Source organism: Dermacentor silvarum, chromosome 7, assembly GCF_013339745.2.
Source record: "Dermacentor silvarum isolate Dsil-2018 chromosome 7, BIME_Dsil_1.4, whole genome shotgun sequence".
Taxonomy (NCBI): Eukaryota; Metazoa; Arthropoda; class Arachnida; order Ixodida; family Ixodidae; genus Dermacentor; species Dermacentor silvarum.
In genome coordinates this window covers 23,757,213-23,901,391 of record NC_051160.1, presented here as the reverse complement: position 1 = coordinate 23,901,391, position 144,179 = coordinate 23,757,213, and the positions used below count along the sequence as shown (strand labels likewise).

General features: G+C 47.8%; 5 protein-coding genes and 1 long non-coding RNA gene across 7 annotated transcripts in view; 3 read left to right on the top strand and 3 right to left on the bottom strand.

Annotated features, from left to right (window-relative positions):
• The window catches only part of LOC119457741 (39S ribosomal protein L4, mitochondrial), a 17,257-nt gene extending 15,232 nt beyond the window's left edge, over positions 1-2,025 (bottom strand). The window contains exons 1-3 of the mRNA XM_037719391.2: positions 1,917-2,025; positions 1,601-1,697; positions 527-698 (exon numbers count right to left, since the gene is read on the bottom strand). Coding sequence (XP_037575319.1) covers positions 527-698; positions 1,601-1,697; positions 1,917-1,967 — 320 coding nt within the window. The 5' untranslated portion in view covers positions 1,968-2,025. The remainder of the gene's footprint in view (positions 1-526; positions 699-1,600; positions 1,698-1,916) is intronic.
• Positions 2,026-2,392: 367 nt separating this feature from the next.
• On the top strand, positions 2,393-5,587 carry LOC125946646 (uncharacterized). The gene is made up of 3 exons (XM_049670345.1): positions 2,393-2,994; positions 4,093-4,197; positions 5,446-5,587. Exons 1-3 carry the CDS (start codon positions 2,629-2,631, stop codon positions 5,530-5,532), a joined length of 558 nt encoding a protein of 185 aa, XP_049526302.1. The 5' UTR covers positions 2,393-2,628; the 3' UTR covers positions 5,533-5,587.
• A 2,436-nt stretch (positions 5,588-8,023) lies between these two features.
• On the bottom strand, positions 8,024-21,038 carry LOC119458763 (leukocyte elastase inhibitor-like). The gene is made up of 7 exons (XM_049670962.1): positions 20,608-21,038; positions 18,463-18,685; positions 16,553-16,704; positions 15,386-15,694; positions 13,028-13,193; positions 11,174-11,281; positions 8,024-8,209 (listed from the first exon to the last, which is right to left on the bottom strand). The coding sequence occupies exons 1-7, from the start codon at positions 20,811-20,813 to the stop codon at positions 8,024-8,026; spliced, it is 1,350 nt and encodes a 449-aa protein (XP_049526919.1). The 5' UTR covers positions 20,814-21,038.
• Positions 21,039-27,636: 6,598 nt separating this feature from the next.
• On the bottom strand, positions 27,637-35,808 carry LOC119459439 (uncharacterized). The gene is made up of 5 exons (XR_007468150.1): positions 34,909-35,808; positions 33,438-33,548; positions 31,945-32,024; positions 30,616-30,664; positions 27,637-27,750 (listed from the first exon to the last, which is right to left on the bottom strand). It is a non-coding gene; the product is annotated as an uncharacterized LOC119459439 (long non-coding RNA).
• A 14,446-nt stretch (positions 35,809-50,254) lies between these two features.
• LOC119458762 (uncharacterized) lies at positions 50,255-128,484 on the top strand. Of its 2 annotated transcripts, none has more exons than XM_037720624.2 (12): positions 50,255-50,619; positions 56,020-57,014; positions 60,403-60,622; positions 65,860-65,999; positions 68,054-68,253; positions 69,372-69,471; positions 72,832-72,992; positions 73,482-73,800; positions 81,537-81,752; positions 83,458-83,580; positions 116,000-116,200; positions 128,169-128,484. In XM_037720624.2, exons 1-12 carry the CDS (start codon positions 50,373-50,375, stop codon positions 128,364-128,366), a joined length of 3,120 nt encoding a protein of 1,039 aa, XP_037576552.2. In that variant the 5' UTR covers positions 50,255-50,372; the 3' UTR covers positions 128,367-128,484. The 2 variants fall into 2 exon arrangements, with proteins under 2 accessions (XP_037576552.2, XP_049526300.1); XM_049670343.1 differs by lacking the exon at positions 128,169-128,484 and adding an exon at positions 118,047-118,914.
• LOC125946644 (nascent polypeptide-associated complex subunit alpha, muscle-specific form-like) lies at positions 128,324-142,134 on the top strand. Its single transcript, XM_049670344.1, has 3 exons — positions 128,324-128,539; positions 133,491-134,737; positions 141,966-142,134. The coding sequence occupies exons 2-3, from the start codon at positions 133,706-133,708 to the stop codon at positions 142,128-142,130; spliced, it is 1,197 nt and encodes a 398-aa protein (XP_049526301.1). The 5' UTR covers positions 128,324-128,539; positions 133,491-133,705; the 3' UTR covers positions 142,131-142,134.
• Positions 142,135-144,179: the final 2,045 nt, after the last annotated feature.

The following is a 144,179-nucleotide window of genomic DNA, read 5'->3' as shown; positions in this document are numbered from 1 at the left end:
GCTTGTACTTTGAGCGTTGCTTGTCTTCTGGGCACAACTTCACCTAATGAAGTGTTCAAATGCTAAGCCAGGCTTCTGGTGGTGCGATACTTCAACACCACTACAATGTGACAACGAAGGTATTTTCGAGCTGGATGCGACTTCGTTATAGCGACGTATCATGACTGTAGACAAGCTCAAGAACAGGCTTCCGTTGCTCCATAACAAAGAGAAGAGTAAAGAAAGAAAACAGCACTAAGACAATAAGTATTCAAAAACAACAAAACAAGCACATGACTGATTGCATGGGATTAATGCCCCAAAGCAACAGCTGAGTTATGAAGGGGATTGTAGCAGAGGGCTATGGATACATTTTGACCATTTGGGTTTTTTTTACATGCTGCACTTAAATTTAAGTAAACGAGTGTTTTTTGCTCCCATCAACACACAGCCACAGCAGTCGGAAATTGAAACAGCGATGACGTGTTCATTGGCACAATGCCATGGCCACTGATCCATGACAGTGAATAACAAAACAAGCACCTACCTGGGAAACACTCCAAAGACTTTTGGGTGAAGAGGAATCAGGCCCAGCTTCTCTGATTCTATGGTGTCCAAGTTTTCAACCCATGCTTCCCTGTTCGGTGTGAACTTGGACGGGTGGGCAAGCTCTCGCTTAATCACAAGCGGCAACGGCGGCCTCGATGGGGTAGTGTGTGCTAGCAATACAGACACAAACAGAGTATCATTAAAAAGCCAGCCAGCGACAATGTTGTGTATGTTTACACAAAGTGTGTCTGCATGTATTTGCAGTAATGGCACAGGTCAAGCCGTGTATTTCTCCCAGCAATAGTCGTGTTTTTTTTAAAAAGCAACTGTCTAAGTGTCACTGCTTGATTTACAAGCTCCCGTCCTTTAGAAAGTGCCCCACGTGAAAATAACGCACCAGTTATTGGATTATTTTCCAGCCATTGACACTCGATATTCACTGGTTTCAATTACACCCCTAGGTTCCCGATAAATACTTTCACCAATGGCAATATCAACATGACATTTTCCGCTTGCCTAATCTAGCACATTGAGACAACATATATTATAAGTTGGTAAGGCTCTTCTACAAGATATAGGCAAGACTGTGGGAATCTCGTAGGGCGCATTCACTATCTCGGTCAGAAGCGCTCTGCACTAGAGTGGTGGTGTTTCTAGTTAGTCGACGGCAAGGAAATGGCCACCGAAGCGAACACGACCACGAACCTAAATTCAATCTCGTCATAAGCCATTCTCATCAGTGAGCCAAGCCCAATAATAGCATAGCGTTAATGCTCTCCCAGTTGTGCTAACTGCCATGTAACTTCACATTAAGGAAAATGTGGTAGTCAAAGCAAGCGACCCAAGAGGTCAAGGCCAAGAGCAAGAATAACGAAGATACAACAAATCCTATCATCGGCGATTGTGCTACATCTGAATCCTCACGCTCTCTCGATAAAAGTTTCGAAGCTCAGCAAAGAGAGGCTTAAGTAGGTAGAAAAGGCAGGATGAGTTCCATGATATGTAACCAATGCTGCAGCCTACGCGCAACTAGCCTCTTCTGAGCTTTTTAAAAGCCCCTTGAACCACTTACCTACGCCGTCAGCTGCTGGAAGGGCTACTTCTCCTGCCGCGGACAATGAAGTCTGGCTGCATAATCTCTGACACAAGACACTTGGAGTACCAGAATTCTGAAATACAACATGAAAATATATTCTCGCAAAGCACGAACAACCTATTCGTGCTTCAGAGGGTTTGTACTACACCAACAGTTGGCTTCTTCGGCAGTTAGAACACACCCTTCGAATTATATGACAGGGACGAATAATCTGACATAAACACCGCTATTACATTACATTGTGCATGTCATCAAGAGATAATATAAAGCGAATGACAGAAAATAAACTTACTTTAACCAGTCGAAAACTCACGAGGACGCATCGCATGGCGGCCGCCATCATGCGCCAATTGGCTACGGATTGCTTTGCATTGGACTGTGCAACGGCTACGTTTGTTTGCGGTTTCGGTTTTTCATTTATATTGAGCTGCAGTTCTGTGAACACCGAAAGAGGGTACCTCGGCAACCAATATCTGCTGGAAGTACACCCGAACGTCCAAGGTACAAGTGTCATACTAGGCACTTCATGCAAAAAGCACCCAAAGCGTCAATGCAAGCTTTATCTTATGGGTATTGAGCGGATTTCCGAGGAAAAGAAATAACACTCTTGGAGGAGGACGTGTACGTGCTTGGGCTAGTTTGGGCTAGTTGGCGCTTGTAATGCTTGTAACGACCGTAACGTGCGACCCAGCCGAACACAATGGATAGACACGCATCACAGCGCCTGTGACGTTTGTCTATGTGTATTAATCCATTGTGGTTGTGTAGCTGTGCTGCCTTGTGTCCTAAAGAATGAGAGCCTTCCTTCGGAACATCCGGATGCTTCACGAGGAATGGATCCACGCCGTTCTGGTTGGTAGGGATCGAAAAGCCAAAACACGATGACAAATGCGAACAGACGCTAATCTGAGATGTGCGCGGCTTCTTGAAGGTTTGCGCGCATCTGGGATGAATTTTAGCGCCTGGACGTACTACGTTCTTGAACGATCACACAGACATCCTTTATGGCTTGTCGCTTACGAAAGTTTATTACTGCGCACTTGCGTGCGCCTGCGGAGCCGTTTGTTAGCGCTTCAAAGCGGCGAGCTCGCCAGCTGCGCCTCCGTAGCAGTAATGCATCTTTAATGGCCGCTACACAGAGTGTCTTCACCGCCGCGCCACTGGCCGCTCTGGCATTGGCGACGTGCTTGTCGTGGCAACACGCCGCGCCCGCTGACGGTGCCGCTACAAACGCGTCGCGTGTCGTGACTAAGCTGAAAGAAGAATACTTCAACAAGTACGCAGGTTTGGTGAGCCTCGGCATCGTCCACGGGTCCGCCCAGAACGCTTACTTCGACGTGCTGCGGAGAATCGAGTCGATCACGACTTACGTAAGCACAATTTTATGCCGAGCGATAATGACGTTGCCATGTTGTCACATTGCCAGTTGTAGTTAGAGCCGATTATATGACCATCATCATCATATCATCCCCTGTGTTGCGACAACTGCACTCAGACCCTATGCCCTCCACCTAATTTCGTCACGCCGTCTCATCCGCTGACACTATCAGATGATTTTGCGAAGACTTTAAGCACATTTTAAAAAATTGCCTGTGGCAGATATCGCAATCTTAGTCTTTGAGCTCGAAGAGACGGATGTTACTTGCACGAGAAATCAAAATGCATACTCGACTATTTAACAAAATGCACTAATCAGGCTTATAGCTAACGACATTACGGACCTAATTGCAATTTACAAATTGTAGCGTTTGGGCTAGAATTGAGAGTGACCGAGCCAGCGGTTTGTGTCAGGAGAGCCATGTGCACTTAGCGCTCCTAGTTACGCAACTTTCAGCATGCCTCTGGAGTGATTTCTTGAGTACATGTCATGTAGTATATGCTTTTCCTTGTATAGACCTCAGCGCTGGTGACGTCAGCTTGACGCCGTGTTTTCGCGTATTTGGGCCGTGATGACCCAGAACAAATTCTCAAAACTTGCTTGCTTGAAACTTTGCTTTGTTTAAAATGTAGTGTAGTCCTTCTAGACCAGTAAACAATTGAGATTAAAAAGAAGATGAAGATCAGACGGCTCTAAAAATTTGTGACGTCACTGCGGGAACTTAGCGTCACAACCCTTCTTAGTTTTTGCGTCTTTTTTTTTTTTTTTGCTTACCAGGCTTACTTCTATGTAATCAGAGAGGCTGCTTTGCTGTTATAGAAGCGCACTTTATTAGCAGCTTAACCGATATATTTTGTTGCTTATAAAACAGTAATCCTGGGCTTTTCCTTGTCTATCGCTGCGCATTCTTCTATAGTTGCCTCTCACAAGGAACTCAAGTATGACGAAATTCGAGATTCACGGCGCACAAAAATTCGTTGTACACCACTTGGTAATACGTTCAAATGTAGTACATTGCACGAATAATGTTCGTGTTGTCTTGCACGTCCACGTTAAATGCTTAAAAATTTTTTTTTTCAACGCTGTGCAGTTCGGTAATGACGCGGTAGTGTGGGCCACGTCCGTCGTTTCTGAGTCAAACTGCAGCACAACGACACCTTTCGCCTTGGAGACGTGCGTTGCGAACAATAGCAAGGTGAGTGATGAAATCAGTCGACGAGCAAAGAAATGAGAAAACGAGTATGTCGTTAATTACGGGCTACGAATTACGGCCAATGAGTGCACGGGTTTGTAACCCATGGCTTAGCGGCTACGGTGTTGCGCTGCTAATCACGAGGTCCCGGGTTTGAATCCCGGCCACCGCGGCCGCATTTCGATTTGGCCTAAATGCAAAAAGCGCCCCTGTCCGGTGCATTGGGGGCACATTAAACGGTCACTGGGTGGCCTTAAACTAATGCGGAGTCCCCCATTATGGACTGCCTCATAATCGAGCGGTAGTTTTGGTGCGTAATACCCCCCCCCCCCCCCCTTCCCCATTGGTTTTTACGGGTGTGGAATGTTAATGTATACGGGTAACGTACAGTCCCGATCAAAAGTTTGGGTACGCATACACGTACTCGTGCGCTCTTGATTTCATGCCCCGGCTGCGAAACAAAAAGGACACATCGCGGCACCTTTGGTCCCCAAACTTTTGATCGCGACTGTACAGGTGAGGGGCGGAGTAATGTACGGGTGAGGAACGAGCTTGCAGCCAAGTTGAAGACAACGACGTCACGGTCATGCCAGACAGTGGTCGGAGTGTCGTTGCTAAATGAAGATTAAAGAGATACTGAAAAAGAATATTCAACGATAACAAGGAAGCTTGAAAGGAAACGAAAGACTGTGCAGAGGGCGATGGAACGGAAAATGATAGGCGTGAGGTTCAAATATATAGGGTGTCCCAACTATCATGCACCAAGATTTGAAAACACGCAAATTTCATGTAGCTGGACAGGACCAAGGTAATTCTGTTTGCCGTGCGTTGCTTGGAGATACTCGGATTATTTTTTGCATTCCGCTTAATTACATAATTAGTCTCAATAATGAGTCAACTTCTCAAATATTATAATTAGATGAAATGTGTCAATGAGAAAATTGTAGAGCAACATGAAAAACTTCCGATACAGCTTTCTGTTGCTCAATACGGGCTAGATAAAAGTGTTTTTTCCGACCGTGAAAGAAGCCCGAGAATACACGCAAGGTACCTCGAGCGTCCAGTTGCGCGGACCCAGGATGCTTGTATGCTACAAACTCAGTTTTGCTGTAGTTATACTGCTACTGCAAGCAGTACTGTAAGTAGCGCTTCTATGATGAGATGGCATTGGAATTGTTATGACATATGCAATGGATTTCGCTAACTGCTTTCTAAAGCATTGCTGGGTCATTTCTCTTTTTTTACTTTCAGCCTTCACGGGCATGCGTTATGGCGATCTACATCGGGCCTTTGGGAGTTCACCTATCCACTCAGTACTACCAATGCACAGATAGCTAATACGGATGACGTTTTGTTCGATGAAAAAAATGTTTGAGCTCCTTCTGTAGATGTAGTGCTAAGTTATATATATATATATATATATATATATATATATATATATATATACAGGGTGTCCCAGCTATCACGCAGCACAATTTAAAGAAAGAGGAACGGCGTTACGCGAAGCCAACCTAGTGCGCATTGTTTCCAGTACAGTGGAGTAGCCGCCGGTAATTTTTTCGTTACTGCGATTTAGTTAAGTAATTGTAATTAATTATCTAACTCGAGAAGTACTGCCCTAATTATCAATGTGTCAATGAGAAAGTTGTAGAGCAACATGAAAAACTCCCGATACAGCTTTCTGTTGCTTAATACGTTCTACATAAATGTGTTTTTCCGAGTGTGAAAGAAGCCCGCGAATACACGCAGAATTGCCGCGCGACTGGCCGCTCGAGGCACTTTGCGTGTATTCGCGGGCTTCTTTTACACTCGGAAAAACACATTTATGTAGTACGTATTGAGCAACAGAAAGCTGTATCGGGCGTTTTTCATGTCGCTCTACAACTTTCTCAGTGACACTTTGATAATTAGGCCAGTAATTCTCTAGTTAGGGAATTAATTACAATTAATTAAATCGCAGTAACGAAAAAATTACTGGCGGCTATTCCACTGTACTGGAAACAATACTCACTAGGTTGGCTTCGCGTAACGCCATTGGGACACCCTGTATGTGTATATATATATATATATATATATATATATATATATATATATATATAAACTTTAGCCAAGCATTAAAAATATGCAAAGGCTACTACGCAGCGTGCCGCAGCCCCAGTAGTTTGCCGCCTCCGTAGGGGCTGCAGCCCCCGTAGTTTGCCGCAGCCCCTGGCACGCCCCTGGCCCGCAGCGTGCCAGGGGCTGCGGCAAACTGGAGAAAGCCTAGTGATTTATAAATACATCAGAGAAACGGTTAAGCTGCTCGGCAAGACCCCCAGAATCGGCACGATCATCCGTGATCATCCGTTAAGGTGGTGACCTTAACGCTTCAAGGAGAGCAAGGGTTATAGATGTGAGGGTGGACCGTGTGGGTGCCGGGGCACGGCGGAAGCTTCGGCAACGAAGCTGCGCATGTGTCAGCGAGCGAGTGTTCTTAAGACCGCTCCGTCTCGGCACCCCAGATTTTGCCTTCACCGGAGGACCCCAAATCTCAAGCCCGAACCACTGCGGTAGAGCGAGAACGGCTCCGCGCTCTGAAGGCGCTAGGTTCCCTGCAATGAGCATCCACTACCACAGCCTGCCACGCGTTGCTACCACATAGACTGTCACACGACTGGTGATCTGCTTCGTTGACAGATGTAGTTGGCATAAGGACGAATAAGGTCCCAATGTGTATGTTAAGATGGGACAGCGGGCAAATCACCGAGGGTACCGCTCAAGGTTCAGGGAGCGCGGTAGTTTGAGGGAGTTATGTAATAGTTTTCCGATTGACAATGTGGTGTTGTTCAATAAATTGGTTCAATGACCTGGGGCAAGAAGATGCATCCGCGATCACGCGGAAGCGTCCCTGAGGCGGACTGTGACAAAAAAAAAAAAAACGGCGTAGGAGGTAGGAGGCAATCACGCCCGCTGTAGATGCGGACAAAGCGGTGGGTTTGGCGTATTCCTTGAGATGGTCAACGGGCACTACGATGAAACCGCGGTTATCAGCAGGTGTCAGTGGTAGAAACCCTTTGAGATCAATGCCGACACGCTCAAATAGCCAGGACCATGTCGGGGCACGGTATAAGATGCAGACCAGCGGGCACCGATCGATTGGTGAGACGGAGATCTCAGGTGTTGGCGATCGAGTGAATAAAGTTGCGGACCTAGCTGCGGAGGAACATGCTACGCAAGTATAGTATCGATGTCAGAAACGTTAGTCAATTGTTTTTGGAGCGTACGATGTACGTAGGCGTACCATTAGCATAAACTAACACGCGAACAGGAAATGTCTGATCAAAACGCCTGCTAGATGCAAATGCGTATGTGAAAGTGTGACGTGTAAGCTCTTTGTAGACGATTTATAAGCACGAAGTAGTTCCAAGTGTACATTTTGGGGTCTGCATGAACGAAGTCACTGCTACAAGTGAACCTGGAAATGGAACAATGCATTGGAGTAGTTTCGGAACTGTTGGCGTTTGAGTTTATGCTGATAGTCTACAGTTTAGCAACAGTGTCCTCTGGTAGCGCTATGCGTATGTGCCAGTGCGAACCTGGATGTTAGGAACGCGTTGAAGGCAGTGTAATGGGCCGATACAGAAGCCAGCTATATGAGATGACAAATGTCGGGTAGCTTTGGCGGGTAAAAGCGGCCGTTGACGTATCAGTCATTGTAAACCAGGCTTCTCCACAAAGGGTCCTTGGGTTTACTAGGAGATTCATAACACACTCGTACATTTGTGAAGATTGATCTAGTTTCTCAAGAGCGCGCGCGCGCACGATTGCGCGTCTTCGCTCCCAATGCGCGTCAAATGTAGGGCAGCTGTATCTGCCGCACGGAGCCCATGAGCAAGATGGCGTCCGGGTTCCTGCCGACCACGCAGAACATGAAAGGGTGGTCGACGGCGAACTCGGTCAGCTGTTCGCTTCCTCCCTCTGACGTCATCAGCTTCTGTCCCTTCTCTTTGACGCACACCACGGCGCAGTGCATCGCCTGCAAAAATAGGTGGGTTATGTCTTAATTAAGTGTTGCTGATATCTTTTTTCGTGGTTCATTAAGCCGCATTATTCTATTTGGGTTTATTGCCTGTCTACTGTCTGTATCGTTCTTTGCTGGCATAGGTTAGAACCCTTAATTAGAGAAATAATTCTGTATGTTGACGATGTGTAGTAATTGATTTTGAATGTGCTGCTAGCCTTAGAAACGTCTGACCATGTTCTCTGAGCGAATCGGAAACGATGAAACTCTTGATCATCTGATTAAATGAATGATTTCATATCTCAATGGGGTTTACATCACAAGGCAACATCTAGGTAGTAGAGACTCCTCAGTGAGGCGCTTCCAAATAATTTGCGCCATTTGGGATTCCCTTGACATGCACCTGTGTCTCAATACACTTGTTTTCGCATTCGGCCTGCTGCATTCGGAATGCTGCTGTATACCGGGGTGTTCCATCGCGGATATTCCTAAGAATGTATTCGCAAGAACTTCATATTGCTCGTCCTATACACGAAGAAAATGGGATGAGCACGTTGCAGTAAAATAAACGATATAGCGAACAGCAGTCTCATCTCATTCGTATCTCATCATCTGAGGTGTTGTTTTTGTGAAAGTAAGTTTCAAAAAGAGATCGCAGGCCTGTTTGGTTTAGTGTATTAAAGTCTTGAACAAGGATTCTAAGCTGTGCTAAAATCAAACAATGTGTATTGTCACGTTGTAGGCACGGTGAACAACACGGTATCAAAATCTGTGAGTCACGAAAGTAACTCTTAACTGGGCGAAACCATGCAAAGAAAAAGCTGACACTCAAAGCACAACGATAGTGGCAAGCACAGTGGGAGATCGTTGAAATCTTATCTGCGGGTCACACTTGGCTCATCATAATTTATAATTGGCTCATCGACCGTTCCAGCGTATAATCGCTGGTGCTCGCCCAGGTGATATAATGTATACTTGCGTCGCGCGTGCAATCTGATTACAAAAGGTTCAGCGACAACACAGACAACAGATAGAATCGGCTACAACGTTCTAGAATGTTCTGATACATCCAGGCGCTTCTTCGCCGATCGATGACGTTTAACATTTTTTAGCATGGGGAAAAGCAGTCACCAAAAAAAGATAAGTGCACATGCCAATATCATCACGTGCGCAACTGCCCATGCGAGTCCGGTGCTAACAATATTTATTTGACTGTAGCAGGTTGAGTACGTTTTCGTAGTCAGCCAAGGCGAAATTTGCAGAAGTCTCCAGCCTTGAAGGAAGTATGGCAATACGTCTCTGCGAAGAAGTTTCTGATTTCGGGACATGTGCGTCGCTATACCGTTGGTAACATCGGTAACAGTATATGTCAGTATATGTATAGGCCCGATCACAGTCGCGCGATGGGGTTCGGCCATCAGGCCGATGGGGTCTGCGAGCGAGGCCCGGCGAGGCTCAGTGCGACGTATAGTTTTCCGAACGGTGTGGTTGTCCCGCTGTAACTGTGTTCCAGCAGGCTGTGCACCTGTGCTGTGTTTTAAACACGAAGTTTGAAAAGGGTGGCGTGTCTCGTCCTTGAGTAAGGTATATCTTGTTTCTACTATTCAGCCGACAGTTTATCATGGCTACGTACAAACTGACTCCGATTCAGGTGCTGTGGAGCCCTGAAGACCACGGTAACGTGTGTGCGTGGGTAGCGTGCTTGGCCGGGAAAATTTTGTCTGAAGTCAGATGCAGAATCCTCGTTCAGGAAAAGTCACTCTTCGAGCTGGGTACGTTTCGAACGAACAAAGTCCGCACAAGCATTATTCTTGGCCTCATATAGTGTTCATTTTGAGCTGCCCATAATCACATAATTGAAGTTGAATTATATCCAATAGATGTTGTGTACAGGTACTCCTTGGAAATAACGTTGGAGTGCCCAAAGGTGGCAGCGTACTTGTTGCAGAGAATAAAGCTCACGAATGAAATGGATTAGTGCAAGTTCACGCTAAGATTACGAATTAATCCGAAACTGAATGGTGAGTAGCGGTCTTTCCACGCCAATCGCTTGCTCTCAAGAAGTGTTATGTTTACTTATTACGCCGAACATACTGATTGTTACTGTAGCCTTTCAGTTTCCTTTGTCCTCAAAATGGAGTATTTTAAAGGGCACTGAAAGAGTTTTTGATCTGCCACGGGGCGTGCCTATTTGCTCCTCTTGCACACTGTTCTAGTGACGGCGCCGCAGAATTTTATTGCCCATGTCCTTTTGTTGGTTCGGCGTACTGTTTGCGCGTAGTTAAACGTAGTACGTCTACATCCATTTTATAGAATTATGCGCGAATCAAAATGCGCTTGTCGTGACCAGCTGGAATACCTAGAAATTTAAGAAGAAATGTCAGCACATGCCAGCCATCGTAAGAGGGGTGAATGTTTACAGGGGTACCTGTTAATACACTCGTTCGGCTCTCAGGGTGTCTGTCACGAGTGTCGCTATGTTTTCCTCAGATGTCACTGACAGACGCAGGTATTGGAAAACCATATTTGTCCCCACTGAGGACTCGATTCCGGATCGGAGACATGTGAGCCGTCGTCCCAATATCATCATCGTCATAATAAGTGGGGTCGTCCTGCTGTCACCGTCGTGGCATGGTTGTCGTAATGTCATCGGCGCTGTACCGTCCCGATCGGCGTCATGGTGATGCTGTCATTATCGTCGTGACGTCGTTGTTGACGTGGCACTGCCGTCATGCCTTCATCATCGTCGTTATTCGTCATGCTTCCCATCGATGTCGTCTTTATTGTCATGTCGCCTCCGTCATTCCGGCTTCGTTGTCGCCGTACTTTCATTGTTGTCCTGCCAATCGCCTCGTCATGTCGTCATAGTCGTATCTTCGTAAAGCCGTCTTGGGCGCCAATAAGCCAGCGATAGCCGTTTTGGATGCCACTTGAGGTTACATTGTGCGAACTTTTGAATATTTTCTTACGTTTCCATACCTGTGAAACGTGGTATCCCTTGGTGCCCACGATTCCCGAAAGGTCCGCGAATCCCGTGAAGACGTCTTTGATGCCCATCGAAGAAAGGGCATCTTGCATGTCGATAACCTGCGCCATGGTAAGAGACCAGTCGTTTCTTTTCAGCGGTACTCCTGTTGGGAAGCGGTAAAAGTTGGAGCCTGAATGGACGTCGATATGATTATTCAATGCAAAAGGAAGGAACACAGGGCAAGCTCACGTACAAAAAAGAACGCCGGCTAGTGCCTTTCGTTTGTGTTTTGCGTACTCACGCTGTTTGCTACATTATGAAATATTACCTGGTGACCTTTCTCTTAGATGCGACTCACTGTGTCGAAAAAACTACTGTTTCTTGCAGATATCTGTTTGGCTGCAGTTTTGCCTGTCCGTGAAGTTATAACAGTTGTACCAAGTTTAGGTCCAATCAGTGCGAACAGTTTCGCAGAGAAATGATTTGGTAGAAAGTGCCAATGTGTTACACGAGAAAAATAGATTGTCGTTGTCTATGACAATCGTATACGGGATGCAACAATAAACATACGTAGCACATAAAGTCGTATAAAATGTATGATTATCTAGGCATATGACATCGTAATGATACCCACGGTACACACGGCGTCGTAAATATGGCCAAGACAACAGTTGCGAGGAGAATATGGGGGCGATGGTCACATGCAACGCCGCTGAGTGAACCCATCGACCAACGTCCATGCTGTTTGGCTAGCATAGGCGAACACAAACATTGTCATTCTTTTCCGTGCGCTCGATTATTAAGCTCTCGATAGCTTCATTGCCACTCTAGCGACTTTTCGTGGCCGTTGGCTGGTAATGGAATTTCTAACCGAAACCAAACTTATTGGCCGGGACATGTGGTGAGGGTGGGATGTCTGACGGGAAGTATGTTTCTCACCGAGTAGGTGACGGAACGGTCGTGATGCCGACGAATCAGCTTATATTACCATCTGTACATGCACTACAAGTACGCCGGTGGCTAACTTTGTTCTCTACGGAACTACGCAATGAGACAACCAAGGTGCCTAAATAGCCTCAGCAAAACAAATACTCGGATTCGTGCGCATATTCCGCTTGTTAAAGCGCGGCCTTCTTTGCCTTCTCCTGCTAGGTTGAACGTGTCTAATCGGTCGGTTTCTCGCTGACTAAAGTGGGCCGATCGTGGAGGCTGTGTAAAAGCAAAGGGGGCTATTCCTCTAGACAGCGTTATGCGAGGTCACTTGGGGTCACATGGGTCACATGGAAGGGGGTTTCCCAGTCGCGGGGGCGCGAACGGGTGGTTAAGGCTAGACACAAAAACCCGCATTTCTATCAGTGTTAGTGCTGCGCCAGTCGTGGGAAACTGTTGTAGTTACTGTCGTTGTCAGCCCTGTTGGTCATGATAAACGAGAACCAACTAGCACACCTTAGAGCTCTACTGGAGATGTTTGCTCCGTGGACAGTTAAAGAACAATATTGGCCCTAATAAAACTGAATGTCTTGAATCGTGTGTCTGTACATTATCTCCGAGTTCCACGGCCCGAAGACGAAAGGAGGAGGACTGATTAGAAAAGACCACGAATTTAAGTCTAAGAAAAGGAGATTGGCGAACTGGGCTATACTTGGTACTGGTTCAAACAACAGCGTAACAAACACGGGCAGTGAAGGGACGCAATACGACAACACGGCGCCGACTATCAACTGACGAATTTATTTGTGCCACTGCCCCGTCTTATAACTGACATGCTGTCTCACGGCGTAGGTTTGTTGCCGAACAATGCGAAAATGAGCTAAGAATAGGGGTAGTACGAAAGAACAGAAGGCAGCAGCGTGCCCACGGCATACCTGCTTGGCGCAGAATCGCGGCAAGCTGACAGCCACTTCGCGCTCATCCTTCAGTTCGTCCAGGTAGCGTAGCAGCAGATCTCCGGTCAGCTTCTCCTCCAGCAGCGCCAGCCCGTCCAGTTTGCGGGGCAGGAAGATGATCATCGACTTGTTTCGGCGCCGGTACCTGCAGTTGGGACGGGGAAATGTCCAGTTGAGGTCCGCGTTGACCCGCCGCGGTGTTCGCGGTGGCTATGGCGTTTACGACTGCTCAGCACGAGGTCGAGGGTTTGATTGGCGGCCAAATGAGTCGAATTTCGATGAGGACGGAAGTCAAAAACGCTCGTATACTTTTATATCAGTGCACACTAAAGAACCCTGAGGCGGTCGAAATAATTCGGGGCTCCTTCACTACTGCCGCCATGGTAATCACTCTACAGTTATAACGGGTTCGAGTTTACAATTTTAATTTCGTACTGAATTTGCTCCGTTTTTTCTAAACAGGGCCCTCGATCTTGATCGAACACTTTCCAGAATCTTAATTTTTCGAATTCTGCTAAATGCAGATGCAAGAAGCTGTGTCACCAGGTGAAAAATATATTTTTGTTTTCTTGGAATGTGGGTACCGAGGCCATCCTCTATCCTTTCGGTTATAGTGGGCATTGGAAATTAAAGGGCTGTTGGATTAAAGTGCGGTATTAGTAGAGATGTTGATGGCACTTGAAGCCATTGCGTTTCAAAAATATGGAACACAAGTAAGATCGCAAACATTAAACCTAGGAAAACAGCACCAGGAGACCAAAACAGGCGGAGTGCTTGGTTGACTTTTTCCTGCAGCCTTCTGCGCGTAGTTTGTTCAAAACGTTAATAAGATTGCGTTTATTCTATTCAAATTCAAGACAACGTCCGAGGCCACGTTCAGCATGAACCTGAGCTGGTATGAATGCGGTGACCTGGAAGCTATTTTTACATATTTTGCGTGGCCTATAAGTGCTAACGCAGGAAAAAGCATACATTAAAAGCTAGAAATCCCTTAGCATACAACATATAACGGATGAATAACGCATGACCCCAAAACACTAAATAGCCCTTGAGAAACTTCGAGGAACACCTAGCAGATTTATGCAACCTTTAGTAGGAATATACGCGTATGCTAAAGAGAGCTTTAGCTGTTGAGTGCATATATAAAATGAAGAATGGAAGTCGCCCATTGCTCCAGGCATGTCCACTTTGTTGGAATTTTGAGCATTAGCACTGGTTTTGAGATATTCGGCCCCAGAGACAATGTGTCGTGACTTGAAGTTTGCGGGTGGGCCAACTTGAAGTTTAAGGGTGGACCAACTTGAAGTTTAAGGGTGGCCCAACTTGAAATTTGGGGGTGGGCCAACTTGGGAGCGTAAAATTTCAATTGTCCACCCCCAAATTTCAAGTTGGCCGACGTCGAAATTTCAATTCACACACCTCCAAATTTCAGTTGGCTCGCGCCTGCTATAAGCCTCCCCATGCACTTTCTATGGAGCCCTATGCATCTCTATGGGTATTATATTTTTAGTTTATTTTGTTTAAATCATTCCTTATCACTTATAAAGCTACCAATCATCTAAATTTACACTATTATAACGATTAAATGTCTTAACTTCGCAAATTACGCATTTTTGTGCAGATACAAGACTTACACTTTTCACGTGACGGAGCTGGGGTACTCGTCAAGCTTGGAATGCTTACGCATTAAAAGAAGCTAATCATTAAAACGCTTTCATGCACCCCCAAAAAGTAGTATTGAATATTACTGTAGCTAAATTGCCTCATCACAATTAAATACTTATGTAAGATAAACAGATATTTTTTGTGCAACTTTTCATCGGGGAACAGAAAACGCACTCTTGTGCCGCGCGTATTCTGCGGCCGCCCGCCCTCGTGTGCCCTCGCCAATATGGCCGCCGGTGGCTTTACTCGCTCCCGTAGGCGGATGCAGTGGCTGCCACTCCCCAGAAGTTCTAGTACATAACCTCTTTGGACGCGAGGCAGCCCGAGCTTCAATGTATCTCTGGACAATAGTCTGGAACGACGTGCACCATCTGCCCCACGCAGTCTGCGCATGCGTAGGCGCGCAGACGCGAGCATGCACTGCCAGGCAAGCCTACATGGGGTGTGACCTTTAGACTGAGGCTGCGTTGCTGTCTGTTCTTTGACATTCGATACCGACCATAATACCGTTGCTGTAAGAGAACCATTGTGGAACTCCCCTTACCAATTTCGCCGCAAAGTACCAACAATCTGTAATCAATATCAGAGATAGAGTAGTCTCTGAAACTCCCGGTAACTTTCAGGTGAAGCTTAGCGAATCGATTGAAGCAGGTCGTGCGAAGAGAATCGTACTTGAGCTCCAGCGCCGTAGCGTCGATCTCGGCGAGCTCGGCCATGGGAAACTGGCCCGTCTGATGCATCATCGCCACCGTGCGCGGGACGTGGGGCGAGGAACGGAAGGTTCCCGGCGCGGTGTCCTGAAGGCGGAACTGCCACTTCCAGTCGCCGCGCAGGTACGTGAGGCTGGCCAGCACCATGGACGAGGTGTCGGTCACCGAGCGCTCGGGGAACACGACACCGCACTCGAACGCCGACAGGTAGTGCAGCCACTCGTTGGTGCGGTCGCGCACGCCGGCGGCGTCCTCCACGAAGCTCACGTACCTGTGGCAGCACGATCTCTCTTTTAGACGCCGCAGCGTTTTGTTTTCACAATAACATTTCTGATAAACATTACATCAGCTCTTGAATTAAGGTTACAATATAATAACACTATTTATTTATTTCGGACGGCAGATTACCGTGAAGGTCACAGCATTCACCATTCTCAGTACAATACTCCTGCTAGAGAATTGAGCTTCCTGCAGTGATCCCGAAAAAAAGAAGTTATGAATATGCAATACACATGTTGGAATACATAGGGGGAAGCGAAGAACTCGGTAAGCTATTGATTAAATACTATCGAATAATCGAAATGGCGGCCGCCGTGGCCGGGATTCGATCCCGCGACCTCGTGCTTAGCAGCCTCACACCATAGCCATGCACTAAGCAACCACGGCGGGTAGCAGGGTCTTTTAAGAAAATGACTGTGGTCCTACACTCTCGACAGAACGCAAATGCTGAACCTCCCATTTCCTGGCTCAAGATAATTCCGCCGCTCCTTTCGGGGCTGTTGCTTTCAATAGGTAGAGGAATGGATGCCTATATTCCCGATCGAAATAAGTATAAAATTAAGAGAGAAATTAGCGCTTAAACTTCATGCGGCATCTGGTGTCAAATTTGAGAATCGCAAGCGTATACCAGTGGCCTATGATGTCGAGCAGCATGGCACGCCGAAGCCATGACATTAGCCGCATCCGGGTTTGAGAGCATAAACTGAGTCTACATATATGCAGTAATTATTGTCAATGATACTGCAGTAGCTGCATACGTACGGACTCTAGTCACTTTATAATGCGCCAACTACAATAGACGTAACGCAACGACTCGGCTAATCTCGTTTGCTCCGTGGTCACTGCGTACTTGAGGTCCACATCGAAGGCCTTGGCCAGAGACGGCAACTCGTTGATGGTGTTGTCGTCCGGGGGCCTCGCACGCAGCTGTATGCGATTATTGAGCGTGAAGTACGGCCGGAACATCGAGGGACGGGCGTAGGCGTGCCGGAACACGTGCTTCTGCACGAGGGATGCACACGCGGGTGTCAAACGTGCGCAGTACCTTGCGAGTAATTACAGCAAAGCAAAGCAAAGCAGACTAGGAGACTTTTGTGTCCAAGGAATCACCAGGTCGTGAACTACAATAGTGGTATACATTGAGCTGATGGCTCAAACACTCCAGAAAAACGCAAGGTTTCCTCAAACGACGAATCATGGATATGCTTCTTTTTTTCCCCCATGTTTGGCATGTCACTACTGCTGCGATTACCGTCAGCCCTCTACCGGTGCGATAAAATATTATTGCTGTGCCACCTGCGACTTAGAATGTAGCCTTCACAAGTCCGTAACTCTTTCCGATTGGAATGGCGGAGTTCACAATATGCGACCATTGTAAACTGTCAAGGTAGAACACCTCCTCTTCCACTGCACCCGCTTCGACGTTGCCTTCGACGTCCAACGTGTGTCTTCTTTATGAAACATCGTTCCAGCGCACATTTAACACGGACGATAAGAGAAACACAACACGAACGCCGGTGATCCGGCGTTAGTGTTGTCTTTCTCTTTGTGCGCTGGAACGATGTTTCATAATACTAATCACAACCAACTATTCTGCTAATCACAACCAATGATTTTAAAAAAAAGTTCTGTATGATCTAGCGTACTACCAGCATAAATTTAGAAGCAAACAACTTTGAAACTACTTGAATGCGTCGTTCCGTTTCTAAGTTCATCTGAATTTGTAACGGCGGCAAGATTCACGACATCAGAACGGGCACTAGGGACTACTCCATGCTTAGAAACCGACTATGGAGCGATTGCACTTTGTACTTTCATGCAATTATGCCAAACAACTGTTCTCATCAGTTATTTCCTGTTTGCATTTAAATTTATGCAACGGTATACATTCTCGGATACACTGCACGCGAGCACCAGTGAGTGAACAGACTGGATTAGACAGTGACACACGTGTAAATAGTGAACGGACTTGGTTCGTGAGCTTTCCTTCGACGACCGACGACTGTGTTCGCCCATGTCACTGTGATTTGATTATGCCTGTATTTCCGGGCACAAGTTCGCAAAACAAAGAGTTCACTTGATAACTCACTTTTTCGGCAATGTTTAGTTCTTCACCGCCACTAGATTTGCTGGAACCACCTCTTTGGATTGAATTATCCAGAAACTTAAAATTCCTAGAAACATTTCTTTATCTTAAAAAAAAAAAAATATACGCTGGAGTCTCTGGAAACGCTTTGTCCTTGAACATATCTTTGGACTCTTTGTATTTTGTATTTGTCTTTGTATTTTGGACACTTTTCCACGTGTCTTCAAAGGGGGCTGACGACGTTTATTTAGAGCAGCTGGCTTCTGGAGAAAAAGGCGGCGAAAGCTAACTATCGAGTGGGGGCGGTTAGCATGCACATTTCTTTCTTCTTGTGCCTCTGCTCTTGAACTGTCTGCACTACTACAAGTGACAATATGCTTACGTACATTGTTGTATATTTGCCTGTTGCTGATTTTTTCAGTTTACTTTGTGAACTTCAACTATGTGTAATTCGTATGTTCGCATACTATTCCGCCTAAAATTTGTGTGAAATTCACTTACTGATACAAGGTCTGTCGCGTTTATGCTTATTATTTGGTGGATCCCCGGACTAACCGATAAGGTCAGGGTGCCAGCCACTGGTGTGTATTGCCTTACGGCGTTGCATACAAATGAATGAACGAACGAACGAACGAACGAATGTATAAACGAATGAATGAACGTGAAAATTAAACCTGCAGGTCTTGCGGCGGGCATTGTATGTGCATGGCGCTGGCGATCTGCTCGGCAGAAGCCCCGGCAGCTATCGAGTAGAGCAGCGCCAGCGTGGTCTCAGTGGCGAGCGGCGAGAAGACCACGTTGCTCGACGGCTCGCTTCTCGACTCGAGCAAGGTCTGCAGCAGCTCGACCATGAACTGCGCAATGCTCCGCCGCATCTCGGCCGGGTCGGGCTCGGATCTGTGGCAGATTTGAACGACGACAATTTAGCGAATCCACCGTGTGGGTTTCTAAAATGAACACCCAGATTCAGTGCAATGCTGCAATCTAAATGACGCGAAGCTTGTTTGAGTTAGAGCTATAGGTGACAGCAGTAGTGCACCCACTATCCCTAGTAATAACCTGGCTGCAAACTTTGTTGCAATGGCTATCCATCGAGCGGCCACGCTCGACGTGGAGTTATCTGTTGCGAATGGGTCGCTATCGCTTTAATGCCTTTAAAGCTAGATACTCCTTGTGCCACCTTGGCTCATTATTGATTCAGGGGTATTGGCCACGAATTGGCACATACCCAGCTGCACATACCAGTGGCCCAAGTGGTCTCTTCGGGCAGATGCTCAGATGTTGTCTATTCAGGCATATAGCAGCAAGTTGTCTATTAAGGCATATATCCCGTGGCACACACCCTCTGGCACACACCCAGTTACTCAAGTTGTCTACAGTAGCAGCTAACGCCCGCTGAGTGTGGGGAAGAGGTACATATAGGTTCGCCTTATAATTGCTTTACTGTCTTATGGCCCAGGACGAGATTGTGATGATTATTAACGGGGAGCTTCTATACAGTAGCCCATCGCGAACAACGGCGTACGTCGGCGAAGACGATATGCACCGTCAATGCCGCTGGAAAGTTCATGGAAACGCTGTCGGCAGACGTCAATCAATCAATCAATCAATCAATCAATCAATCAATCAATCAATCAATCAATCAATCAATCAATCAATCAATCAATCAATCAATCAATCAATCAATCAATCAATCACCTTCCTTTCACTTATAAATGAGGATACAGGACAAAAAGCGTAGGAACAGCCTGTCTGAGTGCTGCTCCCTTTTTGTGCGAGTGCGTGGTTAATGACTGCGGTTTCGACACTCCTCGTTCTCCCCTTATGGCACATGTTTACTCGGCTCGTGCCCGCTGACGATGAACACATATGAGAAGCAAAAGAAAGAAAACTACAATTTTGTCTCGAATTTACTGATTTTACGGCTTAACACTTGAAGACAGACGTCGCTGATACGCGCGCTATAGTCGATCTTCAGGCACACGGCGTGAATAGCTAGGCAGCACAGAGACATTGTGGCACAAAAAACGCCTTTCATGCTGTCTCTGCGTTGTCCTCCGTTCATGCTTTATACCAGAAGATACAAAACGAACTTGCGCAAGCTTCCTTGTTATTGTTTGCCTATTCTTTGTTTACTGAGTTTCAACTTTCACATACGTCATCATAGTTAACAGATAAACACCTCAATGTTGAAGTTGAAACCTCATTGCCCGACAAGGCCCACACTCGTGGTGACGTAGCATATTCCTCCGAAGGCTATACTAGAACCCTCCAAAAGACAGGCAAATATGGCACACGCACGTGTACGCAGTTAATAATTAAAAATGAACAAAATAAGACAGAAAAGAGCTGCCAGCACTGGAGGTAGAAAATAACTAGGAGGGAGCGTCACGGGATAAAATCTAAGCCAGAAAATGTCGGCCCACTATGTGATCACATCACGGTGTCGTCGGCGTATTACGCCACCGCACTAGTCCCGCTCAGCGCACGCTCTGTCGAACAGACAACGGCTGTGACAGCCGCACGGGTATATTAGCATGAAGTGCGCACTGAGCATTCGGCAACTCATCCGAACGAATGCGCATCGATTAAAGCCTACCGCGAACCAAGCACACTGGGTAACGCAGGCTCTCGGGTTCGGCCAAACTTGCGAGAAAGAGCAAATGAGATGGCTCTATAGGACGGTTGGCTTGCGAAGGCTGACTGTGTGAAGCAACGCCCTACCCCCAAGTTCATTTCCTTCCTCCATGCTACCAGCACTGTCTTTGTTCTAAGATTGGTCACGCAATGATGCGGCAGGGTTGTGCAGCAGCGCTCACATTCCTGCGCATTCGCCGAGTCGGCGCACGCCGACCAGGCAGAAGCGATAGCTGTCCGACATCGACGACGAGCTGTTGTACTCGTCCTGCTGCTCGGACTGGCGCCGGGTCGGAGTGCCCGACATCTCCTCCTCTTCGTCGACTCCGACGCTGCCGTCTTCGTCGCTGGGGCGCCTCCGGCCGAGTTTGCGCAAGCGTCGATACATCCTTCAGGTAGCGTCCTGTCGTGAATATGTGTCTTTGGTCAAGCAAGTCTCACGAAAATACGTAAGGTGCAACTTCGGCTAAAACTAAATTCACATAGGACAGTTTGGCGCTTTAATGCATCAGTAACACGCACCAACTAGCCCAACAAAAAGTCCTGCTAGACTGTAGTCCATCGGCAGAGAAGGGGGCTGGATTGTCACTGACATACGTAACTTGAAGAGATAAGGCAGGGACAGGCAGATAGGTAGATTACGATGTAGCTGCACGTTAGCAGCTGACATAGGTAAGGGGACTATTTGCCGCCACTATACGGTTCAAAGAGGACGTCATCAGTAATTATAGTCGTCATCATGATCCTGCTCATCATAACCAATTAACATTCATCTTACTATAGAAGAAAGTTACAGAGAGGTGAATTACGGCGTCCTCGAAAAACAAACTTCGAGGTTGAAGAAAAATTTGTTCTGGTACAGCGTTCGAACTTGGTACCAATGCATTTTCGGAGTGGTCGCTCCATTATCTGAGCAAAAAGCGGGCATTTGAGCAGCGCGAATCCGCAATAATTGACAACTCTAAATGCTGAAAAATTTCACTCTACTTTGAAAATTTACGCAGAAATAATCCAATTCATTCGTTCAAGCTTCCAACACTTCTGTAGCTGTCAGTAAGTTTGGACTCGGACTGCCAACTGCTCGCCTATGTTAGAGCGACTACTTCGGCAATGCGTTGGTTTATTCAAGCTATAGTAGGGAGTGCAGCTTCGTAATTAGGTGCTTTCAGAAAATGGCGTCGCGCAAGACATCGAGAGAATCATAATGGCAACGACATGGAAGCCAATGGCGATTTTCGCAAATCAATGACTGAAGAAACGGTTGCTCAAGGATATTCTAGAGCGTATCAAACGGGGGTTAAGGAGCAAGTTAAAAGGCGCGGGCCACACAAAAAGGGCTGAATTAAAGCTTCCATATCGAATCTGACATTCACGCGACATTTTAGAAGACCGGCGCTCAAACGCACTGTTCCTCGTTCCAAGAAAATCAGCTGCCGGAACTTGTTAACTGGACCACCGGAGAATAATATACAGCCACGTTATAGGACGAGATGAACGTATTTTCCATCGTGGCCAAATAACACACGAACAAATTAGGAACTTAGGACTAACTAAAACGCCTTCTTTAGTTTCCTCGTTCAACACTTTGTCTCCATGATATTGACTTCTAAGCTTATTTTTAGACCTACGCCGTTTTAGATCGCAGCTCTTAGGCGCCCGTTTCTTCGGCGAGCGTCGGCGGCGTAACCTAGCGAACGAGCACAGCGAAGGATGAAAGCGAACGCGTAGCGCAGCGGGAGATGAAAGATGGCGATAGCGAAGAGAACGCGAAGGAATGGAGAAAGCGTAAGAAAAGCGTAGTGCCGCGCAAGACGGACTTTGTGGCGATGATGGCTACGAGATGGCGCCAGAGTAGCGCGCTTGTATGGAAGCAAAGCGCTGCATGAACGGAGGTCTGTCTGCGACGGCTGCTGTGGATCGCACCCACGCATCACGCACGCGCTGCCTCTCGCGATCTCCCGATTAGCGATGCAGTCGCGCCATACTTCGCTCCGTTTGCAACGTGCCGCACGAGACAGATTGTCCGCGCCAGCCAATATATCGCGAAATGAAAACACGTATACAGCTGTGCTCAGATTTCTCACTAGGGAGTATCGTAATTATCTGTGATTTTTTTTAGTGACAGGGTACTAACTGCGCGAATTTGCACTCTCGTGTTAGTGCTCGTAAAGAGCATTTTGCCTAATAATTTCCCGTTCGGGATTCATTTGTCTATGGCAGTACATATTGAATGCTATAAAAAGTGATTGTTTGGTGCTCCTAATCAAGCGTCGGTTTCGCAACAATTTCGAGTGCGTGTTCACTTACTTAAGCAACATAGTGTTCGGGCGCTAATTAGAAGATGTGCCGTAAATAACACAGAAATGCCTGATGGCTCTACCCGTGACAAATATGTTCAAGGTCATAAGTGAGCAAATATGTAGTGATGCTTTAAGGGGAAAACAAGAAATGAGTTATCAACTACCAATAAGGGTACCTAACTGAGGTACGATGGTAAAATTTGAAAATGGGAGTTAACGTCACCATCCGAGGAACATACCTGACGAGTAGGCCTTCTTCTTCTTCTTGACCACGTGAGGGTATAGCACGCGCCCAGCCCGCAGGTCTGAACGCATCTGTGGCAACTTTTCTTGTCCTTTCATTATTTACAGTTAAATAACTCGTTAATCTGAATGTTCACAGCGCCCAACGACAAAATCTTGCGATTTGTCGGTGGCCGGCATGTCGAAGTGGGCTGTTAATTCCCCTGGTGATGGACGACTGAGCCCTTCCTAAAAATATATTTTTTAGATTGTCAAAAAATGCGATAAAAGAAAAAGAAATGTAAGGAAGACGAAGAGGCGGCACTTGGGCTCGGGCACTAGCAACGTGGGCGCGAGGACAGAGGAAGACGAGGGAAAAGTCAGCCAGGTGGTCGGCGAAACGGCCACTTGTCGCCATCTGATCATGACAGAAAACACACCTGGAGCACCAAGTGGAGCAAATTCTTGGTCTTTCAAACAATGACGCTTACTCTCTGGACAAGAAATCGATAGTTTTGAAAGATTTGGGTGTTGATTTTTTCTCGGCATGACACAGCTAATGCAGAAAAGAACAGCCATTCCCACCGATTATCTTTTTCGCCATTCTCTCCATAGCATGTGCCATCTGAGTTTTCTCTGCGCATTCATTAATAGCTTTTACGGTACGACGCTGACGATACACTTGCAACGCTAGACAATTTCACCAATAAGGCCTAAGCAGGGGCACACTGACTGACAATGGGTGGGGTCCACATCGCTATCCCTCGGCGAACACCCCCTTAAACTACACGATGATAACCGACACCGAGAAAGTGATTCGGCCGTACAGCAGGTGGTCGAACGCACTGATGATATCATGGCAACTATTATTTAGATGCTAAGTATGGCATGCAGGCTCTATCAACAAACTAAGGAGATTAAACTTGAATGTTTACATGTGCATAAAGGAGGTCTGACGACGAAGACGCGTGCACCTTAGAACGCCTTGCGAAAAGTTTTCCTGAACTCCCTCTTTTGCGCATCACACATTTTAGATGGCAATTTAAAATTTGTGATCGTTTGCCGCAGTTCAGTTTGGCCGCATACAGATGGCAGTTCGTTGAACATTAGGCACTTGCCTCGCTGAGGGTGACGGTCTCATTGGCGATGTCACTTTTCGGCACATGCTTGTTTGAATTATTACTCACGCCCTAATTTTCTTGCGATTTGTATTAATTCATTTTTTATTGTTTCTTTTTGCTTACTTTGTCATTTATCTGTAGTCGTATGTAATTCCTGTAGTATATGGCCAGTCTAGACTCAACGTCACCTGACCAGCGCTGCATCTGTGGCTTTCAGTGTCAAGTAGCTTTCAATGAGAGAGGCAAGTGATTGTGTGAGACCATCTTATTTGTGCGACGCCATCACCCTTTATTACCATTTTAATGCAATTAGCACTCTTCGGGAACTTAACCCAGTTTGCGGCATGTACGTATGTATGCCCGCGTTTAGCAACTTTCGCATCAACCTGCGTCACTGGGTAGTCGCTGGTCTAATGGGTAGTGCATCGTGCTGTTGTGCTGATGAAACCAACTGTCTGACCAATTTGGACCCCTGGGTATGTTCCGCTCTTCATTGAACAGGTTTCTCGCCAAATTCGCTCACAGGGTATGTGCGATTGCACATATACCGCTTTTGAATGAACCTCTTTGACGCCAACTTGGGTCGCAATGTATGCTGTACTGACGAAACCAACTGCCTGATTACATCATGGATCCGCAACTCTTCGTCCAAGTGTCAACCGTGCTGAAGCTAACTGCGTCTTTTCTTTTGTACTCCATTTTACTCTATCTATAGGAGTAAAAAAAAAAAAAAAGTACTCTAGGTTCCCCGATGGAAGCGCCACGACCTGTTATTGAATTATTTTTGTTTAAGAAACGTTTTTGTTTCTCTCTCTATTTCAAATCTCAAACTATCACTGGTAATTGTATCCATCAAGGCAACTAGAAAGGCGTTGTCAGCCTGACCGAAGGCGCCCAAGTAAACAGGCGCGGCCGTACGACTCCGGCCTGCTACACGGTGTTTGTAGGTAAACAAAACAAAAATTAAACTAGGCGAGTTGCCGATCTGTCCTAAAAGCAAGTGTCGTGCTCCGTTTCTGGGAATATCAGTAGCCTGCAGCTTTTAAGCGCGTATACGAGCCCCTCTGACGCCATTAAACCCAACAAAATATAAAAAATCGCGCTGATTATGAGCGTAAAAACGCACTTTTGTTCATTGTACTTATCAGCGCCGCCTTTATTTGCATTTTCTTCTGCTTGACTGTTTTGGCTTTATGTCTATTTATAAACAACGAGTTCTAGCAGTGTTTTTTTTATTTCAATAATATTTTGTGCAACCGATTGTCCCTACGTTGTAGTTTGTTGCAGGTTTGTAACGTTGTAAAACAGCGCGTCTTTCATCGGCCGCTTAATTTCGACAGATATTGTTTTGGTTAAGACAAAGTTGAAGACTTTGTCTTCAACTTTGTCGACATTGCTATCTATAAGTCTGTCATATATATATCATCATGCCTATGCTCTATCATAGCATAGACCATCATGCTCTATGCTGGCTCTCGTCGCTGAAAGATCCCTCGGGACGCCTCGGTCGTTGGGCGCTTCGCCTGCAAGATTACGACATCCGTGTTGTGTACCGATCCGGCCGCAAACACTCGGACGCTGATGCACTGTCCCGCTCGCCGCTAGCGTCTGACACGGCTTCTCCGTCAGCCTCTTCGGCTCCCTTGTCGCCTATTGACTTTACAGACATGTCGTCGGAGCAACGCAAGGATGCGTGGATTTGTCAACTCCTTGACTTTCTCACTGACCCATCCACTTGTCCCGCCTCAAGAACTCTGCGTCGCCAAGCCGCCCATTTCACTATTCGCGACGATCTCCTTTATCGCCGGAATTACGCATCTGATGGCCGGAGGTGGCTTCTAGTGGTACCTCGCCACATGCGCACGGACATATGCGCTGCTTTCCACACTGACCCACAAAGCGCTCACGCCGGCGTTCTCAAGACCTACAATCGCCTGCGGCTGCGATTCTACTGGCGCGGAATGTATGCATTTGTGTGCAAGTACATACGTGCTTGCACTGCCTGTCAGCGGCGCAAGACTCCAGCTCAACGCCCGGCCGGTACACTTCAGCCTCTCCCTTGCCCGGCCCGTCCATTCGACCGCGTCGGTATCGACTTATACGGCCCGCTTCCCTCGACCGCCTCTGGGAATAGGTGGATAATTGTCAGCGTGGACCACCTCACGCGTTACGCCGAGACTGCAGCTTTGCCTACAGCCACGGCAAGAGACGTTGCGTTTTTCATCTTACGCAACTTCGTACTGCGCCACGGTGCTCACCGTGAGCTTTTAAGCGACAGGGGACGTGTTTTCCTGTCTGATGCTATTGAAGCCTTGCTCGTTCAGTGTAACATCGTTCATCGCATGACCAGTGCATATCATCCGCAAACTAATGGCCTCACTGAGCGATTTAATCGCACTCTGGGGGATATGCTGACGATGTACACGGCGTCAGACCAGACAAATTGGGACACCGTCCTTCCATTCATCACATATGCGTACAACACTGCTACGCACGCGACTACAGGATTCTCGCCGTTCTTCCTCTTGTACGGACGTGAGCCATCATGCACGCTGGACACTATGCTTCCCTACACACCTGACTCATCTGAGTACACTGCAATTTCTGATGTCGCCAAGTACGCTGAAGATTGTCGTCAATTGGCCCGTTCATTGAAAACCGAGGACCAAGGTCACCAGAAGCTCAGGCACGACACCGACCGATCTCTCACTACTTTCGCTACCGGTACCCTAGTTTGGCTTTGGATTCCTCCGAGTACGCCTGGCCTTTCGTCTAAATTATTGGCCCGATATCATGGGCCCTACCGCACCCTCGCTCGGACATCTCCAGTCAATTATGACGTTGAGCCTTTGACACCGTCTCAAGACTTACGCCGTCGTGGTCGCGAAATCGTTCACGTGAGTCGCCTCAAGCCCTATTATGACCCCTCTATACTGTCAACGCCTTAAGTCGCCAGGATGGCTACGCTACTTCCCGGGGGCCAATGTAATGAAGAAGACAAGACGACGACGAAGCAGTCAGCAAGCAAGCCACAGTGTTGGTGCTAACCACGCGCCCCGAGCTTGCGCTTGCCCGGATTTTGGACTGCTGGTCGCCTCGCCGCTTCTTGACGTTCGCCTGACGTTTCTCGCATTCATTGACGTCTACACGTGAATAAATCACGTTGCAATATATATATATATATATATATATATATATATATATATATATATATATATATATATATATATATATACCTTCGTATGCTGCAGCACAGGGCCATATATTTTCGATGCGGTTTCTCAAAATTGCATTCTTGTAGCAACGCGTAGAACGTTGTCGTGACGTATGGGCAACGTCACTTTATTTTTTTCCCTTTTTGTCTCGTTGGAGAGCATGTCTAAAAGTCTGTGCACTGATTAATGCACGCAGTCTTTGCACTTAATAATGGGGTGATGACACGAAGAAGTTTGTTGCAAACTACTGTGTGGTGAATGGCGAAGTAAATATTACTGTGAGTGGGGAAACGGGGTTGCGACATGAACTGTTGCAATTGTATTGTAATGTATTTTGCAGGAAATTTAATTCCAGACAATAAAGGGTTGTTTGATCTACACGATGGTCGCTGTATCGGTGCTCGAGAACGGACTGAAGAATGCACAGCTTCCGTTTGCGCACAGGGTCAGCTCCTCGGTATGATTGACTGAAATGAAAAGAAGAACAAAAAAGTTCACTCGCTAAATATCTAGAAACACAGAAAGTGAGATATATGATTGCAGTTGTACAGGAGTTAGTGGACTGAGCGAAATATAGTAAGTGGCTGCAATACGAATAAAACTATTAAAGAGACGTATTTCCATTTTCAATATCAGAAGTTATTGGAAAGATGTGTGGTGACGGATAAACAGCGCAATAAAAAAGGTGGACTAAGAAAAGAAATGGACGGTAGAAGCTTCAAACGTCAAACCTTACTTCCACCGAACCATAATTCAAACCCCGGTTTATTCAGAAACACACGTGTATTATATACACGTCTTATCCCAGCGATCTGACTTTAGCAAAATGAAACATGACAACCGAGAAAAAAGTAATCAAAATTATGAAAAAAATTACCATTTTAAACGTTAGCGTTGTAAAGCGCAGGCGCATATTTCAAGGTAAACTAACAATGAGCAACGCCATCAATAGGCTGATGAGAAAAAAAAGCCAGTCCACCCAAACTTTCATTATATAATGTTTAGGCACGTCATCTCATTGTCTAATAGATGCACAGAAGGTTGGCTTTCGCACGTGGCGCCCTGCCTCTGATTACAAGAAACATCAATTATCTCTCTAGATAACGTGTCCCTATGCGAAAAAGAACTGACGTGTCTTCTAACATAAGCTTGCAGCCGCACTGCCAGCAATACAGTACCAGGTTAGAATAAGGAGCACCTTTTAAAGAACTATCGTGTTAGCTAAGTCGGATGTTAAAACATCGGCCAGTGAGGACTCCGCACACTTTGCCACAAGTGAATGGAATATGGTAAACCACACATTGGAAACATGACACAAACAAAATGCCATGTTCAATTTGGCACTTCGCTTGTGCCGGCCCTTCGTACCTTTTTAGCCACCTTCGAAAAAGCGAGCGAATTCCGCTCAGCTTGTTCTTGGCCGAAAAGATCGCATTTACTGCGTGCCTGGATGCCACTCTCTTGAAGCGATGGGGCACGTCATGACTATAAGGAATCACGGCCATTGGCCTGTTCCTGTTGTCGTTTTGTCTAGTAGATTCGATTTTAACGCCCGCTCTTACAATCTTCTCCATGTATTGACACGCTGCCTACCATCGCTGCTTCGCGATAGCCGGATTCATGTTGTTTGACGACCTGTTCTTAGACACTATGGTCCACCGAATTCGGGCAAGACTTGCTTTTGCAGAGTGAATACGGAATTGTGGCGATGCCAGCCTTGACGAGCTTTGAGTGGTACGACTGGTAGCTAAGCAGAGGTTTAGCCGATCTCGGTTTGAACTGCAGACATATATTTACAGGATGGAACACCAGTTGAACGTCAAGGACTGGATCGCATCATCTTTACGGGGTTTCACAAGTGAAAGAACACCTTTAGTATGCCATAGTTACTTTCAATATAGTGCAAATAAGTACACATACACACGAAGAAGACATGGCAGACGCGGACGAGCGGGTCTTCTTTTAGTATACGTCAATCAGCTTGCCTTTGTACGCACGCCTATCATCTACGTATCTAACAACTTTTTCTGCCAGACCGGAAAGGGGTTCTTTCTTAGAGCTTTGTCGACCTTTGACAAGAAATTGGTACAAAGAACGGGCGCCACGCTTGAGCCAATGAAAACCCCGGATCACTGGACGAAAACCTTCCTTCCACAGCAGGTAAAGGTGGATTCCAGGGAACACCCCCACACTTAAAAAAAAAACCCTGCACGGAAATACTACACTGTGTGGCATATGCTCACCATTAGGGTTGCATATGCACTCTTTTACACTCTACATCAGAGAGGCTTGAGGCACACAGTAGTGTAAGTCTTCGATGCCAGTGCTAAAGGAGCTCACTGGCTGACGTTTCTTCATACATTCAACGACCGGTTCGGAACTATAGGCACGACAAAAGGGTCACAGACACTGAAGGATTGTAAATTTTTCTGGAGACACCGAGATACGACTCGATCGTACTCATATTTTCTTTCAGACACAATTGTGAGGAAAGGTATGCTGCACCTGTGGGTCTTTATGAAAAAAGAAACTGTCTGTAGAGTTACGGTATTGTTCTTTTTTGCGCATCCAGTCAGTTTTTTTCCATATTGAGACTATGAGCTGTTGGGATTTAAGCTAAGGGAGTTTGAGCAGTTGTACGGCTCGCTCTTTAACCGTAGCCGGCTTATCTGGTACCTCTAAATTTTATTTAGTATGGCAGAATTTGTCTTCCCGGAAAGTATACTTTGTGATAGATTCACAAAGAATCAATTATTTTAAAGTCTACCACGGTAGAGCCAGATGAAGCTAAAAAGTGCACAATGGGACCAATATCTTTGTGTTATCACTTTTATTCTGTCGCCGGTTCATTATAAAATGAAAAAGAAAGTTACCTTAAGCTCCGCTTCATAAACTTAGTTTAAATTTAGGTGCTTTAGTTATACTCTTCCTTGGGGCTGCGTCACTAGGTTTTAGCGACGGGGATGTGTTTGACACTGTGTGTGATTACATGTGTGTGAAGCTAGAAAACGTTTGCGATGCTGATACCAGTTTTTCTTAATGTCCCTATACAATACTAAATTACTTCCTGTCTCAATCATTCCGTGAACTTTAAGAATATTCATTTTATGTTCTCTATTGATTTGGTCCGGCTTCACATACAAATAATTGCCATTTGTCCTCAGCTCTTCCTTTTCCAGTTCTTCATTCGTTCCTATAATTATCAATGCGTTCAAACCACCATATTATTTTCTCATCTCCTAGTGTGGTGCGCAGTATTCATCATTAGGATAATCATCATCAACATCGAAATCATCATCATAATCATCAAAAGGCGTCAAACACAAACTCACCTAGACTGCAGAACAGTGTCTTGAGCTAAAGGCCCGTGTCTAGTGGTGCCTGTGAACGACAGAAAATTTATGTACACTTTACGCAAAGAAAGCGAATGGTTCATGCCCAACATTCAGTAAATAAACACTTCAGGCTTGCACGCCTCTTCGGGCTAAACAACTGGTTTGTTCGCGCCGAAATTTTGCACAGACTGTTTCATTCGGAAGTGTATGCTGTTTAGCACACATTTGGACGCCTTAGTTGCTTTTTTCGTCCATAATAAGTTTGAAATACGCATCATCTGCGGCAATGGTGGACAAAATAATCGTAGAAAGATTGTAAGCGCAATCTCGTCGCAACGAAAGAGGGTGCCATGTCTAACATAGCGGTGAAACAATAACAGATGGCGCCACCATCTACCAAACCGCGTTTATCGTGTGATTGTGAGAAGGCCCGCATTCACAAAAGTGTTCCTACGCTAAAACTGTTCGTAAGAGAAGATTTCAGCCAATCGTAATGCTGGAAATATGATTAGGAAGGCAGACTGCCAACGGCGAAAAGCACTTATGAACAAAAAGTATTAGTAGTAGTAGCATAGTAGTAAATGGATCGACTAGAGAAATGAATTCGAAATATTTTCAGTAATATTGTGCCACCGCACTTTGTGCGGGCACCTGATGGTGCTGTATAGCAAAGCATCGTATTTGAGTCAGCTTGTGGACAGTGTTGTTGTTTGTGTGAAACTATCAGCGTAACTGTGCAAAATCACAGTAGTTTCGCCTATTCAGACTGTTCATTTCGCCAGCTAATGTAGTCAGTGCAACTTTTTCAGACGCTTCGTACTGCGAAATCTACGTACTCGCTCCCATCGTATGAGAATTTTGAATAGCTATGCGCTTGTGGCATAGGCAATTTACCTATGAGCGTTTCACGAGAATGGTGACCCGCGACATTGGTTGACGTTTACCCGACTGCTCATTGTGGTAACGTGCCGCGTATGCCATTATTGCAAGTGGCATAAATTAAACAGTGCCAAGTCTGACGGCAGCATTGCTGTTGTAACATTGAATGTCATCGTAAGTCACGAATTAGCATTAAGTTGGGCTCCAAATCTGCACATTTCTTTTCTGAAAATACGGCGCAAACGTTGCAGAAGCAAAAAGCTTGTGATCGGTAGTATATATATATATATATATATATATATATATATATATATAGTAAATTATAAGTTGAAATTAAAATCTACTATTCAAATAATTGATTCATTAAAGCGGACGGGTACGTGACTGATTTTAGCGCTCATATTCCCTTTTCTTGAATACATTTGGGTAATTAAATGTCATACTCACGGTCTCTCGCATTCCATGTAAACGTGTACAAACATCCGCCATCGTCCGCGAATGATGTCAAGTTCGCAGCGCCGGACGGGCTTTGAGAGAAATAAAGAAAACCCTCTAGTTCTTCGCAGCATATCAACAAAATGCGGCATTGCTAAAGCGTGAAGATCGCGAACTGTTTCTGATTGCCTTCGCCTCTATGACTGCATCATTCGGCTTACTATGTAATTGAACGTTTTGGCGGTGCTAATCTACGGGCTCTTGCTAAATGCGCGAATCTTGCAACATTGACAATATCGTACCGTATCGCGAAGAGAAACAGGAATTTATTTCCCAATATAGTTGTCATTGCCGCTTTTAGGTGGATGGATTTGTTTTCTGATACCTGTTCTATGTTTTCATTTCTTACATTGAGTTTTATACGGTTAAAGTTTTGCACCACTAACTTTTTATTTATGAGTCACTTTTCTACGCATTCTGCTTTTGACTTGTTTCAGATACTTTTTTTTTGTACTTTGCGTTCATTTTTTTTGGCTGTCTCTTATTGCATGGCCCTGTACGTCGATGTAACGTCCCGGTTCCTGCAACAACCTATCTTGAGGCTATCGCTGTATATACAAAATAATAATAATAATAATAATAATAATAATAATAATAATAATAATAATAATAATAATAATAATAATAATAATAATAATAATAATAATAATAATAATAATAATAATAATAATAATAATAATAATAATAACACTCAGCCAGTCGCTTTTCCCGGAGCAATAACTTGAGACTGTGCGGTTAGATTCACAAGACCACGAGCAACTGCTCTGCCCTGTCATTGTAATGCGGCGTACTTGTAGATTCCGACAGACCAGTTTTAACTTTGCATGTTGTATTTCGCTCGTTCACTTGAAATACTAGTGTAGCACAAACAAGACAACAAATGCGTCCGCGAGACCATGGCGTTTCCTGCGTAAAATTGCTGGAGTAAACCCTTGCGCAGAGATAGTTCAGCTGCCATAGAAATGATGAGTAGTTTAGCGAGTTGTCTAATCATCGAGCTCGTGGCTTCCAACGTTCATGTGTTGTTATTTATTATGCTTTATCGTTATGAATTCTGAAGTCGTATTTACGTAAACGCATGACAGTAATACGATTCTATGGGCATGCATTGCATGATCGTTATGAACGGTTGGACTTATAACGCAGTATCTTGTTGAAAATGACCAATTTACAAACTCGCAAGGCCGTTTGAAGTGAGAGGTTTAAGGAAATTTTCGTGCAGCCCATTATTGTCATGCTGACTGAATCACCAGACTTGTGGCCCCCGTAGACAATATACAGTCTTTGTAATTTTTGTAAAAACTTTATGCACGAAACGGTTCGATTGAAGCTCTAAAATATAATTGAGACCTGCAAGCGGCGTTGGGCTCTTCGAATGTATTGTTGCTATCGGATCAGGTCAGTTTTGTAGGATATACAAGAATGGACCTTGATTTTAGACTTACGGCATGGGGCCTTTGTGGGCAGGGTCTTGTAGGACTTCTGCCATGTTTTGTTAGGCACACGGACTCCGCCACCTTCAGTTTCATCTGGATGTGCCATCTCATGCCTTCCGGCTGCGGAGACGTATAGACACTCAGACTGAGACAATGCGTGCAATCCCTCACCCTAACTATCAATACACCTGTAGGCACCGCTGCGTATGCGGACGCGTTTCAGGTTTACGGAGCTGCGCAGCCAATAATTCGCTTTAGATTGTGTCACCTTTGCCAAAGTAGTTATCAGCTTGGTGTTTGCCGCACTAGAATGATCGCGGCTTTTCGGTGGTTTGAGCACGAGGGCGGAATTCACAAAGGTTTTTGTTGTAAGTGTTCTTTCGCATCGGCTGGCCGCTTTCGTTAATAGTATGCCGAGCGTCAAGATTGTCTCAAATAGTATCTTTCGCATGATTCTATCCTAAGAAAATTTTGCGACTGCGGATCCATGGTGTTTGCAGCATGAATGCAAAGCGGACACTGGCAGCATTTAGTGAAGAGAAGCTTGATTTGGTCTGTTGAGAACAGGAACACTGCTAGCACAGATCATACATGAATATAGGCATCTGCTGTGTAAACCTGTTATCAGAACATGTTCCGTAACACTGAATGGCGCAACAGTTCCCGTTGCTTGCACTGTGACGTGTCACGTTTCACTCGGCCCCATCATACGTTATGTCTTTGTTGTGGTGTAGGCCGCATGCTGAAGAAGCACAATATCAGTGATCAGTGATGTGTTCTGATATTATTAAGATGCGGTGACAGTTTCACTGCATAATGACCATTGTCTTGTGTCAGTTTCGCCGTCCTCTGACAGAAAGTTATGACTGCATCCAATAAAAACATCTGAATTTGTGCGCTACATTTGTTGTTCTTGAACGCCAATGATATATTGTGTGCAGGGCCGACCGACGGGCCATGTTCAATTTAGTCATGCACCGTACATGCATGGAACATGTTCTGCGAACGCAGACGTTCTGTTCGCCTTTTCTGGGTAATCATAAATTTATGAGCTAGTCGAAATTGAAATAGCCCCAATGAAATAGCCGCGATGCAAGAATGTCAAGAGAATGTCACGGGCGCTGAGCGGACTACACTCTATACTGGTGTGAAGAGTAGTGCGAGAATCGGCAGCATACACTAAGAAAAATACAGTACGACACCTCTAGACTCTCATTGCCTATTACATCACATTGACAAATTATGTATACCTATGAAGGAGAATTGCACGATTATTATTCGAAAGTTCGGCAGAAGGGGCACTGGGACAAGTCTGTTGCAGCGTTAAAGTTTCCTCAACTTCTAAAGCTTCGCGCATTCTTCTGTACCGGCTTCTTTTGTTAGTTCGGCTATGCTTTAGTTTCTCGTGTCCCCCGGTCGTCTTTCACAAGGAGCTGCCTTAATATTTTCAGCCATTTTTAGAAAGGCGCTAGAGACTCACCCTTGATCGCGCTTCGTTGATGACGACGACGTGGTAGAGGTACTTGTTGTCCGCTGACGCCCTGTACGCGGCGAGCTGGGCGAACTCCCTTATTTCCCCAAAGTAAACAGGTGGTATGCTCACCCAACTTGGGCCCCTCTGTCGACCGTCAATCCACGTCGTTACGCACGGCAAGGCCAACATTACCACGGTAAGAGAGAGAAAACAGACGCGTACATTCGACATCGCGATGCAGGAGTATCAACAGCTATAGCGCCGAGCGGAAGGTCCTCGATAAAATGCTTACTTCTCGGTGTCAGAACCACCTGCTACTACTGTTCGCGAGTGCTCACAAAGCTTCGCTGCAAAAGGGGCGGCCGTCGTTTACGATGCTTACTGAGGCGCGAGCAGTTGGAGTCGCCCTTCTAGCGATGAATGAAGAGCTAGTTGTACATCATTTCAAAGTAAACTACGGCAGAAGTATTTGATCTGCCTATACACAAGTGGGGCAAGTAAATTGCCATATCACTGGCATACGCTTCAAGTTAGCAAGAAGTTACAAGGAAATACCACGCGGGTCTTGTGATTAGAAAGATTCGCAGTTGAAGACAAACGTGCTGTAGTCCCGGGTGGGATCTGGAACTATTGCATTTTTGGCTATCCGAATGGCCTAGCAGCTCTTGCAGCTCTTGTAACATTAATCAAGCAAATGAGCTACATGGGCCCCCATATGCATGGTACATAAGCGTTTTTGCATTTCGCCCCTATCGAAATGTGGCCACCCTAGCCGGGAAAAGAACCCCCGACCTCGTGCTTAACAGCGCAAAGCCATAACGACTAAGCCACCACGGCGGGTTGTAAATTGCTCGGTTGACAGGGGGTTTCGCGTCTGTCGCTGTCGGAGAACATCAGCCTTCCAAGCGGTGGGTTCTTGTACTGTGCACCAATCACGTCTCAGGTTACACCTTTAAGCCGCGATTTTCTTTGGCCGGGCCAAAGTATGAAGGAAAGAAAGAGTGCTTACTCAATACATTGCGCGCACAGTCATATCTGTCAATTGCCCAAAAATGCCATCGGCGTGTGCAGTATGACTACATACGCTAAGCCAATGTTCGAATATTCGATGTACGATACACGATCTACGACTATTCGAAGTTGTACGACAATGTCATACGACTATGCATTCATTTCAGTGATGTGTGGCCCCAATTTGCTTACTTTGGACTGCGGCTTACGGCCGTAAGCGTTTCTGATGCAAAGGGTTGGTTAGAACGGTAAGGAAATGCGTGCCACAAGTGCGCCGACTATTGTTCGACAAGACGTATCTGCCATTTTTGGCAGCTCTGTGGTTGTATTTTCTGGAAGAGCGCGCAAAATAGGCATTCTAAAACAGATGTCGAAGGAAAGGTGCGAATAGAGCAAAAAAAAATGTATTTGCGCAAATATTGAAGGCCGGCCTCACCGAGACCGACGCACGCGACAATGCGAAGAACGACAAGCAGGCGAATTTTTGAGACTCACGTGGAAGGTGCAGCTTGCACTCCTTTCGAACTGTTGTCACAGCTGCGTCACCTTTTTGGCTGATTGGATCGCTTTGAAGTAATGCAGAATGTTCGACCACGCCGCCTGAACTGTATGTGCTCAATTAGGCAAATAGCATTCTCTCTCACCGCTTCATCCTCTTCCGCAGGTGTACGTGGCCATACACGCCATGACCCATTCTGAAAGAACGATATCACTCTGAAATGGGAAATAATTAGACTGGGGGCGCGGTGTATTGGGAACGTAAATATGTAGTCACGAGCCTATCGATGTACAGGGTGTCCCAGCTATCACGCAGCACGATTTAAAAAAGAGGAACGGCGTTACGTGAAGCAAACCTAGTGCGTATTGCTTTCAGTACAGTGGAGTAGCCGCCAGTATTTTTTCGTTACTGAGATTTAATTAATTGTAATTAATTATCTAACTCGAGAAGTACTGTCCTAATTATCAAAGTGTCAATGAGAAAGTTGTAGAGCAACATGAAAAACTCCCGATACAGCTTTCCGTTGCTCAATACGTGCTACATAAAAGTGTTTTTCCCAGCGTGAAAGAAGCTCGCAAATGCACGCAAAGTGCTTCGAGCGGCCAATCGTGCGGTAACACACACACACACACACACACACACACACACACACACACACACACACACACACACCACACACACACACACACACACACACACACACACACACACACACACACACCACACACACACACACACACACACACACACACACACACACACACACACACACACACACACACACACACACACACACACACACACACACACACACACACACCACACACACACACACACACACACACACCACACACACACGCACACACGCACACACGCACGCACGCACGCACGCACGCACCTATATATATATATATATATATATATATATATATAATTAACCCGCCACTATATATATATATATATATATATATTATATATATATATATATATAGTGGCGGGTTAATTGTAGGAGTCATAAAGTTAGGAAATTTGCAGGCACAAGTTTGAATCAGCTAGCGCAAGACAGGGGTAATTGGAGATCACAGGGAGAGGCCTTCGTCCGGCAGTGGTCATAAATATAGGCTGATGATGATGATGATAGTGGCGGAGAGAGAGAAAGAGAGAGAGAAAGAGAGAGATAATAAGATAATAGCACGGAAAGGAAGGTGCGCAAGGACTAACACAACTAGAACGAATAGTAGAACACCAACGCCGTTTGTTTTGTACTCTTCGTTCAAGTTGTGTCCATGTTTGCACTCTTGCCTTTCCATACCATAAGTCCCAACCAACTTCCCCAACTTTCAGTTGTTCTAAGAGACAATAACCTTTATTTTTGAAAAAAAAACTTGTCCGGGATTCGCATCTTTTCATTCACCTATGGGTCTAGCTACTGATGAGGTCGACCATTGCTTGCATTCCTATCGGTGAGAAGTGTGGTAGCCGTTACTCCAGGGGGACGTCGACTGTTCGCTTTCGGGAAGGCGAAGGGGGGGGGGGGGGGGTCAGCTTGCCTGTAATGGCCTGGCGGCTCCCCGGGCCGTCCGACAACACGTGAGCATTGTCCGTGACAGAAATGGCTGACAGATATGTGGCTGCAGCTTTTGCCTATAACTAATGCGGATCGAAGTGTTAAGGGTCTAGTCTGGCGGGAGATTCATTGAGCTAGAGCCATTCTGCTGGCCATATTAGTTATAAGCTGAATCTAGCCATATCTGTAGCGAGTCAAGGGACCTTTATTTCGACAATCGGCCTCTCTGCTGCAATAGTGCAGTTACTTTAAGCTTTAAATGAGCGATAAACAAGCTTTTTCCTTACAAATGATGCTATGACTACATCATCAGGTTCGATGAAAGCGGCAAGTAAGACGATATGATTCATGCATCGGTGCTAGTTAAGAAAAAAAGCCTGCCTCTACCACTCTTCAAACATCAGCGCATGTGGTTGCTGTCTCTACACGCACGCTTAAAGAAGAACTACCAACACATAATATATAAATATAAAACACCATAGCTATGCCGGTCTTCCGAAAGCAGCCATCGGCCTTTGAGTATAACATCTCAGTGACGGGAACCTCGTTACCTGCCCCCTTCCTGCTTTCCTGCGGGGTTGAACGCATTGACCGAGCATTTCCGAGAAGGGAAACGACAACTTGTTTTACTTTTACGTCATTGATAGCGATGCCATACTTAGAAATCAAGCAGCGCGCTGTCTTTGCAATGTCGACAGATTGCACTTCCTTCCGAGACAAAAGAAGGAAAAAGAAAAAAAAGCACCCTTTGTGCCATGTACGAGCATAAAAGTCGCGGGATGTAATCAGCGAGCTTTCGCAAGCAGCTGAGTCATTATTTGTTGGCAAAGTGAGAACACACACACACACCCATCTTCGTTTGAATGTAGGTGGGTAAACGTTTTATAAATAAGCTACAGAAATTGAATAGAAACTATCAGTAGATTTGTGCGTTCCAGAGGGTCAGTTGAGCTTTCATGTACGCCATATAAGACATCCTGATAAGTTTCAACCACTTGCGGCTTTGTGCGTAGAGCAGGTGGAAACCACGCATCGTATCTGTGGTAGAAGGAAGCTCTACGACTGTCAAACTTAACAAGAATAACATATGTTGATTGCTAATACCGAGTTTATAATAATAATAATAATAATAATAATAATAATAATAATAATAATAATAATAATAATAATAATAATAATAATAATAATAATAATAATAATAATAATAATAATAATAATAATAATAATAATAATAATAATAATTTCTGAGTGGCAGAACCGCTTCCTTGCACATTGGCGACTTAAAATCAGAACTTTATGAGCTGGGTAACAGGGGTACGCCACAGGGCTCGCTATTGTCTCCCTTACTGTTCAATCTGGTCATGGCCAAGCTGGCCAAAACATTCTTAGACATTGATTGGTTTCAAAACACCATTTATGCCGATGATGTTACTCTATGGAGCGCTGGAGGCAGCGACGGAGAGTGGGAGGCTCGAATGCAGGAGGCTATTGGGGCCACGGAACTCTGCCTCTCTCCAGCGGGCCTCAAATGCTCGTCGAGGAAATTGGAATTGCTCTTTTACCGTCCTTCCAAGCCAGGACGAAAACCGAAGGGCTGGGAGCAAGATAGTCGGCGTCATATCGTGCTCTTTGACATGAATGGTAACCGCATCCCTGAAGTAGGGTCGATCAGAGCCCATGACTGACTATTGAGGGTAACGGATACAATGGCTTGATGATACAAAAGATAACTGGCAAAGTGGAGAATGCTCTACGAATGTTTCGGCGCATTGCCGACAGAAATAGAGGTATCAGCGAGGAATGTGCATTAGGCTCATTCACGCTTTCGTCCTTTGTCATATTAGTCATGTTGCGGATATGCTCGATTGGAAAAAAGAAACAGAAGAGGAACGCCTCGATACCACAATCCGTTGAGTCTTCAAGGTAGCCCTGGGGCTACCGTTCAACGCATCCACCGAGCTCTTTTCTAAACTAGGAGTGCACAATACTCTAGCTGAAATCGCTGAGGCTCAGCGCACAGCTCAGGTCGTCCGGTTGTCAGGCGCCAGAGCTGGCAGGGACATCCTGGTCACTATGGGAATTTTTACTGAACGTGAGAAGAATAACGTCAGACATCTTAGCAAAGAAATCAGGGACGCGATTGTGGTTCCTCCCTTTCCGAGGAACGTCCACTCCGTCTTTAACCAAGGGAGAAGGCTCGCCCGCGCGAAGGCTCGTCTGGCCAAGGGTGCTAGGGATTCTACAGAAAGTACCTTCGTAGTCGCTGCCCAGGTGGTCAGTCACGAAGCTTCTTCGATAGCCGTAATATACGCATACGAACGAGTCTTCAACGCACTCTCTGTTTACACTAAGAATCCGGAGGTGGCCGAACAAATGGCCATTGCGCTCGCCCTGCTAGATCCACAGCGCTCGGTAATCTAAAGTGATTCTAGGGCAGCCACTCGCGCCTTGGCTAGGCGAGTGGTAGATGCGAAGGTTTCCAAGTTACTCGAAGGTAGATCGATTAGTTTCCACTCTACAGTCTGGTTCTCAGCTTATATGAGCGATTTCGTGGAAGGACAGCGGAACCTTAACGAATACGCTCATAGGGCCGCGCGAGGACTTTCCAACCGCGCTCCCCTGCAGACCCCCTCGTCTCCTCTAAAGGCCTTTAAGGACCAGCTTCAGACATATAATGAGCTCATCAAGCACTTTTATTTAGGACGTAGAGAATTCTCCCTTCCAAACAAGGAACTTAACAGGGCACAGTCAGTGACTCTCCGCTTGCTACAGACGAACTCGTACCCCAATCCTTGGCGTATGAGCCGAATCGACCCAGACTACGACGGAACTTTCAATTGTGCACAGTCTGGTGGACATGTGAACTTGGGACACATGTTGTGGGGATGCGCGACGCAGGCCTCCTATCTTGAGGTCAAGAACAAGTGGGACGACGCTCTTAGGAGCAGAGGACAGAGAGCCTAGGGCTGCCCGTCCCGACGTGGGAGGTGCCCTCTACACCTTGACGAACAGTCGGGTGTCCTTCAGGACCCTTTTCGGAAATTTCACCACCACCACCACACCAGTTTCAAGATATAAATTCCCAAACTTAGCGTAGAAATGCATTGGCGTTTCAGTTACTTTCTTAACAAAACCTCGTTTTATGCATTCAAGCACAAAAGCAACTGTGTATCAATGTATATCACAGTAATCACAAAGCTATCGTCACTACCATTACCAAATGATGAAAATAAATGCAGGTAGCCTTGTCGAACCCTGTGTGATGCGCTACAGCTTGGCTGGTCATTCATCGTCTCAGAGTGGAATGACTCCTCAAAAAATATTATTTTTAATCGTTAAACGCGATTTAGCACGCTGCTAGCATATTGACGATATTGGCGTTAAGATATAAGCGCGCGCCATATGAAATCTAAACAATTAGAATGCGGGGGCATATCAAATGAACGGCGAACCCTTGTCGCTAGCAGTCCGAACCGAGATGGTGCGAACAGAAATGAAATCCAGAACTTGGAACACGTTACGCAATACGCACTCGTGGGTTGCAAGTCACGCAGTTGGTGAGAGCGCATCGCAAACACAACGGAAGCAGGACGGCACCGTGATGGGCACAGGGCGGTGGTTGCGTCCGCTGGCCCGTTGATAGACAATGCAACTGCGACTGGTACCCTAATCCTCAGCGCGGCCCACCGCCGCTGTAGACGCTTCTGTAACTTTCGCAAGCTGGTGGCTTATGGAAGGTATGTGACCGGGCTAGACCGGGCTCGTTGGTGTTGATCCATGAGGTATAACAGCGCAAACTTTCGCCGCCCTTTGTCCAAGTTCGGGCTGTTATACGTCATTATTACGGAAGGCCTGATTTTGTCAGTGATTTCATTTCATTACCTTAAAGACTGCCTAAAAAGGGAGTTTTACGCAAGGGGGATGGGGGTGTTCCTTTGGTTCTTTGTTTATTTTCTTGCACACCAGCGGGTGCGCCGAGTTGTTGATCTCGGCGATAACGGCAATTGCGATCCAGTGGCGAAGGGCGATAACTTACGGTGCAGAAAGGAAAGACGACTGGGCACAGAAGCGCATGCGTCAACAGCTGAGATTTGTGATTAAAATATGGTTTAAGAAGCGGCTGCTGCGGCCGCCGGGGCAGCCGGCTATCCCGCCCGTCATATTGAATTTCACGCTGCCGTCGCCCGTGTCAACTGAACCTCTGCATCGTACCATGTGCTCTGGCAGCCATTGTCGACATTAGACGCTGTGTGTACCTAAAACCCCTATACCTTCTGCAAAGTACTGCCATCTACTCTCTCCTCCGCCGTCTCCTCTCCTAAAACGCTTGTTTTTTCCTTTACTTTTTGCTTGCGAAAGCAAGTCGACGGTGGCGCCCCTCGAAAGCTCCCGTTGAAGCTTTCAGGCCGGGCGCGCACTGCCGCCGGCGACGGCGGCTGCGCAGGGAGACTTTCGACATGGCTCTGAGGCGGGAAAAAAAGTATATAAAGAAATGAAAGCGCGCGCTATCATCGTCCAATCGGAGATACCAGAGAGAGAGAGAGAGAAGCGGGGTTGTTCAAAGGATGGTGATACTTTTCCGGAGGTACAAGGGCTTTATGTGTACTACTGCACCGACTCCGAAACAACCATGGCTTCCACCGCCGGGTCCTGCTGTGAGGCGTGCTTCGATGCTTCGCGTCACGGCTGCTCCATTTCTGGCCTCGACCTCTGCAAGCGTGGTTAACGGACCCGCTTTTGCTACGGAATCGTCGCACGAACCCATGGGAGCTCCTGGAATACATATGCTACCTCAGAGGGGGTCATAGCGCTAGAAGACACGGACAAGAACGAGACAACAGGATGATCTCGTTCTTGTCCGTGTCTTCTAGCACTATGACCCCCTCTGATGGATCTAACCAACAAGCCGAAAAAGCCATACATTTAAACATATGCTAGGCCCGGCGGCGATTTCATCCCTTCTCACGCATGAACTGTCCCGCTTGACGCCAACGCCTTCGTTGCTGCCTGTAAGTCTCAAGTCGCGTTTACCGTCAGGTTCTTTGTCCTTGTGTGCGTGCTTCCACCCGTACGAGAAGCCTGCATAACGAACTGACCTTGCCATTTAACCCATGGACAACGAAGAAGCTGTCGTCGCCACGCGCCTTACCAGCTAACTTACAAGGTGAACCCCTATATACGTATATAGCCTAGGGTGACGCGGCTATTTACTTTTCGCTCTTATGTCTACATGAGGGTATTTCGTAGTTTAGGTGCTGCTGCGTAATTACCGTATTTGCATGCAAATCACGAGTTTTTTTTTTCCTCGACATTTACGACGTTGGAACAAGCCTCGCGTTATATTCGGCTTCGTGACACGATTATAAAGCGTATAATTTTATTATTTTATTTTCGCCTTCTCGCCGTCGAGCTGCGAGTTGTCCTTGTATTTTGCGCGGTCTTTCTTCTGATTTAGAACGCTGTTGTGCAGGCGCGTCAAGCGAGCGATGTTTGTAGACCACGTGACTTCGATATCACACGGTGCATCACCGCACAGTCCGTGAAAGTCTTTGTCATGTTCGATTGTGTCGCGGGTATATGAGTCGCTGTTTGTCCGATAAACTTAGTGGGTGTCACAAAGGACGACGTCGTTTTGCATGCCTGCAGATCGCGTTCTGTTGCGACGGCAGTGATAGCTGCAATGCATAAGGCCATGGCGAGCATTCGCTTTTATGCGTCGTTCTGCGGCATCAATTCATGTTATATATATATATATATATATATATATATATATTTTCTGAGACCAACTCCCCTCCCCCGCCCTCGCGTTATTTACGTGTAAATACGGTGCGTTTCAAGTCTCGCTAGTCGTTATCTCATTTTTCTTTCGTCTTCCCAACCGTAGGTGAATCCCGTACAATCAAGTGACCGTGGTACTACTCCGAAGGGGACAAGGAAGCAACTGTCGTCGCTACATGCTTCAGCAGCTAATTCACGAGGTGGGACCATATAGCTGTTGATGGTGGCGCGGCGATTCAATTAAGCGATTGGCAATATTAACCCTTTCAAACTGATTGACAAGACAAGGCCGCAGCCGCATCGGGGCGCCGCCGTGACGGAAGCGGACAGGACGGGGTGGGGCGATTGTAGCTTTAGGCTTAGCTGACATTGGGAATGCTTCGGAACATTGCGAATGCGGCAGGGTCATCGGCCCATTCCGAGTGCTATTTATTCCTTCCCGGCCATGATTTCGCATTAGCGCACGCGAAATGTGGAATCGCGGAAGTAAATGACATCTGGAATTAGCGTCAGTTTTATTCTAGCGAATCAGAAAAACGGACGTTGCCTTCGGTCTGCAGAGCGGTGCGCTGCAGCGAAGGTGGTGGTGGGTAGCCACATTTTTCTGTCCTGTGTATCTTCTCATCGGTTTTTTTTTATGTCACACCGTGCTTTCGTCGCTCTACAAGCCAACCATCTTGGACGAATCCATCGCACACGACAGCTCGATGACGCTTGTCATGGTGAGTGCGTTCTTTCTGGTAACTTTCGTCATTTAACAAGCGGCCCTTATTTTTTTTTCTTCTTTATTTTCAGATACGCAACCTGTACCTTGGCGCATGGCGCGCGTGGGCATGTTACTGTATCTGGCCCTGTCTCGGACAGATGACGTTCAGCGTCTGTCATCCCGCGACTGATCGCGTGTCTGCTCTTCTGCTCTTGCCATACAGATTGGTGTCCTGGTCAATGAAGAAACATAGTCACCGCTCTGCAGTAGGTGGAAAGCGCGTAAGTATATCGAGTTATTCCGACCCGTACTGCGACAGTGTGATGACAGGCAACTAACAAGACTCTTGTTTGTCGTTTCAGTCTGCAACCCTTGTCTTGATATCCACCGCCCGTCAAGGTCTGTCCTGCCTGCGTCATAGGCGATGACATCTAGTGCTGGCCGTAGTGAGGCAGGCGTTGCTCTCGCCAAACTTCAGCACACTGCTACATGCGAAGGCGTTGAGCTTCAAAAGATGTATTTCGCACTGTGCTGCCTCGACGAAACGGTACAGAACTGCAGAGTCACGGCGCGAATACATATATGACATCACTGTTAGAGTTCGTGCTATCCTATAGCTGTATCACGGCCGCAAAGCAAAGATGCACATTCCGGCAACATGCTGTTCTAGCTCATCAGTGGTGGGCTGCTCAGGGTCTAGCATTGCGTTAAGCTGGGGATTCTTGCTCGTCAACTTTCATTGATATTCTGTGCTCTCGTAATTGTATGCTGATGCTGGTTCGCGCTGCGGAGTGACGCGCGCGTACGTATATGATCGTATGAGTATGCGTGCGCGAGTGTGTGTTGCTGCATGTATGTTGTCTGTTGGTTGTATGCATGTACGCATGCACTCACGCGCCTTCTACTTCGCTCATTTCATCTGGTAGTTGGCACAATTTTGGCCGGGGGGTGTTCCCAGTTCATCCATGAAATTTTTGTTTTTTCAACTTTGCTGCTGGACATTTCGTTCACTTGAAGCGTGTCTAGTCATCCACTCGTATATTTGGCGATGGCCCTTTGTTTTCAAATAGCCCAGCGTTCCAAGAGGTCTCTGTTCGTATCTTTTATTTATCCACACATGTCCAATGCGAAACAGCATCAATTTACCATTACAAAAAGCACATGATGTGAATTAAACGCATTGAAACATCTAGGTTAGCTCGTGAGGGCCATTGTTATGGGACAGCATTTTTTGTAATCTCATGCTGGCTTGGCACTAATGCTAATTTGTTTTTACCAGTCTGCTGTCATTATTGATGCTAACGGTCGAGCAGTGTACCACTCTCCAGAGAGGCAACGAAGCTTCTGGATCGGCGCTTCAGAGGCATTGATCGGACGCCACGACACATGCCTACAGCGTTTCTTGTTTATCAGACTGTTTCTCCTGTTCCTTTTATTCTACTTGAGTGTTCACTGCCCTGTGTAAATTTGCCGGCTTGCATTTTTATGAGATGTACTCTCTGTGCCATACGTTCACTGAAACTAAATAAAATAGCAATGTTTCTTCATATTACTAATCTTAGATTATAGTCCCCTGTGTGAAAAAGAACACTTTAGCGTTGTGAAAAAAATCACTGCGCCTTCCACTCCGTGAAGATGGTGGAACAGCAAAGCTGTGAACAGCGCTACTTGCTGGGATGGGACGCGTCGGCGTCCACGGACGACGGCGTTCCTAGAGCGTTCCTCACGCTTTTTCTACGACGTTCCCAGACAAGAGTCCCTGACCAAAGCTCCGTATATACAACCAACGCTAACGCGAACTCCTCTCACACCCCACTCCTCCGCTGACCTACTTTTTCTCTACACCGCCATTGGTTGGCGTGCCTCACGTTCTCCCCCTCCAACACGAGTATTGGACGGCGCGCTTACGCCAAACCCCCTGCCCGTTCTCCTTTTGATCTGAACCCTCTCGCAACATTCCCACAGGAGAAAGGGGTCACTCCAACCCCTTTCTCCCTGTTGAGCTCTTCTTTTCCTCCTCTCCCGTTAGGTCACGTGGCCCCCTTTTAGCGCAACGACAACGACTGCACAGGGTCCGCATAAACAGCTTCGCTATACAAACATTCCGACCTCTTTGTAGTGCATCTTCTTGTGAACAATGTAACGCTGACTGGTGTTACAGGCCAACTGCAGTATGATTTTGGACCTGATAATGCGGCCTCTGAATAATTTTGAATTTGAATTGTAACGAAATTTTCAATGTACTTGAGGCTTGCTGACAGCCTTGCAGGCCATCGTCTGGGATACTATCCGCTAACCGCCCACGTGCACATAATCTGCTTAAATGCCCTAAATAAAATTACTGAATTACTAGCCATTTTAATTTTTAATAGCAATACTACTCGTCCATAACCATTTCAAACCAAACATTGCAGGCGGCGTTTAACGGTTTGAGTGCTTTGACGTCTCATTTGCAAGTACCCTTTTCCGTATGTCTCACTTCTGTCTATATAAGACGCGCCCTCGACGTATTGCCGACTAAACTAAATTAAGTGCGTCTTATACACAGGCGAGCCTTACACACCATTTTTATTGCGGTGGCAATTATATGGACACTCCAAGCGAATTGCTGCCGTCGTCGCCATCGCCGTGAGGTTCCGTATAAAGTCCAAGGGCGATAAAATCGTCGCCACGCGCCGTATGCTGTATGTGCGCGTGAAAGCACGCGAGGGACGCGCACTTTCAAGGAGAGCGAACGCATGGCGGCGAGCAAACGCGACGTCTTCCGTTGCGCGAAAGATCATGGGTGGATGGGTGGGAGGGAGGGTGACGTTGGGCTGCGGCACCAACTGCGTATCTTATGACCGTGTGCAAGGTGAACTGGTGACGCAATCTCGCACGCGAAAGGAGGAAAGCGGGAAGGCAGCGCGGGAGTGAGGGGCTGCGGCTTCTACACTGACAGCAACTGCGTACTTGTACTTTGAGCTGCTACGGGCGGTCGCGCGCATACGTATCTTGAAAGCGATCTCCACACGGCTCTTACCTTTGTATGCGCTGTACTTCCCCCGCTCAGTTTCCGTTGAAGCGATAGACCGCACGAACCTTCCCTCGCTGTTGCGGCCGTGCTTGCTCACGCCAGCGTTTTGGCAGCGGTTGTGTGCGGTCATCGAGTGTGATCTATTCATGCTTGTGAGCGCTGACACCAGGCTTGTTAATTCATTTAGTAAGCGAATGTGTGTCCAAGTTTATGCAGCCGATAAAACGACTATCCTTACTCCGTATAGCTCTCTACTAATTTGCTATCGCAATTGATGGTTCGCCTTTGGGCTAAACTGCAACTTTTTATTATTCGAAGGTATACGGGTGCGCCTTATAAAAAATTCGTCGGCCCTTCCACTCCGTGAAGATGGTTAACCAGCGAAGCAGAAACGTGCGGCACCGGTGTTTATCACTGGGTTAATCCCGAGGATTCATTACAGTATTTCTCAATTATGAGGTTACATACACCTTCGGCTGCGACGGAGAGAACGACGTCATGTACGGTATGCCCGTAGTCTGCCGTTGTCGCTTGCGTTCGATCTCTTGAGTTTGCTCGGTGGCGTAGTTAGCAGAATTCGCCGGTCATTGCCATTTGCGATTCTTCAAAATTAAATTGATTCAAAATTAAATCTGTCCGTTACGTAAGACAATGCATGGCTCATACCTCCGTAAACGCGGCCTCCCTATTACGACGACAGGAAAGTGAAATTCTACGCTGGAATGATGAGCGGCAACGCAGCCAGCTGTGGAAGGAGATGACGACGACGAACGCGGGAACAGTGGCACGAGCTCGTGCCGAGCATGAGCGCTACCCGAGGGGCGCCAACGAGCCAGCTATGGAAGAAGACGACGCTCGAGCCAGTTCTGATGATGATAACTTTCTGTACACAAGCGATTTCGCTTAGCCATACACGATTTCGCCTAGACATGTAAAGGTTCACTTAAAAAAAAAAAAAAAAGGTGCTGCGACTTGTACACCGGAAAATAAGGTGCTTGCAAATGAGACTACAAAACACTCAAACCAGCTTGGTCGGCACGTCAAACATGATTACGCTCATCGTAAAATTTACTCGTCCTTTTCAGGTAACTGAATTTCCGTTTCGCGCCCGCTCGGGACCCTGTGTCTTGAAAGCCATCTGCGGCGATGATAGAGTCCGCCTTGCGCTGTGTCTTCGTGGCTTAGTTCACGTTGATGCGAGCGGCGGTACGAAGGTCAATTCCCTCGCTGCTGTTGCTGCGCGCTTACTCACTCCAGCGTTTTGACAGCGAGTCTCCGCGGTCAGATCCATTATGTACCTTCCACGAAATTGTTTCCCATTATCGTCTCGGCAGGAGGACATTTCCACCCCCCTCCCCCCCACCCCAAATTGAACAAACCTCAGGCTAGCACACTCAGACTTCTGCAAACTCGTTCGTATCCCATTCCCCGGTCCCTTAACAGGATAGACCCTGACCATTCACAGTCGTGCTCCAAATGTGGTCATGACTCATGCTCTTTTGATCACATGCTCTGGTTGTGCCCAGCCCTTAACGCCTCTCCACCCATCACGAAAAAGCAATGGGAGGAATCCCTCAAGAGCAGCAATCTTCAAATTCAACTCCAGGCTGTCCAGAGGGCCCATGACATCGCGACGGGACTTGGTCTCCCGGTCCCATCGTGGGCGGAGCCACCGACTTAATCTGGGGGAGCCTTCAGCTCGCCTAGATCTCAGTTCTTCAGGACTCAAATAAAGTTCTTGTCATGTCATGCCTCCGCGGTCATCGAGTGAGATTGTTCATGTTTGCTTGTGCGCGCGTGGCACTATGGTTGTTAAGTTCGTTAGTATTCCTAAGTTGACAAGTTTATGCGGCTGATAAAACTACTATCCTTACTTCTTATAGCTGTCCACTAATTTGCTATCGCAATTGATGCTTCCCCTTTTCGGCGAAACTGCAACATTTTGATAATAATCATCATTATCATAATTCATATTAATTACCACACCCACTCCTGTGAGGGGGGGGGTTTAAAACAATTTTTACAGAACACATCCAACATTGAATCTCGGCAGTAAAGCGATTAGGATTGAAGCAATTAGCGACACCGCGTAGTGCAAATTCTTTACTTCTGTGTAGCCAACTTCCTGAATTTTTTGTTACCGACATGTGCTTAAGTTCTCTGTAGTTCTGGGCTCCTCGCTTAAAGCACTCTCTGGCACCATTCTGTTCACTTAATTCTCAACACTAGGCTGCTTTTGACGCCCAGTTCTTCAATTGGCCCAAGTCATTTATTCCCAAAATTTCTGTTCGGGCAGATGCCTAGTGATCCGAGATGGCATGAAAGAGGTTAGATATGGACGGACAGGCAGAGAAGTGCGTGCAGTTCCAAAATATTGCTAATTGCATTAAAATGAATCACCACTGCAACTGTCTGTTTTCGTTTGCATTGCGTAGGCGCCAGGCAAAAATTCTCTTGAGATATAACGAAATCGCGGAATTTGTGGTGCGGTTGTGTCCTACGAATATAACTGTCTTCGTGAGCCCTTCTTTTCTCTAACAGTCTAACCCGGCAGCTTCCCGTCAGAAAAGATTCGCCTGTCCACAGCGTTCTGAACAGAATGCGCTTGGCAGAGCATTATAGAAAAGGAACGCTCTGTGTACACCACTTATTAAACTTACGCAGGACAAATTAGTGACTATGTTTTTTCAATCCCCCCCCCCCGCCTCCCTTCCGCGGCTGTTTTTTTATTGTTTTTCCACCCGCTTCTCGGCCATTCGGTCCTTGTAGATATGCGCGACCCGTCGAGTATCATCATCATCACCACCTGAAGCAGCGGGTGCGGCTCGAGAAGAGCGCGCGTCGAAGGCACGAGCGCGGAGAAGAAGCAGACTGAGAAATCATCCAGGTCGCCATGTCTTCCGCGCTTACCAGGCATACGACGATGACGGGTTCAGACTCGCCGTCCGAAAGCAGCCATGGTTCTGCAACCACCGTCGACCAAACCGACGTGGGGGGCGACGACACGGATTCATCGCTGAAGGCCCTGGTCAGTGATATCGAGCAGCTGCCACCGTCGAAGGTGCCGCCCGTCTCGACCACCGAGAAAGACACTGTGTCTGCCGGTAAAGGCGGAGTCGCAGGTGCTGGCAGAGGAGCCGGTAAGTTCTTCCGTCGCTATTGCATATGCTGTAGAGTGATTTATCGCCGTTAGACTTGTACACAGAGAGAGAGATAAGGACCGCGTGCAGGCTTCGGAGATTGAGAACAAGGGCGACTTGGTGTCGCGGCGATGCCCTTTCCCCTCACGCATAACACTCGGCGCGCTATCGTGGCAGAAGGTGTATCCTTTCGCCCGCTCTGCTCCGTCGGGGCGCTCTCGTGAGGCGGAGTCGCAGCCAATCAAAATTGGGGTGCCGTTTCGCTGCTAAGGACGACAGACGCCGACATTTCGCTCATTGGGCCATTTGATGCTTTCTCGTCAAAACTAAATTAATTATCACTCACATATGCATGCATTAAAGAACCGGCTCACGCACCTTTACTCTAAGCTGATGCTCAGGTTTCACACTGGGAGGCACTGAAAGACGCTGGTTTTTGCAATAGGGAGTTTCATGTCAAGCAGTGCTTCGATAGGACGTGAGTGCTTTGGGCGCGTTGGCACCTCGTCCTGTAGTCCGGCTACCGATGGTGCATGGACCACCCTCGCGCTGAAGTTTAGAGGTCCTCAAGAGACAGCGAGAGCGTTTGGCTGCAAAATCGTAGTTTTCGCTCACAAGCTTTGAAAGCAATGGACAGTTTCAGCGGAGCGTTGCGTATGTATCCTCCGCTCCGCTCCCATTTCACGCGCACCGTTGTCCGTGTGAACTACATTAATTTTGCTTATTTAACAGGCGCGTCTTCCAGAGACTTCAGCCACGCGCTCTCAGCGTAACTGTAAAACGACAAATGTACCATTAGACGCACCCTAACGAGGCGCTCAATCAGTGTTGTAGTGGAACGTAGGTAGCGTTGTACCAGGGTCCTTCGATACCATAAAGTTTCATGTTCAATACTTTTCTTCTGGTCACGAAACTGCCGCCTAACGCAATGGGAGCGCTTCATATAGAGCCCGAAGTGGACGCACCGCGGCTCTGGTGCAAGTACTAAGGCGAAAACCACCGGCGAAAAAACCAAGACGCAGGACCAGAGGGAGGCAAACACACACACAGTCGCCGGACTTACAACTGATTTATTCGAAGCATCCACGTACTTTTAAACACCGCTCTTCCTGTTCAAGCGCACATGCAGAAGAAGCCAATCAGCCACATGAAAGAATTCAACCTAACCCTGATAAAAAACGATACTCTTTCTCCGTGATAAAAACTGAAGGGTCGCCTACGCAAACCCGCTCGTTCTTTTTGATAAAGAATGCTTCCAGTAGTTCACGCTCATGCTTGGACTTCCCCCTGCCGATGACGCTAGTACTGTGAAACAAAGGCGAACAGCGGTCACAAGCCCTCACATGCAATGCCAAATTGCTTCCTGTACCCGATCGTAGCGTGTTGGCGTGTTCTCTAAGGCGTTCATTTAAGCATTGCCCTGTCTGGCCGATATATACCTTTCCACAAGCCAAGGGGATTGAATAAACTACCCCCACCGCGCACTTACTGAACTCTGTTCGGTGTTTAGGTTTTGCAGGCTGAATCTCGTTCACGGCCGGAGATGCGGGCACAAAGGCCAGAAAGCTTTCGGAGGGCTGAAAACACCAAGTTAACACCGAATTTTTGGGACACTCTTTTCAGTCCATGGGAAATTTTATGGAAGTAGGGAATCACCTCAATGTTTTTTGTCTCTTCTAATGGGCGATCTGAATTCTCACGCTTTTTCTTCATTTTTCTTGCCAAGGTTTCACCAACTGTCAACAGAACAGACGAAGGGAAACCGGAAGCTTTTAGCCGATCCACCTGCTCCGCAAGACTGTGCTGCATAACGTGCGGGCAACTTTTCTTCAGGTGCATTCGTAAAACATATTCGCAATGCTGCGTTTAACCAACTTCGAGTGGGCAGACCCGAAAGGCAAAAGGGCCTTTTTAGACCTGGGAGCATATTTCCAACACACGTGTCCGTCAGGTGAAAATGTGAGTTCTAAATCTAGGAACCGAATGGTCTTGTCAGCTGGTATGTCAATGGTAAAAACCACGTTCTTTGAACAGGCACTAAAAACATTTAAAATCTGATCTGCCACATGTGATAGCTGGTCAGTTGGAGAAAGATTTAGTATGATTAAAAAATCATCGACATATCTGTACACCCTGACAACACGCGTATCACAAAGTGCTTCACATAACGATAAATCGAACTTGGCCAAAAACACGTTACAAAACAGGCGCGACACTCTAACCAATGGAGAGGCCTTGTTTTTGCACCACATACTTGTCGCCGTGCTGTACGATGGTGGACGTTAAATACACACTCAGAAGCTCTAGAAAAGACTCGAGTGCAATTCCGCATTTCTTCTGAAAGGCAACAGTCCCGAAATGCTCGATTAACTCCCGCACTGCTTCTAAAGGTTCGTCCTGGGGTATAGAATAGAACATGTCCTCAATGTCGACCGAGAAGGCGGCATTGGCACTGGGAAAACCACTGCTAAGATGCTCCACAAGGGACAAGGAACTCTGTACTGCAAAAGCATCCGCCGGCGACAGTCCCTTTAAGGCCCGTTGCAAAAAGCTTGACACCAGCTTCTGCCAAGAGCCCTCCTCAGTCACAATGGCCCTAAATGGGCAGTCGGGCTTATGCGTCTTCGTAGTGAAGAACACACGCAGGACGTTTTGTTGGCATTTACGCATCTCCTTCTGCAATTTTTCCAAACTCAGTGCGTTGATTAAACGCAGAGCTGGCGCCTTTGCCTTGCGAGGTTTCAACTCTGAAGGCTTGAAGTTCCTCTCGATTGCTTTAGCCGCTTTTAACTCGAAAGCGGGAGACGGAATCACAACAAACCCACCTTCCTTATCCGCCTGGAGAAGCCTGAGGTCGTTCTGTTCGAAGTGGGCGATCAAGGGGCGATACAGATCAGTTGTAAGTCCGGCGACTGTGTGTGTGTTTTCCTTCCTCTGGTCCTGCGTCTTGGTTTTTTCGCCGGTGTTTTTCGCCTTAGAACATGAACCAACTAGCCCAGCAATTCACGCTTCTATGGTGCAAGTAGAAGGGTTGTTGCTTGAAGGATGCGGTCGTTTGCTTGAAGTCAGGGGTACAATTAGGACTCGATGGCAACCAGGGCTGGGCAAAGGTACTTTGCGATTGTGTCATGATACGATACAAGATACTCGCGCGACAAGTATTTGAGATCAGATAAAAGATACTACCGCAATTATTGTATCCTATAGGATACTCTTTATTTGTATCTTAAGATATACTTCAACGCATTCGCTAATTTCTTATTATAAATATATACAGGGTTTCCCAACTATTACGCCCCATATTTAAATATATGCAAGTGCTACGTAGATGGACAGAAACAAAGTAATGTTGTTTGCCGTCGTTTGAAGATACTCGGATTATATTTTGCGTTCCGCTTAATATTTAACGAACATATATTTAACGAACTTGGGATCGAATCCCGGCCACGGCGGCCGCATTTCGATGGGGGCGAAATGCGAAAACACCCGTGTACTTAGATTTAGGTGCACGTTAAAGAACCCCAGGTGGTCCAAATTTCCGGAGTCCCCCACTACGGCGTGCCTCATAATCAGAACTGGTTTTGGCACGTAAAACCCCATAATTTAATTTAATTTAATATTTAACGAACTTCTCAATTATTATAATTAGATGAAAAATGCCAATGAGAAAATTGTAGAGCAACACGAAAAACTCCCGATACAGCTTTCTGTTGCTGAAAGCGCGCTACATAAAAGTGCTTTGCCGAGCGTGAAAGAAGCCCCCGAACACACGCAATGTGCCTCGAGAGGCCAGTCGCGCTGCAATTTTGTTTGTACTCTGACAGTGTTCACGCGACCAAGTTCGTCGCAAATGGCCGCATTTATTGAGAAGCGACCATTTTGAGCCAGTCGTTCGCTGCCTGATTTTTCAGTCGCCGGACCGCTACCGCAAAACTTCTGAACCAATCAGATGCGCAGGAACAGCACGTCTATATACGCTGGCGCTTATTTTACGTGGCGTTGACATTGCAAGCAGACATGAGCGGCAACATATCTCGAGACATTTCAGTGTGGAGACTGGCCGGTCACACTTGTCGGTGTGAACATCGGTCGCCTCGAGTCACTTTTTGATCGCAAGTCGCATTCGGTCACGCGGCCTCATCAAGTCGCCGGTGTGAATGAGTCCTTAAATGCGTGCAGAAACACCACCATAGCCGATAACAGGCGTGTCACAATGCTGGCGCGATGAGGAACGCCTGCCGCGGAGTGGCCGGCTCGCACCACGATGGTGCACGAGATGAGACCGGACGGAAAATAATCGGCGTTTTGTCAGCGCCGAATGAAAGGATCAGATAGATTTAGCTTGACATTTGTTGTTCGTTGTGCACGAAGCAGTCTATGTATGCCCATGTGAGTGCGCCACAACGCTCATATATACCAGAAGCTGAAGCCAGGACGCTTCCCTTGTTGGTGGCAGAGCTGATTTTATGCAGCGCTCACTTGGCTTCTTCGCTTTTGCAGTCAAACACGCTGCAGTCAAACACGCACGTGCTGTGCGCACGTACGGGCGCCGTACTGTGACAGCACGTCTGCGACCGGGATGCCGATAGGTCAAGCGCCTCGACTTTCCTATCGCAATAAAAAAGAAACATAATTTGTCTTTTACATAAGCTCACAGATGTGAACAGCCCGAGTGTTTCGTTTTGTGTGTCTAGCCCTAGTGTTTAGTGCGTATGCATTATAGCAAGACGTGACGGGTTTGAATTACATCACATATAACACGAGTTTCACGCCAACCTGCGATTTCACGGCGTAGAAATGTTCACTTGCAGTAAAAGCGTCTGTTTCTGTCGAGGTCTTTGGTTATTACGGATGACCATCTGAGTCCCCTTATGTGCGTAATGTTTGAAGTTTTAGATTCGTTACGGAAGAGTGTTTGTTTACTCTGTGAAAACATTTCGTGTGCATGCATTTATTGCTGCTTTCCTATCGCCACTCAGATGTTTAGGAATGCTTCCTTGACCAGGTGCTTGTATAATATTTTCAAAGTATTCTGGGTTCCTAGTCAGGGAAAGACAATCAGTGGCGATTTAGCAGTAAAGGCGAGAGAAATGCATTCGCATTAGATCGCGCCTCTTTGAAGTGCCGGATCCCGGAGTTAAACCACGTGCACCACATTGCAACATGTTGTTCGAGAGCTCAGCCGACACATATACTGCCTCTTCGAGGGGCGGCGTGCAGCTTACGGTGGTCCGGAGCAAACCCCCGACACTTGCACTAATATATATATATATATATATATATATATATATATATATATATATATATATATATTGACACTTCTAAATGCTAAGGCATTCAAATATGTCGATTTACGTAACGTACTAAAATACCGCTTCACCATTTACTTCGCATCTGCAGTTAAGCCAGTCGATGGTACGGCCATCCTCGCACCCGGAACACCTCATACGGGGTCGCCTACGAAGCGTTCACTGGACGACAGCACGGCGAGTACAAACATGGATCGTGCCGTCAGCGATGCGCAGCAGAAGCGCGACAATCTCTGGCAGCGATCACGAGTCCACCGTAGCGGCCGTAAAGGGCGCGGGAAACCGGGCTACGACGACGAGGAAGAGATGGTGGCGACGTCCCCTGTCGGTGGAGGTCGTGGCGCGGCAGGTCGCGCGAGACCGACGGCGCGCCCTAAAGCGGTGGCCGCACCGGTGGTGCGCGGCCCTGCACCGCCTCCTGGTTTACCACCACCCTCAGGACAGACCGGCGGGGCTCAGCCAGGAGACAAAGAACCGGCCAGGCCGCGACTCGTCCTCTCCAAGAAGGGCCTCGTCAGGGCAGCACCAAACAAGTCGGAGCTGAACCCTGGCGCTGCCGCTGAGCCTCCATCTGCGCAACCGATGGTCAGCGGAGCCAAATGTTCCGTCGCTGTATCTCTCGGCATGATAAGCAGTGACCGCGACGAAGAGTCGTCCTCGACCTCGCCACCTCGCGAAGACACAGATACCCCTCCTCCAGCTACTCCTCCAGATCTTCCGTCGATGAGGCGCCCATCGGTAGCTGTCAAGCCGGCTGCCGCAGTTACGGCTCCTGCTGTCATGCCGGCTGCAACATCCAAGCCGCCGGAAGTGACTGCTGCTGTGACGTCGTCGGCTGAACCGGAAAAGGCCGCTGTGGCAGAGGAGGTGCCACTGGCACAACCGGCACTATCGGCGACGCTGGCAGCACCGGCAGCACCGGCCCCAACGGCGCCATCGGTACCACTGGTGTCACCGGTTCTACAAGCACAGCCACCGCCGAGCGCCACCGCTACAAAGCCCGTTGTAGCTCAAAAGCTTGACGCGAAAAAGTCTGAAGCTGCCCCTGTCCCTGTACCGAAGAGCACCTGGTGGGAAGCGTTGGCGGTAAGAAGCCGCAAGCACCACCCAGAATTTATGAAGGGTCATTTTCTTTCGTGCGTGCGTGACGCTCCAAAAGTGCGATTAGGGAATCACTCGCACTTCCAGTTTTAGGATTATTGTAACGCTTAGCAGCATATACTTGACATGTCGCTGTACATGCTCCTTGTGCTTAGATACATATATACGTATGGGCTCAACCGAAGCGCTGCACCAACCCGTGACGCACGGCTTCCACAATTGTTCCCGTGGCTCTACAGCAAGGCTATCCACTACTGTGGCATTATTTACATTTATTGCGATAGCAATTATATGGACTCTCCAGGCGCACTTCTGCCGTCGGCGTCGCCGTGGCCGTGAGGTTCCGTATAAAGTCCACGGACGATAAAATCGTCGCCGCGCGCTCCCGCCCGGGCGGCTGTGTCTTGAAAGCCATCTGCAGCGGGGGCCAAGTCCTTCGTCCCTGCGCTGTGTTTTCACGGCTTAGTTCGCGTTGATGCGAGCGGCGGGACGAAGGCCAATTCGCTCGCTGCTGCTGCCGCGCTTACTCACTACAGCGTTTTTTAGTAGATTAGAATTTAGAAGATTACAATTTTAGTAGATTAGTTATCAATAGGCGCCATTTTCAAGATCAGTAGATAATAAGCGGTAGATAATAAGCGTTACTCAAAGATTTGCCGCTGTGCGACCCGCGTCGGCCACGTGTACGCTGGCACCGCCGTCACTTTGTCGCCGTTCTAAGCGCCTGCGTGCCTAGTTTCCTTGAGCTCTCCCGCCGTGGCGGTCCCGTCGCGCGTGTATAGTTTCCTCCTACACCCCGAGGGTCCCGGTAGTCTTCCACGCGAATGTATGCCACCGATCAATACCGCAGATCAAAATAAAAGTGTGTGCGCGTGTGTCTTTCTTCGGTGTGACCGCCGACGCCGCTCAAGAGAAACAATTAGCTCACATCTTCCATCTAAATTCTGTGTCACCTCCATGTCATGTGTTAAACTGCTTCGCTGCTAATCCACCTTCACAGCAGGGGAATGGCGTGGGATTTTTTACGTAGGTCTTACATCTTTAATGGAGCTGAAAAAGAACTTTTGCGCCGGGCCTTTTGCCAATCTTTTTGAAGTCATGTGAAATTTTAAGCTTATAAGGTATCACAGTTACCTTCATCTGATACTCACTGTGCTTTGTAGCTGGTTTCTTTTTGTTGCTTAACCTCTCAAAACTTTTTCGGCAATGGACGTTATAAGTGTGATAGGATAACCACGCTCCTTAATCTTCGTGACCTGCCGATGCATATTATCGCTGATGCTATGGTCAAATGGTTTTCTGATGAATTGGTTCATGCTCGAGGAGGTTATTGCTCTTTTTATCAACTTAGAATTCCCTGAATCGTAAGTGAGCAAACTTTCTTCACTCCTCGTCTTGTACTTTCCACCAAGTGTGAGTTGCACTGATTGGTACTTTGAATTCTGAGAATTGTAGTCTGTCATTATCTGGTAATTCCACCCATGCAATTATATGACCATGCCAAGCGATATTTTGCCGTTGTCGTCGCCTTTGGCGTTGGCGTCGCCGTGAAGTTCTGCATATCTTTAGCTATAAGGTATGCTATTGACCCTTTTCGCGGCGCTCCCGTGGGCGCTGCCATGTTTGATCACGTGGTGACGCGCCCATTGCTTGCATCAGCCGCCTCCGTTACCTCCGCGTTTACAATACAAGCGCGTGACGCCGGTGCGGCGCAGCAAACCTCCGTTTCGACGCATATCGTAGACGGTGACTGTGTGGACGACACAGTCGCCGTCTGTTTTGGTTTTGGCCACAGCTTTAGAGGATATGTAAGTGCTTTCAGAGCGCGCGAGCACCGTGTACGGTGCTTTTACTAAAAGCGGGACTGGAAATGTATTCCAAGCTGTCCAAACTTTCCGCTTATGGATTAAAGCGGAATCAGTGTGCTCTTCGTTATTTATTTGGCAAACATTTTGAACCAGCGGTTTGTCACATTTCTGACTCAGTAAAGTTCCTCGGTGCGGCCACTATCTGATTGTTTATTTTCAGCGTAATCGCTCGCGGGTGTGCTCTGCTGCGATAGATTTGTTCTTGCTGCGCACAAAGCTTGGAATATAAACGTTCTGTACTTTGCGGTAGCTCGTAGCAAGGACGTATTATCTCTAGTCTCTCGCTTACTCTGTGTATCGTCACGAAACGTTCAGCTTCCAACATTCGTGTCTTGTCGGTGTAGTCGCCGTCACTCATGCTTCGGCACATTGCTTCAAGTGAATGCCTATTCACTTAATATTGATACGTCGGCGATAGGGTGGACGTAGGTTTGCGTGCGAGTAGAGGTGGATGTGTGTAGATAACGTGCGTGAAACTTACTATGCCAGTAAGTGGCCCTACTTCCTTTTGTAACGAGCGGTACTCACTCTTAAGCGCCGATGTTCCGGAGTTGGAAGTCCTTTCTTTGGAGGTTAGCTATACAGCTCAGGCGGATGAATTATCTTTTTTTATCCTTGAGGAAAGCCGTGCATCCGAAGGGCGGCAACACAGGCGATTCTTATGTAGCAGCGGCGAGACAGGTCGATTGCATTCCAAATATCCGAATCACTATTTTTTGCAGCGAACTACCGCACACGTCTTCCCTTTATCGTTACACATTTTGCAGCATGAATAGGACAGAGTGTATTAGCGAACACCCAGTTGCATTTCCGACAGTTTATCACACAGTAGCAGGGCAGAAGCAGTAATAGTTTCATATTCGTGCGCATTCGCTGAGGCAACGTATGGCGCGCCGCCGAAAGCGCCATCTCGGTCCTCTAGAGCAAACTGCTCCGCGAAAAGGGTCAATATGCCACGCCATGCTATGACATGCATTATATGCAGGCTGTATTGCCACACCGTTCTATCATTAAAGTAGCTAGAGCTCATACGAGGTCTTACATGCGTGACAAAATTATTCCTTAGAAATTTGGGAATAGCAGCCCCCAAACAAATGTCATGCAACAAAACATCGACAGCGCATGCCTTTTATCTCAAAGATTAAAATTGCGAAACAATAACAGAGTTGAAACCTGATAATGATGTAATTTTTCTGGCGCGGCTGTGGACTAGCTCCAGGATAGGCCCACGCAAGAGGCCGTGTTTCTACCAGAAAGCTCGCCTTCTTGCATAGCGTTCGCCGCCAGCGTTTCCCGGTAAACATTGCGGTTACATAAGCTGCAATTGCCGGGCAGCGTGAGCAGCAGTTGGGGATCTTTGAATGCTATGGTGTTCCACTCTTAAAGGCGAAGCTTAAGCGTCCTCCAAGTTTATATCCTATGCTTACTGCTTCGGGGTTTCGTATGTGCCGAAGCAGGCAAAACCATTTTTTCTGCTATCTCACGCTGATGCGGGTATATTGCAGCCCCCTTTCTCTTTGACGGGAGAGCCAGTCACCAGCGGCGCTGTCGGCCCAAACGAAGAGGTTCCTGTGCCGGCCCATGTGCGGCGCTACTCCATGGCTATGACCGACAATCAGCGCGCACAGGCTCGTACTAACGTGAAACTGAAGCGCGCACCGCACGTCACAGAGGACCTGAAGGACTATGCCGCGCTGCTTGGCAGTGCCGTCGGCTCGGCTGGAGGTTAGTGTGCCCTGTTACGTGAACTTGTTTCGTCGCCGTCCGTGAGATTTTATCTGTACGACGAGCCTATGGTGCGATGAAGTTGGCGGTTGAGTGCTTCCTCACGTCAGTGAGGAAGCACTCAACCCCATGCTTGCCTACTCTCCCGAATGTTTCGTAACGTTCTCAAATTTGCGCTCGTTCTATGAGCTTACGAAAATTGTGCCTTGTTTTACGAAAAGCAAGCTTGCGAAAATGTTTTAAAGGTGTCGATGTATGGGCGTAACGCAAGATTAAAAAAAATAAGCATACAAAAAAAAAGGGATTTCGGTGATCTTGCACAGCGTTCTTGAGGCAGCGCAACGCCGGTATTCTAGCGGGATATTTGCTTTGAGCAAATTTATTCAGTCCAGTTTCTGAAGTTTTGAAGCAGGTGTAGGTTGGCAATGGCGAAGTCGCTGAGTCAGTGCGATCTAAATACAATGTGTTGCTTGTCATTCTCTACTGTTCCAAAGTTTTCTTGCTTGTGTGCTACGTCTTAAGTTAAACAATAAAGCGCGTAGGCATGGGGGAGAGGGGGGGAGGGCACAGAAATGCGCATAGGGTAAAGTTCTTTGCAATGAATGGATTATCTCGCCCTTGCCTTGTTGTGGGCGGGATATGTGCAAATTTGAAATCTCACTGGTTGGCAGTAATGATGGCGGGGAGCACAATGGTAAGATGTTCATGTGAATGGGGTGAGGAATGAAGAGTTCTCATGCCGGTATACGTCTCGTTGGGAGAAAAGTGTGGCGGAAGTCACGTGGGCTTTTTCGAACATGGGAGCTGCTTACAGCACCAGCTTGTGTGCCATTTTTACTACCGCTAGCGTCAGCGCAACCCCCTTAGGCAGGCACGAAGAGCTTGGATAGACGTGGTCGCCTAGAAATGCCATTTCCAGACATACGACTCGTATTCGAGTTGAGGGAGACAGATTGTTGTGTACAACTTGCGGAACGGTGTAGAAGATCGAATTGAATTTTCTAGATAATCTGCAGAGGCAAGAGTGCGCATTCCCCGCATTGCAACGCGTTTAGTGTGAGCTGAAAAGTGTAAGGTTGTATCAAAAAGTACAGCGACATCATTGATCTCACGGACTTTACACAATGGTACAGAATCTAGAGAATAAGAAAAAGAAATGCTGGCTGTTTTGCGTGTGAAAGACGTGACTTTGGTCTTAGCAGCCTTCAAGGTGAGGAAATCTGTGCACCATTTAGAAAAAGAAAGCAGGTCAGACTGCAGAATGCGACAGGCATCTACTTTATGAATTGCCTTAAAAACCTTGATGTCATTGGCATTTGGAAGGAATGAAGAATTCGGAATAACGGAAAGAACGTCATTAATAAAAATTGTAAAAAAAAGCAGTGGTCCTAATATTGATCCTTGAGGGACGCCGCTAGTTGCCATGCAAAAAGTTGTTTGGCCATTGATATTAACATAACAGGATCTGTCTAGAAGATAACTGTGCAAGAGATTTACTATTGACGAGTCATCAGCAAAGAGCATAAGCTTGATCAGGAGCAGTAAGTGGCTGACTACCTCAAAGGCTTTGCTGAGGTCACAATTAATGGTGTCAACTTGCCCCTTTGAAGTACCGTAGCGGAGATCTGTGTCATGAAACTTGCGAGATTTGTGATAGTAGAGCGGCTGGTGAGAAATCCGTGCTGATTCGGAATCAATGCGTTCTTCACAGTAAAAGACAATATGTTGTGAAGAGCAAGATCAAATATCTTAGACGTGGCACAGAGAACAGAAAGCTGGCGGTAATTCGAGACATCGGTTTTGCAGCCAGACTAAAATGCAGGAAAAACACGAGCAGTTTTCCACATTGAGGGAAAGGTGGAAGTGTTCAAAGATTTATTAAATTAGATGTCAGTACTAGGGCAAATATATAGTGCCGTAAGCTTTTAAATTGCGGAGGGGATGCCATCAGGGCCACAGGATAGGGAAGGCTTCAAGCGCTTAAGGCATTCGCTGATGAGCTTTTCATCATCACTATAGATGTAGGAACCGTTGTGTGCTGCGTACTGACACCAGCGTTGAAACCTGAAGCTTTATACATATAAGGATGAGAAATGGGCAGCAAAACAATCTGCGACTGCTTGACTCCTTTAGAGCCAAGCAGGCGAAACACTCTCCACGTTTACTAGAGCGCTTGCGGTTATACTTCCAAAATTCCGCCGGCCGGTCGGAGGCGCTCTTCAAGAATGCAATTTATGAGTCATGATTCCGCTTATAGAGGCGTTTGCAGAGAGTCCGGAAAAAGCAAAATTTATCTCTCCACTCATTAGGCACAGTACTTCTAGATTTATGGTGCGCACGATCTTTATACTTTAGGGCAGTTTTAAGTTCAGATGAGAACCAGTGAGGGTATTTAGAGCGTTTAGGACTGCACTGAGGAATTTATTTGCGCATACTGCTCAGAACGAGCTTAGTGAACTGATCTACTTGGTTATCAACATTGTTTTTTTTTTTTTAGTGCGAATCGGTGGTGCACAAGAACTAATATAAACCAACGTAATCACCACGCTAGGAACCAAAACGAGAGGATTCATTAATGCCAGTGGAGGAGCTCTGCCTCAGGGCTGACACAGAGGCAGTTATCTCAAGTGATAGGTGAAACTTATCGGGAGGCACAAGGGAGATGTCTGAATGGGAGGCATCTATAATTTGAGCACTCGAGAGGCAAAGCTCTAAGCCGTTGCCACAGGAATTGGCGATCAAGTTGTGCTGCTGAAGGAAACAGAACAGAAAGTCCAACAATAGGCTGCATTTGTTCTCTATGTAATGATTGTAATCATGATATATGTAAGCGTGTTCAAATATATTCCAGATGTGTTAAAATCACCAAGAAGGATTACTCTGTGCCTGCTATGGGAGAATAAGACTTTCAATTGAAGGGATGACCTCGTCAAACAAGACAGGGGAAATATTCGCTGGCACTCGGAAAGTTCCGAATAACAATTTCTCACGGCGCGCTAAGCTGACTTCAAGCCAAATGAATACCTGTACACTTTCTATGTCGTTGCGCCTTACACATCTCAGTGAAATGTCAACAGCAATAAGTACGTCACCACCTTTTTGTTTAACTCCACTGAAGTCCCGGTCACTGCGGAAGACGTTGTAATGTGGTGTAAAAAAAATCTGAAGAGGAAATTTCACTGCAGTTCCAAGTTTCGGAAATACAAAAAAATAGGAAAAGACGACGAAATGACATTGGAGAAAAATTCGCGTGCTTTGGTATGAAGTCCAGGAGCGTTTTCGTAGATGTCCATATTACACATCACTTTGATCTTTGGAGGTTATCTCGGAAGCATGAAGCATGCCGTCGTGTAGCACCCCACGGAACGGCTTGAATAGGCATCCTATTGGCCACATAGACGGGTAATTCAGGCGCTTGAGGGTTTCATCATTGACGGCTTCGTCAGCGCAGACGTGAAGCGAGGCATACGAATTATGCCTCGTCTTGAGGCGTTTGCAGGCGATGGGCGGTGCATCGACGTTTGCCAGGTGTGCAGTCAGTTCAGCAGACGAGGTTTCATGAGAGCCTGGGCAAAAAAAAAATCATCGCCCCTTTCATCCCGTGAAGATCGTTACATGTGCATGTGTTGCATGTGATGCAATTGCATAAACACAAGTAAACACATATCTAACAGGAAGTTATATTGTGATGTTGCGAGGCGTGAAGAGGCAGCGACTTCCGACGCTACTCGACGAGTGTCCATGCAGTTCTCTGGTGGAAACCTGCCGAGCCGCCGTCAGAGGCATGGGGTGCAGTCACGGACAGCGCGAGTGTTCAGCGCGAACGCGCGGAAACGCCGACGGCGTCGGCATAAGCCACGGCCGCCTGGATCCAGGCGGCCGTGCATAAGCTCTACACGTTGCGCTTTATCCCGAAAGGGCGCGCTACACAGAAACACCTTCTCTTATTGCCTCTCCTCCTCGCCCTCAGCGCGGCCTCTCACTGGTCGCTTCCTCCCCCCAGCGCGTGCCCTCTCATTGGTCGCTTCCTCCCCCAGCGCGCCTCTCCTCCTCAGCTAGTCACGTGACCTGCCTTTCCCCGGCGCGGCTCTCTAGCTCTCCTGGTCACGTGACCTGCGTGACGGCATACAGACGGCGAAGGGTTGACTAAGAACAGCTCCCCTGTTACAATGGCTTTCGGTTGCGGGGCGCGTTTCACCACAGATATTCCCTAGCCCTCCCCAGCTCCAAAACAGGCCGGCCGACATTCACTCCGTGTTGCCTTGGAGAGATGGTCAGCGGCGGCAGCACTCGGCGAAACAGTCCGGACAGTCACCGCATTCGTCCTCTTGGACGGGCGGACCAGCAGCACGGCAGGAGTACCGGGCGACGACTGCTTGCCAAGCTCATTACGCAGAGAATGCACCTCTACCCGTAGCGCACCTATAGCCTCGGCCTGCTTTGAGGATGCAAGCGCGTTTTCCCTGCACAGACGCTCGTTGTCACTAGCCGTCACTCCGCAGCCGCGCCACCTTATTGCTGAGGAAGGACCTCGAGCGCCTGAAGGCCACGGAGGGCAGCCACGTCACCGACCGCCTCCAAATCAAAAGGAACGCCCTGTGGAGGCGTCACCGATGGGGAAGCAGCGGACATGTTGGCATAGCTAAGCCTGACCGCTGGAATGTCGGTGTGGTCGCCGTTCTGGCGCAGTTTACACGTGAATGCTTTCTCACCAGATTTCAGAAGCTTGAGGTCCTCGTCGGGCCATGAATACTCTTCACGTGCGCACGTTTGAAGCACGAAATACAGAGTTGGGGAAACTGCTGTTTGCCGTAAAAAGGCTGGGAGCGCAGAATACAAACGTCCGTACTAGGCGCCCTCTTGCGAAGCAGATGGCGCCTAATAATAATAATTAATAATAATAATTGCGTTCGCAATTTTGCTCCAACTTTTGAGGAAGCAAATATACTTTCTATATTAAGCTGAGCTCCTTCGCATGTTGTCCGTTGGTGCGTATTTAGAAGGTCGAAGAGCGTATTAAAAAAAAAGAGGAAAAGAAAGAACTAACGTTTGCGAGTAGCCTGCCATATGAAGTCTCATTTCATGTGTTCGTGGGTCAACGCTGCGGTTAACTGTACGGATTTCATGGTGCTACGGATCGCGACGCTCCTCTTGTACTTATATATATACCTCGCCTATGAGAGTATTATTAAAATGAAATGAACATTTGCTACATTCAAGTGCTTGTATTTCCGCAGTCCCGGGAGGGCAGACGGCCGCAGGACCTTCGGCAGCAGGGAACGTCAGCAGGGGGGCCCCGCAGCGCAACGAGATGATCGAGGACATCCTGGATTACGAGTACGGATCCAGAATGCAACCGAGCCTCGAAATCGAAGGGGTACGCACGTCGTTGCTCACTGGCCACTTTTCACTCATCAAAACGGACTGTGCAGAACTGAGTCATGTGAACATGAACATACCTCTAGTAAACATTGCAGCTCTCTCCTTTTTTTACGAAAAGTGCACCGCCTCGCGGTATACTGGCAGACGAGCCCAAAACCTCTGCATTATGCGGGCGTATTCTCGGCGATTCAGCTATGACGGCAGCTGTTCCAACGTTCTTTTTCTCGACAAAACTGAAGTCTTGAAGAGCTGGGGGAGAGTGAGCTACGCGTATATTGGCCAATAACGTTATAATTCATGGAACACGAAAGACACACACACGCATGAAGCGCTGTGGTCGCTTATGTTCATCTCCTTTTGTGTTGTGTGGTTTATTGCGCTATTGGTCGAACAAGAACCTACGACTTCCGGTTTGTCTGCTAGCAGGTACGCGCGCTCCCTGCTCTTCCTCGTCGTGTTGCTCGCTTGTGCGCCCTTGCGAATCGGTAATTACAGCCCGCAACGCAAGTGCCAAATCAGTCACGATCCAACACAGTCGTGCTTAGTGGTGGTCTGATCAGCTGCGCGAATACAGTGACAGTGTTGGCCTTTCCAGACGTGCGCGCAACATAGGATCTATAGCGGCACACTTCGCATGAGCACGGGCTGGCACGGCAGCAACAGCGGGTACCAGAGGAGCGCTTAGTCGTGGCTGAGGCCCGTCCACGTTACCGGCACGGTAACTCACCGCATGCCGTTTGCCATTCGCGGGCCGCCGTTCGACGGCGGTTGTCCTCGCGAACGGCGAGATTTCCTTGCCGTATAGAGGATGAGACCGGGACCCATTTGGGCGGTAGCCTCACCGCCGCCGATCGCTCGACGGCGCCGACATCGTCGCTAGGCCTTCAATGGTTCACTTCAAAGCTAAAGCGAACGGCGTTTTGGAATGAATCGCCGACGCTCACAAGCCGCAATATTTTCTTACCTTTGTTGGCAATATACAAACCTTTTCGCAATAATTGCACACAAAGAAGAAAATACGCTGCCCTCGGCAGCCGTGCACTGCAGCTGAGCTCGACAAGTATCGGAGGTCACGTTTGTGTTCAACGCTTGAGCGGGGATATCGTTTTTCATAAAATGTATAATTTACGCATCACTTCATCTAGGGGAAATTATTTTGCTTGGAACAGAAGCTGCAGCCGATGTTTGCGTCGCCGGTGGTGGAGGCGCGCAGCTTCGCGGTCGTCGATTGACCCGTCAGTCCTGTAAGGGCGGTGCGCCGGCCCAACTGCCGTCTACTTGCGCGGCAGACGTTCGCGGCACTGGGGGCTGGTTCGCCGTCGGTGTATTTGCCGCTATCCTGGACGTGCCTTAACAGGAAGTGGGACAGTGTTTTGTGAAGCGCGTTGGCGATGACGTATGTCACGTGACATTTGTAGGAGCGCTCGGCGAGGAGGAGAGAACAGCCGACGAGGAGAGTAGCGAAGGAAAGAGCGAAACGAGCGAGGGCCGTGTTTCCGTCATCAAACTCGTGTAACTCCGCTATTACGGCACCATTTCGAAAAATTCTCACGGCTACGTGTTCGTTGTAGACTCGTGCACGACTACAACACAACTAAATTTCCACCTCTTGGTGGTTTAGGGAACCTTTAATGTTAGGCCTAACATTTTTCGTTCCATCGCTCTTTGTGCGGTACTTGTTCTTGAGCTTCTTTGTTAACCTCCGCGTCTTCAACATACGCGTTATAAACGCTGCTAAGAAAAGCAGTTACTGCCCCGATGTAGACAAGTCCCCTTGTCGAAAGATTTGCTCCAGCGGCATTCCTTGCGTATTCGTGTATGAGTTACTACTAAGTGTTACTTACGGAAAACACGTCGACCTTGGCAGCGGATGCATCCTGTGAAGCGCAGGTGGTAGCGGGTTCGACTTCCAACGGCGGGAACTGTACGCTTCAAATTGGGAAGACAAAATTTCTCCTTTGTCTTTCTTGGCTTCATTGCCTGTTGGATTCATAAGACCGTTTCTCCGCCATTCTGCAGGATTCATTTGCTTTTCTTTATCCTTCACAGAGTGACTTCGTAGGCCACCGGAGGCGGCGCAAGTTCAGTTTGGCTGGACTGTGCGGCAGGTGCTTCGTGCTGTTCTCCTTGATCTCCGCAACGTGTGGTCTGCTGTTCTTCACCTTCCACCTTGGACAGACCCTGTCCAAGAACTTGGGAACGCCGGGCGTGAAGTTGTTCACCACAAACGCCACCTCGGAAACAACAACGTAAGGCCGCCTTTTCAACGTCACGAATGTTATTCGAACCGTACAGAGACTGAGTAAAAATAGTTGGTCGTTCTAAAGGTAAAAAAAAAAAGTCACCGGCGATTACGATAATCCACAATGCGAAAGTTGAGCGCAGCTCTATGCGTATTTTCATTTCGCGATTTATTGGCTGGCGCGGACAATCTGTCTCGCACGGCACGTTGCAGATGGAGCGACGCGTTGCAAAATAAGTAGCACTCAGGCACAGCGTGCCGCGTCTAATTGGTCCCCACACTTGAATATTTCTGAGTAGATGGATTACAACTTTGCCCCGTATGCCTAGAAGGCATAATTTCAAAATTACTTTAGTTTCTATTGATTTAGTTATGAGTCTTCGTGACATATGGAGTGAGATTCAGTTGGCGAGTCTGATAGTTAATTGTGAATGAATCATTCACTCGTTATCTGGGTGATTTGTCCGCTACCGTCTGCAAAGTAATCGAAGAAAAGTAACGGTACACCACTTTTAGGTTCAGGACGCCCATCTTTCGAGCTTACAATGTGGTGTCATTTGCGGCTAGCAAGGGTGTTGTAAGTTCTAAGACTTCTAAAACAGGTGTTATGGATACTGAGTTATATTCGATCTTCTGGCCCAAAACCTAAAATACCCAAATAAGAAAATTCTCTTCAGATTATGTATATTGCCCATTATGTATACTATATTTGCGCAAAGCTTAATCTCGATCAATTTTCTTTAGATCGGTGTGGTGACGTTTTTGACAGTGGAAAAGGAATTTACTGGCTCGAATTACCAGCTTTGCTGTAGAAGAATGGGTGCGTCGTGAATTGCTCAATTGTGCGCATTGCCATTCTCCTGCCGCTCAGACTACCAGAATGTTTGGTCGAATAAATGCTTGGGCGCTGAAAGTTTCTCTGGTAATTTTTGCTCAGGGCTCTTCCATTGTTCTGTGAAAGACCGATGAATAAGCGAACGAGTTCGCAGGTGGAGCAGTCACTGTACTTTATTTTTTTTTCTAGATGTGTGGTAGTATGTCGGTTGGCTCTGCTTCGAGATTCAGTCGGCGTAGTGTGCAATATTGAAACTTCTCAACATCGCGCTCTTTTTCTTGGAAACGCAGCTCTTCGAGTGTTGTCACCAGCCCTACTTCCACCTCGTCGACGAAAAGGACAACTAAAGCTACTACCACTACGAGCACGACAACGGCTTTGCCCTCCGCAGTGAGTTGACGGGTTGTTTATGGACTTTATCCTCATTTAATTAATTGTTGGCCAACTTGGGTTATTGACAAAGTGTTCGTCGTGTTCTTCACGCTCTTTAAATTACTTCATTTAGTTGTACTCATTCCAATGAACAGCGTGTTGTTGACACCAAGCTACTGTGTATGCCGGTGAGTTTGAGTGAATGCATTATCATCATACTCATCGCCGTCGTCATCCTATTTTAGCACCACTGGCAAAAATAAGGCCTCTCCCAACAACCATCAGTAAGTAATGGCCTTACGCCGTGTTAACTGTCCTAATTTTATCACACCGCTTAGTTATTTGCCGTCCTCAACAGCACTTCCCTTTCCCATGGCATCTTTTCCGTAACTCTAGTACACAAGCTGTTATCTCTCCTACATTGGCCTAGCTCCATATTTTCCTCTTAATGTGAGCTCGATTATCGGCTACCCATTTTTCTTCTATAATCAGCGTTGCTGTGTACCTCTCAACGTTACACCTAACATTTTTCGTTACATCGCCCATTGCACTTTCCTGAACTTCTTGTCAAGCTCCAAATTGTTAACCTCTCAATTTCTACCCATTGTTTAAGTACCGGCAGAATGCAATGATTGTAGAATGGTGGGATGCAAGGAATAGTGGTAATGGGTTGTAGAATAATAAATTTGGAGCATTCAAGGATGACGGTAAGCTGTAATCATCCGTAAGAGGATACCGATGTCTAGCTTACGCACATTTCACCAAAACAACGTGGTGGCGACGCACATTTCACCACAATAAGCCTCGGCTATATCCCTTGCGATCGTGTCATGATGCCTATACAACACGGTGGTTCTTTCAAACTTTGGTTGGAATCTGCACGTGGTGGAATGCTGAACCAGTTATGAACAAGTCGGGCATCGTAAAGAATAGCTGTGTTCGTGCATTCGCACGTTTTGACAACGGCCAGTTTGGCCGATAAAACACCTGCCACATGTCATCGGTATTCTGTATGCAATGCCAATTTTCTTGGCGATAATACCCATTGGTTTCTTATTGGAAAAAGCGTCTTCTGCCATCGGGAAGAATCTTAAATGTATCGTTGTTAACGTGTCCAAGTTGAAGGAGACAGATTGTGCCTTACTGAGTCGGCACAACTTAAGCAAAGTTCTAAAGGAAGTCAAGAAGGCTAAGAGCTTGACTCTAGAAGTGTTGATTACAATGAAGTCTGATAGGCGTGATGTGACTTTCAGGAGTACTGCATCGGAACGTGGTACATGGCAGCGCGCAGTGTCTTCCTATTTGCAGGTGCAATTGTCGGGTATGGATGTGAATGATCCGTACTTAACTCCTAGCTCTTAAATAGTGGTTCAGTTCTTTTACGATGGCAACATTCAGCATCTAGTTGCGTTTAGCATAGATGTAGAATATGTTTTATTCACTGCTCCAAGGTGCGCTTTTGCAAAGCGTGACACAATGTATAAAAGAAGTCAATGATGAACACGCATTTATAAGTGGTTGTGGTGTTTCTGTTGACACGTTTCTTGAGTTCCTGAGCTTCTATTTGGCTTCGACTGTGATATCTTGTGAAGGTTCTGGCTACATCCAGAGCTACGGCATGTGCCTAGGAGTGGGGTTGCTTGCGTGTATGGTTGTATTGTCACATCTTTTTTGCCAAGGTTGACAGGCATATTCAGTCGGTTAAATGGCCTGACAAAAAGAGATTGCGTTGCGTGGATGACTACCTTGTGTTTGTTGAAGCCTCTCAACTTAGCATGCATATGGTGAATATTATGAAGGTGTTCAGGCACTGCAAGGGTTTAAAGTTCACGTGCGAAGTCGCAATGGATGGATACGTTAGCTTCCTTGATTTGCATCTGTTCTTTTAGCAAGATCACGTTTGCTGGTCATAACCTCAGCGATCGCTGAAAACAGTCCTTGGGTATAAATCTGGCCATTCTGGACTGGTGAAGAATGCCATCGCACCTTCATACCTGAAGTCGGCCTTGAAACATTCATGTCATCACAAATACCAAGAAAGCTTCTCCTGGCAGGTTGGGAAGCTAGAGATGCAGATTATCCTAGCCATGTTATTGCACCCACCTGTGAAAAGTTAATAAGGAATCTAAAGAGCGATGTCCAAAGACATATAAGACGAAGTACTAGGACTTGAAATAAAACGGATGTGTTGCCGTATGTACATTGCCTTTCACATAGGCTGAAAAAAGTTGGGGAGCGCTTTGGCGTTGAGGTAGTCTTTTCGGCCAAGCATAGACTACAAGGGCATCTGTCAAGCTATGAATAAACGTGCCCAGGCTGTATAGGCACCAGTGACACGATGGAGGTAGCAAGGGAGGTAGCCGACGCTTAATACATACGTTGTAGTGCTGATATGCAAGCCAGACATTGGTGTCATTGTTGAAAGAAGATAGTCTTTCATGCACAGCCTGTGATAATGTATGTATCACTGTAGGGATTTCTGGCTGGTTCCGTTTTTGTGCAGTAAAGCTTCTTGTTTCCCACAATAAACTCCATTTGAAAGTTGTAGTGCTTGGTGTGGGTCTCCATTCTTCGTTCTTGAGTTTCGTGAAGGTTGTCCTCACCAAGTGTGCAGACTTGCTGTTGCAATACGCGTATTTTACAACGTACGGCCTCCTCACGTTATTATTTGGCAAAGGACCAATCTTAGTTCTGGCATGGTATTTAAGCAATGATTTCAGTGACCGAATTATTGAATTAATGAATGCGAGTCAACCAATATATCAATGAATGAATGAATGAATGAATGAATGAATGAATGAATGAATGAATGAATGAATGAATCAAGCAATCAATGTTTATTTCAGCCGTATGTGTACAGCATGCAGTGAAAATATCTTACGTCCCGGTATATCATTTTCGAGTGGAATGTAATAGACGATCTTTTGAGTAGGCCACTGAGTTCAAGTAAAGTGGGCGCATGTGCAATCATGGAACCGCAAATGAATTGTTCTCATAAGTTTATTATGGTTGCTTGCATACCTTGTTAAATAATTTAAACTTGGTGCAATTTCTCTCTACACACGTCCATTCGTGTCTTATCCTTCGCTATAGCGGAGGGAGTTTACCTTTTTAATGTGGAGCGCTTAGGTGCGTGTTCGATTCCCGCTTGCGGTAGCTGCATTCTGTCTGGTGAGAACGCAATGCAATGAACACTCGCCTGCCGTGTCTCGGGTCTAGGTTAAATTATAGGTACTATATTATAAGCCGCAGTCGCTCGCTACAATGGCGTCCCTCATATACCGTATGTTGCATGGGGACGTTATACGGCATGATTTTATTAGGGTATAAGTTATAACCTTATAAAAGCATTCGTTCATGTATGGCCACGGATCGCAGGCCGAGCTGTACGATGACGTCGCGGGCCGGTTCAGGACCTGCGCGAAAATACGATACCCGGATCCACCGCGAGGTGTACCGGTATTGAATACGAGCAACGTGCCGTACAGGGCAAGCACCAGAACGCAGTACCGGAAGCTGCTCTGCGTCATCGACACCAGGTTTGTGCGCGTTCGCCTCTAAGGCTGCTGATCGCCGCTGACTTCGCTCAGTGTAAAACTTAATAGGCGGTCGAAGTTGTGCTTGAGGCAGGCTTGAGTTTCATCTACGCACTTTGAAACGGCTCGACGGCAAAATACATAGTGCATGGGGTGCCTGTGATTCTTTTGGGCAAGTTGGTGCGATATGCTCTACATTTTTTCCAACATCGCAGAAGGGAGGCACGTACAACTCCATTACCACTTGCTTGTGTGCACTTGTGTTCACGTGGACTCCTGATGTTTACTTCTGATGAACTTATGAACACAGAAGTGAAGCTGGAAAAGGAATCGCCTTCTCTTGCTAAGGAACACAGGGAAGTCCACGTGCTGCTGAAAACGGGGAACTGTGGCAAATTTTGAAAGCGAATGCTGGTCCCGAAACGACGATCCTATAGATCCCTTTGTCTTGAGTCGAGCTGGCGACGAGTGTGCCCATAATTCCTTGCACAGGTACTTCTCGGCAAGGCGTCCGTACGTTGTGGACCTACTGCCAACAACGTACTGCTCGGAGCTGATTTTCTACGCTGCGTACGTGGACGATGCACACCTCTTTAAAGTGCGCCCTAAGCGTGGCCACATTGACCAGGAGTTCCTCGCTGAGATCACGAGGCTAAAACAATTGCGCACACATCGCGGTGATCGGCTCCGACTTCACGTCACTCTGGGCGGGTCGCACAGTGATTCGCCAAACTTCGTGGAGATGCTGGAGAAGTACGAACTCCGCGATGAGGTCGTCATGGAGCTGCACGGCGCCAGCAATTTCTTTGACGTGAGTGAATGCTCCGCTTTATATATAATTGGATGCAAAGAGTTTCCTACCGAAATTGCTAGGTTGAATTCTTGCGCTCCCGTTGTTCAGGAGTGACGGTTAACGGATTTGTCCGATTTTTGCGATTGTGTCTTGGAACGTTCTTTTCAGCTCTATTCGCTGCACATTGATTTTATCCGATTAACGCATTAACGATGACTATCGCAAGAACTATCGCATTATTCACAATATGCATCCCGAAAAAGATGGGTTCTGCGTGCGTATTTTTCTTTTTGCGTAAAATACAATTTGCCTTTTCCAGAGATTTTTACAGCGAAGCTGTTTATGGCTAAGGTTCCGTGCATTTTTCGTGTCCGTCAAAAAAAAAAAAAACACTATCGTCAGCAATGGCTCGAGCGTCGCCTTCTTCCACAGCTGGCTTGTTATCGCCCCTCGACGCAACCGCGCGAACATGCTGGTGCCACTGCTTCATCAACATCTTTTCCACAGCTGGCTCGGTTGCCGCTCATCATTCCAGCGCAGAATATCAATTCTCTTCTTTCGTCGTAATGGGGAGACCGCGTTATTGTTTTTTATTTACTGGGGTATGAACCATTTATTGTCCTACGTGACGGACGCATTTAATGACAGAGGGGACACGAGAATGTGTGTGCGTACATGTCGTCACGATGACCACCGATCAGGACAATAAGGAAATAATGTTCGTACCTTTGTTCAAAATTCTGTGTCACCTCTGTATCAAGTTCTAAACAGCTTCGCTGGTAATTCACCCCCTCTCATTATTCACCCCCTATCATACGCTAGGGGGGGGGGGGGGGAGGGGTATGTCGTAGTCGTCGTCTTATATGGGCACTCGAAGCGCGTTGCGTCTTATTTGTCGTCGTCGTCGTCCACGAGCTCCGGCGACGGCGTCTGTGGATACCCGACAACGCGAAAGGCAGAGCGAGCGTGCTTCCTCCGCAGCTGTTCGCTCAGCCATCTAATGAATCTACAGGCTCGAGCCCAACCACGTGCACAGGCTCGAATATCTCCATGACTGTCGCCTGTTCAGTGTTGCCAGGTCCGATGAGGCGGCGTAGCCAAAAGCTGGAGAAGTTGTAGCCCAAATGTAGCCAAACAGAAAAAAAGTGCGAAATATTTCGTAGCCAAATGTAGCCAATTTTTTTGCAATTTTATATATTGCAATTTTATTTGTGTATACATTTTCACATTCGACTACGGCAATCGTTTTTTGCACAACCCGTCGTGACAAATGTCCGTGCCGCCGTGACGAACGGCCCTTTACATTAACAGCAGCGACATCACGCTTGCACAGAACACTTTTTAGTTGGCCCCGGAAGCCCTTAAGTTCCAGCGAATCGCTGCAGAGGGCGAAATCAGTGCTTTTATTTTATGACAGATAGTACTAAGTTATTATTTTTAGTTATTTGCAGTAATATTAACTACGAACTCTGCTTTTTAGCTGTCGTGAACACAAAATAATGTTCAGCGTCATCGATCTCTCACGTTATCTCTGCCTACGGCGTAGAAGTTCAGCGGTCCAGCGATCTGCGATGGCGACGTGCTTACGGCTTCCTTTTATTGCGATAGCAATTATATGGACACTTCAACCGGATTTCTGGCGTAGCGGTCGCCGTCACCGTGAGGTTACGTATAAAGTCCAAGGGTGATAATATCGTCGCCGCGCGCCGTATGCGCGAGTGAAAGCGCGCGGGGGACGCGCGTTATCGCGGAGAACGAACGCACGGCGGAAAGCAAACGTGACTTCCGTCGCGCGAAAGGCCGTAGGGGTATGGGAGGGAGGGAGGGAGGGAGGCGGGGCGACGCTGTGCTGCGGCACAAAATGCGTATTTTGCAACCGGGCGCAAGGGGAACTGGCCACTCAATCTCCCACGCGAAAGCAAGAAAGCGGGAAGGCAGCGTGGAAGGGGGCAGGAGCTTCTACTCTGCCAACAACTGTGCTTGTACATTGCCGGCTGTGGCGGTCGCCCGCACCTTCTCTTAAAAGCGATCTCTAGACGGCTCTGATCTTTGTATGCGCTGTGCATTCGCCACTCAGTTTCCGTTGAAGCGATAGACCGCACGAACCTTCGCTCGCTGCGGCAGCTGCCCTTGCTGCCAGTGTTTTGACAGTCGTTGTCTGCGGTCAATGAGTGTGATCTATTCATGCTTGCTTGCGCGCGCTGACACCACGCTTGTTAATTCAGTTTATGCAGCCGATAAAACTACTATCATTACTCCGAATAGCTCTCTACTAATTTGCTATCGCAATTGATGCTTCATCTTTCGCGCTATGATATCTCGCGTTATTTGTCTCATTGTCCTTTCTTGTTTTCTCATTTTTCTGTTTTTGTTTTTCAATTATCTTGGCCCGGTTTAGCTGGGACACACACTATCTATATAGTGTCAATTCACATCAACCTGGCCGCTATCTTAGGTCTCTAGCACACCAACAACATGCGTTAAGAAAAGGGACAGGCAACAGATGCCACTCACTCTCTGAATCGGTGTAAGAATGGAGCTTTAAAAGATTACTGCGCAAACCGGCACACTAGTGTAAAAAGCGCGCAGTCGTTTTCGGCGACGAGCACGTCCTGAACTAACTCGCTCGAAATGGTAAATGCCGCGACGGCGCATAAAGAGCAATGGTAAACAACAAATTGATAAAAGTGGTAATGCTGTGAAAACCGGTTACTGTCAAAATGCAAACCATGTTAATGGCTAATTAGGGGCCCCTAAAATTTGGGACCCCAAACAGCTTTGCGGGTGTTAGCGTTGGGCATGCCGGAATGAAGAGTTTTGGAATAGGCGTGTTGCGTTTGCGGATAGCATGTTGCATTTGCAGCATCACTGCGGCGTCAAAGAAAAGCTGTTATAAATATTAAAATAAAATATACCATTTTATGATCAGAAAAGTAATTTAGGCTTTTGTGTTTTTGCCTTTAATTACAATTTAGAACTTATTCTATTAGCAACATGCAACTTGTTGCGCTTAGTTTGGAGTAACCAACTTAACGCACCTTCACCCAGCCAAGTCAATCCGTGATAGGCCTACGAGCCATGAAATCGACAATTGAATTCGGAATAAGTGGCGTATAATGAATCAATCTTCATTACACATGTTAGTTGAGAGAAATCTATAACCGCAATCACTTCTAGTAGCTTATACGAGCTTCCGCATTACCACGAATCGAGCCCAGTATTGTACAAAGTTAGAGCCGTTGCTTCGATGGGCGCCGCCATGTTTGTTTACAAAAGCTTTTTGGGCAGCTTTTGGGGCTCCCGCTAAATTGATGAAATAGCGTGCCCGACACAATATCCAGGCACAGTTTGCGTCTTGCGCATGCGCAGTGTCTTCGACGCTATTTCTTTGGGGCTGCAAAACTTTTGAGGCCCCTATTCTAAAACTCCAATATTTGCTGGGGTTTTATATGTGCCAAAAACCACGATATGATTGGGAGGCATGACGCAATGGGGGATTCCGTATTAATTTTGGTCACCTCGGGTTCTTTAACGTACACCTTAATCTAAGTACACGAGTGTTCCAGCATTTCGCCTTGATCGAAATGCAGCTGCCGTGGCCGGGAATACAACCCGCGCCCTCGAGCCAGCAGCGCGATACATCACAAGCTAAGCTAACACGGTGGGTGAAGTTCATATGACGTGGTGCACTGATGTGATGGTGGCAAGCATGTTTCGATATTAGCAGAATGCGTATCTGCATCCGTGACGTTACGGGCAAACCATATAGAGGTAAAAGCACCAGAACCCACCTTTAGCTCGGTGTCTTGCTCCCATTCTTTTTTATACGTTCTCGCATACTTGGCCCACTTCCCCACGTTTGCATTCTCCTCTCTGAGGAGGATCCGATCTTACGTCCAACCTATAGAAATGAATCTCGAATCTAAGCACGAAGAAAAATTCATCTAGCTGGAAAAGGAAAATGGCTGTAAAGATTCGCGCCAGAAACGTGGAGTAGGTCGAAAGCTGTGCCCGGCGCGGTACTTCATCCGGAAGACATCGCCATGAACACACTGGAGCGTGTCATGCACCCGTGCTTCCCTTCTTTCATGTCGGCGCCACGATCGCCCGACGGCCCCGACCCTATGTCATTGCTCTCCTTTCCGGAGCATAGTCATGTTAGTACAGTCTACTGTGAAAAACCCACTACTCCCAGGCTCATCCCGATGCCCGGGGATCGCGTGCCTAACGGTCGAGCAGGGTGTAAGTTTAAGTGCATCAAAGATCAACGCCACCGGCTCAGATAACGGCGCAGAGGGGGAAGGAAATGCGGGGAGGCGGGAGGGGGGGAGTCATTTCGCGCACGCACACACGCACAGCCACGCGGCCGGCTCAAAACGCAGCCTTCTTGATTTGCTTCTACCCGACCAGAGCCACCTCTGGAGCGCGGATTAGGGCGCCACTTATAGCCCAAACACAGCCAAGTCGCAAATTTTCAGTAGCCCAAATATAGCCACATAGCCAACTCCTCCAAGTCGACGCCAAAAAAATTTTCCCGTAACCCAATTTGGCTATATATAGCCAAACCTGGCAACACTGCGCCTGTTGCAAGGTAGGGCAGTGATTGGCGCGCTCGGCTAAGGAGCGGTAGCAATGACGGTGGGCCAGACGATTGATTTCTGAGACCTTGGCCACTTCTTTTAACAGCGAAGCTCTTTAAGCCAGCCGTAATTTGTGGGGCGTAGCCGGGGTAGCCAGGGCAACCCGAACGAGGAAGAGGAGGAGACAGCATGCGTATCCTCCTCGCCAGCTCCCTGGCTTCCCGACCCCAGCCTTTCTTCTCTCCGCGGCGCGCTGAGCCAGGAGAAAAAAAAAAGAAATAAAAAAAAAGCTTGCACTAGGCCGCGCAAAGCGCAAGACACAGCGAAGCTGGCCGATTGATATCGAGCGGCTGGCCTCCAACGCGTTCGGCGTCGGCAAGCGACAGCGTTCTTGGCACTTTACCAAACTTGGTTAGCCTGCCTGCGTTTGTGGCATGCCAGGAGCGCTGTCGCTCGTAGGCACCCACGCGTCTAGTGCGCGAAATGTGGCGAAAGGGAAGGTACCTCCGAAAATGTTCGCTCGAGAATACCTTCCTACATGCGTAGTTAAGTTAAACCGAGTTAAGACCTAGCAGCAACCAAGTTCATACCTAGCCGTAGCAGCCAGTAAGCTTCGCTGTGCCCAAGCTTTGCGCGACCGAGTGCAAACTTGCCTGATTTTTTAGTTAGGTGAAGATGACGTAATTCGTGTGCAGTTTTTCCGCCACGGCTTTCTGATGACGGCTGGGTCGCCACAATGAGCCAAGTAATGCTCTCGCATGAAAAATTTCGTCCCCTCGCGTAAAACAAATCGTCTACTGTAGGTTCTACGGATTTGGGGACATTACGTGAAAGATGCTTTAGAGCACAGCTCTTAGGTGCGCGTACCTGCGCTGAGCGTCGGCGTGCCTCGGCGTCCCCTGTAACCGAGCGAACGAGCACAGCGAAATATCAAAGAGAACGCGGAGCGCAGCGGTAAAGCGGAGGCGGAAAGCGGAGTGTAGACGGCCTGCGCATGCGCTGAGTGGCCACCGCGTGGGCGATCTCATCTGTGCTTTCGAGGGGAGGGAGGGACGCACGTGTGCTTGCGTTGTAGGGCACGTTAAAGAACCCCAGGAAGTCAAAATTCATCCGGAGCCCCACCACTACGGCGTGCCTCATAATCAGAACTGGGTTTGGCTAAAGTCCCTATATAAGAAAAGTACCGCCATCCTTTGATAAACGCCGCTTCTCTCTCTCCTGTATCTCCGATTGGACGATGATAGCGCGCGCTTTTCACTTCTTTATATTTTCTTTTTTTCCGCCTCAAAGCCACGTTGAAAGTCCTCTGCGCAGCCGCAGTCGCCGGCGCGCGCCCGGCCTGAAAGCTTCAACGTGGACTTTCTAGGTGCGCCACCGTCGACTTGGCTTTCGCAAGCAAAAAGTAAAGAAAAAAGCAAGCGCTTTAGGAGAGGAGGCGGCGGAGGAAAGAGTAGATGGCGGTACTTTTCTTATATAGGGACTTTAGGTTTGGCACGTAAAACCACAGAAAGAAGGGGGAGGGGCAGGGTGACGTGAGGTGTTAAGAGCTACGCTTGTCCGCGGCGTCAGTTGCTGGGGTCAGTCCGCGATACCAGCGTGCGTGACGGGGATCACGGCTGCTGCAAGGGGCAATGGCGAGCGGGCGCGAGTGTGACGCTCCCTTGGGCATTGTCGCCGCTGACACTGGTGGCACGATTTCCCCGCGCTCTTGTCGTTGGTGGATCGAATGCGTGCGAATAAAAGCGTAGTGCCGCGCAAGACGGGCTGTGCGGCGACGATGGCCACGAGATGGCGCCAGAGTAGCGCGCGTCGTCTGTATGGAAACAAAGCGCTGCATGAGCGGAGATCTGTCTGCGGCGGCTGCTGTGAATCGCGCCTACGCGTCACCCACGCGCTGACTCTCGCGATCTCCCGATTAGCGGCACAGTCGCGCCACACTTTGCTCCGTTTGCTACGTGCCGCACGAGACAGATTGTCCGCGCCCGCTTCGCGTACTCACAGCGTTCACTTCCTAATATAAACCGTGTACCTACATAATCACAGTACAAAATATTGACGCACGAAATGCAAATACGTATAGAGCTGCATGTGCTCAAATTTTTTCATAGGAGCCTACTCCTTTGGAGAGTAAGTTCATTAAATCTTCGGCATGGTGTTTCACTTTGGCGGATCTCGTTAGAACTTCGTTTATGAGGAAATTATTCCAGGACAGTGAGCGGCCATCGCTGCCGCCGTTAATGCGAGCAGATCGGACGAATGTTTTAGCAGCGTCATTGAATGTTTAAGTGCCATCGAGTACGTACTGCGTTCTCCATAGAGTTTCACACTATAAAACCTAAAGGGAAATGTGGCGCTGCTGCGCTGTGGTATGCATGGGAATGCCGGTATATTGTGGATTCGGATTGGCATCGTTCTTGGAGAGACCGAACGCCTTGAAGACGCGCCTGGCTAGCACCGTTCCGTCTGTCACAATGATTCATTTCCTGCTAAAACAAGACGTAAACAACTGCTTTAGCTTTATCATTACGCAAAAGCATGTTTTGTTTAATTTTGAGGACATACTATTGGATACACAATTCTATGAAACGTAAAAAGTATCAGCCGGCCGCTAAAGTTGGAGGGCAGCGACAAGATTCTTGCTCGCTTCGGAACAACTTGTCGTCTGTTCTTGCTTTTCTTCGCTTGATGCTGCATTGTAGGTGAGTAAACTTTATTGAGAGATGTAATATGGGTGAATGAAAGCCTTTTATGTAGATTTTATTTTAAGAACGCGTTATTTGTGTAGCCATATCCACTTTTTAGACGAAGCCTCGTACAACACCAGCCAACACAAGCCTCGCAGACACATATCCCGTCATTCCCATGAGGGCACGGCAGCCCTTTAAGAAACTCGCATAGACGGTGGCGCCAGTTTACCCTCTAGGTGTTATAGTGAGAAACTCTATGGCGTTCTCGAGGCAGTCCTTCGCACAAATATCACGTTGGCATTTAGACGCCTACTTGAGGTAAGACGCATTCAGTGAGATTGCTTGTGTGTCATGGAGGCACAAGAAGTGTGACCAGTCCCGCTACCGGAGCAGTTCGCTTTTGGGCGTTTAAATGCACAGTATTTGCAAGTCGAGAAACCTTCATTTCATTATCTTTTCTCTCTCCTTTTTTTGCCATTTGCTACAGGGCGTGAACATCCACTGGGACCGTCCAGGCGGCTATTGCGACGAGGAATTCACACCAGCCTATTTCCGCGCCTTTATCGAGGTGTTGTACTTAAAGAATATGAGCCTGATCCTCACGGTGCCGCCAGTGCTAGAGCTGGTGCGCAACTTCTGGCTCATCAGCCTGACGCGCTACACGGACTACGTCATTGTTACGACGCACACACTTCGTCGAAAGGTATACTGCTTAAAAAAGAATGCTGTTTAAGCACTGAATAGAATGCGAATAATTTTACAGCAAATAGCTTTCATTGGCTGTTTCGGCTGTTTTCGCGGTTGGTCGATGGTCGGACTCGGCGAGGAAAACGTTCGTGTGTTAGTTCGTTCGTTCGTGCGTTCGCCCGTTCGTTCTTCGTTCGTTTGCTGTTGCGTTCGTTAGTCCGCTCGCTTGCTCACGCTTTCAGTCTTTTGTTCGTTATCTCGAAATTCGGGCTATTCGCTTACATTGGCAATCATCTGTTGATCATTTCTGCATAATATTTTATGTGAAATCATTTGCTCCTGCAAATACCTTCGTCAAATACGTTGTTAAGAACGCGACTCTTGCTCGAGGCGACACTTAAACGGGTGAAAGTAGAAAGCTATCCACACTGCGTCTCCACAGTGATCCGCAGTGGGGTGCACTGCGGATCACTGTTAAAGGGGATGCTATAACGTGCCGTTCACTACTGTGCTGGCACCCTAGCTGTAAGTTCCGGCTAAGGCTATGTCGGTGTCCCTGCACAAGTGTGTAAGAAATGGACCAGCACCACCAGCTTCAAGTCGTCGTGGCGATTTTATACTTGCAGGGTGAACAAAAAAATCAGGCAAGCTTGCACTCGGTCGCGCGAAGCTTAGGCACAGCGAACCTTAGTGGCTGCTACTGCTAGGTATGAACTTGGTTGCTGCTAGGTCTTAACTTGGTTTAACTTAACTACGTATGTAGGAAGATATTCTCGAGCGATCATTTTCGGAAGTACCTTCCCTTTCACGACATTTCGCGTGACTAGCGCTGGACGCGTGGGTGCCTACGAGCGACAGCGCTCCTGGCATGCCACAAACGCAGGCAGGCTAACCAAGTTTGGTACAGTGCCAAGAACGCTGTCGCTTGCCGACGTCGAACGCTTTGGCCACATTTCGCGTGACTATAGCGCTGAACGCGTCGGCGCCTACGAGCGACAGCGTTCCTGGCATGCCACAAACGGAGGCAGGCTAACCAAGGTTGGCACAGTGCCAACCTGTGTGCGTCTGGCATATGCTGCTCGCAAATCTTTTTACACCTCAGACAGCACGCAATTGGGTGGATGGAAGCTGTACGCTTATACAATCGCAAAATTTAGATTTGGGGTTTAGTAACTTTCATAAATGATACAGTGGATTAAGAGGTACGGCGAAGGGCAGGGCTCCGGATTTTTCATGGCCACCCGGCCTTCTTTATCGCACCCACTGGTTGCTTAATGAGCTTAGTTTTTTTTGTGTTCCATCCTAAATAAGTGTGACTGCCGTTGGTGCTGAACGCAAAACTCGAGCTTGTGCTCCAGAGCATCTAGATGAAACCCTCGACAACCACCACGCATCAACTTCGTCCTTGTAACATCGCCTGCGCCAACGTCCTACACTCGGCACCCAAGTGATTTGGTGTTTGCGTTCTTGCATAATCTGTTAACATTGTTGTGCATAAACATTACACATTGCATTAAATTACACGTTGCATACAGCACAAATCTAAACTCAATTGTACGCATCCCATTTACTTGGAAGAACATTCAATTTATTTGCTTCAGTTAGGCTTCAGTGTTTCCCATAATGGGGGCTGGATTGGCCTTATTTTTTTTTTATTTGTTCAAGTTTTGATCAAGAACGTTGAGCTTTGTACTACTTTTCGTTTTGTCTCTACTATCCAGGGAGTGCTGGACTGCTCTGGGAGGCGTGAGTTCGCGGCGGCATCGTACCTCGCCATCCGGGACCACGTCTTCCACGAGACGGCCAATCCCTTCCAGGCAGCGAAAGTAATCTACTCCATTGCTGTAAGTGGCCAAACCCGCCACAGCGCGAGCGCTTTGTCCAACCACGGAATATGAAGCTTACCGCACTGGAGTATAAACGAATGCGTGTGAACCAAAAACGAAATTGGAAAGACTTGTAAAGTTTTACGAGCCCATTACTTTCACAAACAATATCTCAACAGAAGATTTACAGGCGGAGATATCATGAAGAAATCGTATACCTGTTCAAAAAAGGTGCATCCCGAAAAAACTTCATGTGAATTTCAGGCGTTTCGGAACCGCTGGACAGGCGTGAAAGATGCTTGTATTCTCCAAGAGAAAACAAAGAAAATTGAATAAGTTATTTATTCGGGCTCCCATGTTCTAGTCATGTTACAACCAAAGAAGGTGAATTCTGGGAAGCGGTATGTTAACCAGTTCAATAGAGAAGAAATATAGAACTTACGTTAAGCCGTTGATGGAGTAATGAATGCAGACTATTTGGAAATTGAGGAGAATAAGTCAGCTTGGAGCACGAATTGGGAGAACCAGTGTTGACCAGAAAAGTTAATTTTTTCGACTTGCTTTCGATATATTACACGCTAAGAGCAGTCTAACACGCGTCGTAGAAAAAAAATTAGTATAGTTTTCATTGTATATTCGCGGTTGCAGCTTGACCATTCAGATTTATGGCATTTTGTCAAATACTTATGGTAGTCTTGGCAAAAGAAAATGCTTTACAACCCAAGTACGCATTAGCGGAAGGTTGAACGCTGATCAGCTGCTAGAGTTACTTTTAATCGAATTAGAACACATTTAATTTGAAACCGGTTGAACCGCAATTCGAACCACATTCAGTTTCAGGATTGTGTAGTTGTTGTAAATAACAATCACACCGGTATGTACCCAAAACTCAATTCAATTGCGATCTACTGTTTATTAAGAATGATGGCTTAAGAGGCAGTGTCACTGCCAACGCGGTGGAGGGGGAAAGTGCGTTTGGCCTTGTCCCCACACTGAAACGCTGTAACTTAAGGTGGGCCGTTGGGGGGTGGGGTTAGAACCATACGGGTTTCTTGAACGTGCACGCATTGCATGTTACGCTGATGTCTGCATTTTGCTCCCGTCGAAAGGCGGCAGCCGCGGCCGGGATTTGATCCCGCTATCTCGGGCTTAGCAGCGAAAAACCAAATCCACGACGCCACCATCGGCGGTTGCTGGAACATGCGGTGCACCGGCTTGTGCCTCTCGCAGCTCGGGCGCCGACGTGTTCCGGGCGACTCTGCCGCTGAGCTCCCCTCGGCTGCTGGATGCCGGCACACCGTCCAGTGTCTTCGACGGCCCCACGGTGCAAACGAACAAGACGAGCTACGACCACGTGTGCCGCATGCCCAAGGGTGTCTTCGACAGCGAGTGCGCCTACGCCATCCGGCAGCAGACCACCGGTAGCACCGAGGTGAGAAGGCGCCTCGACAACTGCGAACGCGTCGTAGTCTGTCCCTAAAGAAACAAAATCGGTTGACGGAATAGCGGAATATTTGAGATTTCTAAGGCAGATGATGATGGGTCTCTTTAATTGGCCCTTTAAACAGGGGTGGCGACACCCAGCCGTTGTAAGCTGCCTGCCTGCTACTATATCGCAATTTCGCGCTCGGCCAATCTGCTTTATCTTGTAAAGTTACCGACCGCCACTGCGGTATTGTTAAGACGTCCGCGTGTTTACTTCGACCCTGACCTTTGGCAAAAATTTAACAATGCTCTAAGATTGCGCGCAACTTCCTGTTTATTATTCCTCCATCTTGGCCAATGGCGTTTGTTTGCATAGCGATAAGTAATGTTTAGCGAGACATACGGGGGTGCGGACATTTTTTAAAGCTCCTTACTTGTTAGCTCCAAGCGTTACAACAAATAAGAACACTTTGTCAAACATATCAAAACCTCGTCCTTCTGGATTCAAGCGAGTTTATTACTTTGCACGTTGATCATATGCGGTGACATATTGCGCCATAAATGTAACCATGTACTACGATTTGGCATGTGCACGAAGTGTTCTTGGCCTTTGCCTTTTAGTCAAGTACAATTGCCTACAGATTTATGCCAACGGAGGCAAGTTAATCTCCATAAATGATGCCACAAGAACGAAGAGTTGCAGAAATTAATGAGCTAGCATCATTTTACACTGACCGCCGACTGAGTGGAGTGTCAGAGTTAACTCTAGTAATAAATTTTAGCAGTAAACTAGATGGCATAAAGCATTAGGTTTTGCTATCAATATTTTCTGTAAAACGCACTCAGGTGATGCAAGCGACTTCATGTGCACGCATCGTTTCCTTGTCAGCCTGCCCTCACAGACGCGTGTTCATTGCTTCACTGTCGTTCAGCTCGCCTTGTTCGCGGGCCCCGAGGAACTGGCCACGCGCATGCGCAAGTCGTACGCCAGCAAGATGGGCGACACACCGGTTGCCGTGTACGACTTGCTTTTGGACGACTTCGGCGGGAACTGCATTTACGCCGGAGGGCCGACTACGAGGGAGTCTCCTCTGGTGGCTGCCATCGCTGAGACGGGACTGGAACCGTGACTGTGGCACGGCAAATGCCGAGTGTTCTTTCGTGGCAGAAGCTCCTAGTTTCTGGCACCCGGCTGGCACCGTGGCAGACTGCCGCTTTTACTTGCGCGCGGCAGTTGCCTCCAGTCTGCACCACTTCAGCCATCCTTCTCTCATAGATGTACTTATTCGTTCGATTATACCTGCTTCGCTAGATTACTACAGGAATTCGTTGTTTCAAGGAAGTGCTGAAGAGTTTATACATCACTGGTAAACCCCACATGGAGAAAGTACGTTTAGACGACATGATTCTTTCTTGCGTTTTCGTTCATTTTTTAGTAGCCTTTATTGTTTTGGTCGAGTAACCGATATTAGTGTAGCGAGTCGGAGCCTCGAAAGATTAGTGCTAGTGGGACGCACGACATGACTACGCGAAGAATTATGATTGCACGGACGCGTGTATAGTGCTCAAAAATTGAAATGCGACCTGTTTAAAAAAAAAAAAAAACTTTAATGCGAGTTTTCATTCAACAGCCGATTTCAGACATTAAAAAAACGTACATTTCGGTACGATACTGCGTGCTTAGAAACAGGCTACAGAGCAATTAGATGTCGCGTTTACATATAATCAACCCTTTAGACTGGAAGAAGTCCCTTTCAGTGTGTTAGGAGAGCCAGATCGCGACGTGGTACATGCTGAATAGAAATAATATTTTCAGCAGTGCAATAATTGCCGGCAGTTCTAGGTCGATAGCCAATACCTCCAGTTAGTCTATTACCGCTGTCAAGCTTTTTACCACGGCATGCAGGAAACTTTTAAGGCATGTGAATTGGAACGTGAAACGCTAATTCCTGTTAATGCTAAATACAGGCTACTCCGAAGGACGCCATAGCAGTTGACACTGAGTTAAAGACAAACTGGACCATCGCCGCCCTTTACATTATTTAGTTGTTGACAAGACTTCAGGGTAGTTCACAGTGTAGAAGGCCAAAGGTAAAAACTATCCTCAAACCTCTGGAACACACCAAACCGCCTGGACATATACTTGATTCTTAAACCTGTGAATGAGAAGAAATTATGTCTGCGTATGTTTTGAATACTGCACAAATTCAGGCATTAAAATGAACAATATTTTATGTCAAGTGAACGTAAAAGCGCGTTTAAATTTCTCTGGGCTATAGTATATTTTTTTTTGTTCAGCGTCGTAAGTAGAGTACATGCTACATGGTGGCTGCTGGTGCCGATGACACCGTAGGCATTCGTTGAACGTTGGAAACTGGTAAACTCTTTGTAGCAGTGGTTCTATACCTGACTGCTGATTTTTCAAGTATTTGATTGTCTAGACGCTTAAGCGTGTCGATATCGGCATTTCCTAAATTTTCCCGACATTGCCTGTTATTGCCGGTGCGCTATAGAATGTTTTCAGTTTTTTTGAAATCAAAATTGTCGCTAAATGCTTGGTGTTTCGGCGTTACTTGGCCACTTGTAGCATATTGGTTGCGCCAGTTCTATACTGTGCAGAAGACCAGCAAAGTTATTTTATCGGGTATTGCACTATCGTCCAATAGCGATGATAGAAATAGGTGATGGAAACATATTTTCCGTACCTAGTTCAGTTCGTAACACAGCCAAAAACTACGCACTCTACGCCAACAGCGCTGCTGTGTTTTGCAGCAGGGAATGTGGCTGAAGCCCTTTGTGGTGCCCACAAAAGCCCTTTGTGGTGCTTGAAAACCACGTCCCAGAAGTATTTATATCACTAATCTCTGACGTAATTAGCAGATAACATCAACCGTTTTTTGTTGCTGTAAATAAAATGATGTATAAATGAATGATTGAATTCACTATTCTATCCATATAAAACTACATCACTTGACATTAGGTTTCAGTTGTTCATGTTATCTACATCAATTTACAGGTCATGCCTATAACAACCACGCATGCTGGGGTGCTTCCGAAACGCCACCCAGTGGTTGTATGAATTCGGTAATTTCGCAGCCGTCTTCTCTTAACAAAATGGAACTGGTCGTGCCTCTAGTATATGGTTAAATATTAACACAGAAGCGGGTGATGCTCTAAATTAAAGCGTCTTCAAATACGATGCTATAAAGCTGAAGCCATGTGCTCACCAATTGCAATATTTTTTTCACAGGACAGTGGTACGAGAAGATGCAAGTTTATTGCACGCATACAATTATGCACAGAAATATTCTGCGTCGCGGAGTAGAATTTTTGTGCATAAAATAAATCGGAATAATTGCACAGAAATTTCTGCACACCGGAAACGTGCCCGCTCCCCTGCCCTTTGAAATTTGTATGCGGCCTGCCCAGTTCCACCCCAACTGCTCCGTCGCTGGTCAAATGTGTGACCTCTGTGCAATAACCAATGAAAAATTTCGAGGACGCTTAAGCTTCGCATTCAAGAGTGGAACGCGATAGCATTCAGAGATCCCTGACTGCTTCTTACGCTTACCGACAGCTGCAGCTTATGTAATCTTAATGGTCACCGGGAAACGCTGTCGCCGAACGCTATGCACGAAGGCGAGCTTTCTGTTACAAACGTGGCCTCTTTCGTGGGCCGATCCCGGAAATAGTGCACAACCGCGCCAAAAAATTACATCACTTTCAGGTTTCCGTTACTGTTTCACACTTCTCATACTATTATTTCAGTCTCAGAAGATTTAACATAAAAGGCATGAAATTAAAATTGGATTATGGGGTTTTACGTGCCAAAACCACGATGCGATTATGAGGCACGCCGTAGTGGGGGACTCCGGAAATTTGGACCACCTGGGGTTCCTTAACGTGTACCTAAATCTAAGTGCACGGGTGTTTTCGCATTTCGCCCCCATCGAAATGCGGTCGCCGTGGCCGGGATTCGATCCCGCGACCTCGTGCTCAGCAGCCCAACACCATAGCCACTGAGCAGCCATGGCCGGTCCTGAACATTTTCTTATCGTCTGTTATGAGCATTGAAGACTCCGACGATCCAGAACCCTTTCTTATCGTCGGAGACTAAAAGGTATGAGCTAGCTGTGTGTGTCGGATAGCGTCGAATTGTAATTTGAATGTACGAGAAAATATAATTCTGCAACGAGAAAACTCAATCACAAGCCCCTTTTCCACCATTTCTACCATATAACAGCGGCGCGCCCGGGTAGGTTACTTGGTAAAACATCATCCAGATGGCGCTCGCGTCCTCGGCAGGTCAAACTTGGACTTCGCCTGACTAATGCGTTTTTGGACACGTGCACGCCTCAGAATAGCAGCAAAAATTACAAAAATAAAGGTCCCAGGGCCTTCTCATTTTGATATAAAACAGCTTATAGTGCGCCTGGAAAACTGGTCTTCCCAGCAATTAATTTGCTTTTAAAAGTGAAGCCGACTTTAAGAGGATCGGGGTAAGCTTTGGTCCTTGTAAGTTCTTAAAGGCGAAGCTTAAACGTCCTCTAATTTTTATGTAATCAGGTTTAATTAGATTGTAAATAATCTCTGTGTGTGGGAATACGCTTTGTCTACCACTTATGAAAATTGTGCAGGACAAATTGATATGACGGAACGGTTGTTTGAGTTTGAGTTTTTTTCAACCACATGGTACATGAGAAATGGGCATTTGTGGTTGGGTATGACAGGAAAAAATCCGCATAGAAGCAGCTTGACGAGCCCCATCATCACTAAAACAAAACAAAAAGGGTGTCGTAAGGGTGTCGTTGTCGACACCCTTAGTGGAGGGGCGGGAGAGAGCCCGGAGAGAGACCGCGGCACAGGCGGCCGAGGCCGGCAGGGCTGCGTGCATGCGCCACAGTCGGAGAGCGGGCACACACTCGCGCAGTCATACCTGGCAGCCGCCTATCTCTCTCCCGTCCTCGGGCCGGCGCGCCGCGCCCTCCTCGCCCTGCTTCCATTTATCAGCGGCCCTGTCAATAGACGTACGCGGAGCAGCCGGAGAGGGGGAGGGAAAACCCGCGCGTCTGCAGCCAGGGCGCGCCGCCGGCCCAGCCTCGCTAGCCTCCCAGCAGGGCTCAACTGTAGTCGGGCGCAGCTTCCAGCAAGCTTGCCGCGCTAGCCTCGCAGCCGGGCCCAACTCTACTCGGGGGGGAACGCGGCATAAGAGAAGGTCGACTGACGCAAGAGGCGAGAGATAGCGGGGGCTCAGCCGCCCGGGAGGGAGGGGGGGCCGCGCGCTCAAAAAGACGACGACGCTCGAGCCAACGCTGATGATGATAGTTTTTTTCTAGACGCGGACACGATCGTCGGGGACTGAGTCCTTAACAGCTTCGCTGTAAAAATCTCCGGTAGCGGGAAGCAAATGCTTCGTCTGCCTCTGGCTTCAACGGGTCTCCGAAACTCGAGATTACGTAATCTTCAGTACTAAACGTGCGAGAAAACGGCGCACATGATGCCACGCCATCTCGGCATGCCCACTCTTTACTCACGTGGCAGATTACCTCTAAAACCGGGCGCGCGAGCTGCTTATGTGCTCAGCCATGTTGACAGCCATGGGCAGCCACGGCCGCGCCAGAAAGGGAGACGCGCAGAAACTTGCCCATCCCCACTAACCATTCGCGCGCGCTTGATCAGGTTACCGCGAGCGAGCTCCCGTCACCCGCTTTCTCCTTGCTCGCTGTTAAGACGGCGCTCATCAAGCAACCATTCTTTTCGGTTCACCCTCGCTAGCTTTAGCTTACACCCAAAGCATACAGCGCGCCGGGTGCAATAGGATCTTATCGCACATGTACTTTATACAGAACACGACGCTGCTCCGCTTCGGCAGTCGCTCTTCGTCGTGATTTGAGAGGTTCATACACAAGCAGCCGTTTGTAATTGAACCATTTGACCATCTGTATCCGCTGAATTTTCTATTTGTCTCGATATTCCTTTGCGGCGGCAGTGACATTTCGTTATACTGAAATTGTGTAAAACACACTTCGTTATATTGAGGTTCTAAATACATGGTGTTCTATGAACAAGAAGGTATGGAAAGGTAAACATACTTCTCCATATACTTCGTTATATCGAGAATTTGGTTTTATTAGGTTCGTCACATCAAAGGTTTAACTGTACCACTGCAACTGCCTGCTTTCGGTGGCATTGCATATGCGCCACGCTAAAATCCTCTTGAAAATATTCAAATTACGTAATTTGTGGTTTGATTGTGTCTTACGAGTATAATTAACTTTATGATAACTTCTTTTCTCTAACAGCCTAACCCGACAGCTTGCCATCGGAAACGCCTTGCCTGTTGGCCAGCTCCGACCTCGAAGATCAGCAGCGGCTGATTGCGAGGGCCCAGGACGCGTCCCGAGCTCAAGTTTGATTTGATTTCATTTGATTTGAAAGTTTGATTTGATTTGAAAAAAAAGGCATTCTGGAATGAGGACGCCTCTCCAAAGCTGCATTTACACATTAAAGATGTTTATTCTCTCTCTCTCCACAGCATTTTGAATGAATGCGCTTGGCAGAGTATTACAGAAAAGTAATGCTCTGTATCTACCACTTATGAAAATTGTGCAGAACAAACTAATAACTATTTTTACAATTTCCTCCCCCCTCCACCCCCTCCGCAGCTGCTCTCTTCCGCCCTCTCCTTGGCCATTCTCTCGTTGTAGGTATGCGTGACCCGTCGAGTATCATCATCATTATCACCACCTGAAGCAGCGGGTGCTGCACGAGAAGAGCGCGAGTCGAAGACACGAGCGCTGAGAAGAAGCAGACTGAGGAATCATCCAGGTCGCCATGTCTTCCGCGCTTACCAGGCATACGACGATGACGGGTTCAGACTCGGCGTCCGAAAGCAGCTATGGGTCTGAAACCACCGTCAACCAAACCGGCGTGAGGGGCGACGAAACGGATTCCTCGTTGAAGGCCCGGCTCAGTGATGCCGATCAGCTGCCACAACCGAAGGTGCCGCCCGTATCGGCCTCCGAGAAAGACACGGTGTCTGCCGGTAAAGCCGGAGTCGCAGGTGCCGGCGGAGGTGCCGGTAAGTGCTTTCGTCGGTATTGGAAATCAATCGCTAGGAAATAGTATCTGAAATTTTACAGTTTGGGACTTATCTCAAAAGTAATCCCCAAAACAGTAATCGTCCTGAATCTTGCGCGCGTTTTCTTTACCATTCGCGCTCTAGTTTCCTGCCCGGAATGCCATATATGTCACACCCGCAGGGGTGGCTTAGTGTCTTAGCAGCTATGGTGTTGCGCTGTTAAGCACGAGGTCGCATGGTCGAATCCCGGCCGCGGCGGCCGCAGTTCGATGGGGGCGAAATGCAAAAAACACCCGTGTCCCGAGCATTCGGGGCCCGTTAAAGATCCCCTGGTGGTGCAAATGAATCCGGAGTTCCCCAACTACGGCGTGCCTTGTAATGAAATCGTGGTTTTGGAAATTGCGTAAAACCCCGAAATTCAATTTTACATATTTTTTTTTACCAGGCTATGCAGCCACGCTTGCAGAACATGCATTTATGCGAACCATATGATTGCGCTCGAGCGTCGTCGTCTTCGTCCACAGCTGGCGCGTTCGTACGCTCGTGCTCTGCGAGGTGAAGAGATTTTGCGCGCTATGAGAGCGAGCGAGAGAGGTATTCACGGAGCGGGTCTCCTGGAATGCGGTGTCTGCATTGGAACGTGGTGTCGGTGTTGCAAGCTTCGCTATGCAACGCACAGTGACAGCCGTAAGTCCGAGACGCGCGAAAAGAAATTATCATCATCATGAGTAATAAGATGAAAAGGTCGCGCGCACTTCTGGAGAATGCTGGGCTACGAGCGCCCAGCTTCGCTGTTTCAACCGTTGCGCGGCCCAGTGCAAGGTCAAGCGTTTTCTTTCTACAGGTGGACACGATCCTGGGGAACCTAGACCTTAACAGCTTCGCTGTAAAAAAAAAACAACAAACAAACAAAAAAAACAAAGAAATAAGGAAGACAGACAAGGACGTCGCTACACTAACTGTACTATACTATTGTGACAGCGGTCGCGCGACCAAGTTGGTCCCAAATGGTCGCATTTCCTCTGACAACAGAGGAATCAGCTAGCGCAAGACAGGGGTAATTGAAGATCGCAGGGAGATGCCGTCGTCCTGCAGTGGACATGAAAATTAAAGTATGGGGTTTCACGTGCCAAAACTACGATCTGATTATGAGGCACGCCGTAGTGGGGGATTCCGGAAATTTGGACCACCTGGTGTTCTTTAACGTGCGCCTAAATCGAAGTACACGGGTGTACCATACACGAAATGCGGCCGCCGTGGCCGGGATTCGATCCCGCGACCTCGGGCTCAGCAGCCCAACACCATATAGCCACCGAGCAACCACGGCGGGTCTGCAGTGGACGTAAAAATAGGCTTATGATATATATATATATATATATATATATATATATATATATATATACTTTGGCAATCCTTGTCAAATATATCGAAATATATTCATATATGTCGAAATACGTGACGTACTAAAATAGCGCTACAGGCGGAAGTAGGCACTTAATGTTACATTGTACAGCACTTCAGAATTTGCTTCGCATCTGCAGTTAAGCCAGGCGATGGCACGGCGACTGTCGTGCCCCGAACGCCTCATAAGGAGTCGCCGACGGAGCATTCACTGGACGACGCCACGGAGAGTACAACCATGGATCGTGCCGCCAGACGTGCGCAGCGTAGCGGCCGTAAAGGGACGTGGGAAACCGGGCTACGAGGACGAGGAAGCGATGGTGGCGACGCCCCCTGGCGGCGGAGGTCGTGGCGCGGCGGGACGGGCGAGACCGTCGTCGCGTCCTAAAGCAGTCGTCGCACCGGCGATGCGCGTCCCTGCACCGCCTCCTGCTTTCTCACCACCCGCAGGACAGACCGTCGGGGCTCGGCCAGGAGCGAAAGAACCGGTCAAGCCGCGACTTGTCCTCTCCAAAAAGGGCCTCGTCAGGGCAGCACCACCCAAGCCTGCGCTGAAACCTGGCACTGCCGCTGCGCCGCCATCTGCGCAACCGATGGCCAGCGGAGCCGAAGTCCCTGCGGAACAGCCGCCAGGTTCGGGGATGACTGACGTCCGCAGGCGATATTCCGTCGCCGCATCTCGGGAACCTCCAGAACAGCATGACGAGCGTGACCGCGATGAAGAGTCGTCCATGACCTCGCCACCTAGCGAAGATGCTGCTACACCTCCAGCTGTTCCGTCGATCAGGCTCGCACCGGCAGTTGTCAAGCCACCCACCGAAGTTAAGCGCCCGTCGGTAACTGCCGAGCCGCCCGCCGGTGCTGCGGCATCTGCCCCCATGCCGGCTGCAACGTCCAAGCCACCGGAAGTGACGGCTGCTGTGACGTCGTCGGCTGAACCGAAAAAGGCCGCTGCGACAGAAGAGATGCCAGTGGCACCACCGTCATCACCAGCACTATCAGCGGCACCGACAGCATTGGCAACACCAGCAACGTTAGCAACACCCGCTCCATTAGCCGCACAGGCCCCATCAACGCCATCGGTACCGCTGGTGCCACCGGTTCTACAAGTACAGCCGCCGCCAAGCCCCAGCGCTACTAAGCCCGTTGTAGCTCAGAAGCTTGACGCCAAAAAGACTGAAGCTGCCATCGCCCCTGTGCCGAAGAGCACCTGGTGGACGGCGTTGGCGGTAAGAGCATCCAGAATTTATTAAGCGTCATTTGCTTTTGTTTGCACGTCACGCTTCACGAGTGCGATTAGGGAACTACTCTCTCTTCCAGTTTTCGGATTACCGTAACGCTTAGAAACACTTGACATGTGGCGGTCCACGTTTCTTGTGCTTAGATTCATACATGCGTATGTGATATCTGAAGCGCTGCACCACCACGTGACGCGTGGTTTCAACTATTGTTCGTGTGGCGTTACAGGGATGCCATCCACTACAGTGGTTGTGCTGTGGATCACTACTGTGGATGCCACCCACTACAAACTAGCCCAACAGGCGGTCCCTCTGAAGTATACTACTGTGGTTCCCCGGACGCACTCTTGTCCGCTCTGTAGAGGGTAGCGGAAACCACAGTGCGTGCGGCAGTCACAACACTTAAAAGCATCAGCAGCCACGTAGCGCTAACAAGAGTTGGGTTTGAGTAGGAGAAAAATTAGCATAAGCGCTCTGGTAGGGTAAAACGATCGCTGCATGTGGTCAACGGATTGCCGTATTTATTCGAATATAGTTCGAACTTTCTCTTCCGGAAATGTTACGCAAGATGAGCTATCGACGTACATTTCTAACCAAAGAATATCGACCTATATTCGTGAACACACTTAAGAAAAGTACTGAGTTAACAGGGTACCTCCATGGCACATGCTGTAAAGCAGTAGCGCACCCAGGATTTCTGCCAGGGGGGGGGGGGGGGTTGACAGTTTGCCAATACCATCTAAACAGCACTAATTTCGATTTCTTCACAGGAAATTGTCAAAAAAATGCGCTTTTTGCGAGTGTGCAGGCGATTGCGCGTCTTACATCTTATTTACAGTACTCAAATGCGTAAGGAAAGAAAAGGGGTTAAACAAAAGGGGGTTTTAAGTCGGCCTCAGGGGGGGGGGGTTACAACCCCCGAATCCCCCCCCGTCGGTGCGCCACTGCTGTAAAGCCAGCCAGGAGATTACCCAGACTGACTTAAGAAATACTGCATATCCAAAGCCCTCTTTCAGATAAAAACTGAAAGGAGCATTTTCAGTTCTTAATCTTAGTTCATGCTTGTAATGATGTATCCCCTTTTTATTGTGCCATGTTAATTAACTATAAGATACGGTGAAAATTGTACGTGCCAATTATGCTTTGCAAGACATGTATGTGCATATTGTATGTACAAGTAGTGTATTATGTCGATATTGTTTATATCGGCGTAAATATACGGATTTACCTGCTTTCTTTATTCTTTGTTTCTTTTTTTTCTTTAGAAATGACGAAAAAAACTATTTTTTGTTAGTTTGTATGCTGCCTGTCATGCTCTGCCTGTCAAGCCCCATGTGGCTTTCGCAGGCCTGACGAACTTACTCTGTTCTCCCGAAATAATAAATTATAATAATAATTATTATTAGTATTAGCATTGTTCCCCACGCAATTAACGTGAAGCGTGCAAACGGAACAAACTGCTACGCGTTTGACCTGATCGAAGTGCACAGGCTCCGACTGCACGCCGTTATGCTAATCGGGGCCATGACGTGGAACCTTGCTTGTCTTCCTTCTTCGCTACAACAGTTAGCCATGTATTTTGTTGTTGGCGTTGTTGGCGTCGCCGTGAGGTGCAATATATATGTAGCTAAATGTATGATATATGCCGCGCCATGCTATGTGACCTGCGGTATATGCAGGCGATACAGCGAGATCATTCTATCACTAAAGTGGCTCATACCAGGTCTTACATGCTTGGCAAAATTATTCCTCAGAGTTTTGAGAATGAACCCACAAACAAATGTCATCACACAAAACATCGACAGCTTATGCCCGTTGTCTCAATTTCACTTAAATACCAAATTGCGAAACAATATCAGAGTTCAAACCTGGCAATGATGTAATTTGATTCGCGCTCTGGGATCGGCCCATCAAAGAGGCTGAAAACATACCCTACACGGAAAAGTGTTGGTAAAATCGCTAAGAAAGGCGTTGGTGTTAATCAATTAACATAAATGAAATTGTCCAATGGCAGGATTCAAACAGAAGACCCTAGCACAACAGCTAGTTTTTACTTAGTAAACTTACCTTTACTTCAATTCATACTGCCACTACAGCTGCGAGTCTTACACTTATTGTAAATATTCGAACATGTTGCGATCGCATTCAGTGCTTCGTCCTTGTGGGAAAACTGTGATAGTTTTTATTCTATGATTACTGCTTCGAGGTTTTGAATCTCATGATGGTGCGGGAATATTCCAGCAGCCTTTCTCTGTGTCGGGAGCCACCAGCGGCGCTGTCGGCCCAAACGAAGAGGTTCCTGTGCCAGCCCATGTGCGGCGCTACTCCATGGCTATGACCGACAATCAGCGCGCGCAGGCTCGCCCTAACGTGAGACTGAAGCGCGCACCGCACTTCGCAGATGACCTGAAGGACTTTGCCGGGATCCTTGGCGGCACCGTCGGCATGGCTGGAGGTTAGTTTACCCCGTTACGTGAACTTGTTTCTTCACCGTCCGTAAGATTGTATCTGTACGACGAGCCGATAGAGCGATGAAGTTGGCAGCTGAGCCAATTGCCTCACATCAATGAATGGTGCATACTTGTTAACTGTCCCGAATGTTCTCGAATTTGGGCTCGTTCTACGATTTTACGAAAATTGTGCCATGTTTTACGAAATGAAATTCTTCTTGCGAAAAAGTTTTAAATGTGTCGATGTATGGGGGTGATGCACGATTTCAAAAAAAAAAAAAAAGTAAATAAAAAAGAATTTTAGTGGACTTGCGCAGCGTTCTTGAGGCAGTGTAAGATTCGTATAATAGTGGGGTACTTGCTTTGAGCAACATTATTCAATGTATTTTCTGAAGCAGGCGAAATCGGGAATGGCTAAGTCGCTGAAAGAGTCAGTGCGATCTAAATCAATGTGCGGCTTGTGAGTCTCCGTTGATCCTAGTGTGTTTGCTGTGTGCTGCGTGATATATAGGTTGAATAATAAATCGCGTACGTATGGGATAGAGAGGGTTACAAAAATGTGCCGAGTGCGAAGTTGTTACCAATGCATGCCACACTCTCCCACTGCCTCCTCCTCGGCGGGATTTGTACGAATTTTCAATCTCACTGGTTCGCAGGTATGATGGTTGGTAGAAACATGGTAATATTATCACGTGAATGGGTTGAGGAAAGAGGTGTTCTCATGACGGTACGTCGTGTTCGGAGAAAAGTATGGCGGAAGTCACGTGGGCTTTTTCGAACATGGGAGCTGCTTACAGCACCCGCTTGTGGGCTATGATGACTACCGCTAGCGTCAGCACCACCCCCCCTTATTCAGACTTGGATAGACGTGATCACCTAAGGGTGGACGATGGAGTTAGACGGACTGGGAGAGCGGAGTATGTTCTGGCATTTGGTATGCAAACTGCTGATGATTGACATCAGGATATGGCATATTTTGTTCATCGATGCAGCAATGTTAACATAGCCATACTGCAGCATGAGCTTGCTCGTCCTGCATTCTCAGCCGGCCTTCGGTATAACATGGCAGTAATATCGCATTCGATGAATTCAGCTGGGTAAATGTGAAATGTGGGCGAGAGTGATGATCCGTTTCTAGCAACTGTGACGCCGCTGTTTACGCTGACGGGTGGCAGCAGTCCCAGCATTCAAGAACAGAGAGTTACAGCTCAGCGGAGTCCCAGGCCAGCGGGCGAGCGGAGACAGCAGCGGAGCGTTGCACGAAAGGTAGCTTTAGCTCAGCGATCCCCCGCTTGGTCGAGCAGAGTGAAGTAGTTTCCAGTGAATTTAGAGCAGATCACTTTGCTGCGCCACCTGTCGAACGAGGTTGGAGTTACTGCGAAAATATCGGTACGCTCGCTTCAGGTTCTCGTTCGCGGTCATCCACTTAAGATCGTCGCCAAACGGCCTCGTTGCTGAAACCTCTTGCAGGATACAGAGGTCCTCTTCTATGGTGCAACACCTTCCGAGGCTTTTTTCGCTTTGTAGGCGAGCCAGCGCCGCGTTTGAAGACGACGCCGACGACACGGCGCTGTTCGTGCGGGTGGTCGTCATGGTTGTTTCGAAAAAACGCTGGTCCGCTGCTGCTGTGCCTAGCGACAAAGGAAGGAACGGCTGAAGTGAACAACACTATGACTACAGCGCAAATGGAATAATAAAGTAGAAAGAGTTAAAATAATGGAAACTATGCTACGCAAGCTATATTCCCTGGCATTTTGCCGTAGAAGTAGCAGATAAGGATGCAAAAGGCCGACTAGACAGCGAACATTAACCGGCATATGTGAGCGGCATATATAAATGTACCTTGAAATAGTTACAATACCGGCTAGTCAAGTAAGTAGGTAATTTAGCCAACCAGCACGTCGTGAACAACGTTAGCAGATAAGCAGCGCTCGCACTTATATAAGGACAGTACCTCCATTTTCTTCCCATAATAGCATATATAGCACCATCTACGCCACCGTGGCCCGAAAAAAGAAGAGGAAAAAGAAAACTTGACACCGGATACTGAGTCACACCTGACAATTGCACCTAGTGGCAGTGGCGCTACCACTCTTGTGTAGCGCTGTTTGAGAGTCAATGCGAGGGGCTCGTGCGCTTCAAACGTAAAAAGAAAAAAAAAAAAACGCCCTTAGGCGTTGATGCACCCACGCTGACGCCTGGTGGCACGTCTCCTCCATCACGACTACCAACGTCGATGACCATGAGCAACCGTCGTGCATATGGAAGCTGCACTACGCTGCACACGCTAGCACAACGCGAAAGACGAAGCACGTAACTGACACACTAATACAACGCGCAAGACAAAGCACGTAACTGAATCGTCACCGAGTCAAATCAGCGCGTACAGCGCGTCGTAATTGCAGCCTCCGCGATCAACTTCAGAAACATTTTCAGAGCTAATTGCGGAGGCCACGCTCCGCTGTGCTGAGTACGGTGAACGCCACCTAGGTGGCGTTGGTAGTGGTTCTTGATGCCAGCGTCCCTTCGAATGCTGGCATCGAGGCGTCGTAGTACTGAGACCACCGAAGCGTTCACTGTCGGTGCGCGTTAAGGCCGGAATACATGGAGCGAATAACCGGCGTCCGAGCGAAGAACTTCGTCGGGCGGCGAACGTCCGACGGCCGGCGTCAAGAAATTTGCCGTCCGCAGCCGATCTGCCTGTCCAAACATTTTCGTCGGGCGAACGCCGCCGCCGGAAGCGTCTAGCGCGCAGCGGTGGACGACAGCCAATCAGGAGGCACTAGTTCCGGTCGCAATGCATGCTGGTGTTTCCCGCGCGCGCGCCTTTTCGCGTCGTCTGCAATCGCGTTGGTGTTGCCGTGTCTGCATGTCTCTGCACCGATTGAGTAGTTCCTAGTATGATCTCTCAGGAATCGCGTTGTATTTGTACATCCCATATCCGCTGATCTGCGAGGAAACAGACAAGCAGTGCAAGCTCTCTACAACAACCTTCAACAGAAATCTTCTGATCTCAGAGGCCACATGCTGTCGTCATGCCTATCTCCCGACTTCCCCGATAGATGGCGTTGGCATCGGATATTTCTTTCGCTAGGCTTAGACGCGTTCGAAACGAGAAGCGATCTCGAAAACTACTCAAGGTTATCCATAATACTCTGTCGTCGAAGCGGCCTGAGACTAAGCGAAAGCCGTTTACGCAGTCATTTGCTTCCAACAAAAAAAACCCATCCAGACATGTTATGGCTACCTCATGTGGACGGATTCACCGCCATTCTCCAAGCATGCCGTATAAACATTTCGTCTTTACTACACGCTTTACTGCAAAAGCTCCTTCAGTTATCCTCACCGGCATTTGGGTACACGAAAGAGACCCTGTGCACTTCATCGTGCATCACTCACGCGCACAAGGACGTCAGGGATTCGGTCACGGACGCTGAAAGATCAAACTATCCCCAAACTTTAGCATGAGAATGCGCTTGTGGCACAGAAGTATCACTTGCTGTGATTACTTCCCGTGCAACATCTTCCTACAACCTCATTAGAATACATTTCATAGTGCCTGCTACTCTCACTTCTTGATAATAACTCTGAAGCAATTTCGCAAGGTTTACGGATTTCATGGTGCTAAGGATCGCGATGCTCCTCGTGTATTTACCTTACCTCGCCTAACAAAATTTTAGTGAAATGAAATATATATATATATATATATATATATATATATATATATATATATATATATATATATATATACTATATATATATAAATTTGTTACATTCAAGCACTTGCATTGCCGCGGTCCCAGGAGGGCAGACGGCCGCAGGACCTTCGGCAGCAGGGACCGTCAGTAGAGGGGCCCCGCAACACAACGAGATGATCGAGGACATCCTGGATTACGAGTACGGACCCCGACTGCAACAGAGCCTCGAAATCGAAGCGGTACGCACGTCGCATGCTCACTGGCCACTTTTTACTCGTGAAAACGGACTGCGCAGAACTGGGTCATGTGAAAGTGAACGTGGACATGCCTCTAGTAAACATTGCAACTCTCTCCTTTTTTTACCAAAAGTGCACCGCCTCGCGGGTACTTGTAGGCGAACCCGCAACCACTGCATGACGCGGGCAAATTCACGGCGATTCAGCTGTGGCGGCAGCTGTATCAACGTCCTCTTTCTCGACGAGACTGAAGTCTTGAAGAGCTTACTCTGCGCGCAAGTTTACTCTCCTCCGCCTCTTCAATTGAGGCTAGGTGAGAGTGGGCTACGCGTATATCGGCCGATAACGCTACAATCCACAGAATACGAATACACACAAAAAATACAAATACACACAAAATCGCTATGTGCGTGTATGTGCTTCTTTTGTGTTGTGCGGTTTATTGCGCCATCAGCAAGTATGCTATAGACGAGAAAACCATCGCCAGACAGCGCGACTGCGCCTCCTGAAAGCGCCCCCAATGTGTAAATATCAAGCAGCGCGGTCGTGCCGTGTGCAGTCGCCGCTTTGTTTTTCGCCCGCGCTTTCCTTCACTGCTCGTGTTCGCGGCACTCTCATTTTCGACGGCGCCAGATCGCCTGCTTGCGGAACAGCGATGCAAAGTTTGCAATGCGGTTTCAAGAAGCTTGCCGACGCCAACGGCTTTCTTTTTTTTTTCAGCAGCAGCAGCAACCTTAAGAAAAGGAAGCGTCTGCTTCCACACGTGTATGGCGTTGAACAAATTGTGGACGGTGATGTGACCATGAAAGCCATGTGCGTGTCGCAGGTCTCCGACAAGATCGTATACGACGTCGAGTTACAAATATACACCGAATTCAGTAATTTAGTCAATTTTATTTTTCTATGATGCAGTGACAATGGGGTCATGCATGCTTGCCGAGACGGTGACGATTGCCGTTGGTTTCGTTGGTAGCTGGGCGCGCACACAAGGCTGCTCTCATTTTGGCTCCCAAGGAGTATCATCAGCACTGCGAGCACAGAAAGAACACATGCATTAGGCACCACTAATCATGGTACTATACTAATGGGATAGACCTTCTTTCCATCTTCAGAAACGTGGCCTAGCTTATAGCTCATTATACCTTCCCCAACTTAGGTGCAGGCAAATCACAAATTAAGTTGTTTTTGGCACTGTACACGCCTTTTATATACGGTGATTATGAGATGCTAGTGCATGTAACTTGTGTTGCCTACTTCTTGTCACATAACATGTCTGCGTGGCACGAACAGAACTGCATTAATATAACGCTAAAGTAATTTCCTTCCCGGAGTACACAAAAACCCAGAGCGAATGAATCAAAAACACATGTGCACAAAATTAACAATCTAAGTACTACATATGCGCATAATGCCTTATATCATGCTGTATAAATATTTTATTTATATCATGCCTTATTCAATGCAGATATTAGTCACTGCAACGCATTGCATTAGTGAGCAAAGTTTCTTTTCACTGCAAACGTGAGAAATAAATCCAGACCACACTAACCAGCGAAATAAACCCAGAAAATAACTCGGCGAAATGAACCCAGGTCACGGTAACCAGCGATTACCTTGGGACCTGCAGCACGTGAGCAAGCATTAGCGATACATGCCTCATCAAAGCAAATCTACTTTCTCGTCGGGCGAATCTGACCGCCACAGCTAAAGTAATCTCGCACTGATGACCAGCTACTACACGAAACGAAGATTATATATTAGCAGGAAGACTGAAGAAGGAAGAGTATGTAAGGTGGCAATTACCGTAAAGCATGCTTGAATATTGTGAACCTAGAAAGCATAGCCAAGCAACAAACATAACACGCACGTCTCGGGGGGCTGCTTTCCAATCTGCCGCTTACGGACGACCGTGGCTTGCACTAAATACGGATTGCTACTACACAAAAGACAAGTAGCGCGCGGCCCCTCTCGTTACCTGCACAACTAGTAATTTAAGTTGCAGCGTTTTGAAAAGGGAAATGATTATCTTGAGCTCGTCCTTGCCGATCGCGAGTGAACGCACTGTACAACCAATAGAATTCGGGGGTTTTACGTGCCAAAACCACGAAATCATTATGAGGCAGGCTGTAATGGAGGGCCTCAGCAATAATTTTGACCACTGGGGGTTCTTTAGCATGCACAAAAATCGAAGTACGCGGTAACAAAAGGTGTTCTTGCATTTCGCCCCATCGAAATGCGGCCGCCGTGACCGGGAATCAATCAACACGTATGCCTTTACCGATAAGCTAACACGGTGGGTGTCACTGTAGGATTCAACTATGGGATACGACTAAAAGAGACGGCCGTGCGCTAAAAACAGGTATATTACTAGCGCATTTTTATCGAGCGGCCGTGATATTACGCGAAAGTAAGTGACTCACTTGACTCGACGCACTGCAGTTATCCATGCTTGTCGTCTGTCCTTCTCGTACCATCTCCTCTGAAATCTGTAAAACTTCACGGCCGGCTTTCGAACTTTCGTGCTTTCGAGGCTGTTGTGGCAATCAACAACACAGCAGTATTGCGTGCCACCTTTCCTGGTTGATGAGGTGGCGCTCGCCATCACGACAACGCGCACGAGCGCTCGCGCCCTACAAAACACCGGCGCACGCTGACGCAGCGACGACCTTCGACGCTCCCATCGGTCCGCTAGGGGAGCATTCGGCGCTGTTGTCGCGCGGGCAAACTTTAGGTTGCCTCGCCTATACACACTCGTTTAGTCTTCAACATACGCGCATATAAACGCTGCTAAGAAAAGCAGTTGCAGCCCCGATGTAGACTAGTCCCCGGGTCGAAAGATTTGCTCCAGCGACATTTCTTGCGTATTCCTGCGGGGGTGTTTCTAGCCGCTGTTACTTACGGGCCTTGGTAACAGATGTATCCTGTGAAGCGTAGGCAACGGTTGCGGGTTATGCTGCCACCGGCGGGAACCCTACGCTTCAAGTTAGGAAGAGAAAGTTTATTCTTTGTCTTTCTTGGCTTCATTGTCTGTTTGATTCATAAGGTCGTCTCTCCGCCATTGTGTAGGAGTCATTTGCTTTTCTTTATCCTTCACAGAGTGACTTCGTAGCCCACCGGAGGCGCCGCAAGTTCAGTTTAGTTGGACTGTGTGGCAAGTGCTTCGTGCTGTTCTCCTTGATCTCCGCTACGTGTGGTCTGCTGTTCTTCACCTTCCACCTTGGACAGACCCTGTCCAAGAATTTGGGAACGCCGGGCGTGAAGTTGTTCACCACAAACGCAACCTCGGAAACAACTTCGTAAGGCCGCCTTTACAACGTAGTGAATGTTATTCGAACCATAGAGATACCGAGAAAACATATTTGGTTATTTAAACAAAACACCATGAAATGCGTTGGTCTTTTAATTGAAATTTTACGTCATACTTTTCTGCGAAGAGAGATCATGCCGCGTTAGGGGGCCTTTATGCGAGGCTATTTACGTCATGTTGACTCATTGCACCCTCTGACGGCAAATACGCGGGCTGCGGTTTCACCTTCGCCGCTGCTGAGTGCACGTCTCTATGATTAAAGCTATGTATTTACTGTATCATCGACTTAGTGGAATAATTTTGATTTCCTTGTAAAGGAATGCAAGTGTACCTGTGTGGAAGCTTTAATTGGAAGTATGGGTTCCTTGTTCACCGAACTTTTCTTTAGATGTTCACTGGCCTATAAGGTGTCTTAGGCCGCGCTGTAATGTTTGGGTAATTTCTCGTACCTCGTCTAATTGGGCCCCACACTTGAATATTTCTGCACAGATGAAGTACAACGTTGCTCCGTATTCCCATAAGGTTATATTCCTAACGGACCAATCAAATTTCTATTGATTTAATTGTGGCTCTTCGTGATATGTGGAGTGAGATTCAGTTAGCGAGACTGTTAGTTGCGTGTGAATGAATCATTCACAACCATGGTTTAAGCACTTTTATCTGCAAAGTAATCTTAGAAAACTAAATGTTTCACCAATTTTAGTTTCCCTACAGCCACCTTAGAACTTAAAATGTGGTGCCATTTGCGACTAGCAAGGGTGTGACATTTTCTCCGACTCGCACAGGTATTATGCTGAGTTATATGCCATAATTTCGCCAAAAAGCCTACAATACGTACCCAAATAAGAAAATTCACTCCAGATGAAGTGTATTGCCGATTCTGTATAGGATATTCGCGTAAGCGTAATCTTGATCGGCCTTTCTTTTGATGTTGGTGTGGACACATTTTTGACACTAGAAAAGTGATTCAAGAGCTTTAGAAGCTTTGCTGTAGAAGGAATGGGTGAATTGGGAATTGCTCAATTATGTGCATCATCATGCGCCTGCCGTTTAAGGTACCATAATGACTGCTCAAATAGATGCCTGGGCGCTGAATGTTTCTCTAGTAACTTCTGTTTAGAGCTCTTCCATTGTTCTTTGAAAGGCTGATAATTAAGCGAATGAGTTCGCAAATGCAGCAGTTACCTTACGGTAATAAAAAATGAGGTGTGGTAGTATGTCGGCTGTCCCTGCTTCGAGATGCATTTGGTGGTGCGTTTGCAATATTGAAAATAATGAATGCCGATGGTAATTTTGCGTCTTCGAAGGTGCGCGTGCCACTGGCGACTTCTCAACGTCGCGCTCACCCTCTTGGTGACGCAGGTCTTCGAGTGTTGTCAGCAGCCCTACTACCACCTCGACGACGGAAGAGTCAGCTGAAGCTACCACTACGAGCACGACAACGGCTTTGCCCTCCGCAGTGAGTCAACGGGTTGTCTATAGACTATATCCTCATTTAATGTCGGCTGGTCAATTTGAGCTATTGACAGAGTAGTTGTATGGTACTGCACGATATTTAAATTACTACATTCACTTTCATTCATTCTAATGAACAGCGTGTTGTTGACTGCCGGCTTCGCTCCGTTTGTAACGTGCCGCACGAGACAGATTGTACGCGCCAGCCAATATATTGAGAAATAAAAACTCGTGTAAAGCTGCGCTAAAATTTCTCATTTGGGAGTATCGTAATCGTCGGTGGAGTTTTTGTTCTCTAATCAAAGTCGCTGTGCTCCTCTCACCGTTACACCTAGCATTTCTTGTTGCATCGCTCGTTGCGATTTCCTGAACTTCTTCTGAAGCTTCTTATTGTTCACGTTTCAATGTCTACCCATTGTGTTAGTACCGGCAGAATGCATTGATTCTACTCGTAGAATGAAGGAATGCAAGAAATAGCGCTAATGGGTTGCAGAATGATAAAATTGTAGCATGCAAGGATGGCGGTATGCTGGCGCCGGTCATGAGGTGGTAATTAGTGCGTACGTTTGAAACAGCGCAAACGCAGACAAACTGAAAAATAAGCGATCACAAAGCGTTTCAGTAAATCTTAACCAGCTCGTCCAAACTCGCCTCTTGCTTGGATACTCGTGCAGCATAAGCCCTAACCCATTTTATTGCGTATATTTTCTTCGTGTGAACGGAGTGCCCTGTAAATGAATCCATACCGTGGTAAAAGTGTTGCCCAATTAGTGTCGCATTATGATTTGGAACATGTTTTCGCTCATTACCTGACGGCAGGTTGGATGAGCGATCACACGGGGTAGACAATATTTTACAGAAGAATGCTAACAAAGGCTGGTTTGGATGTTTTATAGCGAAATCGAGTAACAGTGCATGCGACAAGACCGATACAGCAAACACCCATAACTTGAGTTATCTATTTAATAGACATGTGAGATGGTAGGCTGTGCTAGAGTAACAGATAGAGTGGAACGAAAGACGCAGTTGAGGGTGTGAGCTGATTCGTCTGAATGATTATATCTGAAATTAGCAGGCAACAGTTATATTTAGTTGACGCACGACAAGGGCATTTGATCTTGACATAGTCTTAGAAGAGGTGACCCTCACAAAGTGTGCGCAGTCGATATTGCCATATTTGACTTTGTTTCAACTCCACCAGTTACAATTTAGCAAAGGCCCAATCTTGAAGGAGTTCTGCCGCGGTGTTGGAGCGATCATTTCAATGAATGAATGAATGAATGAATGAATGAATGAATGAATGAATGAATGAATGAATGAATGAATGAATGGGAGCCAATCAATAGATCCACGAATGAACGAGCGAATGAATGAATCATTCAATGAACGAATCAAGCAATCAATATTTATTTCGGCCCTATGTGTACAGCATGCGGCGAGAATAGCCTATGCCACAATATGTCATATTTTCTGGCGGCATATAACTATATAGAATATAACTATATATAGCAGTTTGCGTAGGCCACTGAATTCAAGTTAAGTTTTGCGCTATGCGCAACCGCGCAAACGCAAACGAATCACTCTCGCAAGTTTATTGAGCTTGCTTGCTTACCTAGTTAACTGACAAACTCGGCGTAGATTTACTATGCACACGTCCATTCGTGTCTTACCCGCCGCTGTGGCGGAGGGGGGTCTCATATTCTAGAGTCGATTGCGTAGTCGCCTGATCAATTCCCGCTTGCGGTAGCCAGATTATCATGGGGACGCAATGCAACGAACGAACAATCACGTGCCGTGTCTCGAACATACGTTAGGGATACTACAGAGAAAGAGGAAGTTCAGCTGGAATAAAAGAGGGACCTTCAGGAATGAATACAGTTTTTGTTGGGTACAAAAAATGAGTTATTAGTGGAGAAATTCGTAAACAAACACCACATATCTCTTCCTCAATTTTTCACACCCCAGATTCGGCGCTGAAGCAGTGTCGTCACGGATTTCATTGCTCTCAGCGAATCGGAGGGCGCCATGATACGTCACCGCTTGCGTAAACGGCGGAGGCGCTGGCTGCATCATAGGCGACACGGCCGCTGCGTTTGCGTTCACTGCGACTGTTGCTTAGGCGTTTCGTGGCCGCGATGGATACCGTTGCTGACACTGAACCTTGCAACGAACAGCTCGCCAGGGAAGCAGGACTGCATTTCAACGACGTTAGTGAAACGGGAGTGCGAAATGTTCCTCCGTGCTCGCGCGGCAGGTGTTACCGCGTACGACGGCGGTGAGCCGCCGGCCGCATCGCCGCAAAGCGAAGCCTCGTTTGCGTCGACGGAAGGCGAGGCGTCCGGTTCACCAGGCGACGGTGTTCCCGACAGAACAAGCGTAAAAGGTTGCGCGCGTACTCGGTATAGTTTTTTCGTGACTTTTTTAAAAATGACATTCAGCGCTCACCGAGCCGCCAGTTTGCTGCTGCAGGGGCACCGGTAGGGGATTTGATGAAGGCGACACTGATGGGGCAGCTGCTCGAGAAAGGACTGGCCTCTGGGGCACGCCAAGAAACTTTCCGAGGGCAGGATTATATTCATAATACGAGGGCGAGAAATGCAGAGAGCAAACCATCGGTTTCTCTGGTTCTTTTGCCGTTTTATCATCGGCAGATCACTGAGCCATTGCCAACGCCGGGGCTCATCGCGCGGCACCACAGGAAAGGTCACAGTCGGGTCAACAATGCCGCTGCCCCTGAGCAAGCGCCTTGGCCCGTTGATACAGCCCTCAACGCTACACACAAGAGGCATTTTCTGGCTGTTTCCCCGCGAAGTCAACGTTTTTTGAGCCACGCAACACGCAACCAAACATTGCAACACTGTAGAGCGCAACAGGCACGCGCGAAGACGCATGCAGCAAAAACGAAACTATCACGACCGCATGTAGCGCCGTGTCATTTTTCTTTTTATTTATTTAATTTTGCGTTAAACTTGTACTTCCTTGCTTGAAATGGATAAAAAAAATTGGCAAATGCTGTTTATGTACGTTTAAGGTGTATTTCATTGTGTGTTTTATTAACAGCGATAAATCGCTCTCTACCAATCGCGACCAGGCTGCGCTTGTGATCTTCGACGTGACGAACGTGTAGTGCGGGAAATACGAAGGGGCGTCAGCACCCATCCTTCAGTTTTTCGCTATTTTATCGTTTATTAAACCTCTGTTCGCAGTAAGAATGGTATGACTGTGATCGTGAAAGGAGAATCTACCTTTAAAGCTCAACTTCCGGTTTCTCTTTAGTGTCCCTTTGAAGAACTATAGATACTAAAATTTAACCCGTGGCTGTTCGCTACAATGGCGTCCATCGTATGCCGTGTGTTGCACGGGTACGTTATACGGCATGATTTTATTAGGGTATAAGTTACCCTTATAAAAGCATTCGTTCATGTATGACCACTTATCGCAGGACGAACTGTACGATGACCCCGCGGGCCAGTACAGGGCCTGCGCGAGAATTCAATACCCGGATCCACCACCAGGTGCACCGGTAGTGAATTTGAGCGACGTGCCGTACAAAGAAAGCAGCAGTACGCAGTACCGGAAGCTGCTCTGCGTCATCGACACCAGGTTTGTGCGCGCTCGCCTCAAAGGCTTCCAAACCCCGCAGCCTTCGCTCAGTGTAAAACTTACTAAACGGTCGAGGTTGCGCTTCAGGCTGGTTTGAGTTTCATCTGCGTACTTTGAAACGGCGCTGATGGAAAAATACATAGTGCATGGGGTGCTTGTGATTCTTTTGGGCAAGTTGGTGCTATCTGCTGTACATTTCCAATGACGCTAAAGAGAGGCACGTACAACTCCATTACCACTTGCTTGTGTGCGCTTGTGTTCACGTGGGCTCCTGATGTTTACTTCTGATGAACTTATGAACTTAGAAGCGAGACTGGAAAAGGAATTAGCATTTATTGCGAAAGGAACGCGTGGTGGTCGACGTGCTCCCGAAAATGGGGAACCGCTGGCAAATTTTGAAAGCGAATGCTGGTCGCGAAGCGACGATCCTAGATCCCTCGGTTTTGAGTGGTGCTGGCACACGTGTACTTGCATGCGCAGGTACTTTTCGTCAAGGCGTCCGTACGTTGTGGAACTACTGCCAACAACGTACTGCTCGGAGCTGATTTTCTACGCGGTGTACGTGGAGGACGCACGCAATTCTAAAATGCATTATAAGCGTGGACATATTGACGAGGAATTCTTCTTAGAGCTCATGAGGCTAAAACGATACCGCACACATCGCGGTGATGAGCTCCGACTTCACGTCACTCTGGGCGGGTCGCACAACGATTCGCCGAACTTCCTGGATATGCTGGAGAGGCACGAACTCCGCGATAAGGTCGTCACGGAGCTGTACGACGCCAGCAGTTACTTTGACGTGAGTGGATGTTCCGCTTTATATATAAGTGGATGCGAAGAGTTTCCTACTAGAATTGCTAGGTCAAATCCTTGCGCTCCCGTTGTTCAGGAGTGACGGTTAGCGGATTTGTCTGATCTTTGCGCTTGTGTCTTCAAACGTTCTTTTCAGCTCTATTCGCTGCACATTATTGATTTTATCTGATTAACGCGTTAACGATGATTGTCGAAAGAAGTATCGCATTATTCACAATAAACATCTGGAAAAGATGGTTTCTGCATGAGTTTTTTTTCTCTGCGATGGCAATTATATGAACACTCCAAGCGGATTCATGCCGCCACCGCCGCCGTGAGGTTCCGTATAAATTCCAAAAGCGACAAAATCGTCGCCGCGCCCCGTATGCTTTATGTGCGACTGAAAGCGCGTGAGAGACGAGCGCTTTCACGGAGTTTCACCGTTGTGCTCGGGCAACGGCTTATTAGCAACTATATAGCAACTGCCTATTGAGCGACCGGGCGCAATGACAACTGGCGACGCAGTCTCGCGCGCGAAAGGAGGAAAGCGAGAAGGCAGCGCGGGAGGGAGGAGGTGCGGCTTCTACTCTGTCAGCAACTGCGTTCTTGTACTTAGCGCGGCTGCGGGCGGTCGCGCGCGCCGTATCTTGAAAGCGATCTGCAGAAGGCTCCTACCTTAGTGCGCGCGGTGCTTTAGCCGCTCAATTTCTGTTCAAGCGATAGACCGCACGTGGCTGCCGCTCGCTGCCGCAGCGAGCGGTAGCCATAATGGTTCGACAACGATGGACAAGGCGCTACAGAGCGATAACGGCTTATGAGGATCGGAACGTCATGAGCGCACCTGGCGCCACCACCTGCAGTACTTTGCTTGCGTTATCCATGCACTTTGCGCCGCCGTCCGCCCCAGTTCGTGCATGTCGCCGCAGTGCTGTCGTTTGTACTGGCCGGATCAAGTGTCGTAACACTGATGACGACACTGGGCTGCGTAGAGATGAGCAAGTGGCACAATGCTTAGGCATATTTAAACATCTCCCAGAGGAGTTGCTGCGCGAATAGGAGTGAGTTCAAGAAATCATCGCGATGGCGTTACACTTTCGCGGATCTCATTACAACTTCGTTATTGACTGCATTATACCAGGACAGTGGGCGGCCATTGCTACCGCAGTTAATGCGAGCAGCGTCATTGAATGTTAGGGTGCCATCAGGTGCGCACTGCGTTCTCGACGAAGTGCCTCGCACAAATCTCACGTTTGCATTTGGATGCCTACGTGAGGTAAGAGCGATAACATTAAGTGAGATTAGAGATTGCTTGTGTGTTATGGAAGCACACACACAAAAAAATTCACAGCATATCCACGGGGTGAATGATGATTAGTGGGCGAAGCTCCGGAGGGAATCATCGGATCTCCCGCTTAAGGGGACGCTAGCACAAACGCGTTAGAAACGTGCAGTACTCTCTAGTAAGGGGGAGCGGCCACAGCGTCTTACGCAGCCATTTACACATGCCGGAACGTGCACCGCGTTTGCCGACGCCATCACATGACTGCCGAGAGAGCATACCCCCCGTATTCATAAACGCTCCTCGACTTGAACTTGACTTGTCACCGCTTGGGGCAGCGCGTTCGACACGCGTTGAAGGTAAGGCGGAGAGGCCACATCGTCTTACACCAGCTTCTTACACGGGCCGTAACGCGCTAGCACAAACGCGTTAGAAACGCGCCAGAAACGCGGCCTTTCGTTAATGTTGGGTATTTATTGCCATCATGGTGCGTGTGTCCATGTCCGCTTCGTGGCGTAGTGGGCTAACGCCGCGCGCTCGGAAGCGAGGGGTCCCTGGTTCGATTCCGCGCTACGGACACAACTTCGGAATTTTTTTTCTCATTTTTCTCAGACTGGTTACGCACTACGACTACGACGAGGGACGAACGGGTGCCGCTTTAAGGAGCTTCGCCCCTAAAAAGTCGCAGTCCCTCCCCCCGGAGACTTCCAGCGCGGCGGGAGCGCGTGGCCGCGGCCTCTCCAACTCCCTACTCTCCCTCCGGAGTGTTGTGCGCGGCTGGAAGGCCGCGTTTCTTTCCTGCTGCCCGCCGTTGTGTATGCGGGCCTCGATTGCCGGCTCACGGTCGCATGCTTTGACTCGCACATACAGCGTATGGCGCGCGGCGATGATTTTATCGCCCGTGGACTTTATACGCAGCCTCACGGCGACGACGACGACGTCGGAATTTCGCCTAGAGTATTCATATAATTGCTATCGTAATAAAATGTGACCGTCCCGCTACCGGAGCCCTTCGCTTGTTGGATTTTAAATACACAGTATTTGCAATTCGAGAAACCTTCATTTCATTATCTTTTCTCTTTGTTTTTTGGCGTTTGCTACAGGGTGTGAACATCCACTGGGACCGTCCACGCGGCTATTGCGACGAGGAATTCTCACCAGCCTATTTCCGCGCCTTTATCGAGGCGTTGTACTTGAAGAATATGAGCCTGATCCTCACGGTGCCGCCAGTGCTAGAGCTGGTGCGCAACTTCTGGCTCATCAACCTGGCGCGCTACATGGACTACATCATCGTCACGACGCACACACTTCGTCGAAAGGTACGCATACTGCTGAAAAATGCTGTTTCAGCACTGAATACAATGCGAATAACTTTAAAGATTGGCTCTCTCGGCCGTTTTCGGGTTGGTCGATGGTCGGACTCGCCGTGGAAAACCTTCGTTCGTTCATTCGTTCGCCCATTCGTTTGTTCGTTTGCCCGTTCGTTCATTCGTTCGCCCAGTCGTTCTTCGTTCATTTGCAGTTGCGTTTGTTCGCTCACTCCCTCACGCTTTCTTTCTTTCGTTCGTTCGCTCCTTCACTCGGGCTGTTCGCATACATTGGCCTTGGAAGTGAAGGAGGACCGCGTGTGAGCATGATTACGTTGGTATTAAGAATGCCACTCTTGCTCGAGGCGACTCGTAAACAGGTGAAAGTGGACAGCTGTTCACACTGCGGTTCCACGCAGTGGGGTGCATTGCATATCACTGTTAAAGAGGACGCTCTAACATGCGGTTCACACTTTGATGGCACCCTTGCTGTAAGTTCCGGCTAAAGCTATGCCGATGCCCTGCACAGGTGTGTAAAAAAGGAACCAGCAGCACCAACCGATTTTAAACCTTAGAGGTGAGAGGTTAGTACGTGCTCTACGCTAGTTATTTTAATCTATTAGAGGATTGCGCTGCGCTTTCTTACCACAACATGTGCTTCTTGAATCGGCAATCAGGCGAGACACCAGAAGGCGATGAGCGCACTGCTGAGGTTCCTCCGGACAAGCGACCTGCTTGAATGACTGTGACACTCCTGAGTTACTTTGTGTGTGTGCGTGTGTGTGTTTTTTTTCGCTGATCTCCCTCTCTTTTTATGTGTGTGCATTTTATTGCGATAGCAATTATATGGACACTCAAAAGCAGATTTCTGCCGTCGCCGTCGCCGTGAGGTTCCGTATGACGTCAATGGAGATGAAATCGTCGCCACGCGCCGAACGCTGTATGTGCGAGTGAAAGGGCGCGAGGGACGCGCGCTTTCACGGGGAGTGAACGCACGGCGGAGAACAAACGCGCGTTCTGCGCCGTCCTCGCTTAAGGGCTGCAGAAGTAGAAGTCTCTTTCCTCCTTTACAATCACCATTTATGTAGAGCAAACGCGCCTTCTTCCGACGCGCGAGAGGGCGTAGGTAAGGGGGGGAGGGGGAGGGAAGGGAGGCGACGTTTAGCTGCGGCACCAAGTGCCTATTTATATCAGAGGCTCCGGCAACAGTCACCAACGCCGCACGCATTTTGAGCGAACGCGGGCAAAACGCCGACGGCGTCGACAACAGTTCTGCGCGTTGCCGGTGCTGCTGCATGTCCAAGTTTATACAGCTGATAAAGCTAATATCATTACTCCGTATAGCTCTCTACAAATTTGCTATCGCAATTGATGCTTCGCCTTTCAGGTGAAACTGCGACAACTTTTTCTTTCTGTCTCCCCTTACCCCTTCCCCAGGGCAGGGTAGCAAACTGGATACCTACCTTCCGGTTAACCTCCCTGCCTGTCCCATCTCATTTATATATCTCTCTCTTTTTAAGTTACACATTGCATGTAACAAATAAACACAATTGCACACAGTTAGGCTTCAGTCCCACGTGTGTTCCAAAATGAGAATTTGATTAGAAATTTTTTGGTATGTGTTCAAGTTCCGATCAAAAACGTAGAGTCTTGCACTTATACCCGTACATTTCGTTTTGTCGCTGCTCTTCAGGGAGTGCTGGACTGCTCTGGGAGGCGAGAGTTCGCCGTGGCCTCGTACCTCGCCATCCGTGAACACGTCTTGAACGAGACAGCGAGTCCCTTCGAGGCGGCGAAAGTCGTGTACTCCATTGCTGTATGTGGCCAGATCCGTCACAGTGCGAGAATTTCCCTCAACTATTGAAGATTTAGCTGACAGCATTTGCGTGGCGTATAAACGAACGCGCGTGGACCAAATATGAGATTGGAAACATTTTCAACATTTTTGGGCACATTAATCTCACAAAGAATACCGCAACAGAAGCCTTATAGGAGGTGATATGACAACAAATTATGTATGCTTGTACAAAAGGTGTATCGAGAAAAAAAATTGTGTTAATTTCTGGCATGTTGGAACAGCTGGACAGGCGTGGACGATGCTGGCTTTCTCGAAGAGGAAACAAAAAAGCAGTATCAATGATTCTATTTGGCCTCCCATGTTTTAGGCATGTTACAACCTTCAGCTGAACACTTACTATGTGGATATATAAAAAAAGAAAGAATTCTAGGAAGCGGTATGTTAACCAGTTTAATAGGGAAGAAATATAGCAGTTGCGTTAAGTCGTTGATGGAGTAATGAGTGCAGACTGATTGCCTCTAACATGTACAATTTGAGGAAAATTCGTGGGAGAACCCGTATTGACCAAAAAAAAGTTAAAATTTTTATACTTTCTTTCAATATATTACACGCTTAGAGCAGTGTAACAGCGTCGTTTGCAAAATTAGTATAATTTTCATCGTAGATTCACGGGTGCAGACCGGATCATTTAGGTCTGATATATCGTTGAATGCGGAGTGTTAGGAAAAGAAAACGCCCGGCAACCCAAGTACTCATTAGCTTCCACTAATGAGAGGTCCAACTCTGCTCAGTTACTAAAGTTACTTTTCATTGAATTACAAGGCATTTCATTTGAATCGGTCGAACCGCAATCGGTTTCAGGATTCTGTTGTTATTGTGAATAGCAATTACATCTTTCTATACCCAAAACTCATTTCAATTGAGATCGATTGTTTTCACGTAATATAAAAAAAATTGGCTTAAGAGTCAGTAGCGCTGCCAACGCGGTGGAGGGGGAAAGGTGCGTTTGGTGTTGGCCCCGCACTGAAATACTGTAACTTAACGGTGTTCCCGCGTTGAAATATTCTATGCTGAAATATGGTAATAAAATTAGGTAGGTTATGGGTTTTTACGTGAAAAAAAAACACAATTTAATTATGAGACATGGCGTAAGAGAGAGGGGACTCCAGGCTAATTTTTACCGTCTGGGGTATTTTTTAACGTGCACCCAACACCCAGACGGCCGGTGTTTTGCACCCGTCGAAATGCGGCCTCCGTGGCCTGGATTTGATCCCTCTCCTTCGGGCTTAGCAGCGAAAAACTTAAATCCACTACGCCACCTCGGGGGTTGCTGGAACATGCGGTGCACCGGCTTGTGCCTCTCGCAGCTGGGCGCCGACGTGTTCCGGGCGACTGTGCCGCTCAGCTCCCCTCGGCTGCTGGATGCCGCCACACCGTCCAGTGTCTTCGACGGCCCCACGGTGCAAACGAACAAGACGAGCTACGACCACGTGTGCCGCATGCCCAAGGGTGTCTTCGACGGCGAGTGCGCCTACGCCATCCGGCAGCAGAGCACCGGTAGCACCGAGGTGAGAATTCGCCTCGACAGCTGCGAATGCGTCGTAGTCTGTCCGTAAACGAACTTTTTTACGGAATACCGGAATATTTGAGATTTATAAGGCAGATAACGACCGGCCTTTTTAATTGGCCTTTTTAATTGGCCTCTTTAACGGGGGTTGCGACATGTAGTTACCAAGTCGTTGCAAGCTACTTACGTGCTACTCTATCGCAATTTAGCGCTCTTCCAATCTTCTTTGTCTGGCAATGTTACCAACTACCACGACGGAGGTTGTGACATTATAGTTACCAAGTCGTTGCAAGCTACTTACGTGCTACTCTATCGCAATTTAGCGCTCTTCCAATCTTCTTTGTCTGGCAATGTTACCAACTACCACGACGGAGGTTGTGACATTATAGTTACCAAGTCGTTGCAAGCTTCTTACGTGCTACTCTATCGCAATTTAGCGCTCTTCCAATCTTCTTTGTCTGGCAATGTTACCAACTACCACGACGGAGGTTGTGACATTATAGTTACCAAGTCGATGCAAGCTACTTACGTGCTACTCTATTGCAATTTAGCGCTCTTCCAATCTTCTTTGTCTTACAATGTTACCAACTACCACGACTGAGGTTGTGACATTATAGTTACCAAGTCGTTGCAAGCTACTTACGTGCTACTCTATCGCAATTTAGCGCTCGGCCAATCTTCTTTATATGGTAATGTTACCAACCGCCACGACGGAAGTGTTAAAAAGTCCGCGTGTTTTGTTTCGACCACGGCTTTTGGTTTAAAGTTAATAATCCTATAAACTTGAGCGAAACTTCTGTTTACTCTTCCTCCATCTTATCCCATGGTGTTTGTTGGCATCGCCGTAAGTAATGTTTAACATTCGCAGACGAACGAGGGTGCGGGCCTTTCTAATGCTTTCTACTTGTTCGCTCCATGCGTTACAAGAAAAAAAGAAAATCTTGTCCAACATACCAAAACCTCGTTTATCTGGATTGAAAAGAGTTTGTGACTTGTGGGGTCTCACATGTGCTCTTGGGACAAAGGAACGACAACACAGTAGTGCAAACAATCAAAAGGGCATTTATTGCACCTTTCATATACTAATACACACTAGCCAAATTACAACCAATAGAACATTCACACGGGCGCGCGACAAATCAAGGAAGTCCGACTCACCGCGACCCGATAGCGAGCGAATACGTTCGCCCATGCTATGACACCATCGCCTAGTCGTTCACGTGTACAGTCACGCGAACGGTGGCGCGCTCGAACGATCCGTGTTCGTCCATACCGGTGTCCCGCTCTAAGCCTCGCGCGAAGGTCGCGCGAAGCGGGCCGGCGCACGCGCGAAGCGTTCGTGCGTGTTGGTCGCCGATCCCCAGCCAAAGAGAGAGCCTCTCCGACCTTTTTCTCCCAAGTGACCCCGCGTTACATCGCGACACTAGCGCCATCTCTCGCAACGCGCCGCAACCACCGCCGGGCTTAGCCACGCAGAGAAGCCGGACTACAGGAGACATGCGGGGAAAACATCAGGGGACGCGAGAGAGTCGCGCATCCCCACAGACTTTGCAAGTTTATAATATCCAAGGAAATGTTCCGATATAAATGTAGTAATTTACAGTGATATTGCAGATACTTGGGGTCTTTTCAGCTTTGTGCATTTAGTGAAGTGTAATCGGTTAGAAATTTAAGCCAACGGAGGCACGGGAAGCGCCTTAAGTGATGCCACAAGAACGTGTGAAGCCACAAATACGAACACTAGAGAAACGAATGTACTAGGACGCCTATAGGATTAGGCTTTGCTATTACTATCCTCTGTCAGCATGCCCTCTCAGACGCGTTTTCATTCCTTCACTGTTGTTCAGCTCGCCTTGTTCGCGGGCCCCGAGGAACTGGCCACGCGCATGCGCAACTCGTACGCCAGCAGGATGGGCGACACACCGGTTGCAGTGTACGACTTGTTTTTGGACGACTTCGGCGGGAACTGCGTTTATGCCGGAGGGCCGACTACGAGGGACTCTCCTCTGGTGGCTGCCATCGCTGAGACGGGACTCTAACCGGGACTGTAGCACGGCAGCTCCCGGGTGTTTTTTTCGTGGCAGGCGCTCCTAGTTTCTGACACCAGGGTGGCGCCTCGGGAGGTTCCCGCTTTTGCTTGCGCGCGGCAGTTGCCACGAGCTGCAGCACTTAAGCGATCCTTCGTTCATTTATGTACTCATTCGTTCAATTATACCTGTTTCGCTAGATTACTACAGAAATTCGTTGTTTTAAGGAAGTGCTGAAAAGTTTTCATCACTGGTAAACGCCACAGGGAGAGAGTACTTGCAGACGACATCGTTCTTTCTTGCCTTCTCGCTCATTTTTTTTTAGTAGCGTTTATTGTTTCGGTCTAGTAACTGATATTAGTGCAGCGAGTCTGAGCCTCGAAAAGTTAGTGCTTGAGTGGGACGCAAATGGGACTAAGCTAAGAGTTCTGGTTGCGTGGACGCGTGTATATTTCCTCAAAAAAAAAAAAAAAATTAAACGCGACCTTTTTTGAAACTACTTAAATGAGTGTGTTAATTCCCGAGTTCGTGTGCATTCAAAGCAACGGCCGATTTCAGACTTTTACACTCACAGTTGGTAAGATACGGCGTGCTTAGAAACAGGCTACAGAGCAATTTCAAGTCGTATTTACATATAATCGACTCGTTAGATATGAAGAATTGCCTTTCAGTGTTTTAGGAGAGCCAGATCGCGACCTGGTTCATGCTGAATAGAAATCATATTTTCAGCAGTGGAATAACTGTCGGGAGGTCTACGTACATAGGCAATAGCACCAGCTAGTGTGCTACACCTGTCAAACATTTTACCTCGGCACGCACTAACCATTTAAAGCAAATGAATTGGAACGTGAAACGCTAATGCCGTTAGTGTCAAATACTGCCTGCTTCAAAGGACGCCACAGCTGATGACACTTTGTTAAAGGCAAACTGGAACTTCGCCGCCCTTTACATTATTTAGTATGCTGAGAAGACTTGAGGGTAGTTCACAATATAGAAGGCTTAAGGAAAAAAATTATTCTCGTACCTCTGGGACACACACACAACAACTTGGACATATAATTGATTCGCAAACCTTTGAATTAGAAGAAAATATGAGCTAGCCACACATTGTGGCTAGCTGCAGGCGCCGATAAAAGCATTGGCGTTTGCAGAATGTTGAAACTGGTGAACTCTACGTAGCAGTGGTTCTATAAATGACGGTTGATTTTGCGCGTGGAATGAATATCGAGATGCTTAAAGCGTGTCAATTTTTGTGTTTCCTGCATGGTTGCCAACGTCACCTGTTATTGCCAGTACGCCGTGAATGCGTTTCCGGTTTTGCACTAAAATTGTCGCCGAAATGCCTGGTCTTTGCGCATTACTTAGATAGTTGTAGCATATTGTTTGTGCCAGTCTGATCAATATTTTGCAGAAGGCCAGTGAAGTTTTCTCGGGTATGCGCTATCCTCCAGGATAGCTGATAGAAACAAGGAGTGTAAACATTTTGCTTCCCTAGCTTAGTTCATAGCACAGCCGAGTGCTGCGTACTCTTCGACAACAACGCTTCTGTGTTTTACTGTAGGAGGAAATAATGCCATCATAAACGTGCGGCTGCAGTTGTACAAAAACATTTGCGCATGGTGCTTAAAAACCATGTCGTAGAAGTACTTATATAGCCTATTCTTATGACCTAAATTATCTTACCAAGTGAATTGTTTCTTGTTGCGACTCTAAATAAAATGATGTGTCAATGAATGATTGAATTCATTATTATATTTATCTAAACGACCTGACCTGAAATTTCAGTTTGAGTGGTTCGTGTTATTTACATCAATTCACTGGTCATCACTACAACTGTCATTTATGCTTGGGTACTTCCAAAACCTTCTCCAGTGGGTGTAGGCATTCGTTCATTTCGCAGTCGTCTTCTATTAACACAATGCCACTCATGGCGCTTCTAGTATGGGGCGAAATGTGAACGGAGAAGTGGTGGTGTTGTAAATTTTTAATATAGTCTGGTACAAAGCTGAAATGATGTGCTCACATATTTCTTGCAACATTCTTGGGCAATGTGTACCGGGTGAACTCGTAGCAACTTCTTCCTGTAACATTTTTTTTTGCCGCGCAAAAGATTTGAAAAGCTTTCTGACATTCTCATTATGGCATTCACAGCACGTGTATGAAATACAAGTCAAAATTTATGGTATTGGGCAACCAAATTTATTGTTTGCCGCTGCATCTGTTTTCAATTAAAACTAATGCGCCATTCTCATGTTTCGCAGTTATATTGCGCAGCGACAAAGCCTCACGTTTTGTTTAAAGTGAGCTTTGCACATGCGGGGCAGAAGTGTGCTATATAATTAACACCGCAGCCTTTGCAATATTTTTTTATAGCTTACCGAAGTAGGGCGCCGGACTGTGCTGTTTATTCGTAATCTATTTAGGATGACATCCTCCTGAGATACCGCGAGGAATCGTATTTCTGAACGGTGTCCAATCACGACCTTAAAGTGTGATCGCTGCGCGTAAGAGAGATCTTAAAAGACGCACTTGATTACGGAGGCTGAACGCAGATGGCAAACCACGTGTCTTGAAGCTTAGGGGGCTTGAAAAAAAAAAAGATTCGGCCTTTTGAAATTCTAACAGCGAACCCGCACGCAGAAAAAAGCAAATACTACCGTGTTTGAAAGGTAAGAGTACCCTTTGCTTTATAAACAGTGTTTCTGTAGAAACCATGGAAACTGGTTGCATTATGAAGGAATCGCTTGGGATGTTGACAGCCACTCTTGGCGTGGGCCAAATACTTTTAATTTGTAGAATTTCCAGCGCAATGCTGTTGGTGAGATCTTGGCTCACACATACACCATGGAAAGTTTTCCCAATGTTCGGGAACTTGACTCGACGTACAGTGCATTTTGATAACGGTCCTCAGAAATTGATGCCACGCTTTGCTTCACATGTCTTTCTATTCCAGTGTGTTCTGCAGGAGTTCAAAAGGTGTAGTGACAAAAAATGTAGTTCGAGAGAAATCAGGGGCCAGATTCACAAAGCTTTTTTTTTTTTTTTCGTAAGTCCGCTTTGCCATTGGCTGGCTGCCTTCGATAATGATGTCTGGAATCCCGACTGGCTAAAATTCATTCTTACGAAAAATTCTAGTGTAAGAAGTTTTCGTGAATTCAAGCCCTGTTGAGCATTGTTTAAGCAGTAACACTACTGCTAATGTGTTGCGCAACTCTTCCGTACATTGTGCCAGTCCGCATTTTCCCGTTCTACTCGCCACATGACCACTGCAGTTCATATGAGCCGCTTATCTCGCACGGAGAAGAGGAACAGAGGGAAAAGCCGGAAGAATAACCAGTCTATAGACCTATACGCGTCATATTTGGCTGTTCCGTAGCTCAATCTTTACAGAATGAAGAACTAAACTGAAAGGTCACTGTTTTGTCATGATTGGTGAAATTGACCGTGAATCGCAGAAGATGGTCAGCTAGTTCCGGAAAGAAAACTTCCAGGGCACAGTCGTAATGTGGTAGGAAAGTTGGGAGCAGTGTACAGCCTATCAAGGGGACTATTTTGAAAGTTAGTGCTTGATTAGCTTCAGTTGGCCCCAAAACTTTACAGGATACGAAACTTTTGAAGAATTCCCGCGAAGCCTTGCAACACAAGCTGCATTTACATGAAGTCGATAAAGTCGAGTCGACTTGGCATGTCGAGCCCAAAAATGCTCTTCAGGCTTTTGTAAACGATTATAACTCGTTCAGATGGCAGTCATCCAGTTTTCTGCGTCGTGCGCGATGCGATATGTATGGGGAGAGATGCCGACATATGTAGCGTGATGATGTTCACTTTAGTTCATTGTTCACGAGTTAGCGGCGTCGGATGTGACCTGCCAAAAGGTATATGTGGGCACACTTAAGTGGAAAAATCTATCAAGCACGCTTATCAGCATTAATGCCGCGCAGATGTTGTTTTCCTTGTTTTATTTGTAGGTAATAGTAACGTTCTTTCGGGTATTTGCTGCCACCAGGACGGGCACTTGCACTGATCTGGAAACTCGTTGCCACCTTTGTAGCAGCATTGTAAAGAAGATAAGCATGATGCTTTCGAGCAGCTTATCAACTTCTTTAAAATTGTTTGTTCCTGTATATAAAACAGTGATGCGGACGACAGCGCATCGAAAGAAATGAGCTAAGTAGTTTCTTCTTCGTCTTCCAAAAGATATGTTTGCCCCATCTGTCGAAAGTACCTTTGGCAATCGTCTGGCAGCTATATATTGACGCGTACTCTATCTAGACGTTTAAACGATGACGACAGTATGGGCTTTAACTGACTTCGAGTAGCAGGACAGGGTAATTCGAAGACGAAGAAGTTGTCTTTGTTCTGGTGATTCTTAAGCTGTTCCGCCGTCTTGTTCAACGTGTATTGTCTCTTCGCGTTGACTCGTGACAATTTAAAGGCGAACAGAATCGCGCTAACAATAATTGTGGGGCTTAACGACAATAAACTGCGAAGCGGATATAATGGGTGATCGCTTAGTAGAAGTGGTCTGGAATAATGTTGACCACCTGGGAGTTTTTCAACGTGCAGCCAAATATTACATATACTTTTGCATTTCGTTGCTATCAAAATGAAGTTGTTGCGACCGGGAGTCGAACCCACTACCTTATGCTCAGCACCACACCACCACATCCACTGAATTTTACCTAAGCGGATGAGCTAATATTCATTGATTTGTGCGGCAGTCACTGGTTGCAACATTCTGAGAACAGGTAGCACGAGTACACAGTACTAAAACAGACGACACAACGCAGCCGCTAAACCCACTTTGTGTTATTTATTTGCTTTTATTGTGAGTGTGAAAGCACACATCAGTACTTCAGGAACTGGACAAGTAATCGCAGAAGGGAGACAAGGCACAAGCGTGCGCATTGTCAACATAGGAAAAGGCTAGCCGCTTATATCTGACTGAGAGGTGGTGCGCAAGTACAAAAAGAAGTGAAGGGATGTTCAGGACTTTTTTTTTTACTGCAAAACTAACGTACGTAGCACGCAGACGCAATGGCCGTAGGGAAATCCGATGAGAGAGATCTTAGTCCATTATTAACAGCAGAGACGAGGGCTATTGATAAATGAATTCAGCAGTTCGATGTAGAATTTTTCGAGCACAGCTCTCGGCGCCCGCTCCTGGCGCGAGCATTGGTGTCGGCGTAACCAAACGAACGAGCACAGCGAAGGAGGAAAGAGCGAACACGGAGCGTAGCCAAGGTATATATACGCAATGTGGCGAAGCTCCCATAGAAGCCCATACGTCCTGCAATGGCGGCCTGGGGAGGCATTGCAAATCCATTTACATTTCGCGGGGCCAGCTTCTCGGTAGAAAAAAACAAAAAACAAATCTACGTTTGCCGTTCGGGGCTTGTTACGCCAAGTCGTTTACTGCGCCAGCTCACATCACATGCAAAGAGCAAACAAAATGAAGTGTAAGTGAGAACATTCGGCACAACATCGCGCCACACAATCAATTTACAGTTACACCCATCTGTATTTATAGACCTCACTCTATAACCGCAGGCTTTACAGCGGTGGGCCTTGAGAGTTTTGCGTAAATTCAGAGCAGTGGGCTCACACAGATTTTGAACTAAGTACGACAGGCATGTCTTCTTAGCACAAAACACACATCTGTTATGTCGGTGATAAGACAAAGTCAACGTTACATTGAAATAATTCACAAGAACCGCACTTTCACTAACACAGCACGCGTGCCACCTATAGTTTTTCTGTGGTACTGAAGACATAGCGAAATTAAGCCTTTGATGTATTCTCTGAAGCTAGCGTATGTAGACGAGCAAGCCTACGAGCCTCTTATGCACGACAGAGGGTCTCAGCTATATAATTGTCATCAGTAGTCGCGAAAGGGAGGCTGGTGTCTAGAGTACATCGAGGCGGGCGTGCATGCAGTATTCTTTCGCCAAAAGGCAGTTAAAAATAAAGTTGCAAATCAAATCAACACCGTGCTTGTTATTTTAGTTAGCGAACGTTTACAAGTTTATACAGCGGATAAAACTACTATTCTTAGTTCGTATAGCTGTGCAGTAATTTGCTATCGCAATCGATGCTTCGCCTTTCGTGCGAAACTGCGACATTTTATTGCGATAGCAATTATATGGACACTCCAGGTTCACTTCCGCCGTCGCCGTCGAAATGAACGCCTCCGTGAGGTTCCGTATAAAGTCCAAGTGCGGCAAGATCGTCGCCGCGCGCCGTATGCTGTATGTGCGAGTGAAAGCTAGCTTCCGAGGCTATTCTGCGCACGCAATGGAGGGAAGCATTAAAGCAGCGCACCGTCTTCCAGTCGCGCGCAACGCTCCAGATGGAAGGTAAGGAACTGGGGGAGTTCTGCTCCAGGCCGCCCGAGTGGCCGCGCGCGCCCGCCCGCCGAGGCCGCAAGGCTCCGGGGGGGAAGGAGGATTCTACGCCGTGCACGCCCTCCCGGCCCGCTGTATCTTGAAAGCCATCTGCGACGGGGACAGAGTCCTCCACGCGATGTGTTTTCGCGGCATAGTTCACATTGATGCGAGAAGCAGCGCGAAGGTCAATTGGCTCGCTGCTGCTGACGCGCTTCCTCACTCCAGCGTTTTGACAGCGAGTTTCCGCGGTAATCGAGTAAAATGTGTTCATGTTTGCTTGTGCGCGCGCGACACCGTGCTTGTTAATTAAGTTAGTATGCCTATGTTTACACGTTTATACGGCCGATAAAACTACTGTCTTTACTTCTTATAACTATCCACTAATTTGCTATCGCTATTGATGCTTCGCCTTTCGGGCGAAACTACGTCTTTTTTTTCTTCGGCTGCCTTCTCATCCCAAACGAGCTCATGCGAGCCGCTCGCGCCAGTGGAGCCATTGAATAGGGGCCCCAAGCACGGGACCTCTAATTTTGTTTTATTCATTAAAGTCTCTCTCTCTCATGAGAAACCTCTATGGGTTTCCTTTTGTAGCTTCGTGGTCCAGTCCAGGCGGATGCCATTTTTTCACTTTCATGAAGCGTCTCACCTCCGTCTTTTAATGCGATTAGCATTAGAGATTGTTAGGGTACTTAACGCGCCCACGTCCAGGGTCACTAACTACCATCGCAATTTTGTGTAATCAGGTTTAACTTGATTGTAAGTAATTGTGCTGCATTTCTACTCCAAATTATAAATGTACGATTTAGAGAGCGTTTCCCAGGGTTTCCCTTGCTGAGGCGCGGGCTCGCCTAACCCTGGTTTGTAGTGGCGGAGCCTGTGCGCGCAGCCGCGTCTGTGTACACGGCGTGGAATGGGCGCGGACGGGGTGTTCGTCTCGCGCGCCGTGTGCTGTTGTATAGGGTAACTGTGAAGGTGCGAGACAGCTACCTCGAGAGAGTATGTTGCAGTGTTTCTTGTCTGCGACACTTCTCCTCTCACGCCCTCCAGAAGAATTGAAAGCACCACTGTCAACCGATTGTTACAACGAGCGCTTTGTATTGACAAGTTCCTGCCAGATGCAACAGGTCTAGCGATACTATTGATAATAATCATCATCATTCATAATAATTACCACACCCGCTCCTGTGATGGTGGTGTTACAAAAAAAACATCGCCTAGACCACATCAGGCAATGAAGCTCTACAATAATGCGATTAGCATTGAAGCAATACGCGACACCACACCGTATAGTGCCAAATTCCTCACTTCTGTGTAGCCAATTTCCTCAATTTTTTGTTACCCACATGTGCTTAAGTTCTCTGTAGCTGAACGCTCCCCGCTTAATGCACTCTCTGGCACAATCCTGTTCACTTCACTTATTCCTCAACGCTCGGCTGCTTTTGATGCCGACTTTTTCGGCGGCCCACTGCACTCCTTGCCTCTTGCTCTGCTTGTCTGTCCGGGCAAACACCCATTCTCGATAATTGGCCAAGATTGTTTACATGCCTAGTTTCACATACCCATTGTCGCGCACCAATTGGCCCATGTCGTCTGTTCCCAAAATATCTGTTCGGGCACATACCTAGCGACCCGAGATGGCGTGAATGGGGTGATATCATCGACATCGTCATCATCATCAGCCTATATATTTTGTCCACTGCAGGACGAAGGCCGCACCCTGCGATCTCCAGTTATCCCTGTCTTGCGCTAGCTGATTCCAACTTGCGCCTGCAAATTTCCTAACTTCATCACCTCACCAAGTTTTTTGCCGTCCTCGACTGCGCTTCCCTTCTCTTGGCACCCATTCTGTAACTCTAATGGTCCACCGGTTATCCATCCTACGCATTGTGTGGCCTGCCCAGCTCCATTTCTTTCTTTTGGTGTCAATTAGAATATCGGCTATCTCCGTTTGCTTTGTGATCCACACTGCTTTCTTCCTGTCTCTTAACGTTAGGCCTAGCATTTTTCGTTCCATCGCTCTTTGTGCGGTCCTTAACTTATTCTCGAGCTTCTTTGTTAACCTCTAAGTTTCTGCCCCATAAGTTAACACCGGTGCAAATGCAATGGTTATACACTTTTCTTTTCAACGACAGTGGTAAGCTCCAAGTCATGATTTGGCAATGCCTGCCGTATGTACTCCAACCCACTTTTATTGTTCTGTAAGTTTCCTTCTCATGATCAGGGTCTCCTGTGAGTAATTGGCCTAGATAAACGTACTCCTTTACAGACTGTAGATGGTGACTGGCGATTATGAATGGTTGTTGTTGGTGACCTGAGTGGTTGCTGGCGCACACCCACAGTGGAGGATTGGCCATGCATCGGGTGGTTATAATCGGTGTACTGAAAACCAGGAAATTAACGATTTGAACGCTGGAGCTTAGAAAGTAAGATTCTCTTGCCAGGGTGTTGAACATAATCCTTCTCTTCTGCTTATAATCTTCTTCCCTACTCGTTCACTTTCTCGGTTAAGATCCTCAATCATTTTTATAATTCGTCCCCATTGTTGCTGAATAGGACAATGTCATCTGCAAACCGAAGGTTGCTGAGATATTCGCCGTTGATCCTCACTCCTAAACCTTCCCAATCGAAGCGCTTGAATACTTCTAGGTAAGATTGCAGTGAATATCATTCGAGAGATTGTGCTCCTTGCCTGACCCCTTTCTTAATAGGTAAAATTTTACCTTTCTTGTGGATAACCAGTGTAGCTGTAGAATCTTTGTAGACATTTCCTAAGATATTCACGTATGGCTCCTGTACTCCTTGATTACGCAATGCCCCTATGACTGCTGGTATCTCTGCTGAATCAAATGCCTTTTCATAATCTATGAAAGCCATATGTAGAGGTTTAGTGTAGTTCGCGGATTTGTTGTTGTTGTTGTTGTTGATTACCTGATCGATGACATCGATGTTATCCATTGTAGAATATCCTTTCCTGAAGCCAGCCTGTTCTTTCGGTTGGTTTAAATGCCCGGATTCCATTGGAAATTATCTTCGTGAATGTTTTATACAGTACTGAAAGCCAGCTAATGGGCCTTTAATTTTTAAATTCTGTAACGTCTCCTTTCTTATGGATTAGGGGTGAGATATGGACGGACACACAGAGAAGTGCGTGAAGTTGCAATATATTGATAATTGCATTAAAATGAAGCACCACTGCAACTGCCTGCTTTCGTTGGCATTGCATATGCGCCACGCTAAAGTCCTCTTGAGAAATTACGAAATCACGCAGTTTGTGGTGCGGTTGTGTCCTACGAATGTAATTATCTTCGTGATCACTAACATCTAACAGCATAACCCGACAGCTTGCCATCGGAAACGCCTTGCCTGTCCACAGCATTTTGAACAGAATGCGCTTGGCAGAGCATTATAGAAAAGGTTTGCTCTGTGTCTACCACTTACGAAAATTGTGCGGGACAAATTAATAACTATTTTTACAATTTCCTCCTCCCCTTCGCCCCCTCCGCCGCTGTTCTCTTATTGTTATTCCACCCTCTCCTTGACCATTCTCTCGTTGTAGGTATGCGTGACCCATCCAGTATCATCATCATCACCACCTGAAGCAGCGGGTGCTGCACGAGAAGAGCGCGCGTCGAAGGCACGAGCGCAGAGAAGAAGCAGACTGAGGATTCATCCAGGTCGCCATGTCTTCCGCGCTTACCAGGCATACGACGATGACGGGTTCAGACTCGGCGTCCGAAAGCAGCAATGGGTCTGAAACCACCGTCAACCAAACCGGCGTGAGGGGCGACGAAACGGATTCCTCGTTGAAGGCCCGGCTCAGTGATGCCGAGCAGCTGCCACAACCGAAGGTGCCGCCAGTCTCGACCGCCGAGAAAGACGCCGTGTCTGCCGGTAAAGCCGGAGTCGCAGGTGCCGGCAGAGGTGCCAGTAAGTGCTTCCGTCACTGCTGCATATCAGTCGCTAGGAAATAGAGTGTACGAAATTTCACACAGTTTGGGGCTTATCTTTTCCCCGGAACAGTAATTGCCTTGAAATTTTTGCCCACGTTTTATTTACCATTCGCGCTCTAGTTTCCTGTCTGAAATGCCACGTCACGCCCATCGCGTTGGCTTGGCGGCCATGATGTTGCGGTGCCAAGCGCGCGGTCGCGGGATCTAATCTCGGCCGTGGAGGCCGCATTTCGTGGAGAAGGGGGCGGAGGGGGGGGGGGGGGTGTCGGAATGCAAAAATGCCTTTGTCCCGTGCGCATTGAGGGCACGTTGGAGATCCCCTGGTGCTCAAAATTTTTCAGGAGTCCCCTACTACGGCGTGCCTCATAATCAAATCGTGATTTTGGCACGTAGGACCTCAGAATTCAAAATGCTATGTCCAGCTGATTTTTACGAACTCTTGTTCGTGACGTGAAAGTAGCAGGAGCGCAGCGTTAAGAGGGGCAGTAATTGCGCGCAAGATGCAGGCATTGGGCGACAAGGAAAGACAAAAAAAGGAGTATTTTTTTGCAGCGATGCTGTTTTTGGCGAGGGTACCGTTCTGCATGTTAAAAAATGCGGACCAGTCCTGGTGATGGTGCAGAAACGGTCCAAGCGTAATGCCACATCCTCCTGTTGACTCCGGCTGGTATGCTCCGGGACCTGTAACGCACCCTTGAACTATTCTTTTCTAACCTAGGACCGAAAGAGGTCCCAGGCAAGGTTAAGAACAGATGCTACGATCGAATTTAACCGACCCGTGTCGACCATGTCTACGTTCGCACGGCCCTCTCTTTGTTGGCGTTCCAAACACTTCCATATCTCGTTTCCTTTCCTTCCGGTCTCCAGTGGTGGCGGTGGCGCTGAAACGTCACGCGTGTCTATAGTTTCCTCCGGCTTCTCGGGGCGGTGGTCCAGTCGTAGACGCGAATGTATGTAAAAAAAAAAAAAAAACTAGAAAGACAAGTTGCCGTTCTCTTCTGTTGTCGTAATTGGCAGACCTCGTATAGTTCGGACTCCCGAGTACGAAAAAGAGCGACGTCCCGCATGCGCTCGACGTTTTGTGCACGATCTTCATCGGTGGTGTTTGCCGCCAGCCCGCCGCGATTGCACTCTCGTCTTTGTTCCTGCCGCCGCTCTTCGAATGCACGTTGCTCCTCAGAAGTGCGGACTATACGCGCATATGATGCAATTATTATAATAACAGAGGGGCTACGAGAATGTGTGCGCGTACCTATCGTCACGATGACCACCGGGCAAGACAATGAATTTGTTCGTACTTTTGTTCAAAATTTTGTGTCACCTCTGTGTCGTGTGCTAAACAGCTTCGCTGGTCATCCGCCTTCACAGAGTGGAATGACTCATGTTTTTTTTTCTCTCACTACGCAGTGATGGTGTAATGGTCTCCCAAAAATAGTCATCAACGTATCGGGTCAACATGGCCGACACGGGTCGGTTAGATTCGATCGTAGCATCTGTTCTTGACTTTGTGCCTGGGAGCTCTTTCGGTCCTAGGTTTGAAAAGAATAGTTCAAGGGTGCGTTACGGGTACCGGAGCATACCAGCCGGAGTCGACAGGGGCATGTGACATCACGCTTAGACCGCTTCTTGACCGTTTCTTGCTTTCACCAGAAACTGAAATGGACCGGTGGAGTGTCTGCAGGTACTTCCACAACTATACGAAATGTGAAACACCAGGGAAAGCACTCTTAACTTAATTAGGCAAAGCCATTTACGCAGTATTTTTGTGCTCATCGGTAATCATTACTGTGGGAACTTCTTATGGCGAGTCAGCGGCGTTGCGAAGGTGTCATTATTACATCCGCAGGTATTGCATATCACGCGCCAAGAATATTAAAATATTTTGTTCCGTGCTTGCGTTAAAGACAATTATCTCTATGACCCATTTCTCCTTATATTAGCCTATATTAGCTTCGCTGTAAAAACAAAAAAAACTCGCCATCCCGGCCACGAGAAAGTGGATGTCGAGCGTAGCTGTTGAGACCACACTACAAATGAAAAACAGAACAAAGCACAAGTGACTGCTTCATTTATCTTGATTAAATTTATCGATGTTAGCCCTTAAGAAGGCACCAATATCGGCTAGTCAAGTATGTAGGTAATTTATCCCGCCAGGACTTCGTGAACTACGTTAGCAGATAAGCGCGAAGAGGTATTTTTGCATGATTCCCGGTGTAACGTTCTCATTAGGAAAACGGATACCTTTGTCTCATGGTTTTTAACACATGGCTGTTAAAGCTGGTCGCCTGGCGGAATATGTTTGGCCAGGCTATATTGGCGAGTGCTCAGAAACTCCGCCCGTCTACCTCCCCAAACACCCTAGATCGATGTAAGTGCGTTCTCCAACTAGCGGTTTGCGGAATATAGCGCATGCATACTGGCGAATGCTAAAATCTGTGTTTAAAAATAATTATGCGATTTTACATGCCAAAACCGCGATCTGATTATGACGCACGCCGCAATAAGGGACTCCGGAATAATTTTGACAAACTGTGCTTCTTTAACGTGCACCTTAATCCAAGTATACTGCGTTTGCTACGCGAAGTCCGCCCCATCGTCATAGACTAGCGTATGAGCCACAGAGTTCATAGCCGCGGCACACTGCACGGCATCGTCAGGATACCGACGTCAGGGTCCAGGAAGATGTGGTGAAACGAGCGTCTGTACCATAGCGAGACCAAAGGGCAACGACTGATAACAGCGCTAGCGCGATCTCTACGTCACGAGACAAAGGGGCACAACGATTGGTGGGACGTGCCGCCGCCGAGCATCTCGACACTTGTGAAAAAGGCATCGATGGTGGCGAGGGGCATCACAATGGGTCATCTATCAAGCTGTGCTGAGGCACAGCTGGCGGGAAAAAAAACTCGCCATCCCGGCCACGAGAAAGTGGATGTCGAGCGTAGCTGTTGAGAACCACCACTACAGCTGCTGAGGAGCGTATGCAACGCTTTATGGCTTTAGATTATTTGTAGTCATGCTATTTTAGAGTAATGGTAGTAATGTGAGTCAGGGTAATTTTGACAGCACGCCACCGCCCATAGAGGTGCTGCAACAACATTGAAATCAGTTAATAGACTGGTTATTTTATATACGAAGAGCTAGGAACGTCACTCCCCACGTCACAAGCGGCCGTTGCCGCGGGAGATTGCGTAACAGTAATCTTTACCTGGAAACGTTTGCGGGGAGCGCTACGTGATTCGCATTGCATGTAGGCGCAGGAGCGCCTTATCATCGATTATGTGGTTAGGATGCTTGTTTTGAGCTTGTTCTTCATTGGAAGATAGGCTGTTCTGTAAGTTGTATGTGTGATTCCAAAGAATGTATGCACTGTTCGCTTCACTTAGCTGTGTACTTGTAGCCTCTGCCTTGCGGGGCTATGAGCCATTGCATTGGGGGTGATGAGCCATTAATGATATAGCTTGCTGTCGATGTTATGCAACGAAGAAATCCCGTGATTCCAGCCATAGACAGCTTCCCTGTAAAACAAAGGACTAAGGAAGATAGACAAGGACGTCGCTATACTATTCTGACAACGGTCGCGCGACCAAGTTGGTCGCATATGGTCGCTTTTCTAGAAAAACGACCATTTTGGGATTGTCGCTGGCTGCCCGGTATTTCAGTCGCTGGACCGCAGTCTCAAAACTGCAGAACCAATCAAATGCGCTGGAACAGGACGTCTGTATACGCTGACGCTTATTTTACGTGGCGATGGCATTGCAAGCAGACGTGAGCGGCGGATCGCGAGGCATTTCAGTGGGGTGATTGGCCGGTAGCACTTGCCGGTGTGGACATCGGTCGCCTCAGGTCACATTTTCATCGCCAGTCGCAATCGGTCACGCGGCGTCCTCAAGTCGCTCGTGTGAATGAGCCCTAAAACGCGTGCAGAAACAACGCCCTAGCCGAAAACAGGCGTGTCGCAACGCTAGCGCGATGAGGAACCCCTGCGGCGGCGTGGCCCGCACGCACCACGATGGTGCATGAGATGAGACAGACCGAAAATAATCGGCGTTTTGTCAGCGCCCAATGAAAGGATCAGATATATTTAGCTTGACGTTTGTTGTTGTTCTGCTCGAAGCCGTGTATGCATGCTTATGTGAGTCCGCCACAACGCCCGTACCAGAAGCCGAAGCCAGGACGCTGCCCTCGCGGTGACAGAGCTGAATTATGGTGCGCTCACTTGACTTCTTCGCTTTTGCAGCCAAAACACGCTGCGTGCCACCAGAGAGCCGCGTGCGGGCTGTGCGGGCGCCGCACAGTGACAGCACGTCTGCGACGTGGATGCCGATATGGCGAGAACGCCTGGACTGTCCGATCGCAATAATAAAGCACAATTTGTCGTTTATATATTCTTAGGGATGTGAACATGAGTGCTTCGTTTTATGGGTCAAGCACTACTGTCCAGTGGTATTTATAGGAAGACGTGACGTGCTCAAATTGCATCTTAACACGAGTTTGTCGCCAACATGCGGTTTTACGCTGTAGCAATGTTCAGTTACAGAAGAAAGCGCTTGTTTCTGTGCAGATATTTGGTTATTACGGATGACCATTTTTGTCCTCTAATCTGTGTAATGTTTGTAGCTGTAGACTCATTACAAAGGATGTTATTATGCACTGTGAAAACTATTGCGTGCGGATGCATTTATTGTAGAGTTATCGTTCGGTATCCACTAAAGTGCTTAAGATGGTTTGATGATTTCCGGAGCTGACCGGAACCGACGGTGGTATGGAGCAGGCCCCCGTAACTTGCGCGATATATATTCACACTCATAAAAACTAACGCATTCATAAATATCGAATTACGTGACGTACTAAAATACAGCTGCAGGCGGAAGTAGTAATTTTATGTTGCATTGTAGAGCACTTCACAATTTTCTTCACATCTGCAGATAAACCAGGCGGTGGCAAGGCCATTGTCACACCCCGAAAACTTCATACGGGGTCGCCAACGCAGCGTTCACTGGACGACAGCACGGCGAGTACAACCGTGGATCGTACCGTCAGACGTACGCAGCAGAACACCGATGATCTCTGGCAGCGACAACGAGACCACCGTAGCGGCCGTAAAGGGCGTGGGAAACCAGGCTACGACGACGAGGAAGATATGGTGGCGACACCCCTTGGCGGCGGAGGTCGTGGCGGGGCGGGACGCGCGAGACCGACGACGCGTCCTAAAGCGGTGGCCGCACCGGCGATGCGCGGCTCTGCACCGCCTCCTGCTTCGCCACCACTCGCAGGGCAGACCGGCGGGGCTCGGCCGGGAGCCAAAGAACCGGTCAGGCCGCGACTTGTACTCTCCAAGAAGGGCCTCGTCAGGGCAGCGCCATCCAAGCCTCCACTGAACCCTGGCGCTGGCTCTGAGCCGCCATCTGCGCAACCGATAGCCAGCGGAGCCGAAGTCCGCGCGGGACAGCCGCCAGGTTCAGGGATGACTGGCGTCCGCAGGCGATATTCCGTCGCTGCATCTCGGGAACCGCCAGAACAGCGCCGGAAATCTCTGGTCCCTGCCACTTTGGCCGCTGAGGGAAAAGGTGCCGGAAAATTATTGTCGGTAACCTTTCCATGGTCACTCGACGATGTTCGAAGGCAATCCTCGGACACCAGCCATGATGAGGCTGACCGCGATGAAGACTCGTCCTCGAACACGCCACCTAGTGAAGATACCGCTACACCTCCAGCTGTTGCGTTGGGGAAGCGCCCGCCGGAAGTTGGTAAGCCACCCACCGAAGTTAAGCGCCCATCGGTAACTGCCGAGCCGCCCGCCGCTGCTGCGGCATCTGCCCCCATGCCGGCTGCAACGTCCAAGCCACCGGAAGTGACGGCTGCTGTGACGTCGTCGGGTGAACCGAAAAAGGCCGCTGCGACAGAAGAGGCGCCAGTGGCACCACCGTCATCACCAGCATTCTCAGCGGCACCGACAGCATTGGCAACACCAGCAACATTAGCAACACCCGCTCCATTAGCAGCACAGGCGCCATCAACGCCATCGGTACCGCTGGTGCCACCGGTTCTACAAGTACAGTCGCCGCCAAGCGCCAGCGCTGCTAAGCCCGCTGTAGCTCAGAAGCTTGACGCCAAAAAGACTGAAGCTGCCATCGCCCCTGTACCGAAGAGCACCTGGTGGACGGCGTTGGCGGTAAGAGCACCCAGAATTTATTAAGCGTCATTTGCTTTTGTTTGCACGTCACGCTTCACGAGTGCGGTTAGGGAACTACTCTCTCTTCCAGTTTTCAGATTACCGTAACGCTTAGAAACATTTACTTGACATGTGGCGGTGCATGCTTCTTGTGCTTAGATCCAGAATTTCGACCTATGTTCGTGAACACACTTAGTAAAAGTACCGATCTAGCGCCGTAAAGCCAGTCTGAAGGTTATCGAGACGGGCTTTAAGAAAATAGTTGATATCCAGAGCTCTCGATGGCACCTGAAGATGACGTCGTTTGGTGTGCCGAGGACGACTTCTCTTGTAGTTCCGATGAGGATGCAGCGTGTGGCATTGACAAGTCGCGAGATTGAACAGCCGTAGCTTGCGGGAAATAATGATGTGCCATGTTCAAAGTTTTCGTTTGTGTAGAAAAGATATGGGTGTACCTATATTCGAATTAATTTTTTATTTCTCGGCAAATTCACCATACAGAGGTCGACGTATATTCGTGCACGAACTATATATTCTCGCAAATACGGTATATAAACTCAGCACATATAAAATAAAACTTTAGTGCTTGTTTTGGTCCCATGCATGTCGTTTTCCACATTTGTGCTCTTCATTCCCTAAGCCGATGTAGTGTCGATTTACTAACGAATTTGGCGCTGTGTCACTTTCGCATAGAGCTCAGCTGCAAATGTGGTACCCCATTGGCAAGGAGGGCAAACAAAGAACAATTTGTTCAATCATGGTCGCCGTAACCATGCCTCTAGCATAAAGTAATGGGAATCTACGGCCGCGACAGCCGACAACTAGGCAAAAGTATGGCGGGTGCCCGCTGACACAATTTTATTAGACCAGCCGCGTCCGAGCCCTTCAAAAAAATTGGAGGACGCTTAAGCTTCGCCTTTAAGATTGGAACGCGATAGCGTTATCGGGTCCCGTTCGCATCGTATTTTTCTTTAAGCGGGCTTCCGTGCAACACAGAACGTGGAAAAGCCAGCTTACAAAGATCAAGCTTACACCGATCGCCTTAAAGTCGGCTTCACTTTTAAACATATATGTATTGCTGGGAAGAGGTTCTTTCAGGGGCAATGTGTGTCGTCTTATATGAAAATGTGAAAGCCCTAGCACAGTTTTTATTATTTTAATAACTGTTTGCTATTGCCCCGACGCGCGCGCGTGTCCAAAACTCATTAGGCAGGCGAAGTCACAAGTTGTCCTGCCGAGGATGCGAGCGCCATCTATGATTTTCGCAAGTACCATACCTGAGCGCGCCGATGTTGGCATGGTAGACATGCTGGAAAAGGGGTTTGAGTTTCCTGGTAACAGAATTATGCTTTCTCGTACATTCAAATTAAGATCCGACGTCACCATGTCTGTAGGATGTGGTTAAGTCGTACTTTACCATTTTTCGCACGGATTTCACTGCGAGAAAATAAATTTTTGTTCACCAAAACCTTGCACCACGTGGAGGGCCTGGGCGGTCGGGATGGTTGGGGATGATTTTCTCCACCGCGAACGCCGGCAGCCTCGCCGACGCCGGATTTTCTGCGACACGGGACCATTTACGCTGTCGCGTTAAAACGCCTCCACCCTGAACGCAGAATAAAAGGGTTGGAAGCAACCTTATCCGCTACGTACCCTCAAGGAATCATTGCGTCGTCGGTGTCGAATGAAAAAAAAAAATTAAATTATGGGGTTTTACGTGCCAAAACCATGATCTGATTATGAGGCACGCCGTAGTGGCGGACTCCGGAAATTTGGACCACCTGAGGTTCTTTAACGTGCACTTAAATCGAAGTACACGGGTGTTTTCGCATTTCGCCCCCATCGAAATGCGGCCGCCGTGGCCGGGATTGGATCCCGCGACCTCGTGCTCAGCAGCCCAACACCATAGCCACTGAGCAACCACGGCGGGTCCCGGTGTCGGGTGTCGAATGTTCAGGCGGCTCAGACGCCGCGTGCGAGTAAGACACGTCTACTCGCTTAAGCGTCGCAACATCAAGTGTCTTTATTTCCGCGTCGCAATCCCTGCCCCAACACAGGCGGTGCCACCAGACAGCTCATAGAAACATAGGTGGCGACCACAACACCTCCTTCCTTCAAGAACTTGTAGCGTTTGTAGCACCACTCACAAATTCAAACGCATGGGCAGAACTATGGGACAGCCACTCCATGTCTTCACAACACTGCCGTCTTCAGAGCCACCAACAGCTCTGGTACTCTGGTCGATGGAGAGCCTGAAATGTCCGTTGTCGAATCTGCAGATGAATCTGTAGAAGCTTCGGGGTCTGTCTGATCCCCCTTTGAGAACCCCGACAGGTGACGCCGGTGACGCAGCAGGACTGTTCCTTGATCCGTCTCCACGATGGAACAATGAGGTCGTTGGCCCTCACTCAACACAGTTGCTCGAACTCCTTCAGGTCGAACCCAGACTCGTTCTCCCGTTTCTAGTGCTGGGAGTGGCCTAGCCCAATGACGCTGCTTAAAGTTGCACTCCTTTTTTTTTTGTAAGTTGCATCTCTTGTTGCCATGATGTCCCTAGCAAGCCAAGCCGGTTGCAGCAACTGTTTCACCTTGGAAATGCGAGTCCTGAGTTGTCTGCCCATTAGGAGTTGCGCGGGGCTCAAGCCATTAACACTCGGTGTGTCCCTATAACTGAGTAAAGCCTTATGTGGGTCATTCGATTGACAATAATTGGACCAATTATGCTCTTTAGTACCTCGATGACCGTAGAAGCTGTTGACAATCAAGGGGTAATGTAGTAATCCACAACAAGCAAAAATGTTTCTCCTTTGCCGTGGAAGAGGTCCATACCCAGAACTTCCCATGGGTGACCCGATGAAGGTGTGGAAATAAATGGCTCAGCTGGATTTATGCGAGTATATGCACACTGCTAGCATCTGTCTACCATGCACTCTGTCTACTGAAATTCCCGGCCACCACACCGATTCTCTAGCTTTCGCTTTACACCGGTTTACACCTGGATGACCATCGTGCAGTAAGTTCAGGACTGTAGGTCTCAAGGAAGTGGGAACCACTATGCATGGGCCTTTGAGCAGAAGTCCATCACAGACTGTTATTTCGTTAGCTATGGCAGCATACTTCGTTAAGCGCAATAGCAGCTGCTTCTTTTGAGGCCAAGCATGTTGGGCGTATGAAAATAGGGACGTACACTCACCATCCATGCTTTTGGGCTCTCTCGATGTATTGCGGAGTCAACGGCAAAGTTGAGGATCCGTTAACAACTTCGGTTGCAAATAATTCCACCGTGTACAGAGGAGACGTAACTTTGGGTGGTATCACGGAGAGAGCGTCCGCAGTTGCTAGTAGTTTCCCTGGAACATACTGCATGCCGAGGCCTTTGCACAGTTCCGCATGGTGCTGTGGCAGTGGGGTCGCTACGCCTCCTGAGAATCTGACGACGTTGAGTGCTTCAAGTGCTGGGAAACCTAGTAGTGGAGTATAAAGAGACTGCAACACATACAGTCACTGGTCACTTGGTATCCCTTGCTAGAGGAGCTAGGCGACGTACGATCCGAGTACTCGAAGTGGTTGACCTCCTGGAACTGTTAACAGATTGTCCACTTCGTCGAGCTGCGGAGGCACTGCCGGGAAACCTTCCGGCACTGCCGAGATTTCCGTACCAGAGTCGACTTTGAAAGAGGCAGTATAATTATCTACTGTGACGTCAACGTACTTGGAGTTCTCAGGCACCGTGACAGTATCCAGGCAGATAGTAGCAAGCTTGGACGGTTTTGCTTTGCAGGAACGACATACCTCAACGAAATGTCATTTGACGGCGTCCTTTCTTTCGACAGTGATTGCAGAGCGAGGCACGTGCTAGGCATTCTGAGCGTGGATGCAGCGAACGCCCGCGGAAAGAACAAGTAGTGTCGCCGGAGCGTTGTATCCTGGGCAGCGCGTCTTGCTGCCTAGCATCCGAGCGTCGAGGAGGTTTGCGAAATTTGACTGCGTCTAGTTGAACTGGCGTGGAACCTTCTGCAATTTCTTTTGCCGCTTTTTCTTTGTGGGCGTCTTCCCATTGACGCGCTTGAGTCCAAGCATCCTTAAGCGTCTCTTAAGCCTACTACAAATCTGTCCCGCATGAGACGCTCTTCGACTTGGGTTGACGGGTAATGGCAACGCTTGACTAGTATGCACAGTTCTGCCACGGCCGCAACATAAAAAGTTTTTTTTTATGTAGCGGCCGTGGTAACGTTTTCGCCCAATAATCTTTACTACGCTTGTGAAAGCGCGACGATTAATAAAGCTCGTTATCCGGGTGAACAAAGTGCGGCGTGAAACGCTGGACGACGGTCTCGTAGGATAGCAGTTCATCCGCAGAAAGCGAAAAAGTATCGAGCAGGGGACGACTTTCGGGGCCCATACAGTATAAAAGTGAGCGTACTAGCACGTCGGCGGAAGCGTGGCAAACTCCAGAGGCAGCTGCGTAGTCTCCATAACGCGTTTTCCACGTTGGCCAAGACGCCGCCGTGTTGGTGAAGTCGAACGCGTTGGTTTGCCGAAGAGAAATACTGAGCCACTCGGAAACGAAAGTCTGATGCTCGTTGGCCATTGCTTCTTCTGCCGTGAAGCTCTTCTGTGTAAGATGAAGGCGAACGAAGGCATTCATTCGGCCACTTCTGTTGTTGAGGTGGCTCGGACGCCGCGTGCGAATAAGATACACGTCTACTCGCTTGAGCGTCGCAACATCGAGTGTCTTTATTGCAGCGTCGCAGTCCCTGCCCCGACACAGGCGGCGCCACCAGGCAGCTCATAGAAACATAGGTGGCGACCACAACAGTCGGGAGACAAGGGCCGCCGTATAGGGCTTGATCAGATTAACACGAATGATATTGCGAGCACGATGATGGTCTGGGGACAGTGTCAGATGGCCAATCTCGTTGTATACGGGAGAACTGCGTGTGATGAAGCGTTAAGGCCAGTGATACTGGGCCAGCAGGTAGATGGGGGCCCCGGACTGTTTGCAGGAACTCAAATCCACACACTTGCGCTTGTGGGAACAGCAGGATAATGTTGGTCGCCATCACATCGCAGATTTGATTACTATGGTCGTCTCTCGTCAACAAACAAGCCAGCTTTCTATAGTTATGACAGTGATCGATGGAGCTAAAGCTTCTGCTTACTGCAGGGACACTGAAAGCACTCGCAAAATTGTGCATTTAGCGTGTTGGGCACTTGCCTCAGTCTGCGTAATAAGCACTGTATAAAGATTCCTTTGCTATTTTCGAAGGCCGCAGACCTATCCGCCTGATGTTCTCAGGTGCAGCAGCCTGACTCAGTTCATTGACCCGAAGATATTCGAGCGCTTTAATCTTTTCAAGGCTGGAGCTCAAATTGCTGCATCTCTAAACATTTTTACGCATTCGTGCGCTTGCGTGCGTTGAGTATTTGAAACGTTTCAAGGTGCGAGCTGCCGCGAGCGACGGAGAGCCTGTGGTGGCGTGTGGTGCGTGATGTCACACCAACCTGTGACATGGCGGGCCGCCTCTGAGTTGCTTTGCATTAGAGCCACTTACGAGTTGGTCTGAGATGCTTTCCGCCGGCGGACAGGTGGCTTAGCTTAAGACTTAGAGATTGACTGCAACCAAATAAGGAAATTTACTAGCCCGACGTTTCGGAACCAATTCGGCTCCTTCTTCAGGGGGTATTCTTCGGAGGTGGCAGTGTGCCGCTTTTAAAAGGTCCGTCGTAACAAAGGAGAGGAAGGGGAAGAGAGCGTAAGGTGCGGAGACACTTGGCAGGACACCTGCTCTAGACAGACAAAATAGGTGGGGGGGGGGGGTGAGGGGGGGGGGGGCTTCGGCGTCGCTGGTCGGCTGGGTTGACCGATGCTGGGCGCCCTTTAGTCGCGGGAATGCGTTGACGAGGGACAGGGGGGGGGGGGGGGGGGGAACGAGTTGTGTTGGTGTTACTGACCTAGAGCGGGGGGTCCTTTCTTCTAGAATACCCCTTCTAGAATACCCCCTGAAGAAGGAGCCGAATTGGTTCCGAAACGTCGGGCTAATAAATTTCCTTATTTGGTTGGAGTCCATCTCTAAGTCTTAATCAATTTTCCCAACCAGACAGGTAATTCGGTCGAAATGTTTAGCTTCAAGGTGGCTTAGCCCAAGGCTTCCGTGAGCGCTTGGACTTGTCGTGCGTTCGAATCCACAGCTGCTAGTCTCTGTATGCACCGGTGCAAGTGTGTGTCTGAGCCGCACACATAGGGATACCACCATCGCTTTTGCTCTCGTTCGAAAATAATCCGACGAAGGGAATTAGCGGGGTTAGTGGAGCCTCTCCAAACTGATCACCCCTTAAGAAAGTCGGGTGCCTGGTCAGGGGACAATTATGCCCCAATTTTTATTCCGGTAGGTTTACGCTGGTGGGTTTCTAACTAACGACGATAGCGACAGCTTTGCGTTGTTGGCTGGGTCTCCAGAGAACCGCCGATATAACGCCTGAACTTTGCTGGCGAATTGAGATGAAGGGTAGTGGATCTTGTTCACCACGCAATTCACGTGAAGCCGGTCAACGGAAGAGAAACCGCTAATCGTTTGAGTGGAATGCGGGCAGGCTCCGGCTTCACGCCGCCATGTTCATCCGGGGCCATGAAGGGGAGCCTTGCGTGTAGTCGTTCGCTACAACATTTACCGAAGGGTTTTCTTTGGGTTGATTGTCTTATCATTTTATTGCGATATCAATATTATATGGACACTCTAAGGGAATGTTTGCAGTCATCGCCACCTTCGGTGTTGGTGTCGCCGTGAGGTTCCGTATACAGGGTGTTTAAGTGAACAATTGCAAAAAAACTTTCAAGGGTTGCCTGTGGCAGACAGCACAATTATAGTTCATGAGCTGGTGTACTGGGACAGGTGGGCATTACTTGCACAAGAAATGGAAATGCATAGTCGACTAATTATAAAAATGCACTAACTGAGATTTCTGAGATTTTAACTTATTCCCTTCATGGTCCATATTGTAATTTACCAATTATAGCCGTGGAGTTCCCAAGGCGGAGCCACTTGGAATGATTTCTCAGGATGACACCAGTTTCGAAATTTTAATTCCCGTACGTTGCAGAGAAATGCATTGTCGTTCCAGTTACTTTCTTAGCAAAACTTCGCTTTAGGCATTGAAGCAAAAAAGTAACTGGAACGCCACTGCGAAAGCCTTCTTGCTATCTCACGCTGATGCGGGAATATTCCAGCAGCCTTTCTCTGTGTCGGGAGCCACCAGCGGCGCTGTCGGCCCAAACGAAGAGGTTCCTGTGCCGGCCCATGTGCGGCGCTACTCCATGGCTATGACCGACAATCAGCGCGCACAGGCTCGTACTAACGTGAAACTGCAAGCGCGCACCGCACGTCACAGATGACCTGAAGGACTATGCCGCGCTCCTTGGCGGCACCGTCGGCATGGACTGGAGGTTAGTCTACCCTCTTACGTGAACTTGTTTCTTCGCCGTCCGTAAGATTTTATCTGTACGGCGAGCCTATACTGCGATGTAGTTGGCAGTTAAGTGCTTCTTCAGGTCAGTGAATGGTCCATGCTTGGCTACTCTCCCGAATGTTTCGTAACGTTCTCAAGTTTGCGCTCGTTCTATGAATTTCCGAAAAGTGTGCCATGTTTTACGAAAAGCAAGTTGCGCTTGCGAAAAGGTTTTGAAGGTGTCTATGTAAGGGGGGGGGGGGGGGGTGACGGAAGATTTAAAAACTAAATTCATACATAAAAGGAATTTCGAACTTGCGCCACGTTCTTGAGGCAGTGCAAGACTTGTATACTAGTGGGGTACTTGCATTGAGCAAGTTTATTCAGTGTACTTTCTGAAGCAAGTGAGATCGGCAATGGTCAAGTTGCTGAAAGAGTCAGTGCCATCTAAGTACAATGTGTAGCTTGTCAGTTCTTGCTGATCCATGTTTGCTTGCTTGCGTGCTGCGTCTTAAGTTGAATTATAAATCGCGTACGTAAGGGAAAGGGAAAGGGGGGGGGGTACAAAAATGTGCATGAGACAAAGTTCTTAACAACGCATGCGATACTCCACCCTTGCCTCCTCCTTATAGGGATTTGTACAAATTTCAAATCTCACTGGTTGGCAGGTATGATTGTGTGAATAAAATGGTAAGATAATGATGTGAGTGGGTTGTGGAATGAAGTGTTCTGATTCCGGTACGTCGCGTTGGGAGAACAGTGTGCCGGAAGTGACGTGGGCTTTTTCTAACGTGGGAGCTGCTCACAGCGCCAGCTTGTGCGCCATGATTACTACCGCTAGCGTCAGCCCCACCCCCTTACTCAGACACAAAGAGCTTGGACAGACGAGATCGCCTAGGGTGGACGCGAGAAACGGAACCACTGTTAGAACGGAGTAGGTTGTGGCGCTTGACATGCAAATTGACGATAACAGAAATAGAGATAGGCATATCTTGTTCATCGATGCAGCTATGTTAGCGTAGCCATAGTGCAGCACCAGCTTCCTGGTTCTGTATTCTCAGCCTGCCTTCGGTATACCACTGCATTTTACATTTTCAAATATTAATTTGAAAATGTGAAATGTGCACGAGAGTGCTGATTCATTTCTGCAACTGTGACGCCAGTGGTAACACTGGCGGGTGGCAACAGTCCCAGCATTCAAGAATGAGACGCGACTTGTTGGTTGAACATTCGGAGCGTTGAATATATATATATATGAAAAGCCACTACTTGCCACAGAAAGAGCAGATAAGGATGCGAAAGCCCTCCTGCAAAGTGTACATTTACCGGCATATGTAAACCGCACATACACAGATGGTTTGAAATACAATTGGAATGCTGGCCACTTCCAATTTGCTTGTGAAAGCTTCCATGTTTAGTTGTATCGTGCCCAGAAACGAATTTCTGCGCACGAAAAGTGAACATCACTTAGGAGAATGCTGTTTACCTACGGAAGAAAAATATTTTATGTAATTTTTATCACAAAGTGAGGTTGTTACCTGAAGTGACCAACATGCTCTAAGAGTCTAGCAGTTGCTCTAATGCAGCATTTCAACGACGATCCCTACTTCATCTCTAGCACTGTACGAACTTGCTCGCGTGCACTGTTTGTTACCCCACGCTCACAACTTATATAAGGACAGAATTTTTAGTTGCTCCCCATAACAGCGTGGCAAAATGCGAGGCCGACGTGGTCGGGAAAAAAAGGAAAAAAAATATTTACGCGTGTCACTGAATCACACGTGACAACTGAACCCAGCCATAGTAGCGCCACCACTCTTGTGTAGCAGAAACGAGCGCTGTAGCGCTGTTTCAAACTCAATTTACTTGGGGCCGGGCGAGTTACCGCCATTCTCCAAGCATGGCGTGACGACACTTCGTCTTTACTGCATGCTTTACTGCGAAGGCTGCTTCAGTGACCTCACCACATTCCTGGCATTTGCGTACACGAAGGAGA

Bases quoted from the DNA above. Each gene is read 5' to 3' on its own strand.
- LOC125946646 (XM_049670345.1), top strand. From the start codon at position 2,629: ATGGCTTGTCGCTTACGAAAGTTTATTACTGCGCACTTGCGTGCGCCT. The intron at 2,995-4,092 runs GTAAGCACAATT...AACGCTGTGCAG, and splicing joins TCGAGTCGATCACGACTTAC to TTCGGTAATGACGCGGTAGT. The intron at 4,198-5,445 runs GTGAGTGATGAA...TTTTACTTTCAG, and splicing joins GCGTTGCGAACAATAGCAAG to CCTTCACGGGCATGCGTTAT.
- LOC119458763 (XM_049670962.1), bottom strand. From the start codon at position 20,813: ATGTATCGACGCTTGCGCAAACTCGGCCGGAGGCGCCCCAGCGACGAA. The intron at 15,695-16,552 runs GTACGCAGTGAC...GTGCTGCCACAG, and splicing joins GCCTTCGATGTGGACCTCAA to GTACGTGAGCTTCGTGGAGG. The intron at 8,210-11,173 runs GTATGGAAACGT...CTATTTTTGCAG, and splicing joins AGGGATACCACGTTTCACAG to GCGATGCACTGCGCCGTGGT.
- LOC119458762 (XM_037720624.2), top strand. From the start codon at position 50,373: ATGTCTTCCGCGCTTACCAGGCATACGACGATGACGGGTTCAGACTCG. The intron at 83,581-115,999 runs GTAAGTGGCCAA...TGCCTCTCGCAG, and splicing joins AAGTAATCTACTCCATTGCT to CTGGGCGCCGACGTGTTCCG. The intron at 116,201-128,168 runs GTGAGAATTCGC...CTCTCGTTGTAG, and splicing joins AGAGCACCGGTAGCACCGAG to GTATGCGTGACCCATCCAGT.
- LOC125946644 (XM_049670344.1), top strand. From the start codon at position 133,706: ATGGTGGCGACACCCCTTGGCGGCGGAGGTCGTGGCGGGGCGGGACGC. The intron at 134,738-141,965 runs GTAAGAGCACCC...GGAATATTCCAG, and splicing joins CCTGGTGGACGGCGTTGGCG to CAGCCTTTCTCTGTGTCGGG.